The sequence below is a fragment of the Anticarsia gemmatalis genome, chromosome 25, assembly GCF_050436995.1.
Source record: "Anticarsia gemmatalis isolate Benzon Research Colony breed Stoneville strain chromosome 25, ilAntGemm2 primary, whole genome shotgun sequence".
Lineage (NCBI taxonomy): Eukaryota > Metazoa > Arthropoda > Insecta > Lepidoptera > Erebidae > Anticarsia > Anticarsia gemmatalis.
Genome location: NC_134769.1, coordinates 422544 through 566722, shown reverse-complemented (window position 1 = coordinate 566722; position 144179 = coordinate 422544). Strand labels below are relative to the sequence as shown.

Here is a 144179-nt window from a genome sequence, read left to right as displayed (position 1 = left end):
GTCGTAGACTCCACTTAGCTACGCTCCGTGCTACGGCGTAGTGACGTCTACGGCGCTTGCTACGAAGCTAAGTAACAACGTTATGTTGCTAGTACTACCACAGTGTAGGGAATTATGCAGTAAAACTATAAGAAAAATTATAATGGAAGATTGCGATACAGATGAATAGCAAAATTCGTACTGATTATTGTAAAATAGAAATTTATTATCATAATATTTTGTTGATCCATCCATGGTCATATATCAGGCCATTACTATGTAAAGGTCTCGGGCCTAAATTCCGGGTCTAGCTAAAAAAATATTTCGAAATTTTTTATAAAATAATCTTAGTTATATCTCGAAGTAAGGATATTGAGTTCTATACAATATTTAAAAAGACACTCTTGCGCAAAAGTCTAATTTCAATAAATTTAGCTACCGTGTCGGTTCATAGCTATGACTTTACCTACTGTTATACCTACTCTGTGTCACCACTAAGGTTACAGAGTAATTCAATGTGATTTAGTCTATCGTGTTTCATAACTATGACGTCACGCGGTAATTTCGTTAAATTGTGTATTTAGTCGTTAACTTATAGGTGAAGGTTGCTGTATTTTAAGGGTATTTAGCTAACAAACTATATATTAGGAACGTCTCGACAGTTTATTCTAAAGGTACATTAAATTTAAATATTAAACAAAATATTCAGTCACTGTTTTCAGTTAATTTATGTTACAGTCACAGATTTTTCTTCTATCTTTAGTAAGCTATACAAGTACTTTCGTTTAGTCAAATCCTCAATTAGAGAAATCGAACGAATCGTTTAAGAACAGAGGCAAAGAAAACATGATTGCATTATTTTTTGTATAAAATTATTATAGTCGTGCAACTAGGTAAAATTCATAAAAAATCAAACACTACACAAGTGAATTTTGTCATAAAAAGAAAGTATATTTATTAAAGATAGCTGACCCGCGCAACTTCGCTTGCGTCACATAAGAGAATCATAATTTTCCGCGTTTTTGTAACATTTTTTACTGGTACTCTGCTCCTATTGGTCGTAGCATGATGATATATAGCCTATAGCCTTCCTCGATAAATGAGCTATCTAACACTGAAATTTTTTTTTCAAATCGGACCAGTAGTTCCCGAGATTAGCGCGTTCAAACAAACAAACAAACAAACTCTTCAGCTTTACAATATTAGTATAGATTATAATATAAGTATAGATAGTTAAAAGATACAAAACTAAATTCCCACAGAACGGCGACTATATTTGAAGTGGGTTATATTAGTTCTGTTACATTGGAAAGTATATTAAAAATACAACATGTATGAACGGCAATATTTCATACACCGTCGCTGAAATATTTAACTCCGCATTTTATTTATAGCATACGATCATTTTGAAAAAATATTACTTATTTAAGCTCCCTAAAAGCTAAGTATTTAATGAAAAATAAAGGAATAAAACTAAGTCGTATGTGAATATCAAAACCATGTTATTTTGTGTTGTGTATTTTCCGGAACGACTGAACCAATGTCAGATATTATGTCGAACATTTCAAGACATAGTCCACAAACCACGGAAAAGTTATTCCCCATAGAGATTGTTACAAACATAAACTAATTAATAAAGAAATAAGATACAGTATGACAAAAGCAGAATAAAAATAACAGTATAAAATGTTGACCAATAATTGCATTACACTTTAGGTCCACGAATTGAAATCAGAACCTTATCTTATGACAAAAAAGGCTCTTTAAATGATACAAATTAACGTGTTCTACATAATATTTTTGGCTTTTTTTGACTGCAAGTATGAACGTTAAGAACGATTAAGAATTTTAAATATAAACTAAATCGTATCTTCTTCTTCATATCGTATGCTCTAAAAAACTTTCACAAAAGAAGTCGCCGTGTGCCGGAAGCGCGTATGTCTCGACGTCACATCCGGCGGATATTTATCATTCGTCTGCTACTCCGCGGAACTCCGCACAACTCCGCGCAACTCCGGCTAACTCCGCGCACCTCCGCGTTGATCCGCAACTCATAAATATGCAATACATTGCAATACGCCCGCTGTAAACGTTTGTTATGAGCCACGGTATTCGGTACTAATATGAGGTATTTTGAAACTACATATACATATTGTTTCCTTGTTTCTCATGTAGCGTTATTAGATAAAAAGTAGTTGGACTTTACCTTTAAAGAACAGGAATTCAAAGTTTTATAATTGAGCATAGTTTTATGATGAAGTTTTGAAAGTGCTAATAGAATAAAACATTTTAGGTAGGTCGGTCCGACAATAAACTTTGGATACGAGCATTGATGAAATTTACGGTGTTTAGTGCGATCCACAAATAATTGTTTCTGGTCTGGTTGTACTTTGTGTCCGTTGTTTGTATGTTTGTAAAAGTACCCGCGACACAAGAGCAATTCTTAGTGCAGGAGTTTTATTTTTTAAGAGTAAAAGAAAGAGAAGAAATCTCAAAAAAATATCAGGATTGGTGAGCGCACCGACTATACTCTCTCCATTCCTTGACTTATAAAGCCCATTGAATTATAACTGAAACGATCGACGGGAGCCTTCAAGACTATGTATAACAAAGTGTTGTAGCCTCGTCAATTGTGTACAAGATAAAGAAAAAATAAGCCGTTTCCTAGAACTTTATAATAAGTGTTCATAGTGCATAACATTGTGTCACAATTGCAAGGCATTTAACCGGGGAATTATGCTTCAGGTAGCAGACGACGTCTTGCAAGGAATTTCTGAGGAAATTTCATCATAAGGCTGCTTACTTATTGGTGTAAAGGTGACGCGATTTTTATTCACGTCGATGTTTTATTGTTTTATTTTTATTTTCATGGAACAAAGTAAATTATGGGCCGTTTACTTAGAACGTTAGGAGTATACTTTAGGAACTGCAAAAGTCTTAGATTCATAATCCCTGAGTGACTTTTTTTTTCTATTCTCATTTATTAGAATTAATGATTCCCATACTGACATAGTCTCATGCAAGGTTTCTGACATTGACACTACCGTTGGTTGACCGTCTGCAGTGTCAACGACTATACACGGATGATAAAATTATGAGTCACTGAAGGAAACTACTTGAAATATTGAAGATATTCTAATTCACCGAATGGAAATGCTTTTATTTTTGAAATTAAAAGTACCTGCGTACAAAGATTGTTGATAACGTTGCACACACAACAAAGAATTGAGCCCCCATGAATTGCAAAAAAATCTATTTTCACTATTTTATTTTACGCATTCAGCGTGACAATGCATCGACATCAACGCTATCAAAAAATAAGCTTTGGGGCTCTAAATTATCGAAATCGTATTGACCAGTATGATAGAGTCCTTACAGCAACGTTTAACGTAGGTTGATATCATTTATAACTTGGATGTTAGCACGTATGTTATAATGTAGTTTATTATCATCGTAGCATTTCTTAGAAAATGTACCGTGCTTTATTGTCAGTGCTATTTTTAGTTTGTGCTTACGAAACTGGATTTTTAAGTCGTATGTCGTTGAGTAATTGGTTATTTCAATACTAGCGCAATTCAAGGTATTGCGAATCGATTCCCAAGCAAAAATATTTTTGAGATTCGTAGGATATTATGTGCCGTAGAAATCGGTGATTTTATCGATATGTGTATGTATGTAGTATATACATCACACCTGTTTATACCTTCTCCAACATTTGACAAAGGTAGAAATACAATCACCTTTCGCCACTATCTTTTTTTTACTACTGCTATTAGTTTGGTTATACTTCGTAATCATCATCAATCTTATGACGTCATTAAAAAAAACTTTGGGCTTTTATACCAATTGCAATGTATACTAGAAGCGACTAATAGTTTTTGCCCGCCCGAGAATCAAACCTGAGATCTCATGAGCAGGCGAATAAACCATAGAGGCAGTTAAGAAATGAGAAATTAAAAAATATTTTAATAATAATATATTCATTTTATAGAGTAAACAAAGATGATAACCGAAGAATGTCAGTTTACATATTTTTTAAATATTGAAAGTGTCTAAAAGCACGCCTTCCAAAAGTCCGGGACTCTGTAGTTACGAGATACTCAAAATATGTACTAATCATGAAAATAATACAAAATTTGTAGGCCACAAAACTATTTCTATACACAATACCCGTACTCCCAAGAGTAACCACTAAAAACACCCAAAACTTATCACTTAAAGGCAAAAAAGCATTCTTCAAGAAACTTTCGAAAAAAATAAATGTTGGCGGACTTAAAAAACCAGTAGTTCATTGCCCGACACGGGAATCGAACACGAGACTTACACTACTCAACATCAGCAGTCGAATACATCACAGAGGCAGTAAAGATAATGATTTTGATGAATAAATATTATAAATTCATATACTTTTTCCATAGGAGTAGGTATAGACCAAAGAAAAAATAAACAAAATAATAATGAGTATAAATACGTGAGCTTTAAAACTACAACACACTTACTCCCATGAGTAACCACTAAAACACCCAAAACTTATCACTTAAAGGCAAAAAAAGCATCTTCAAGAAACTTTCCAACAAAATGAATGTTGCAGGAGTTAACGGTGTCTCATAGACTAGCATATCCCCCGGGCGCGTCTGAATAATTACCGAGTGAATTGTAAAACAGCCGGGGCGAGACTCGAACCCTGAGTTCTGACACTTAATTATTCAGTTACGTTCGCTGCACCTTTGGATTTCTGGATGTTATGTTTCGGAGTTGGTGTGGAGGCTTTCGGTAGTATGGGAAATGGATGTATTCGTTTATAGAAATTCTTATAAATTGAACATTTTGAACGTAAATAGCTTATGATTTCATTTTTATTTTTTTCTTACATGCGGTTTATCTTGAAAATGTTACTTGAATAATAATAAAAATTAGGTTTTTGTGGGATTCAAAACTCGAATCTATCCGTATTTTTTTCATGAAGCGGTAAAAATATAATCTTTTCTACATCTTGCTCCAATCAACTTACACATTGTCACACAACTAATAAATGAATGAAATAGTGACTTCACAATTTCGTATTTTTGTTGAAATCAAATGAATAATGATTTAGTTAGGAAATAAAATTTCATCATTAGGTACTTACGAAAACAAATACATAGACGTATGAACATTTTGGATGAATTGGTGTTCAATCGTTTTAAGTTAACCCGTACTACCGTATTCACCCCAAAACACACATACCCATAATATTACGTAAATGAAACGTCCCTGCAAAACAAAATAATATTCCATCCATAAATAACGATAATTCACTTGACATTTTAACTTTATTAAAATAAACAGCTGAAATGAAAGCATTTCATGAAAATTGCAATCTTTCCGTCTCGCGGCACTAGTGGAAATAAATTCATTTTGAAACCATTCATTCAATGTTATCAATAGACGGTTCAAACTGTTTCACTTCCTTTATGGTATATAATATACATCTTTGATATTAAATATCTTTGAAAGTCGTGAATGGAATCGTTATAATATCTGTAGACTAGAAATTTCTGTTTTTCTTAAGTATTTTAAATATCTTTATAGTAAAAAGAAGTATTTTATATACCTGTCAAGATTATAACTGCGTTTTGTTATCTGTTAAAATCTTTTTTTTAACTAATATGATTTATTTATTTTCTTTCACAAAGGATGTTACACTAAAAGCTATTATTTACGACTAAAATTAAAATACACCTTTGTGAGAGACTGGTATCTAAACTAGAAAAATCCCGTCAGACAGACTACCAGGCTCCCTGCACACATCGAGTCTCAAATAGTGAAAAGCATGTAAGCTATAAAATTATAGCAAGTAAAAATCATTAAATATAAAAATAAAAGAAAGTTTCTTAAACATAACAAAATATGAAAAGTCCGAAGGAAGAAAATCGTCATGAAATCTTGCGTGTCTAAAATTATTAACACATTTTTTTAAATACACAATACTCGGATAAATATACCAAAACTAGAATAATAATGCAAAAATCATAATAAAAATTACTCGAGCCATGCTCTACATAAACCAGTTTTCAGCTCTACTCTCGTCACACAACGTCAACTGCTTTGTTTTCAAAAAATGTAGAGCATTAAAACCAAAAACACAGGACACAGCTAGTCATAAATAAATACGATAACGTTTTGTTGAAATAGAGACGACTCTTTGTGACTCTACGTGATGTAGAGTTCTGAATAAATACTGTAGTTTGTGAATATGAGTTAAATGTTACTTTTGTATAGAAAATTAATTACGTTTGTAATTATTACTTGTTGGTGCAGTAGTTTTTGTATGTGGCTGTCGATTATTGGGACGTATTTGATTTCGGCTTGAAAAAGGCTTTATCAAATTTTGTGAATTTTTATCTCTGAAAGTCGAGAGATTTATTCACTTTTCACGTAAGTGTTCGAGGACTCAAACCCAAGTTAACTTATTGTATATATAGTTTTAATTTTAATAATTTCATGTAAATATTTAGTTATATAAGTTTTGTACTGTATAAAATGTAATAAAATTCTATTCTTATATAAATAAATTAAAATTATGAGATAAATTAAAAAAAAAAAAAAAAAAAAAAAAGTAAACTTATCAATTACATTTCAATGTTATGTGTACTAAATATATCTTTTGGCAAAACTAATTCGATATATTAGAAAATCCACCATCATTTATTATTATCTAATAATTTCTATATGATAAAACATTATATTACAAGAATTTAACAAGCTTCTCATGACTTCGTCGCGTGGAAAAATTTCCCAGATTATAAACTATCTTTAAAAAAAACACCAAATTATTACTACATATCTTTTTGTAAAATGTTATCAAGTACTTATCCATTGGTATTTGTGTGGAAGAGTATCAAACAGTATTTTCAGGTTCATAACAAGGTCTAACCACTCCCTCAATACGGTCGCATTACTTGCCCAGCAGTGGAACATTAATCGGTTAAATCTATTTACAACATTTGTAGTAATTTCACAATCCACATGAAAATCAAACCCAAACCCTCTACAAACAATGGCATAACGTCAACCCCACAAAATTATGATAGTCCATATAAGTATATTTTCAATAGAAACATCATGTCCATAGTCTTCCGTCACACAAACGACGCAGTAGAAAGTAACGAGCGAACTCTTAACATAAAGCAAGTGACGCCGGGAACTGTTCGCTAGTATTAGGGGGTGTGGTGAATAATTTTATGGGATTGTTAACTTTTCTGAGAGGTCTCGGTAGTGTTAGGTTTTGATTTCTGTTTCACATATATGTATACGAAGTAGACAGAGACTAAAACGCCACTTGCTATGATCTCTAAACCATTTTTCCGATTGCAATGATAATAAAAGAGTTTTGTTGATGTTTTTACAATTACCGCTAACGCAAGGATTGGAATGGGTGGTTTTATATTGTTAATAAAATGGAAACCTAAACGAAATTAGAAGTCTGTCTTTTCATAACAGTTATTTTTAAAAGTGAATGCTAGCTTATGCCTATAGTAAGCTCCATCTGCATTGACTTAGAATGCAATAGTTGCTATATTCAACTAAATCAGCTCAGTAGTTTTTATAACAATATATTTTTATAAAAATTATAAGAACTTTGACAATCCTTTTATAGATTGTATATAACAAAAAATAGGCATACAACATTTCTTAGTTCACTCAAGGACAATCCACATTCATGAATTGCACCACAAATAACAATAAACGAGCACATGTCCAAATCTGACCAATCACATCAGAGACAAACCAACAGGAAAAAACAGTATCAAAACGAAAAAAATAATTTACGAAATCCATTCCACTACGCCGCTATGAAAAGACTCATGTCTTCATGATACAGCCCCATGTCAGCTTCGAGATGAAATTAATATAATCCCTTTTCTTATAAAGGGAAATATACAAAGATAACACTTACACCTAAGCTATAGAAAACTAAACTTTATGACTTAGTAAATAAGGGTGTTGAACTCGGCAAGAAGTTGGCAAAATTCAGTATTGTAAGAACGAATAAATCTGAGTGTAATTTGAATAACAAAAGTATAAGAACCTCTTTTGATTTTCTCCCACTGATGTTTAACATTTCGCGCTATTGTTCGCTACGAAAGTTTTTTTTATGTAATAAAAAGTTTTGATTTGACGCCGTTTGCTTGAAGGCGGAGTTCGCGGAGTTACGGAGTTGAGGGTAGTTATTGAAAGTTTCAAGGTGATATTTCATAAGAGCTTTGTATTGTTTTGCTTCGGTTTGTGAATTAGTTATTATGTTATATCACTTAGCTTTGAAGGAACGTAGTGAGGGAACCTGTCGGTTCAAGCTTTTAGACAGTTTTTGCTTTTGATGCGATCTCATATGTTTGATGACTGAGCCTCAGTAATTAAAATGGTCATCACGTCACTATAACAATGTGTTGAGGTCGTAGATTTGTGTCCCATATGAAAAAATAAGCTTTTTTACATCTGTCTGGTTTAGTTGTAATTATTTTACGTGCTTACTCAAAAATACTTTTATTTTATAGGGTTATTTACTTATGTATAGCCACAAGACTCAGCTTCACTTCTTCTGGATAAGTATTAATTTGTAATATTAAGATAGCTCATCAGATGGAATTTTGGTAGCTCTTTGCTGTTACTATGTCTAGCCGGTAGGATTTCTGACAGCTATTTAGAGGCTGAGAAACTGGACCCAGCGAGACTTAATGAGAAAAGGGTCAGGCCTCGAAACCACTAGCCAAGTGTGGGTTGGAAACTTTGGATGCCCTCAAGAAATGTGTTAAATAATTTTTAGGCATGCAAGTTTTCATCACGATCCCTTACCGTTAGTAGGTAGGTACAAATGTTAATGATTAATTTGAAAAGTGTATTTTAGTCTAAAAATAGTACACAGATTATCTAGCCAAATCCAAAAATAGTTCTAAAATATTATTAAACATAGATCCAAAACATATAAACTAGGTATTCAACTAATTCGAAACCGCGAACTAAAAGTGGGTTCATGTTGACTGCCGACATTAATTGGTTAGGCAATTAAAATCTACACACGTCACGGAGTCCAAATAAACTCGACTTAGCTGGAATATAAAGGGGAAATTATTATATTTGTACAATCATTTTAAAACAATGGATGGATTGGAATTTTTGTTACTGTTTTAGATTTTTGTTGCTGTTGATTTTTCTTTGCTAATTGATAAGTTAAAAATAACTCTGCGTTGTGGATTATTCCAGATATAAATTTACGGACACAATATAGATTTCCATGACTTCATAATGTGTAATTATATGTTTTTTTTATTTGATATTGGATTTGTCTCACACTTCATCTGATGGTAAATGATGAAGACGAGGATGCTACATGCCTTTCTAAAAGATACTTATTTGCTCTGCTTTGGGTAACATAACTTAATAATAAACCCATGATATTGGGCACATCTGACACTTTAGATATTGTCGAAAATTGATTATTTCTTACAAAAATAAAAAAGGAACTTTCCAAATCAAGTCATCTTTTATTATTCGAAAAATTTTAAACTAACGGATTGAGAACTTCTTTTTATTAAAAGTCGGTTAAAACATTGAAAACCTACATCACGATTTTTAAAAAAGTCCCTGTCACAATCTAGAATTCAGGTCTTACTTTTTACCTAAAAAAAAGGGGCTATACCTCACAAAATAACCTCTTCTTCGTGACGTAGGCCTCCAATAACCTCACCACAGACAGAGGTCCAATAACCCACCGGTCACTGGAACCCTTGTCAGTGTGTTTACACCGAGTGTATTGACAAGTTGATTGTGAGTACGCCAAGGTATTGTTCTTTGGGTTATAAGATGAGAGTTTTAGGGTTACATTAGTTGGATGTTAGGTGTTTTATTTGATAGAGCTAGTTTGTGTGTGAAATTACTTATATGAATTATTTGGCCTCAATTTTACCAACGTTTATTTATTTTATTCTTGGTAAAATAGCATCCTCTGTCTAGCCCCTCGTCTTTCACTAACAACATACTATATTTTAGGAATATCAATAATACTAAATTAATAATTACATTTATTTTAACAAATTAGATTCAGTGGTTTGTTATTTATAAATTAGTTATTGTGTATGACCTTCGCCGTTAAAGCGTATTAAATAATCAAAGTTACTTGTATTCTTGTATTCATGTAAGTGCAATATAGCAGGATAGAATAAAAAATACATTTCTTCACCAGCTGAAACATAAGCATTTCTAGTTACTTTTATTATTTCATATAATAAGTCAAAATCTTCAACTAAATAACATTCCTTATCTTAATACTAACCCTAATCACCCCAGTTTCCACTCTATCATAAATACCCCATACACTATTATACGAGCTTCTATAAAGCAAACGAACATTTCCCTCAAACCGGAATCAAACTTGTCAATAAGCACATTAAGCTCAGTAGCGGGACGTTCCCCGATACTATCTGTTTCCGCTATCGTTGCTATATCGGAAACTATAGTTTTTCTTCTTTGGGAAATTGAGACATACATTTTAGTTTGTACCTTTTTGTGGGTAGATAATTTTGTAAATGATACGCCGATTTTCATGTTAGTTAGATTTAAGAATTCAGTGATATTTAATGCACTGGGTGGGCTGTTTGTCTTTTGATCCAATTATGCATAATTTAGCATGAAATATTTGAAAACCGGGAATGAAACTTTGACTACTTCTTTATATTTTTTTGGTTTTACTCAAATTACATCAGAACGGGGCCATTGAGCCTTGCTACTGGGGTTAAAGAGATTTTAGACTATAGATATATTACAAATTAAATGTACTTTTTACAATTGACACCATTTTTATTTACAGTTACATAAGCTGCCAGTGATCAAACGATTTAAGAAAACATCTGCCTTCATAATAAAACATTTGTGGACATATTTTTACAAAGACTATTTCTGCCATTTATAAACAAAATAAATCACCAACAAAGTAATTCATTGATATAACAGATATCACATCATAAATACAATAAATTACTTAAACCTAATACCCCGTATATCCCATAACAAAAGAGAACAACCCATAAAAAGAGTGTATTTACTTAATACTATTTACTTTGTGTTATTACTTGTAATAATTCTTAATATACACTGACATATCGGATTATATAGTGTATGATGTATTTGTGAGGGTTCGAAGATACGATGGAAAATTTTCGTAAGTTGAGGGTAGTGGTAGGAACTTTGTGTGTCTGAACGTAGCAACAAACGGCTGTGATGTAAGCGTGCAGAGTGCAGATGACGGTGACGTTACGATAAAGACATTCTTCGTACAGTTGCAGTCAGCGTAGTGGCTTGCAGCTTTATTCATGCCCATCATTTTAAATCTTTGACAGTTATACTTGGCCACCTTTTTTTCCACCCAAAATTAGTTTTCTGAGAATACGTGTATAGAAAAGTATCTAGTATGTTTTTAGGCAGAGTTACTTGTGTGTCTTTTGGTTGAGGTTCTAAAGAATTCCGCGATTATGTCAGCTAGTCTCTCCTCTAACTGTTATGTAACAAAAAATGTACCATACTTTTTATGGCTGCAAAGAATTTTTTTTATTAAAAATGACTTTAAGACTCTTTACTAGATAAATCCCGTATTATTAGAATACTAATGTTAGTCCACAAATCGAAGACTTTTAATACTTAATCCAAACTTCGGATTGACATCCTTGCATACCTTGAATTACTACTTTGGGCAATCGCTGCTCTGACATCCAAATCATAACAATCTATTTTTATTTGCAGGAAACATTCAAGCATAACTTATTTTGATCTAATAATTGCAAACGTAACTCGAATTCCCAAACAATCTAAATAACGTAAGTCACAGTACCAGTGTATAGAAAAACAGTCGATTTGTCGGTGAGGGGAACACAAAGAAATAGTTCCTACTTTCCGACCAATTTACGTAATGCTATATGGACAGGACTGGCTGAATTCGCATCACAATGCACAGATGACATAGAAGTTCCATGACATATGTATTTTGTTAGAGTAATTGTATATTTTATTTAAAAAATCAAATGTTTCGTGCTGCTGTATTCTGATTTAGGATAAACTTTTTTCTTAATTTAGCTTTTCTACAAAGACTGTATGTACAGCCTTTTGGACAAGCTCCATAGATGTAAAATGAATTATCGTTATCGTCATAAAGAATAACTTTTAGAAAATTAAACATTTTAAACTATTATGCAAAATGCAGTTAGCCGTTTATTTTTTAATCATCAAATACATATTGATCATCTTTCATAGTGTGAGTAATATGAGCAAAAACATACTACAGGCTAAACTTCTTAAGAACTAAATATTTCACCCCTATTTAACCTTCTATGCGTTCCCTATATTGTGGTTTAACCCCCTATTTTCCACCCCTCGCCATCCCCTAACAGTTATTACCATAAAGTCTGATAAATATCCACATACATTCCAAGATCTGTCGATATCCCATACACTTACACCATCCATTGACGCTTTGTAACGACATCATCACTCAACTTGTTTGTTCAGCAAGCAATGTATATCAAAAATTATTGTTAGGAGAACAACTCATTAATATAGTTGAATGTTTGTCTGTCCTAATGTTAATATTTTGGGTTGATGTGTTTCCAGAATGACTTGGCTAAGCTTTTTCCGGGAATCGGATTTATTTACACATGGGAATATTATATAGAATGGTGGTGTAACTGACACGGTTTTCGTTGAAACTGCACTATCTGGTTCAAGGATATTAAATGTTATTGCAATGGCTATTATTTTTACTTGAAGCTAACACATTTTGTGAGTGTTCGGTTATTATAATATATATAATAGTGTCTTTAGCTGTTCAATAAATATATTTGTGAAAGTATTGCCTACAATTCTGTTAGATTTATTTTTACATTATGAATTGATGGAGCCGCAAAGATGATATCAATCGATCTAGGGCTTTCTTGTCTGTATAGATATGTATTTCAAAGTATATAAGTATGTTTATTAGTTGTTTCGTTACTATATTATAAGCACTATTTAGTATAGAATCAAATTACCGTGTATGAGTAGTCCAACGAGGTTTATTTAATTAAAACTATTGTTGTGATTATAAAAAAAAAACAATTTCATTACAGCCATTTAATTTTCATCTTACCGCAAGTCTTTAACCACGAAACCGTACTTAAAAAAAGGAATAGTTTCAATTTGCATTCCTTACAAATAAGACCCGGGCTGAATAGGGTTTCTTTACGCAAATTACGTCACTCTTAATTCAAAAGCCTTCTTCATAATCTGACAGCATAAATAGGCCATTACTATTGCAATGAGATGCAATGAGGCGCTCATAGCTATTTGCACTAACCCGTCGGTAAATGATCTGTGGGTTAAGCAACGCTTGGCGCGCTCATTTTGTAGATGGGTGGTCGATTCGTGGTGTTTTAACTGAGGGTTTCTGTTACTTGCTTTGGGCAAGTAGAGAGTCGGTCCCGCTTGTTGTTAATAAAGAGAATAGTCGTTAAGCTACGTCAACGTTCTATAGGACAGCTTGTAAAACTGTGACATTAGGTTCACTATTTAATATGATAAAACAAAAATACAAAATAAATACATGCATCAAATCAAGCCTTCTACCCATAAGGGTGGGCAGACACCAGAAAACGCCACTTGGTACGATCCTTACAAACGTCCTTTGCTTCATTCACATCCATACATCTTGTCATAACAAGACCGCCGGTTACGAGTACTGTCCTTTTTGCAAGATATCACTGCAATAAATATAAGACATTTAAAGTTCTAACAGTAAAAATCAGTCGATTTTCCGTATGAGTTGACGTTGAAACTGCACTGAGTTCTAAAGTACTATTCAGTCTGCGATAAAACCAATAATACGACGGTTTTCTACGCTCAGTACTTGGCGTTTGAATGCATACTAATGCCCCTTTTAGTTGTTACGTCTCTTTGGATATTGTAGTGAAGTTTAGAGCATGTATTGTGAAATTAAGTAACCGGTTTTACCCCAGTTTTAGTTGATTTTGGGGTTGACATGGTTATATGTGAGTCGAATTTGGGGTATTTAAGTTGATTAGTTTATGTTGACTGTAAAAATAATTGGAATGATTGTGTTACGACGTTGATTTGTGAAAATAATGATAAAGTTTTTATTTTAGCCCTAGATTTTTATTAATTTTCAATACTGTTTACATTGTTACGCATTACTAAATACTCTTAATGTGTAAAATTTCTTATCCAAAAAAAATATAGCACAATCAGTTTTTTACTTAATGGTAGGTACTTTTTCAAAATATTTAAGCAAGTTGTCAAGTCAGGCGATGTTTCAAACACTCTCTAGCACTTCAAAAACGATATTTCTTTGGAGCACACTGACATTTTATGTCATAAAAGTTTTCCTCCCCTCCCTCAAACCAAACTTTTTACCACTACCCAAAAATCACTGTCAAAAAAAGCAAGAGAACCCCGGTGCAAAGCATATACACCATAAATAGTGGCACGTTATGAATTCGTATCGCCACAAACGCCCAGTTGTGACACATTTCATGGGTTTACGACGACATTGAATGTTGATGCCACGCTATCGCTTGTGGTACATCTTCATGGAATAAAACATTGCTGATGGGGTTCTGTTTTGATGTATGGGTGTAATGGATTGGATGAAATTGGGGTTTTTTGGGGTTGGTAAATGTTACTATAGTCCTATGGATGGAATAAGCTATCTAGGTTGAGTGAAGTACTTGTTCATTAAAAAATAATAAGAGGTATTTTTAAAGGTTTCTTATTGTTAATCATTGCTTCAGACTGATTGATGAACGGTGAACTGTAAGGATTCTATGTTTGTGTGCTATTCAACAAGTATGTTAAAATTCAGACTGCAATTGTAGATATATGCTGTCTGAATTAAATGATCAATGACTCAATTTCTGTAAAAAATACGACATATTAAGCATGGAAGTGAATGAAGCAAAGGAAGTTTTTAGCGTAGCAAGTTGCGTTATTTAGTCTTTTCCTACTCAACCCAGAAATGCGTTTTTTTTATTATGTATGTTATACAAAAGTAAAAGATTCTCTAGTCCACTTCATACAGAATTAAAAGACAGTCCAGCAATGAACAAAAGACGCCAGCATCCCCATTTCAGTGCATCACACGTTACAACCCCCGTATTTGTACTTGCAGTTTTCTAGAAATGTGTCGCTTGGGTCTAGAAGCTATTTGCTAGCGCCCCCTCCCCCACCGCCCCCCGCTGCCCCTCTAGAGGCGCTTCACCCCCTCGCACGCCTGTTCTGTTAGTGGCACGACGACGCTTGAATCAGAATTCCTTTTTCCTGGTATTGAGTTTGTTTCCGTTGGACGGTTTAGAAAATATTTTTCGATATGGTTTTTCAATTGGGTTTTTGTAAGGTGTTTTGTTGTAAAAATAGCCAATGCCTTTGTAACGGATTTGATTCAATGTCTAGGAAGAGGTTGGACTTTGATAAGGTGCCCGACTTTACTATGGCGAAATATTTTTATTTGTTATCAATCTTTTAAAGATTAGGTTTTTAACATCACCAATTTCATTTATTAAAGTAAGTCAGTAGGAAGCGTTTTTAATTTAGCTCACAATAATTGCCCCAAAATAGATTAATAACCACTGCATTTACAGATTTATTTAAACCTTTTATGTAGTTACATAAAAGGTTTAAATAAATCTAAACTATGCAATTATTTAATGTATTTAACTTAGTTAATATTTAAACAAATTTGCACTAGTTGTTACCTCAAATTGATACACAGGCACCCAATATCGTATGTCTTGGAATATTTTTTCATTTTCCGTTAAAACAAAAATATCGGACGTGCCCATCTAATGGACACATGCATAAAAATAAAATCCCCACTGATCTGCAACACTGTATTTGATCTGTTTTCACTCAATACTCATAAAAACATTACCGCCATTGAAAAACTTTATACCTCTCATTTTATCTCAGTCATTTGGCCGAAAGAAAAATATTATATTCTGTTTCCTACGTGACGTGAATAAAATGGCTTGTTTGAAAGTTGTCGCTTATTTTATTGGTGAAAAGGAATGTTTTTTTAAGAATGGTGTTCTGGTTATGTGTGCTGTTTGTAGTGAAGCTCCAGGTTCGATTTCTGCGTTAGGTAGAATTTTTGAATGTATCTAACAATATGTTAGAGATGCGGCAGTGTACGATACGATAAATGACATGGGAGAGGTTGTGTAACCAAAAATAAAATATACATAATTCTATAGTATGTATATGTTACTGTAAAAGCCCGAACTGTGGTAAAACCTAAGATTTTCCGGTAAAACCTAAGATTTACCAACTCTCAATGGTAAAAGTCCGAACAATTCTTTTATTTTGAGCTTTTACCACTATTCACTTGATGATGTCGAGATGTCGCCGGAGCCCCGCTTCGCGGGGCTCCTCGTACTGGGTGGTTTAAAAGAAAAAATACTACGAAGGGTAAGGTGGGAGCTTCACTTCGCTCGCTCCCACCTCAGCCTTCTAACCTAATCTACTCATGTCGCTTTGCCCAAAACTCCTTCTTTATAACTATGTTACGGTATAATTATATACCGTAACATAGTTATGAAGAAGGAGTTTTTTATATATCATAACATAGTTAACGTTACCGTTACATAAACTCCGGCTTGTTCGGACTTTTACCATTGAGAGTTGGTAAATCTTAGGTTTTACCGGAAAATCTTAGGATTTACCACAGTTCGGGCTTTTACAGTAACATATACACAATAATAACATAAACTTGAAACAAAACATATGCATTAAATTTAGCATTATATTATGCCTAATAACAAAATTGTAATAAAAGTGATAATGAAGAGAGCTTTTAATTTAATGACGTCATGTGGGTGCAGCTAATAGGATTGTTAATGTGTTTTATTATCATGTTATTATTATTATTTTGTTACATAACAACACCCTGTACATAGAGTGCAGATACATAAAATATGTTTTGTGACTTCGCCTGCATTACTTCTACTTATTAAATAAGAAGCGAGTCGCAAGCTTATGAAAACCCTAGTTTACCCCAATCGAAAATCGAACTCAACACACAGTTAATGCAGCACCTTAATACACAACCAATCAGACTTCAGATACAACTCTTAATTAATTTCATTCTAATTTTATAAATATAAATCTCTGTCTGTTAATCAGTTTAGTTTACACGGGTTAACTGGCGATTTAATTCTGATAAAATTTTGTATGAAGATATTTCGAAGACCTGACACAGGTAAAAATCAACCCTTTAAATCCTGTTATAATGGATTGAACTATGAACGCGTACGTAATATAAATAAAAATATTCCAAAGACACGGTTTAACTACCTCACAACAGGAATATTATGTAAATATTATGCATTAAAGTGTTGGAACATATCTCCACTCATTAACGAGCGCATACAGCTGAAACTTTCAGCGCTCACAACTAATAATTATTTCAAGCTTATTCTCATGTCACTTATGCAAGTTAAGAAGAGTTAGGAGGACATAATAAGAAAGTTATTTTGCAATTTTCTTTCATGTTTAGTTAAAAGATGAATATTAAATGAAGCGTGGGTTTAGACTAATATATACGTAGGTAGAAGTGGGCATCTTTGTACTGAATATATGCTAATAAACTCTACTAATATCGTTTACGTTTCTATCAGGATCACTTAATCTCCAAGCCATTATTTCAGTGCTATTAAGTGGCTAGAAAGCTTCAAACACAGCCACACATAGGTCACTAAATTCTCCTTATTATTAATATTCCTTTATTCTTCATCACTCCTGATCTGATTAGGCCCTGCTTATAGAGTTTAAAATGCAAGGCCAATTATTATTTTTCTTTGGATGAACAAAGCGTTTTACAAATTATCCCTGATCGTTGTTATAATCAAAACCAATTGAAAAACTTTCGTATTCCTGACAATATTCGTATTTTACACAAATGTTCTTTACAGTATAATTCACAGAAAAACACATTTAAATGTATAACAAAACAAACTTAACAATACAAAACAACAAGTAATATCGACGTGTCGATGTATACACTACGACACAGTTTACAATGCAAGGAGCTGAGACTTGCGAGTTTGTTCGAACACACTGCTAATTGTGACAGACGCGACGCGACACAAACACGAGAGAAGCAGTAGGTCAACTTATATTAAAATTCTGGTATTTCTTTTATTTAATATGATTGTTAATGTATTTAAAAGATAAAAAACTAGGTTTATTTTCATGAAACGTCAATAAAATATGTAAAAAGCAAGATGAAATAGTCATTAGTATATGTTACCCAATTTCAACCCCTAATACAAATAAGAAGTTGATATGATTTTTGATCAATTCAATTTAAATTCTTTAATAGTTTTTTTAACTCAATATAATTAAGGGTCGATTTTGCACATAAAGCATGTACAAGCCGACATGTGCAAACATGTCCACGGTCACATAACAGCAGCTGGCTTGACTGTTTAGATATTCATACATCACAACCGGTGTCGATAGTAAAAGCCTGATATATATAGAACTATGCTTACCCCTCAAATCTGGAGATTGCTATTACTGGCAACAAGTAAATATACTAATAACAAAAGCAAGATTTTAAAAATTTATGTTGTTAGTTTAAAATTGCGTTTTTTGATTTAAGTTTAAGTAATGCAGCTATAAATTGCACATTAGTAAGCGAACATGCATTTTTACTTTGGAACTCTGAACAATTCAACGCGTAAATTCGTAATATGCATATGAAGGCTTATGGCTATAGGTTGCTTCCAATGATAACCTTGCATAAAAAGGTACCAATTAGAGCTCCTAAAGGTTTAATCTTTCAAAAGACTATAGTTTTCCATTCTTCCATCGTAAAAGAAGACTTTTCTTTTGACTTATTGTCAGTAACAAAACCAAACCTAACATCAAAAAGAGGCATTGTTCTTAAACAAAAGTATAGATATCAAATAAAGTGAACCTACTGTATTCCCTACCCAGTATCATAACATAACAGCTTATTATAATACACAGGATGATGTCGCATAACGAAGCGAACTCACAACACAGACTTGCACTGCTGTCTTGCAAATTATCTACATTCACACACAATTATACGTTCATACTTGCAAAGTATTATTCTCTTTTAAACAGAGATTCTTGTAGCCGTTTGTTGGGAAAGTAGTTTGTAATATGTAAGTAAATAAATAAATGTAACCCATTACTGTCCCACTGCTGGGCTAGAGTCTCCTCCCGTAATGAGGGGAGGGGTTAGGCCTTACGTCCACCACGCTGGCCAAGTGCGGGTTGGGGACTTTGCATGCCCTCAATATTATGTAAGTAATGAACGCAATATTTAAAAGTCCTAGCGGTCGTTACTTCGTCTGTGGGCTGTATTTTTTTTCTTTTGTCAACCTTTTTTGTCAAGTCTTGTTAGCCATAGCGTGATGTTATGTAGCGTATAGCTTTCCTCAATAGATGGACTATTCAATACATTTTTTTTAGGTTCACATTATTGGTTCCTTTGATTTGAAAACCACACGCATTACGATGAACAGTTAAATACAGATGTTAAAAAAATAATAGGTTCCAACGGGAGCCAAGGCTAGGCTAATTATGCTTTTTTAAAAATTTCGGGCCTCATTATTTATGATCTGATTCTAATATAATGCGAAAATCAACGTAATCAAACTGGTGACACTAGTCCTAAATATGGCTTTTTAAAATGAAATATAGGACCCTAAAACCGAAGTTATTTGGCCTAAATCTCCCAAATTGAAACTGTTATTTCACATTTCACAATCACTGACATCTCGACCAGTTGAATGCATAAAATATATCGCAAGCCACGTGTATTTTTATTTGAAATCTGGGTTAGATGTGATATATTAATTGGTTGCTCTAAGGGTGGTGAGGGGTGAAATAGGCGTGGGTGGAATATGGACTGAAGTTTGGTCAGTTCCTATTTTTAGATTTGTGATAATTTAGTTTTAATATGTAGTGAATATTTGTCTTCATTAAGTATAGTGTAGTATTCTTTGCAAGTCTTTGAACGTTAAGAATTAATAACAAGACATGGTTTTTTGAGTTTATGTACTTGATAAGTTAGTTTAGAAATTCTTGGCTTCAATATTTTTTCAAAGTCAAAATTGATGACTCATCATTGAGCTCTACAGGCGTTCAAAAAAAGTCTGTTCAAGCTTAATTTTTAACCTAACAAAAGAATCTAAAACTACAATTCCACCACAAATCCTAACAAACACTTTTTCCACTCTTTCCAGTCTAAATTTAATTATAAGCAGTTATTCAACCTATCAGTTTCAAGAACAACGAATAAACCTTCTTCGGTCATTGTAAAAATGAACTTAGCAAGTGCTTAGATACGCCGATGTACACTAGGGGGCGCGTGTGTTGCAGTTTTAATGGCTTCGTTACTGTCTGTCGGGTAGACAGTGGTGAGCTGTACATTGTTTTGTTAAGGGAGTAATAGGGGTGATGAATTAGTTTAAACTGTTTATTAGATATATTTAACTCTAATATTATTAGTATAACATTTTTTTTTAATGTTTGAAAGTTAAAAATAAAAGAGATAAAAAGCCAGTTCAGTCTACTTTTTAAAGAAAAAATAACCATCACTAGTCAAAATATTTTTACGTGTACTTATTAACCTTACAGAAATTTTATACAGTAACCAAATGGATCATATTGTGGTTTAATAATAGTAAATACTGGCCTTTTCACGGACCTTCAAAATACCCTTCTTTTAGTCTTAGAAACAAGCTATTATGTTATATTTATATTTGAACCAAGTTAATAATTGCATTTACAGAACTAACAACTACTTAACCCGATATAGAATCTATTCTTACTCTTCGCTTAATTATAAAAAGATTAAAAGGTTTTACCCCACTTTAACCCATTAATTTTACTCTATACATACATTATCATGATCTAATCACCACCCTCAACATCCGGGGCTAGTACAGTAAGGCTTTATTCACACGAGTGAGAGGTGGGGATTACAACGGATACCAACTTGTGGCCATACACCTACAGTGTGTACACGCTCATGTTGCAGTTTAAATTCAATATTGGCTTTAGATTTCAGCGATATAAAATTATATCATGTACTACAATACGGTGTAAAGTAGGGGTCTATTGTAAAACCTTTAGAAGTCTACTAATGGATAAAGACAATAAAACGATGCAACTTTATTTCTCTGCAGGTAATTTCGTTGACAGTGAATTTTAAATGGCAAGTCTATAATACTAACAGAAAATCGCAGATAATATCTCATTAACTGGGACTCCATATTAAGACTTAGCTATTACAATCCATGTCAAGCTAGGACTTCACCAAATTTTAAGACGACAGTTAAACAACAATATTAATATATTGGTCTACTAATTAATGGATCTAGAAAGACCTCAAAAATCCCAAATTCACACTTGACCTGCGACATGTCTCGAACACATACAATATAGTGCGGCGGTTATTAGAAACTTAGTCGTTAAAGCGGACAATGTTCAAAGTTTCACTGCGACACACTTGTTCTGGGTTTTTATCCTCTATGCTTGGGAACAAATTGAAAAGTTTCTATCGTTCTTTACTTACTAAGTATTTAGAAAATCAATCTCTGGATTGAACAGTATGGAGGTTTGATAGTTTGTTAGCGGCGCCCATAGCCAGTTGCGCTCACCGGTCGTTAAACGATCTGTGGGTTAAGCAAATCTTGGCGCGGTTATTCCATAGATGGGTGACCGCATAGTGGTATTTGAACTGGGCGTCTCCGTGCTTTGGAAGGCACGTCGTTCCTGGTTGTTGTCAATTAATATAATAGTCGTTAAGCCACGTCAAAGGCCTTCGGGATGCTTAAACAACTTTGACACTAGGTTGACCACTGACTGACACACTGACACTACGATAAGAAGCAGAAAACAGATTTAAATACGATTGAAGCTCACGTTATATTCAATTCTTCCTTATTTCTGTATAATTGTCAAATAAACAAAAATCATCAATCGTCCGTCAGCAATCCGTAACAATAAATACTCTAGAACCATCACTTTAGATTGCGCATTTTACATTGCGCGTTATTTACGGCTATTGTCCGTGCGGCGCAGCTGCGACGGGCAATGGAATGGCAATTTTTCGTTTGTAACGACGTTTTAATATGTTGTAAGTGGTTTCAAACGATTTGTGGATCCAAATAGGAGTTTAATCTAATATTCTTTTAGATAATTGATATTTTTTAGTCCCTTTTAGTCCCTGTATTGACCTAAAGTCTTTGTTCGTTTCCTAGATGATGTAAAGTTGTAAAGGGTTAAAGTTAGAACTTTATTAAAAGGAAACAATGCTCTATCTGAAAGGAATTAAATCTATCCAGAAAATAATATAGAAAAAAATAGGCCCTTAGACTTCACAGTCTAAGGGCCTATTTTTTTCAATTTTTTACCGAAAGACTTCATATCTATTGTCGGCCCTTAGACTTCACAGTCTAAGGGCCTATTTTTTTCAATTTTTTACCGAAAGACTTCATATCTATTGTCGGCCCTTAGACTTCACAGTCTAAGGGCCTATTTTTTTCAATTTTTTACCGAAAGACTTCATATCTATTGTCGGCCCTTAGACTTCACAGTCTAAGGGCCTATTTTTTTCAATTTTTTACCGAAAGACTTCATATCTATTGTCGGCCCTTAGACTTCACAGTCTAAGGGCCTATTTTTTTCAATTTTTTACCGAAAGACTTCATATCTATTGTCGGCCCTTAGACTTCACAGTCTAAGGGCCTATTTTTTTCAATTTTTTACCGAAAGACTTCATATCTATTGTCGGCCCTTAGACTTCACAGTCTAAGGGCCTATTTTTTTCAATTTTTTACCGAAAGACTTCATATCTATTGTCGGCCCTTAGACTTCACAGTCTAAGGGCCAATTTTTTTCAATTTTTTACCGAAAGACTTCATATCTATTTCTAGCAACCCCAAAAATGGATGATTTCTTAGAGTATACTGAATATTGAAGTTCTTCATTTTCTATCTTAGTCTATCACTTTTAGCAATGCATATTCCTTAATCATTTCTTTTTTTCTTTTTGTAAAAGTCAACTCCCGCACTAAGAATTGCTCTTGTGTCGCGGGGACTTTTACAAACATACAAACAACGGACACAAAGCACTACCAGACCCGAAACCATTATTTGTGGATCGCACAAATAATTGTTCCGTGTGAGAATCGAACCCACGACCTCCAAACGCAATGGTAGCGGCGTGGTGACCTTAACCACTGCGCCACGAAGGCAGTAAAATTTAAAATATTATCATGGTAGAATGTACACAAAAATCCCTTTAAAACACATTTTTCCTGGCCAAAATGAAGGTAGAGCAAGAAAACATCCGACTCTACATTACCATTGAAAGTCTTCATACAAATACGTAAAAATCAAACATATCAAAAGCAGTACTGCTTGAATAGTGATCATTTCATGTAGAGCAATGTAGAGCCACTTTATGAATTAAAACACATCGGCGCTCTACCGACTCTGTCAAAAGGAACCTTGTTGAATAGATGTTTGGTTTGTGGTGTAAACTGCAAGAGGTAGAGACGACTGTACACTATTAATTTAATGAAAGTACGTAGCTATAATGGAAGAGTATATGTTTGTTAACGTTTTAGAATGATAAAGCATGTTTCAGAAAATGAGAGCTCTACTTTTACGAGTTAAAAGTTTCTTAGATTTAAGAAAAACTGATAGGATGGCTATTTTTTTTTTCATAACCTATTACTGTCCCACTGCAGGGCAAGGGTCTCCTCCCAAACGAGGGAGAGGGGTTAGGCCTTGAGTCCACCACGCTGGCCAAGTGCGGGTTGCGAACTTACTTTAAATAATGTAATTAAGTTATAAAAATAAAAGTCAAGCACTAGATTTTTTTTTGGATGTTACAGCTAAAAAGAAGAGCTGGTACTGAGCAGCTCTGGGTCACTATAGTTCTTTTTCCATTTTTTTATTACCAATAGTTGATGGTGTTAGGAGTTGCAACCATTTATTAAGGCAGCTGTTGTATTATCTCATTGCTGAGCAAAGGTCACCCATCTCTATTCTTAATAAATAGGATACGGAAATTAACGCGATGTATTCTATTATAGGTACATTAAACATGCAACGCCAGTTTAAAAGCTATGATTTTCCCACCTTACCAGGATTTTTGAATTTTATCATATCGCTATTTCCGACATTTTAAAATCTCTCTAGTCTCATATCGAGCACAAATTGGGCCGAGTACATTTGGACCAGGTGACCACTTGCTCAATGCACCACACGTCCCGCTCTACAAACTTACAATAAATTTTTATCAACTTTCAACGCAGATACTCTTCGGAATCCATTTCCCAGCGGTAGGTACAAAGCCTCCTGACTTACTCAGAATTATGTATACTAGAAAAGACTTAAAGATGTTAGTGAAGATGCGAGAACATGAAAAATATTCGGAATTTCTATATTGACTAATGTTAATAATTAAATTATTTTATTAAATATCAATATAGCAACGTGCGTTGCTAAAGTCTCGTTTAGAATTATTATCCGCCTTGAAAGCGTCTCATTGTTTTGAAATACAGAAATTGTCAAATGTTCAGTTTTAACAAAAAAATCAAAAAATTATAGTTTACCAAAAATAATATATATTTTTTTTGCATAACTTCAGATTCTCATAATGATATATACCATTGTAACATGAGAGATTCATGACATTTCATATTTTTCTATATATGAGCATAATGTTCCAAGTTTGTAAAAATTTTAACCCTGTTTCTTTATATTATGTTGTCGTATCTAGTAGAGCTAACGCTACGTGTGTCGATGTGCTCGAATACCGTATATTTAGCAGTACGATGCACATATGCTAATGTCGGCGGAGATACAAGAACGATACCGTTGTAGCACTACAACTTGTACAGAACTGACACACAATTTATATACTTAAATAATTATAATATGACTTACGTATTTACAGTTTACAGATTTTATGATTTTATGATTGATTTAAAGAATATTTAGTTAAACGGCCTAACCCCTCCATCATTTGGGAAGAGAGACCCTTGCACGGCAATGGCACAGTAATGGGTTTAATAAAGAGAAAAAGAAATAGTTAAAAGTTTTATTCGAAACTGACCTGGCTAGGATTCAATCTAATGTTCAATTGTGCAAGCCTGAACGCATCTCATGATCAGGAGTTGCATAAACATATCATAGTTTCCACAACAGTGGTAGTGTACTGTTATACTATCAATATTAATATTACGAATACGACAGCCTGCTTTCTCTTCTTTTTCTTCGCTACTCTTTCATAGCTTAACCTTGAAGCTGAAACTTAACCCTGAAAAAGATAGTTAAAGATCCATAGTCAAAAACAAGCAACCTATTTTGGAACCAAATAACGGTTACTTTTTCAAAATCACCATAATCTACCCCTAGTGGGTTGAAACTGGGGATGAAAGTTTAAAGCGGGCGGAGTCACGTGGGTCAGCTAGTTACAATATAATGTACGTCCAAACAAAATCAACGCAGCCCCAACGTCAAGTTATACCGTACATTGTAGAGGAGCAAGTTTGTTTGCTTGCGGCCAGCCTTATTACGTTACACACAACTTGATGGCTCGTGCTTCCTTTGTGCTGTTAGGTTGGTTATACACGGATATTTTATACGTTTTTTATTAAATGTTTACTAAACTTTTTGAACAAAGTTTTTTTAACTGAGATATTTCGTGTTTCGTCATTGTTTTTACGGCTAATAGTCGCATTATGCTTTTTTTACCGACTTCAAAAAGAGCTGCTTGGAAGCCGCTGGGCAAGGGTCTTCTCCGGGAATGACGGCTATATTAGACCTAGAGCACACTAGCCGAGCGCTGGTTTAATCGAACTTTGCATCATTTCAATAATTGTTTTAAGCATATAGTTCAGATTATTCAGTATTAAAAATGTGTTAATTGAAATATCTCATACCTAAACTGCATTAAATGGTTCTAATTTTATATTTTCTTGTAAAGTATCAATCTCAAGTTTACCAGTCTGTGGGTGGTCTTATTCCATTACACTTCGCTTTACTGCGATGATCAAGCGTTTTGTGTTCCACAGGATTTGTCCCAGTTTTTCAAGTGTGAACGAAAAATTTGCTCGTCATTGAATGTTGCGGTATTATTAGCAATTAAATGAGGTCACTTTTTCTGTGTTAATATTAGTTTATTACAAAACAAAAACCTCCAACGTTTTGCCTTTTACAACATTAGTTTCATGTAATAGGGAGCGAGCATATTGCTATTTACCGGGCACATTATCAAACTTCGCTACTATTGGCAAATATTCTAATATAAATTAGAAAACACCACTAGCACAAAGCATGACCTAGGAATCGAACCCGGGACATCATGATCAGCAGTAAAATACTCTACCCACTGCGCCACAGAGGCAACAAACTTGCAAAACTTAGTGCCAAAATAAAATTCGGTTCCTAAATACTTTTCTACGTCTATTCTACCACAGTCACACGTCTATGTACAATTTTTCCGCTTATGTAGTTCAGTGCATCGATCTGATATCGTTTAGTTAGACCAGCCACCGGCGGATCACTCATCTGTTTGTGGGTAAGCAGACGCGTTCAGCGTGTTTGCTTGCCGTCTACAGAATATTACACAGATAGTGCAAGGAGTTTTCTAAATAAATGTGTTTTTGCTTGTAGTAAATTTCTTTTTTACATTATATTTGCAAAAGCAAGAGAAGAATGGCTGTACTGTTAAAGGGCATTAAAAAGGTTGATTCTATTTCTTTGTATTTACACAAAAAAAATGTAAAAAGTTGGGTCTGGGTGTCAAAATCAATTATTGCCATTGTTATCATTCAAACACACCAAATTTTTTTAAATTAAATTGCTACATTTTGGCATTTTTTAGACCTGCCGTGTACGCTCATTATTTTTACTAAACACGCTAGCTTTTTCACACCTTTACAAGGAACGTAAAAAAAAAACAAGAACCAATTTTTCGTACTTGGATATCAAACTTAAGACCTCGGCGCGCAAATCCTTACTCTAGAGGCACAGCTACATTTACTAAACTGAAAAAAAACCTTATTCTTATTAACTACCCCATAGACCACCATAGCAGTTAATTTCCCATACAACATCTTACCCCACGTCCCCAAAATATAACTTTCTTTAATAAACTGTTGTACAAAATTCCTCAAATTTCAAGGCAACTAACAAAAGATCCTGTTCGTGAATGTCTCATCATCATAGTTATGCAAATAGGTGGTCGGCAGCGATGTATGTTAGGTATGACGGTCATATGATCTTTTATGGGAATACTCTTGTATATTGGACCTTTTGTGACTGATATTGTTGGTTCTGTGAAGGTTTTTTTGTGGTTAAAGACGGTATGTTAATTAAATTATGTTATAGTACTTACTTTAGAAATGATTAAGTATATAATAGGTAGAAAAGTGATCAAATACTCCTTAATTTGGAATTCAGAGAAGATTTTAAGTAACATTTAAAATATATTTTTTTTACATCGAAATCAATCAGATAACTTCTAAAGTCTTCAGACTATGACTGCTATCATTCAGTGGGCCACTGAAACTGATCCATACAAACAGAAAAAAATAACAGTTTCTAAGTAAGTAAGTTTTTATATTAAGGGTGATTCTTTAATGTACCTATTTACAATAAGCATAGTAACGGTACACCAGCTTTGCTTGCACTTCCGGGCGCAATAAGCAAAACGTTATAGAAATTAAAAATATATACCCAGCACAGTAGTCATACATAAGTAACCCACTAATTACCCCAGAAGCCTACTCAGAAAGCCTCCATACCTCTAAAAGAAAAGCGTCATACAAAAACAAAGATACAAATGACATAGGTGTTACAAAAAGTGGCACGTTCAGTTTAACGAATTAGCTGCGCTCCGTCGCTGTCACTTTTTGCACTCATTAGTACTTACAGCCGTGTTTCTTGTTTCGTAAAGGTATTTTTGTGGTCAGGTGTATTTTATTTTAGGGAAATTGTTGGTATATTTTGTGCTCTATTGAGTAATCAATAATTGGCGAATTACTTGAATAAATATAAATATCGAGGTTCCGTATTTCGTATATGATCGAATCTCAAACGGCAGTAAATCTTTTTTTTTTAATTTTAATAATTGACACGACTTTTATTTTATTTAAGACTCCTGCACTGATCTTTACTTGTAATAGATCTTTACAAATACAACGAGAAGAGACGCCTCATATAACAAACCGACTGAAATCCACAATGCGGGAATTTCAGGAATATTCAATGCACGTGGTATCGAAACCACGACCTTCACGCGTAATATGGGACCGGCTTGTGATAACCTTGACTACACCACGGACGCCATCACAAATCCAATCTTTTACTTGCGATTTTAACCACATGGTAATCTAGAAATACGATAATAATTGTGACCGCCAAGATTCTGTAGATTTCTAATAAGTTGCCTATTTAGCATAAACAAAGAATCTAAACAGTACGTATTCAATGTATTCATGCACGTAGCACACAACATGAGCGATATTTGATCGCATGGCGGCGTAATTTAAATGTCGTTCAATATTTTATGAGTGACGTATCAACTAGTTTACGAGTGATCCCTGTGTCGCCGCAAATCACTGCGCGCTGGTTATAACGTGGGTGACGTGGGGTGACAGATGCAGCGGGGAGGAGTCTGTATGAGGACTAGAGGAAATTGTTCTTTGCGATTAGAGAGAAAAGGATAAAAGTACTTATATTTGAATCATAACATGATTTAGAAATAAAAATTAAATATTGAGAGATGATTGCTTTATATAGGGAACCTTAAAGAATTAGGAAAGTCAAAATATGACAGTCCACATTTTCTATAAAAAAGGTAGTCTGTATTATTATTTTCAGTGCAAATTCAATAGTGTGTAATAAAAAAGCGAAGGATATAATGAGAAATACAAACTATATTTTTTTCGCAACCTAATTCGCTAATAGTTTTCGACATTTTATTCGCTAATAATGTTTTCTGGAATTGAAAGAGTTCAAAACCTAGGTTCTAACTACATTCATGTCAATAATCTTAAAACGTATAGTTAAGAAAATCTCATGCTTTACATTTACTATATTGATATTCATAAGCAGGAACTTCATACCTTCAACCAAGTACACAACTATATGAAAAAACTAGCTGACCCGCGCAACTTCGCTTGCGTCACATAAGAGAGAATGCGTCATAATTTTCCCCGTTTTTGTAACATTTCTCGTTGCTAATCCGCTACTATTAGTCGTAGCGTGATGATATATAGCCTATAGCCTTCCTCGATAAATAGGCTATCTATGAAATATTTTTTCAAATCGGACCAGTAGTTCCTGAGATTAGCGCGTTCAAACAAACAAACAAACAAACAAACTCTTCAGCTTTATAATATTAGTATAGATTAAATTCAAAAATATAGACAAATTGCCCGCCCACACTGAGACCTCACACCACCAACACAGCGGCTCGTTTCCGCTGTCATACCGTATTCATGGGATTTAGAAACGCTGCATTATTCCGCCACATGTACCATTGTGCTTATATTTTATATCGCTACAAAAAGCCGCGCACACTGTGGCAATGCCTTAGATTAGTTTGACGAGATTCTTTTTAACATGGCTTGAAAGACTTTAGGAATATGCTATGAGCTATTTTTGTAAGATTTTTTTGAATAGGTTTTGTCTAGCTGTTGGAATTTGAACACAATGTCTTCTTAAGCAATCTCTTTATCTGGTATCTGTTAATAATTATGATTAGTTTTGGTTTCCAACTTCGATGATATATTTTTTTAGCTCGGTTGCGCACACACAATATAAAACTAGAATCTAATCAAAAAGTGGCTTCTTAAAAAAAAAACCTTTTGACAAAATAATATTGCACATGCTTATACTGACTTTGAGGTAAATAAAGATTCAGAGACGAACAATTATTTAAATAAAAAATTGTTCCCAAATAACAAGTGAGCAAAGTTATATAGATCTGCTAGTACCCTTTGACATAATTAGAAGTAGCTCAACAATAGAACATTTACTCTATGAACCCAACTAATAAAGTATTCTTAAATAAAGCCCCAATCTTTTATCCAAGGCTTTCAAATCAACCAGATTACCACCTATTCACTTCCAAACCCTTGTCCTGGAATCACGGGCATTCAACATTAACGGGATCTCGGGATCCCGGGAAGCGGTCCCGGGACTGTAATAATTGATGCACAGCACTACAAAGAATATTGTATGAATTTTTGAAAATGTGGTTTGCCTTCCGATGGGGTTCTAATGCTAGGGTTGGGTTTAAGGGTTGAAAAGGTTATGGTGTCTTTATAGAAATGGGTTTTAAAAAGGTGGTATAAGGTTTAGAGTTTATTAAGGTAAAGAAAGGCTGTGTAATGAGGTGTTAGGATCCTGAATCCCAAATAGGATCCCTTACTTAAAGATTATGGGTTGGATTGAAAAGTAAATACGAATACAGTACAGTCACGGGCATGTAACTGTGTTACATTTTTGAGACACATTATATTGCAAGTGTAAAAATACTAACATTATTATGTACTATTGTGTGCAAATTAACTATGTTTGGGTTTAAATCAATAAATTGTTTGGATAAACACACTACTTTACTTTTCACCGCGTCAGTGGGCAATATAATTAGAAGAATAAAATAATTTGCTGAATACAATATAAACTAAAAGTACTACTACTACTTCTTACTACTGAAAAATACAAAGTAAAAATAAATGGGAATTGAACTCTGATCTCAAGAAACCAGCCTCTTAAACAATCTTCAAGAAAGCTTAGATCTAACATCACTAAAGTTTTCTTCTAATATCTGTAGCAAAGCCTCATACTTACAAACTTTAATATTCAACTCAAAAACCTCGCCAAAAAAGCTCCCCACCGGCGAGCTTTCACGCAGAAACCTTATAAAAGTCCAAACAACTCCCAAAGCTTACATGTGAGGTTAACAAAAAACATATTTCAATAACGTTATACCAAGGGGGAATTAACCATAGCAACTATAGGGGTTTCAACCCCCTAGAAGGGGTTGGGGTTGAAATTACGAAGCCTGCCGACCATATGGGTCTCGGACATTGCATATTATATGTAAACTAGCCCTCGACTCGCTGCTTTGTGCGTGCTCGATCGAATTTCCTTGAAATGGAATGATTTTGTAGTGATATATACTATTTTCAGGGTGTACTGCTACTGTAGTTTTTATTGTTTTGTTAAACTGTTATGTGCAAAATATAACTTATTATACAGATTTTTACAGAAGATGCTATCAGCTGGCTTATATTTAATTATGGTTTGAAAATAGTTTTCATTACTTATAATCTAATGTAGGCTTTAAAATATTCGATTAAAATCACTCGCTAAAAAACAATAAGTGACTGGTAGAAACAAATACACATGCAATTAGAATGTACAATATAAAACTATTGCATGATAATGAATATTCTAGAAGAAAAATAATGTTCTTGATTTGTATTCTTCTTTTCTATCTTACATCCTTACCTTCACCAAAATAGATTCAACAATTTAGGAGTACAAGTATAACAAACAGACAAAACAACTTTCTCTATGTATAAAGTTAGTATATAAGTATAGCTACATACATATTTGTGTGGAACCCGTGTCTGATATCGCGCTTTTGAAAAAGGGATACAGAATTAAAATGTGACGCAAGGTCTTTTTATATGGGTCACTTTATAATTCTAACCTCTAAGGGTTGCTGTCTAATTTGTGTTTAAAGGAGTGATAATATTATTTTGCGGTTAATTAAGCAACTTAGTGGTCCGAATGAATGTGTATGCTATGTCAAACGAGGTCTTGGGTTCGTTTCCCATATTGGGAAAAGTGTTTATTATTTTAGTGTCCGTCTAAATGTGTCCATAGATTGTAAATACATACTATTGAAAATATATTTTTTCATAAAACACAATTAGATTTTGAAGAGCAGTGATGACATAGAATGATCTTCACGGAGGAGTTTTAAGTTCGATTTCCATAAGAGACAAATACATACGTATGCGTTATCTCCCAGTAATAAATCGGAACTTTTTTTGGTTAATTACTTTTATTTTTGAAAAGACCTCTTAGCACTATCATTCCTCCTTTTAAACGGCTTACAGTTAAAATACCATAATGACGTAAGCGCCATATAAATGCATATACTAAACAGTCCTTTTGCATCTGAGGTTCCATCATGCACCATAATATTATAAATAGCTTTCGAGTGTGACCTGGTTTGCATCCCTTTCAAATAACGATTGGCATTTCAGATTTCAAGAGATGTAGAAATATGATGTTCCGTACACACTCCTATAACGTATTTCAGGAAATTGAATTTCAAAAAAATATTTTGTAGATACGATTACTTTTAAAAAACTTTTTGACAAAAGAATTGTGAACGCAAAGTGCGGTCAGATATATAAATAAGTACTTTTTTGGTAGACACACTAAAGAACTATAGATCCGATCATGTTTTACTTTGGTTTCTACTTTGTACTTACCTAGTGAGATCAAAAGAAAAGTAACGTTCGCGTTGGAAGATTTCTTAATCCTACTAATATTATAAATGCGAAAGTTTGTTAGTATGTATGGATGTTTGTTACCTACTCTTTCACGCAAATATTACTCAATCGCTTACGATGAAATTTGGTATATAGGTAGCTAACCCACAATAACACATAGGCTACTTTTTATCCCGGAGTTCCCGAGGAATCGGGATTTACACGCGGACGAAGTCGCGGGCGGCCTCTAGTAGATTTTAAGCGTGAATTACATATTTTTGCAGTAATATAAAATGAGAAACGCGAATTCAACATGTAACTGAAGAGCAAAGGTCTCTTGCAGAGCAAGACTGATCAAGAAAGGGATCGATTGGGGTCTATTTAAACCTACATTCACATAACTCATCTCGAATTAAACTATATTACTAAAAGTTACAGTCCATTGTAAATTCAAATGAAATCAATTCAATAACAAAATCAGTGAATACAGTGGAACTTGGCTTGCAGTAGTAGAGTTAAGCGATTGAGGCATTAAGTTGCGTGCTAGTGGGAGCTGAAGTCAAACAGTAAAAATGTACCGTCATGCATTATGCATTGACTGCGGTGTGTCGGCTAAACGCGGGGGACTCTCACACCGTACTGTAACTTTATGCTGATTACGCGTGAAACAATTTTCTCTTTGTAAAGTTCCTAAACGTGTAAAAGATACTAAACAATCTGAAATTCAAACTTATAATTTATGTTATTTATGTAACTGCACGAGACGTAAGGTCGTGGTAGACGGGCAAGATATACAATATGTCGATGAGTACATATACTTGGGCCAGTTAGTATCCTTCGAAAACAGGCAAGACAAGGAGATTGAACGTCGAGTCGACAACGCCTGGAAGAGCTACTGCTGGTCCATGAAGACGTTACTCAAGGGCGACCTTGCAATGGTACATAAACGTAGACTCATCGACATGTGTATCTTGCCTGTCCTAACTTACGGTGCTCAAACCTAGTCTCTGACCGAGACTCAGAAGTCTAAACTCAAGGTTTGCCAAAGAGCTATCGAGCGGAGCGTATTAGGCCTAAAACTCGCAGACCGCATACGTAACACCGTTATACGCTCCAAAACAGGAGTCGCGGATGTTGGCAAGAAAGCTGCCAAACTTAAGTGGGATTGGGCGGGTCATGTTGTTCGGATGCATCCAGACAGGTGGGCAAGTATCGTCACAAAATGGATGCCTGAAGGTCGTCGACGACGGCGAGGCAGGCCGAGGAAACGTTGGCGTGACGATTTGGACACCTATCTGGAAGGGACCGGTGGAGGAGTTTGGGGGAGACCTTTGCCCAACAATGGGACAGAAAAAAAAATGTAACTGCACGTTTAAGCGGCGGCGCAGTGGTTTAAGCGGTCACCTCGCCGCAAAAACCGTAGCGCCGCGTGTGGCGGGTTCGAATTCGACCCGGGACAAATCTTTGTGTGACGAGCACGAGTATTTGTTCTGAGCCTGGATGTTAATGTATCTATATAAGTATGTATTTAGAAGTATATAAGTATGTTTATCAGTTATTTGGTTACCATAGTACAAGCTCTGCTTAGTTTGGAATCAAATGACCGTGTGTGAGTTGTCCAACAATATTTAGGTATTTATTTATTTTATTTATGTGTATTTTGTGGGCTAAATTCATAATTTGTTGGGGTAATTGTTTGATTCTGAATTAGATACTACAAAACAAACAATAAAGATGTGATTTTTAATACATAACATTAGAAAGCAATAATCAAAACTTTTTAAGAATCTAATTTGTTGCTAGTAATTACAAAAAATATATATACAATAATATGCATACTACAAATACAATGATTTAATGATCTTTATACAACCATTTTATTGTGATACCAACGCAATTTTATTCATACATTTCATTTTGAGGCAAGATTTTTTTTAAATGTAACTTTCACCTTTTATATGTTCATTAATCCATATGAACATTCTTACATAAAATCACGCTTTGTTTCCTCGACGGCAGGCTAAGATCGAACAACACCACTTGCTACGATTCCTAAAATAATTTACCCAAAACGTTTACAGTCCGGTGTAAACGCAGCCGCCGTTGGTCTAATGAAATAGTCCATAAATCTCAAATATTGGACTGGCGACATGCCTAACTATGGTGTTTTCCCCCTCTTGTTACAGCGGACTCGAAAACGTTCCACTTTCTTAAGATATATGCTCAGATAATACATAAATGTTGTTTTCCCAAATCTTTTGCTGGTATAATATACGGATAGTTATTTGCATGTGTGTGTGAGTAGTAAAACTTACATGTGTGTTATAACTCAAGTAACTTATATATGTGTGCGTAAAATCGGGCGTAATATTTACGTATGTGTGTGTAAGGACTGGGGTTTTTTCTATGTGTGTGTGTGTTCGGTTTGTGTGTGTGTGTGTGTGTGTGTGTTTTTAGTTTTCGACGCATTTTCTTATGTAGAGTACGAGTGTTTTACGTTATTGGCCGTTACGTAAAACTGTTATGGGAAGTGTTTGTATGACAATGTGTGGTATTAATTAAATATTTTATTTTTGTTCTCCAAGTAGAATCTGAATATTAGAACTCGACTACTGATTCACGCTTCTAATTAATTAATAATGCTTGTAATTAAAGTTAAATAAAAATGTATTTAAGAAATGAGTTGTCTACTACAACTATTATCATGCGAATTTAAATACAAATCGGTTGTAGTTTAGCAGTCACACGAAACAGGCGGACGAGTAATTATTTGTGCGAAACGTAGGTATATTTTACGGTCGTAAAACAGCCATTTTTATAATGTACGTATTAATATAGCAAATTCAAAGGTTTGTTTTCCAGGATATTTGAAGACAAGAATAAACACTTTTTGACCCAAAAAACCTTATCACGCGAATTAATGCGGGACATCGCGGGCATATAATGCTTTTATAAAAATACTCGTATATTCAATTTCAGTCAAATAATAAGCAATATTTCTCCCCAAATTTCATAGATAATGTAATACCAATATAACACACGTTAGTCAAACAGTCTCGTCTTACGTAGCACTAAGGCTTTGCCCGCAGGTCAGTAATACCTAAGTATAACAACTGCCACGTGGGCAGTTCACACGAGAGAGTGCTAGCAGGTTAACTACTCGTTTCAGTAAGATAATATACCTGAAGTATGTTTGGTATATGTTTTATGAAAATATATGTTACTAATTTATGTGAAAAAGTCTGTCGGTCTGTTAGGATTTCAGGATTAACTGCTGAAACAATTTTCATGACAATTCTGATCTGATTTAGTCCAAAATCATACAATATTCTAGATGAAAATCCGGCTTCGCTCGGTGAATTTGGCTAGATTAATCGCGGCAAATACCATAAAACAACATTTTCGCCAAACTTCAACGACTGAAGAACTCAAGAATTTAACGAAATTCTCCATAATCTGAATTTTGCGAATATATGTTGTCGACTCGGAACCAATATTTTGTTATTCATATAAGGTTTCTATCGAGTCTACCTCTGTCCCCATTGACGAAATTATTCATGTAGATGAGCTTGTAGTTTAGAGATAATCATCCCTATAGTGAGAGTGAAACGCAAACGGAAAATGCGCGTGACGGCTAGTTCTTCATAATTACTGTTAAATATAAATCACTCGCTAATAGTTAACTGAAGGTGTAGGCATTTGGAGTTCTCTTGTCAATTGAAAAGACAGTTCTTGCATTAAGAAAAATCTATATTGTATCGCAAGACTTTAACATTTGAGTACTACTTTATTCGGTTTGGGAACCAAACTTAAGAATTTCGTCTTCATTATGATCGGTGACGAATAACCATAGTACGAGTTCGAAAGCCTGAAAGTCTAGCTTATCTTGTAAAAAGAACATCCAAAACAGCTTTCAAGAAAATCTTATTTATTATCGCTAATAGCTTTTAAGGCTGCATTGCCAAATGTCTGGATGGTGCAGTGAGGGGCAGCAAAGCATGTCGGAGCAGTCGCGTCCAATCATAGGAACCAATGAACCGGTGGTGAGCGTCGTCGTTGCTTCATATGGAACACGTGACGTAGTGTTGTGTGAGCGAGAGGAATGAAGGGAAGGATGTGGCGTACGGCTTATATAAAAAAAATGTTGCTTGTAGAGTACTTGGTTGAGATGGGAAGTGAGTGTTTGCTCATATAAACTGGAGAAATAAATGACTTTTTTGTGATTTTGTGACTTGAGAAATGGGATGGATGATGGTGATGAGATTGAGGATGGTAATGATTTTAAGGTTTCAACTATCGACATTTTTATTTTATTGATTTGCATTCATTATCATAATAAGGATAATCCTGTTCTAATCAATATATGCCCCCATGAACAAAGACTTTTTATACATTCCCCTAAACATTTCTCTGGACTAATGATAAACTTTAAAAAATTACAACTAAATAATTTATAATTTCGCTAGAAAGTACAGCAAAGATACTAATAAAACAATATACTATATCCTCAAAAAATTTATAGAAACACTCAAAATATTGCACTTTACAACCGTGTGTAAAATAAATGCATTTTTAAAACCACCTCCATTTATTCTCGCATGCAGCTCCACTCGTCCTGCTTGCAGCTGTCAATGTGTCCCCCCTCGCCCCCCCTGTCCCAAGCCATCCCCCCCTCGTTACTGTCGCCGCGGACTTAAATACAAGCTTACAACGCCAGCACTGAAATATCTATTTTGAGGTGCCTTTTAGTTGTGCTTAGGTCTTTAAGAAGATTGTGAAATGGTGTTTTCTTTTGTCTCTGCTCTTTGAGTGAAGGCTTCGGTTTGATACTTTACGGTATAGTTGCGAGCAAAATATATATAGAGTATCAGATTTTCATTTGTGATTTTTTGTATGAAAATAGTTATGTAATAGCTGCTTTAAAGTTACAAACGTAATACAACTGATACAAAGTACAACCAGACCCGAAACAACTTGTAACAACAACTTCAGATACTCGTATAACGTACTCCACTGAGCATTAGAAATAAAAACTATTACTCATATCACATATTTAAAGTGAGCACTCAATCTTGAAACAAATCTATGTGAATCACCCAAAATCACAACTTTGTACCGCTTGGATGTCGAACTCATAGTCTTTACGTATTTAAAATAGCAAATCGACCACCTTAACACGTGCGTAAACGATTGCGGTTACTGGAAATCTATAAAATGTTCATCAGTTTTCTTCAGTATAAATAACCAAGAGTTTTTTCCAAAGTAACAACAATATGCCTAAACATACCCCTAATTTATTCATCAACAAAATCTTTTCCTAAACTTTTAATAATGTAAAACAATTTGTAGCGTAACCTTTATCTAAGAAAAAAGTTTCCAACCTTTTTTCTAGTTTCAATACCGCCGAAACTAAGATATCGAGTGGAGAGTAGCCAATCAAGAGCCTTATGAATTATGTACAAACTACCCTCCGAAACAACCCCATCCCCCCTTGTCCCCCCGGGCCGATCCTATGAGGAAATACGCTCACTTTGTTTTCTGTATACACTAAAAAATATTTTTATAAGGGTGAAATAATTTGGGGGTTTGTAAAGTATATTGTTTTATGAGGGGTTGTTTTGTTTTTTTACTTGTATGACATGTTTTTGGATACACGCTGTTTCAGTGTTTTTATTCTGAATTGCGCAAGTATTTTTATTCGTTTGGCAGTGTACTTTTAACGAAGGTTTTAGAAGGATGGCGTGTCTGTGATAACACGGAGTTCGTGTATTAAAGCATACAGCGATCATTGAAAGAGATTTTAGATTGAAAATTTGGAAGTCTTTTTCTTGTCGTGTTAGTGGTCAACCTAGTGTCAAAGTTGTTCAAGCCACCCGAAGGCCTTTGACATGGCTTAACGACTGTTACCGTAGTAGATAGCAACCGGGACCGACTTTTAACGTGCCCTCCGAAGCACGGAGTCGCCCAGTTGAAATACCACTATGCGGTCACCCATCTATGGAGTGACCGCGCCAAGGGTTACTTAACCCACATATCGTTTACCGACCGGTGAGCCTAAACAAAGCTCACAGGTAAGCAACACATAATTTCCACCCTAAAAATACCATCAAAAATATGTCACAAACATCACAATGAAAACAGATTTGATACAAGATTAAGCACACTATTTCAAGTAGCTCATATACTCGTAAAAACAAAGGTGTCGCTTAAACAGACAAAACAAAATCGTAAACCATGTGTTTAAAACAACAAAAACATGGTTGTAAAGAACGCAATATGTTTTGTTATTTTACAAGCAAATCTATGTGTGATGAGCACAAGTATTTGTTCTGAGCCTGGATGTTAATGTATCTATATAAGTATGTATTTAGAAGTATATAAGTATGTTTATCAGTTATTTGGTTACATAGTACAAGCTCTGCTTAGTTTGGAATCAGATGACGGTGTGTGAGTTGTCCAATGATATTTATTTATTTATTTAAGCTGACGTCGTTCTGCTTATGTTCAACTTTTCATTATTTCAGCCCTTCTAGGGGCGGTTTGAAAAAAAATAAAGCCTTAATTCGTTTTCGTATCTTTAACTTGGTGTTTTTCCGTCGATTTACATCAAAATTGATTCAGTAGTTTAGCTGTCAAAGCGTAACTGTTAGACAGATTTTTGCAAGTATTATATTAAAATATATATTTTTATGTTTTTTTTTGTTTAATTGGTAATTACCATGATTTCTATCATGTAAAATAGTAGGTATTGTTTAATTTGAAATAACATATTATTAAATTTTTATTATATTTATATTTTATATATTTTGTACATTTAAATATATTCTTATTATTATAGATTAAAACACGTAACTAAGCACTAATTTAAAAAAAAACGCAACTATGACGTCACTATGTTGTATTTGAATATTAAAATGTGTTTTTGACTTTCAATATTTGTTTAGAAGTCAACTACCGTTAGAAAACACCTTCGCATAAAGCAGGCGTGACGTGATAAAATATATTATTATGATTATAGTATAGCACTATCAATTTTATCTTCGCTATAAAGGTGCTGTATTTATAGCAAAAACAACGCTGTAAAAACTCAATTTCATATTAAACACATGTCATGTTAATAAAATTTGCCGGACGTGAAAATTTTTACCTGCCACTGTAGCATGGTGGGTAGTGTATTCGACTAATGAATTCAAGTCCCAGGTTACAATTAAACCATTTAAAATATTTATTAGCTCAAAATATCAATCGGTTCTTGGCTCTGGCAAAGTGCTAGTTTATTTTTTCTAATTTGTATTAGAATGTTTCTCAATAGTAGCCCGAAGTTTCGCTAGCGTGCCCGGTGGATTGGCTTGCCCCCTATTACATAGGACCAACATTGTTGATTGCAAAACGTGGGTACTTTTCACTATAAAACGTATGTATATGGTATTGCATGGTTATTATCTGTTTCATGTATGAGTGAGTTAAGTTGCGCCCTACACTTTCGTGTATAACAGTCGTGATATCATGTATGTATGTATGTACATGAAGATTTTTCGTATAGTAGTAAATATTCGTATGACCGCGACGTGGGATTAGACAAATAGTCGTCCCCCTTCACCCGCTGCATCATCTGATATCAAATCTTACCACTACTAAGAGTGCAGTGAAGAAATGAGCGAGAAACGAGTGAGAAATTTTCCATTTCGGTTTCGAGTTACTAATAAATAACAAAAAGATTGGCCATCAGAAAATGCAAGCCTGTATTCTTCAAACGATGCGTTGGTGTCATTATAAAAGCACTAGTTATTGACATACGTACTCGTCATTAGATTTAAGTAATTGGCTTTTTTGGCTCCCCTCAATTTGATTCTTTCTTGGTCACCATGTTTTCATTTTGGTGCGGGAGTTAGTAGAGAGTTAGAGTAGTTAGTAGAGAGTTAATTAAGTGCCAAAATATTAATCTATAGTAAGGATTCATACTGCAGTATTAAAAAATACACTAATCTACTACACACTTAATCAAAACATAAGTTTATCACCTCACTGAACATTTATCGATGAATGCAACTGCTAGCGACTTTCTCAACGCACTCACTCAACTCTCATCTCGAACTCACTTGGTGTTTTTAGTACCTTAGTAGGGGTTCCCATCCCCCCTCAGGGGTGGTCTTCGAACTGGCAATGTCCCAATATCTTCACACCGGATTGGAGTGGCGAGATGAAACGTCTACCAAGATGCCCGAAATTAAGATATTCTGTACATGTGACTTGCACTGAGTTTGCTTGCAACTGTTCCTATTGAAATATTTGGCACGTTTGTGAATTTTAAAATTGTTCAATAATAAAATGGTAGGAAATATTGGTTTTTGGGCTGCGATGTGGTTGCTGAGGTGATTGGATCACTGCTGTTAATGCGATAATGTGGCTAATTCGGTCACAGGTGAAATTTTTTATTTTCACTCTTTTTTTTCAGATATAAATGCATTGCCTGTTATGTTTGTTGAGTTAATAGAAGTTTCATTAAACTAAATTATTTATAATAAAAATATTTCTACCAAGAGAATAATTTTTGGTCTTATTTATTTCCTAAAATTAAATGAAATAAAACAATATACGAAAAGAGGCATTCCTTTTCAATGCCGTATAATCTGATATTTTCAGCAAAAAAGGGCGTAATTTATGAACTCTACCGACCCTCACAATTGGCGTGAAGCCAGACAGAGTCGCGTGATAAATATGTATGCAGTTGGATACTTATACTACTGTATTATATTACTTTATGTGTTATTGTATTAAGTAATTACTTGCGACTGCTGGTCTTGAACAGAGATTTTAAATTCTATTCAGTTTTATGGTTTCTCAGTCTTGTAGATAATGGAATATAATAATATTAGCTTCAGCCAGCGATTTTGTCCTTGTGAAAAGATTTCCCGAGATAAAAAGTCCTGTGTTAGTCTAGGTTATACACTATATGTCAACCAAATATCGTGAAAATCCGATAAGTAGTTTTTGCTTGAAAGAATAACAAACGTACATATGTATGTACATCAATTCTTACAAAGTTTCCCGTTTATAATATTAGTAGGAATAGATGACCCGCGGATCCATACGCGTTGTCGTTTCATCGCATGGAAAATATTATCTCCGACTCCGTGCCTTCAGCTGTCTTTTTGCTTAATCACATTGAAAACTATTCAGTAGTTTTTCGTGAAACATAAACAAACATACATTGGATAAAACTTTTGCATTTATAACATTGGTAGCATTACAATGCCTATCGGTCACCTTTCCATTTTATAATTTCCCAAACACAATTTAGTATCCAGGAATGCAATTTGATTTTACTTAAAGAACTCTCAATATATATTCGGTAGCTGGCTTGATAGAAGAAGAAAATTGTATAACATCTTCCTATATCTTTCAGGAAAGGAGTGTGCAATGTTCCTACATAATATTATGATGTAAAGACGATTGGTTGCAGCTGGGCACCGGGGTATTGAGATGTATGTGACGGGAATGACCACGAGAGGGAAAGAGATGGGGTATGTTTTGAAGGGGTCCAGTGATGGAAAATATTCGTGGGATAAGAATGTTTCACTGGTCTTTGTGAGGACAATGACCTCGTGTGTTACAAACATCATTATTATTTGGTTGATATGAAAAACTAGGTATAGAAACTTAATTGACAATCAAATGATTTTATTGATTAATCTAGGCAAGTACAAACTCTTGTGATGGTCAAATACTGTAGGTGAATTTATCGCTAGTTCGGCGGGCCAGTGAGAAGAACTGGCAAGAAACTTCTGTCCACTCTCACCCATTTGAAAAACAAGATCGGTTGCAGCGTTGTCAACTGTTAATAGACCTTACTTTAAAATTGTGGTTTGTATGTAGATAACCACGCCGGGCAAATTTAAATGCCAATTATGAACCCTTTCAAAACCTGATATCCATCCAAGAAGAAAATTTGTAATTCATATGTAAAGCAATATTAACAACCTTTATCGTATATAAACAATGCTTAAGAAGATAATACATTAAACCTTCAAACATTATTCCCTTTAACACACACTTTTTCACCCAAAAGAGGCACTTATGCAAAAACACGCGCTCACACGTACACCCCATCAATCAAAATACGACCGTAACCTTGCAATATTAAAACACTTATACAAAATTTGTGAGACAAAGTTGAACACTTAACAAGTTGCGAAACTCTCTGATTGCAGTATTTATCACAATTTATCAGAAACCTCATATATCAAAGGAAACTCGTTACGAGTCCGCTCAACATATTTTCGCGAAAGCAATTTGTTTATAGCATCCGTCAGTTAAACGAGCTTACTTTTAAAATTTCGATGACGATCTATCAAGGAGATTTTGTTATTGGTAACTTTTTAGTGAAACTAATCATGAGGTCTTACGGTCTGAAAGTTGTTTAGAAAATGAAGAATGTTAATTATTATTGTATTTTCTATTATTGTAGTTTACTGATATATGTATGTACAGATAAAACGGAAAAATCCAATGGGACTAGTGGGATAGATCCTAAATTCATAACTATAGCTATAATCCAAGGTCATTCCAAGAGAGAGCCATATTTCACAAAAATTACAAAATTAACCAATTTATTTTCCCTTTTTAGTGAACAATATAAATAAAAAACAATTTCAAAACTGAATAATCAAATAAAAACTTTACAACCACTAACCTAACATTTTAAATCATATAATTTATCCATATTTAAGCTAACTACAAAATAATTATACAGCAAAAAAAATAATCTCCCAAAATACATTCTCAGACCAAATTTTCATACAACCAAAAATTAAACCCCGCTCTAATAATTTTATTTAAAACTACCCCACCAATAAATCACACAGAACCATTGAAAGTGGCTCTACCCGCAAGTGGAGTAACTTGCCACTCGACGCTATAGAGACGGGGCTTTTACCGGGTGCATTCAATACGAAGCCTGAATACGTACTCAACAGATTACGAGGATGATTATTATCTCATATTTTCATGCTGCAAGTGTAATGGAGAATATTATTTGAAACTTTTGTTTAAATATATTGTTTAATAAAGTTTTTTTGTGCTAAACTGAATACAAAAGGTGCTTTTAGGGTCCTGTATCGTATTGTACTTACCCGTTGTAACGATTTTTAGTATGAAGAAACAAGGCAAAAATGGTATCAAACATAGGTAGCTTTTTAGGAAATCAACCCCCAAGTGGGTGAAATTGGGGATGCATCAGCTAGTTAGTTAGTACTTGTAGTTCAAATTTTTAGGAACCAAATCTCCAGTCTACAAAAGAGTAAACTGAGTTACTCGTATCCGTTAGGTTATTTCTTTGGGTATGGCATGTCACTTAGCCTGAACTCGACATCTCCGTTGTGTCAATGATATTGACAATGAATTGTTCAATTGAAGTTATAGCTTGATATCAAGTTGATCATTTACTACGCAAAGGACATCCTTTAAAAGTTCATATTAATTACAAAACAAAAATAATGGGACCATCCATCATTTTCCAAACCTAGCAAAAGTTGCTTCACCTCACATTCACCGGCAATTCACCCGCTTTTAAATGATATTCAATAGAATTATCTTTCACACAACACGTTAATGAATTCTGAACTCATCAATTCTGCAAATTTCCAATTTGAAAGCGGTGTTGATTGAAACCCCCCTATTCCTTAGGGGGTGTTCTAATTAATTCACTGGAAACTGTCTTGGAACCTAGTCTTTTTGCGGGAGCAATTAGACATTGTAAGGGGTGGCAGGTGGTTAGTCTTCACTAGGTATTCACGTACTGAACTAGGACAATTTAAAAAATAAACTTTTGATCGGCCTTTTCGAAGAAAGAGCAATTACTTAAGTAAGTGACAGATAGGTAAACAAATAATAAAATATTTATCTTTGAACTTTCTATACATACTAGTTTCAAACCGTAATATTAATTGTGTCGCAGAGCACCTGAAAATATACAAATAACGATCACAAAAATACAATCTGCAATAAACAAAAAAATCAAACTCCAGACATAAAAAAAAAGACGAAGACATAGAAAGCAAAAGCTGTATTGCAACCCTCTTATAACTATTTCACTGTTAAAATGTCACAAAAATTGACAATGTAAGTCAACAAATTTCTCTACTGACCACGAGAAACATAAGTACTGTAAGACAACGCTGACAACCCTAATCGTGAATGTCTAACGGTCGTCGTGTTCGAATTTAGAACGACTTTGTAATGGCGGATGTGATTTGGCCGTTGGCGTTTTGTTACGCAAATTCAAATTTGGAACGTGAAATGTCATATTCAGTTGAATGTAAATATTAGGGTATGTTAATGGTCTCTTGTCGGGGAATCCCCTTAATTGTTTGAATGTATTACAGATGTTATTTTACTGCCAGTTCTTATTGTAGTCTATTTTATTTTAATAGTCGTAATCTTTAGTCGAGTGGGATAAATTGGCACCTTTTGATTAACGATTGGAACCCATCAAAAATATTACGTCTTCTGATATTTTAAAGGGAGTACATGTTATGAAGATCTATTTTACCAATTAATGGATCCCAACATTTTATTATTTGCACTTGTATTCTCATCGAAAAAACAACTGCACTTTAGAATTTATTGAAGTTTACCGTCCGAAAAAAAATTGCATGCAAAATAAGTACAGCCAATAGATTTTGAATGTATCGCAAACAGCCAAACGCGGCGAGAGGGACTAGGTTTTATAATGACAATATTTACTGTTTTCAACCACATACATCAGCATTAACTCTTAAAATTTACTTCGAAAATATTTTTTCAGTAAACATCTCATACGCTTAAACAAATATTAATAAACCCAACCACTTAAGCATGCAAAAGATAATAACAAAGTACACAAAGAAATTAGTTTTTAATCCACCGAGCGAGTTGCAGACTGCGCAAATTTGCTGAAGACATCGTGAGTTTTATCGGACTGGGGTTTAATACTAGTCGCTTGGGGTTGAAAGTGGGGGAAACCTTGTTTGTGGTTGATTTATACAGTTTTTTTGTTAGTTTGTTGGAATAATTACTTAGTGTTTCTTTGTTTAGTTAAGTGATTGGCAATAAGATATTAATGATAAGTGATATGTTTCTTATGATATTAAGATGTCGCCAGGTCAAACAATATGTTTATGATGTCACGGATATGAACCCATTCTCAAACTTGTAGGGTGATGACTTTGTAGATGAGATTTTTAGAATTGTGCAGCCGAAAATGTACAACTGAATTTGTAAATGAAATGGTTATTTAGTATATGTTTTTGATCACATATTTTTCAGAGAGGGAATAATAATTAAAAAAGAGAATACTTTATTTATTTTATTTAAGTTTTCACGGGGTGAGAAAACATGTATAACTATTGAGGGAAACTACTACATGGTATTAGTACTTGAGTGTATTAGAAATTTAGTAATATCCCACCAAACATTTTTGTCATAAAAATATGATTTTCAAGCTTTTCTTTTTGAAAAACTTAATCAAATCAAAACAAAGACCATTGTAAAGGGTCGAGGGTGTGAATGATGGCAACAGTCACCTGCCGCCGACTGTACCGACAGCGGACAGTGTGCGTTCAAAAAATAATCACTCACTACGATTAATAACTTTATATGTGTAGCCATGAAACTGTGGCTAAGTTATAAGCGGTAGCGGATATGATGAAAATGGTAAAGTACTAAAGTGAAATTTTGAACGGATCTTTTAGACCGTCACAATTTCAATTACATAAGTGCAAAACATTACGTGGTTTGGAGTCGCCATTTAAACAAAGGGATTGCAGGGAAAATAAATTAAGTTTTTAGTGATAAGCCTTTCATAACCGTCACTTGCATGTTCCATAAACCACAAAAATTTAACCAGTACTTACCCAAGATCTATACAAAATAGGTACTTTCTTTAAATATCAGACCCAAAGAAGTTTCAAAGTCTTAACAAATTAAGGAAAATTATAGTTTTAAGACAGACAAATCTAGTTTAAATTACTACTTTAGAGTTCCTTCCCAACTATATCTACTTATCAGCATTACCCGGAGGCTGAAATCCTTGCTTACTCAGAAATCGAAATCTTTCATTGGAATTGCACACTACTATTAACAATCATACCTCCGATTACTTCCCAATATCAAATAGCACGAATCAACTTCATCCGCGTTGATTGGTTTAATTAATTAAGCCTTGCTGAGCGTTAATTGGACGGCAATCAAGCGTTTGTAGCGAATTCGTTTGATTATAACATAACGTGGTGAGCGATGTGATTTTGTGTAATTGCTTGTCTTCTGTCTGTTTAAGGTACACATGATATGCTTATACAGCAATAATTAATATGTATGGTTTAACAAGTCAGGTCTGCAAGTCATTCTAATTCATTATCTTTTAAATGATTTCATAATGCTAATTTTTTATATTTTTTTTGTGTTTTAAATGGAATTATCTCGCCAAATGTGAATATAAGGAAATTGCAATGGAATTGTAATGTTATTTATGTATTAAGAAAGTATTTGAGTAAATCGTAAATGTAATTTGGTTAGACTTACAAAAGAAGATACGTAAATATACTACAAATGTTGACCAAGAGGTCTCTGACTTCATAACTTGCCTGTTACTACTTTAGTTCAAAAACTATAGATCCTTCTAATATTATAAATGCGAAAGTTTGTGAGAATGTATGTATGTTTGTATGTATGTATGTGTATGGATATTTGTTACTCTTTTACGCAAATACTACTGAACCAATTCGGTGCGTAGATAGCTGAAGACTCAGAATTACACATAGGCTACTTTTTGTCCCGGGGCTCCTAAGGGATCGGGTTTTACATGGAAATGATTTCCACGCGCAAGTCGCGGGCGGCTTCTAGTACAAATTAATTCTAAGAGCGTATTTCTTGATTCCCGCTAGTTTCGTGGCCCGCGAGTCCCGTCACACAGTCCATTAGTCGCTGGGGATGCGTGCGGCGCGTGTCGGTGACGTCACGACACGTCACAACTCATCACACGTCACTATTGTTCATCACAAGCTGATACAGTGTGTGAGGACCTTTGTTTTGTATGTGTACTTTAAATTTATCGTAGGTTTAAGACAATAGGATAATTATATAAAAATCGGTACAAAAAATTAAACAAATAGGTATTTTTATATGGACCAAAACTACCTACAACATTTTTACATTTGAGAAATACAATATATCATTAGAATTACATATTGTGTAATCGAAAGCAAAGAAGATATGACATGTTCTGAAAGTCAGCCAGAAAATGACAGATAAATATTCTCTCAATTACAACTTTAATATAAGTAATGTAAAAAATTGATTGTAATACAGTTTACAAACTTCAATAAAAAATATTGTCAACTACGTTTCCAAATTACAGGATACTCGCAAAAACTGTATTTTAAAACTTTTAGCCACAAAAGCTTCTTCTTATGTTCATAACCAATGTAACATTTTAAATAATAAACTGTACCATGATTCGGTTGGTACTTTAGGCAAGAGAACATTTTACTTACAAAATTATTTAAAGTTCGTCCACTATTATATCCAAATATGGGTAAAAATTTAACAAAAATTGTGACTGTATTGTACAACACACTTCTGCCCGTACTTTCGAGTATTAAACGCGCGATGTTAAAAATAATAAAAACAGAAAATCCTTAAAAACCCCATATTACCCTCATATCTGTAAAATCACGGATTTTCGAAAGCAATAAAAAGATCTTAATGAAAAAGAACAGCGGTAAGGTGGCCATTATTATCGAAGTTTTTAATTCAAAGACTCTCTGTTCTCTAGGGAAATACGTAACGGTATTGGTTTTAATGTCCGCGGCTTTCGAATGCTGAGGTTTTTTACTTGCAGTTGCTTTTTTTCTGTTTGTGGACATTTTTTATCATAAATGATGGTGGTATTTGAAGTTTTTATAGTTATTATATAGTATCATGAGATATAAAAAAATATTTTTCATTGTTTATTTGAATTGTATCTTTGCAAAGTATTTAACGAGTACAACACTTTTCTTAATCATATTTTTATAAAGTTGAAAAAAATTAAGCCGATTATTATACTTATTAACATGTATCGGACAACTGAAAGTGAAAATGAACAGCTTCAGTATAATATTTCATGGAAAAAGCATTTGCTTTAAAACTAAAAATGCTTATTTTATTTTAGTTATTCTATTAAGTGGCGTCTCTGCCTACCCTACTAGGCATAAGACATAGGACTATGTACGTTTGTGTGAATTTGAATCTTCAATACAAGGTCAGTGTTGAGCCGAATAAAAATGGCCCTGAATTACGCAACCCAAAACTGACTGAAAATTCTGCAATTACGTGAGGGTAAATATTGTTTTAGTTATGTACCTTACTTACTTAACCAATAAAACCACATTACCCCAAAAAAACTCAACAAAAATCCAAATCTAAAACCGATACCTGAAATCGCTAAACAAAAACACGTCCCCATATATCAGGGTTGTCAAATCAGAACGTACGACTCACATAAATAAGAGAAAGAAGACGTCACGTGTACAGGCCCTGTGTAAATAAATCATGGTCGCATCCGTGAGGAGTACGCGCGAAAACGGTTGGAAAACACTCGCGAGCACGCCGACTGAATGCAGATAGGAATGGGGGAATACGGGGGATGAATTGGGAAGGACACGCTGAGTTACAGCGGTTTAATGGTGTCTAGTTCTAAGTATATCAAAAAGGCACTCATAGCCAGTTGTGCCCACCGGTTAGTAAACGATCTGTGGGTTAAGCAACCGTTGGCGCGGTTGTTCTATACATGGATGACCGCATAGTGCTATTTTAATTGAGCGTCTTTGCTTCGGAAGGCTCGTAAAAAGACGGTCCCGGTTGTTGTCAATTAAGATAACAGTAGTAAAGCCACGTCAAAGGCCTTCAAAAAAGTGTAAAAAATGCAAGTAAATAATCTCTACAAAATTCCTAAAGATTAGATGTTGTGCAATGAACAGCTTTTAGTCCTGTAATGAATTAAAATGGACTAATAAGTAGTTTGTAAGGTTTTTCAAGGTTGCATAGTTATTTAATGTAGTTGTTTAAACTCAAATATTCCTTTTATTTCATAATTCTATTTAATAACTTTCAAAAAGCACTCTTTAGTCTTTCGTGTTATTTGTAAATTGGCAAACTTTGGCAATTGATTTTTGCATTTGTTACCTTTGCCCACAAGTAGGACTTATTTTAATAAAATGGGCATAAAATTGCACTTTACAAACAAAATATTTTATTAAATTACATAACAATCCAGCGTTTGTACACACAATAACCTCCCCCATATTCACCCCCTAAAACTATTCTCGGAGCGAACGGACGCGAATGCTGACTGCTGAATATGTGAATGTGTGATGTAATGCGAAAAATCAACCCATGATCGTTGTTTGCCGCTGAGGGAGCCACACAATTGACTTTGCTTTAACCAACTGTTTGGTAAACGTTTTCATATTTTAATGCTGTTATTGAATTTGTTGTGACTAACTGGGGAGGTGAATTTGGGGTTGAATTTTTACTTTTTCAAAGGCTAATCTTTTGAGATTTTTTTAAATAATGTAATAGTTTTTAAAATGTTGTTTTCTAATACTAAGATATAATAGAATACGAACGCGGGCACAGCCACGGAAGTAATCTATGTCAGCTGTTTTAAAATTAATCACAATTCCCACAATCCGTTCAGTGGTTTAGCTGCGACATAACACAGACAGACAATCCTTCGCATTTTTAATAAAATTAAAACTTACTTTATAGGTAGCGTTGAAAAAGCGCTTTACATAGTAGCAGGACAGTCAGAATAAACAAAAGTCTTTTAAAAAAAACGCTGACAGAATACAGTTTAAAACATTCCTACTCTATTTACATTTATCTGCAAATGCGTTCAACAATCCAACAGATACCATTCCGTACAGTTAACTCATGTGACTTCTACAAGATTGATGACGGAACTGCGTGCTTTTTCACTCATCCATACATCTATCCCCCCCACCTTACACCCCTCCCTCAATGTCATGGAGACGTTCCACATCAATCTGATGGGAAAAAACTCGACACGCAAACAAAAATAGATGAATGGTGTATTTACGATCTAAGAGCGGGAGAGGGGTGGAAGGGGGTGGTTTTTAGTGGAAATATTAGAAAAAATGGGTGAACGTTTATTTGGCTATTTTTTAGATGATGCTGTGACAGCAATGGTGTAACGTTTGTTATATATGCATTCAAATTACATTATTTATTGCCGAGTGTATGTTAGGAAGTTTTTGAACGGGCTTTAAAACTTAAAGCCAAGGGCTTTTAAAATGGCTCTAAATAATGTTGAAGAAAAAATATATGAGGATTATGATTGTCAAAATTTGTCTTCAAAGTCTTCCTCCGAAATTTCTCAATTTTCCTTTCTTTCTCATTCCTTGATTTGTATGTACCTTCAAAATAGGCTTGATTTTTTTAGTTTTTTCTATTAATCCATATTTATAGTAAAAGACAACGGGGTAAGCTGTGTTCTTGTCTGTCCCAATATGAAAGGCATCATTTAATGATTTTTCATTAACTTCAGTATGAAACAAAATAATAAAAACCCCCAAGAAATCTTAAAACATTACTTTATTCAATAACAATAACTCAAAGAGGTAGCCCAGTGACGGCTCGGATCCACCCCCTGACTAAGGGTATATTGCTGTACACCCCTGGCTGGTCCTTCATCGCACAGCCCACTCCAAACGACACCAGACCCACGAGCTTGCCGTTGGCTATCGCTGGCCCTCCTGAGTCACCCTGGAAAGATTTTATGACTAACTGATGAAAAAGTAGACTTGTCTTTACTAGGCATAATTTATCACTCGGCCGAATTTGTATCCAAATCGGTACAACCGTTTTTATATAAAAAAATAACAAAAATACACTTTTCGATTTAGATTCTACTACGGATTTCTTGCCATCTCGTTATGTATATTTTGTGAAAACATTTTATTGATTAGATTTTTTAACTACTATTGCACAGCCAACATATCTAGATTTGACGCATGCGCCATCATGGCAGAGTCTTGGTCAATTTTGGTTATTTAAAAAGTTTTTGTGATTAATACCAGTATTTATCCCGCAATCCCCATACCAATAATTATTAAAATAGGAAACCAGTAAAGCTGTGATGGGGCTTAACAGAACAACCCACATTTTGGATCTACACTATCATCTTAAAAGTTCTTAAATTATATATACTTAAGATTATGAACATGTGGTGTGCCGTGATCAGTGGTTCAATGTTCTAAAGTTTAATCGAAGAAATAAGCACTTACTTGACAAGAATCCTTGGTCCCATTCATGAACCCAGCGCAGAACATTCTTGGAGTAACTGTGTGGTAGTTCTCAAGAGGCAGCGCCTTGCACACGTCCAGAGACATGACGGGGACCCGGACGCGACGGACCACATCTTGCATAGCTCTTTGCTGAAACAATTAAATTAAACACACTTTACTTCATTTTATATGAATTCGTGATTAGTGACTTTAAGTAAACTATTGCCATTAAAAATTCGTAATAGATGTCATTCCGATTTGGAGTTTATCCTAAAGCAAATAAAACGCTTGTAAACATGTAGGCGTATTCATTAGGGTCATCGATTAGCTAACTATTAGACAGTGACAACAACAGATATTGCAAATATACTTAATTTGGGCTTCAAATGTGATCTTGTGGATAAAAATACTTATTACTTTTAAGTCCAACCGACACATAGGTTACATAGTTATAGGCATACTATATAGTTGAAAAAGCGAACCGTAAAAGCTTGTTCTAGCGGTGTTCATTGAATTTAAAATAAATGAGAGTTTAGAATTATTTCAGCAAATTACAAATGCATATACTGCGGAACTTTGTTTTATTGCTTAAATCTAATGATTTAGCAATAGTAGCTCTTCATTAAACGACCTGAAAGACATAATAATATTCTTGAAATAGAACTTACCTTATACTTAGTATGTCCCCACCCGCTAACAGCGACCATAACCCCTTCCCTTATATCCTGGGTCACTCCAATCGCAATCGGCCTGGAGTTAGGAGTCACAGGAACAGGCTTCTCCAGGAGTACGAGCTGGTAATCATAGTCGTGGCTGTGCAGCTTCGTGGTGTTCCACATGGGGTGAATGAAGTGGGCGCAGATGGGGTACTTGGTGGTTTGGCTTCTTTGAGTAGAGCCTGCTAGGATGAAGGTTTCTCTGTCTCTGTAATGGAAAGAATTTTGATAGATAGATTTAGACGATAGAGTTATTAACAGAAGAAAAGGTGCGGAAGGTTTGTTTAAATTATATGGTTTTAGGCCACAGATTAAATATTTTCTTTGAAATTGTACTGTGACAACTTAAAAAAAAACAAATTATTTATTCATATGGGTCAAATGCTGACACTTATGATAGTCAATGGTACAGTGAGTGAATTTACCGCCAGTTCGGAAGGTAGGGCCATATTTATATATGTGTATCTTTTACCCCAAATTATGCACATTTCGCATACGGATGATTGTAAACAGGGCATGGTCATTGTTCATACACGGCAAATACAGTAGCTTGATTTTCTATCACTATCGACTATCGTTAGCCGGTTAGGTATCAAGAAAATCTGATCAGCGCCTCTAGCGGAACCTAGGAACTATTTTTGCAAGATATTTGAAATGTCAAACTCTCAAAAGTACCGATTGTAGATAATCGCTTTTCAGAAACTTATTTAACGAAAAAATTAAGGCCATCGACAGTCGTACTTAGTAACAATTTTGTCAGAAAATGTATAATTATTAACTGAGAGTAAAAAACCATTGTTATTTATTGCTTCAGAGCGTTTCAAATAAGCCATGTTTTTCTCAGTGCAGTCTTTTAATTTCCTTGAATGCAATACTTTTTGTCCTTGTATCAACTTGTCATATTTTCCAGTGAAATTTCTTTGAAAGAAAACTTAATTTATTTTATCTTTTGTTGAGACTTCGGACGACGTTTTCCAAAGGGTTGTTTTTCCAACTTTCTTGCAGAACCAGTTGTAGAATTATTATTTTAATTTGTTGTTTATGTTAACTGACGGTGTTCGAGACGAATGGACGGGATTATACAATCACGGTATTTGAAAACACACAAGTAATATATATTATGTTATTTATGTACAGAATTCAGCCCATTAATATTCCACTGCTGGGAAAGGGTCTCCTCCCGAAATGACGGACGGGTTTATACAGGTATACTTATTAATTTCTACCTGAAAATTCATGTTATAACTGATGTGATTTGATTAGTTGTAATTATTTATTTGGGAAACAAGTAAATTATTTTCTGTACCTTCAATCATTTCAAGCCCGCGAGAAATCTTGGGCCAGATTTTTTAGCTAAACAACTAAATACTAAAACTCAAGCTAGAGCTTTGTTTCTTGTTTCATACTTTAATTTTAGTTGCTTGTACCCATGAATTAATACTCAAAAGTATTAATCTAAACTTTTTAACAAACGTGGGACTTACAGTATTTCATTATCATTGGTTTTATATTTATTTTATTGAAATTTTGACTTACTTGCAATGTGCAGCAGTCATGACCCACTCCGGTGCTATGAGAGTACCGCCGCAGTACAATCCATACAACACTTGATAAGGCACCTCCTGGATCGACACCTGAGACCCTCCTACTATCCTGAAACGAACCTGAAAGACAACTTCATATTAATCAATTTGTACGTGAATTATATTGTTGCGGAAACTCCAAGTATAATCCTATGTATTTATGGAACTGGCTATCTCGGAATGAATTCCTGGGTTTCTAAAAGTATTGTTGATTGCTGATAAGCAAGTAAAGAACTGTAAAACTGAAACTGAGGTTCTCAATGTGCGAACCATTATTAAACACGAAAAATAAAGTCGTCGTTATAGTAAAAAGTAAAATTTATAATAATTTTTCTGGAGAAGTTCAATAGCATACCAAGAGTTAATGGCTTAAAACTAAAATCGGTGTTAAGCAAATTTAAGGGTAGTGCATCATGGGCAACTTAATAATATTTGAACTGATCTTTTTCTTGCCTTAAAGGGTATAATAGTAGTCGTTTTTATCAAAGATCTTCAGACTACGTTGATAGTTCCGTGAATAAATAAAAACTTACATCAACCGGGTCACTGTCCTTGCCATCACCGAGCAGCTGGTCCGGCGCCTGCGTCTCGTGGAAGTAGTGGTACGTGCGAGGAGGCACCCTCCTGGACACGAAGATCCGGTGATAGTGGAGCACGCACTCTGCAGTTAATAGACCGGTGTACGTTCCTGGGGTTATAGCAAACAGTTTATTTCGGGTCTCCATTTTAAGCTGGTGTTAAAGTTTTTAAAATTGGGGCTGTATCTTATTAAAACCTAGGTACTGTCCGAGGGTCACAGGGTCAGATAGAAGGTGGACAAGGGTCTTCTCTCAAAGAGGCTTGGCCGTAACTCCCCATGCAAGTCAAATGCTTATTTTATATAGAGCGAAATGAGACCGTGACTCTACCAAGTATTCATCATACTGCACTGGCAGGCGCGAGATGGGGACTTTCATCTCGCGCTTTCATCTCATATTTTTAGGATCTGTTTAAGCAACTTCAAGGCTAGCAATTTTCTGTCACGATGATTTCTACCAATTTAAGAATAACTGATAATTATTTCTAACACACACAAAACTTCAGAAAGTCATTGAAGTATCGCCTATGTTTTAAACACTAATATAAGTATAAGCATGGTAGACGAATATTTATACCACTTGGCTATCATTGCTGGGCAAGGGTCTCCTCCTGTAATAAGGCTTTGAGTCCACCACGTTGGCCAAGTGCGGGTTGGGAACTTTGTATGCCCTCAATTAAAGTATTAAATAAATGTCAGGCATGCAAGGTATCCTCACAGATTACAAAAAATATCATTAAGAATACACAATACGGTATACTTTTTCTTTTAATAGTTAATATTAATCGTTAACTTGAGCACCAAACAGTTTTGGTAATAAAGTTAGCAGAAGCTCGCGACGAAGCGACCGGCTAAATGCTCTCTTTGCTACTTAAATAATTAAGTTAGTCGGGTCCCACCGGTTTCTATGGGCAATCTGTTAAACCGTTTCAAGGAAATATTACAAGTTTTTAAGTTATATTCATACAATTTCGGATATTTTCGACAAAATGTATAAATGTAAAAAATGCTTTATGTATTTATTAATTATACAAAAATTGTATGTAAAGCCATACTTAATACCAAAGGCATTATACTAGGCTTAATTCTAGGCTCTACCTAGTTATTATAATATTGGGATTATTTCCTAAACTCTAATGAAACTAAGCTGTAGCTAATAGACCCGGCTCCGCTTGCGTCGAATGTTTTATACCATATTTTAGTCACTAAGAGGTAGAATTTTGATTTAACAAGTACACTATGACTGAATTAAGGTCTTCAGCTATCTATAAGTAAAATTTCTACAAAATTATTTCAGCGAATAGTACATGAAAACATACAAGTTACACACAGACAGATTGAAAGACGCATTTATTATAATAATAATATTAAGTGTAGATACTACTACAGCCATATTTATTTTGTAAATGTATTTCTGTATGACCTATTATAATATATCCTGCAATTATAACAATAATTATTATAATTATAACCTACCAAAAGTTTAATTATATTCTAAATAATATTCCTCTCTTCATAATAAAACACGTACAATATAAATTAATGTGTATTTTGCACAATGCAAACATTTTGAAAATACACCAGAATGTTGAATAATGAGCACTGAAACGACTCTTTGTTTAGACTTACTTATTAATTTCATATTTTAATTAAGCTTTAGGCTTTGTTTTTACAGTCTAGAATAAAAGTAAAAATAGTCTAAATTACAACCTTGCTTATTAGGTCACTGATCTTTTTTAATTGAAACATAAAATTACCTGTATAAGGAATATTTCAAAGCTATAATTAAAGTATCTATCAATACACGTGTAAATTTTTCTAAAGTTAGTTTGAATAAATTCAATTCAAATTCAAAATATCCTTTATTTCGTAAACTTCGTACAAAGTATTTGAAATAGTCATATATTGTATTTCTTTTGTCCGTTCGGGAAAAGCTGGTTGCTCGTGAGAAGAAACGGCAAAGAAAAGCAATTTGTCATATACATATAGTACATAATAAAATCATGCCTTCACATCGCATCGTTCATCGAAAATAAAAAGTAATAAGTGTCATAAATTAATTTATCCGTTTTTAAATTTCATCGAAAACTAGATAAACGATGTAGTAGAGATGTACCTAGTACCAGATTACAGAGTATATGGCAATAATATTAGTTTTGTAATCATTGTACTGTTATTGAATAATATAAATAACTATTATTATTCTATACTGTTATTGTTGTTTTACAAAACATTTCATTGTAGTAGTGTTTTATAATAAAGTTAGTTTTGTGAAGTAATTATAATGGATAGTCTAGTATACCTATTCCCAGTTGTCTCCTCTACGCTGCTACCCCGGGGTGACAACTGGGAATTTTCTTCCTATATTTATTCTCTTATTTGTCACTTTTTACGTTTCGATGTATCTCAATCTCTGAAACTATTGTCACTTTGTCCGACTTAGGAATCGAACTTGAGACCCAGTAGTCAGTAGTCGGATACATAAACGATCGCGCCAAGAGTCAAAAAGTCCCAAAGTCTCTTAAAATACTCCTTTAATAACATAAAAGTTCTTAAAGTTCCGAGTATTCGTAGAACAAACCAAATAATTTTCTCTCTTATTCATTTTATTCAAAGCTTAGTAATAGAAAGATTGCACAGAGCGCCCGAGGCTTCACCGGATTGAGCTCTTTGACTAACACAATAGGCAAAAAACTACAAAGAAAGAACTCAGATATAAATAATACTTTATTTAGAATACTAGCCCAGTTTCACGGCTAAAAATAAGACAGATACGGTATTTTTCATTTAACCCCTTGCTGTCCCACTGTAGAGCAAAGGTTTTCCCCCAAACAAGAGAAGGGCTAGGTCTTGACTCCACACACTGACCAAGTGCAGGTTGGCGACTTTGCATGTCCTCAATAAATGTATTAACCAATTTTTAGGCAAGCAAGGTTTTCTTCACCGTTAGAGCAAGTAATAATTATTTCTAATACACATATACCTTCGAAAAGTCATTGTTATGTTGACTCGGGTGTGAACCTGCGACCATTTGCGTAGGAGGTGTCAAATTATAACACTCGGCTATCACGGCTCACACGTGACATGATAAGTATTAAAAAGTTATCCTACATTAGCTGACCCGCGCAACTTCGCTTGCGTCACATAATAGAGAATGGGTCAAAATTTTCCCCGTTTTTGTAACATTTTTTATTACTACTCCGCTCCTATTGGCCGTAGTGTGATGATATATAGCCTATAGCCTTCCTTGATAAATGGGCTATCTTACACTGAAATAATTTTTCAAATCGAACCAGTAGTTGTTGAGATTAGCGTGTTCAAACAAACAAACAAACTCTTCAGCTTTATAATATTAGTATAGAAGTATAGATTTGGTCCCTATCATCAACTATGTCTTCACGCTACATCGAATTTAGTTCAACATCCATAACTCGTAACTCAATTTAGCTTGTCTGAATACCTACTAACTGTTTATTGGCTGAAAAACTATAAAAGAAATACAGAACTAAATTGACTAGTAAACTGACGTAAACATCGTCACTTTATATGTTAAATTGATTCTTATGTAACGCTATTATAATAATATTAATATACGGTAAAGTAATAAAACATTGCGTCTAAGAGTTCTTTAAAGCAGTTTTTGAAGTTACGTAAGTTTCAATTTTTTAAAGACAACTCCCACACAAAGCTAGTGTCGCGGGGACGTTTACAAACATACAAACAACGGACACAAAGTACAACCAGACCCGAAACAATGAATCGTGGATCGCACAAATAATTGTCCCGTGTGGGAATCCAACCCACGAGCTCCTGACGCAATGGTAGCGGCGTGGTGACCTAAACCACTGCGCCACGGAGGCAGCGTTTTCAACAGTTTGGTGATACTGAACCCCTCTCTCTACACATCATGTCATCTGACAGTATTAGGTTTTGTTGATTTTCTTTAATTATATCAACTGAAATATAGTATGTATAATTAAATTTGCCTTTACTTTTTGAATTTTTACAATGCAAAAATACAATTTTTTTAAGGTTATTGTATTAAAATTCAATGATTATGTTAAAATAAAGTCCAAAAATATATTTTATACCCACCATTATTATCACAATTAGCAACACTGAACACCAAAAGACCACAGACAACACTAAAAACACGGCAAAGACCACACATTTTACAGCCAGCAAAAAAATAAATTGTTTATTTTTTAATAATACATGTTTTGTAGGCAAAGGCAAGGATTTGACTGAACTAATGATGTCGCACTAGTTCTGTGACCGATTGTATCTTCATGCTATTTATGAAACGTAGATTGAATAGAAATGTGATAAATCTTTGCTTACTTGTGACGTCATGTATGTTATTTATGTACTTTTGTACAGACAACTTTTGCAATTAATCTTGCAATTAAACTCTTGAATAGAATTATGACACAGAATGGCTTCATTTCTAACTTAATTTAATGTTCCATTTAAAAACATAAAACCGTTTGCAATGCCATTGCTGGGCACCGGGTAAGAAGGCCTGCTCCCGAGTCAACTATGCTGATTAAGTTAGCGACTGCAATATTTGGGATACTGTTTACAGAATTTTCAGGTATGTAAGAATTCCTATGGAAGCAGTGATAGCCGAGGTGCTAAAATTAGTTTAATACATTTATTTATGCAAAGTCCCCAACCCGCACTTGGCCAGCGTGGTGGACTCAAGGCCAAACCCCTCCCTCGTTTGGGAGGACACTTGCTCTGCAGTGGGACAGTAATGGATTTAAAAAAGTGTTCTCACGACAGCTGCCTTCGCTGTCAACCACGTGCTTCTTATATGTATATCAAAAAAATTATCAAATATTCGCTTATTATTGAAAAAGAATACACAACAATAATAATGTCATAGGAACCTATAGAACCCAGGCAAGAATCGACCATAACCTCAATTTGATTCCCGGTCCAGACAAAAATTTGTATAATTGTTTAAACTACATGTCTTTAACTTATCGCTACGTTTGCAGCAGTTTTAATGAAACTGCGTAAGAGTCATTAATTAGCTAATTAGTTACGTTCATATACTACAAGTACAGAGAGTACTCTTGTAATCTATCACATAGCTGACCCGCGCAACTTCGCTTGCGTCACATAAGAGAATCATAATTTTCCCCGTTTTTGTAACATTTTTCACTGGTACTCTGCTCCTATTGGTCGTAGCGTGATGATATATAGCCTATAACCTTCCTCGATAAATGAGCTATCTAACACTGAAAGAATTTTTCAAATCGATCCAGTAGTTCCCGAGATTAGCGCGTTCAAACAAACAAACTCTTCAGTTTTATAATATTAGTATAGATAAGAATTAACGGAACGATTTCTAAGGTCAATCTTACTACAGCGTATACTAATTTCAGCCTGCATATAAAAAGTCATCAATGTGAAATTGTAAGAAATATATTGGGGATTAAAAAAAGGTAAGCCGTGATTTTAAGGAACTAAAACAGAAAAAAAAATTTTAGAAAAATACTTTGTGTGTTTATGAAAATATATTTTGAAGCTGAAATGCAAGACATCCATGTATAGTGGGAGCGACATTTTATGTTGTATTTAACCACTGAGTCAGACCCGACATATCGTTTATGTAAAGTGTTTCAGTGTTTTGGGAAATTCTCAATAACAAACCCCGTTACAAAGTAATAGATTTTGAAACAAAAACAATATTTATCTGAAACTTCAAAACTTCACGGTTGATTTAAAAGACAACAGAGCAGTTCTAATTGAAATTAAACCTAATGACATTGTACGAAACCTTGCATAATCCATTTATTTTAATAAAAGTAAAATATATAAGCATAACTATCATTACAAATATGACGTTTACTATTTTAATCATAATAACATATAAATAACCGTGACATTTATACGCACGTGTGTGTTTAAAATGTTTAATGAAATACATAAAACTTTCTCGCTAAGCTCGCGGCTAAGTAGCAATAGCCGCGCAGGTTAAGCTGCGCTGGTCGAGGTCAGTCTTTGGATGGGTGACCATATTATACATATTGAGTTCCTCCATGTTTCGGAAGGTACGTTAAATTGTGTCTAGGCTGTTATTTTCAACGATCTTGGCAGTCGTTACTAGTAGTCTTACCGAGTAGTATCGTGTTATAATTCTGGTAACTGGGTTGTGGAGGACTGATATGCAGTCACTCCATAAAAAAACACTGGTATTTAGCTACATTCGACCTAATGTCAAAGTTGTTCAAGCCGCCCGAAAAGCGTTTGACATGGCTTAACAACTGTTATCTTAATTGACAACAATCGGGACGAAATATTTACGTGCCTTCCAAAGCAAGGAGATGCTCAGTTCAAATACCACTATGCTGTCACCCATCTATAGAATAACAGCACCAACTTTACGTTGCTTAACCCACTGATCGTTTACCGACTGTATTTAAAGAAAATATTGTATTTAAAGGAAAGATCAAATATTATCTAGATGTCTAGGCAAGTACTCTGTAGTAAGCTTGCTCCTTACTGTCGCTACATCTATATCTATACTTATATTATAGAGCTGAAGAGTTTGTTTGTTTGTTTGTTTGTTTGAACGCGCTAATCTCAAGAACTACTGGTCCGATTTAAAAAATTATTTCAGTGTTAGATAACCCATTTATCGAGGAAGGTTATAGGCTATATATCATCACGCTACGACCAATAGGAGCAGAGAACCAGTGAAAAATGATACAAAAACGGGGAAAAATTTTATGTGACGCAAGCGAAGTTGCGCGGGTCAGCTAGTTATTGATACAGCCTTAATGCGATTTGCGTATTGCATTTGATCTATACACAGGAAATATCGCTTGATGCTTGCTAGTACATTCAAACTTATACCTAGATACTATAATATAAAGCTGAACAATTTGTTTAAAACTGTTTATTTCAGGAACTACTGGTTCGAACTGAAAATATATTGATGTGTTTAATAGCCTATTTGTTGAAGAAGGCTGTAGGTTATTACATAATGCTATGGCTAACAGGAGTGGAAAACTAAAAAAAATGTGTTTAATGTTTTATTTACTGAGGACCACTATAGGTTACATAACATCACGCTATCTATACTAATATTATAAAGCTGAAGAGTTTGTTTGTTTGCTTGTTTGTTTGAACGCGCTAATCTCAGGAACTACTGGCCCGATTTGAAAAATTCTTTCAGTGTTAGATAGCCTATTTATCGAGGAAGGCTATAGGCTATATATCATCACGCTACGACTAATAGGAGCGGAGTAGCAACGAGAAATGCTACAAAAACGGGGAAAATTATGACGCATTCTCTCTTATGTGACGCAAGCGAAGTTGCGCGGGTCAGCTAGTAATTAATAAGAGTGGAGCTTGTTTGATTGTCGTATGGTTAGTTGTCATCCTAGTGTCAAAGTTGATCAAGCCGCCCGAGAGGCCTTTGACTTGGCTTAACGACTGTTATCTTAGTAGGCAACAGCTGGGACCGACTTTTTACGTACCCTCCGAAGCACGAAAACGCCCAGCTCAAATACCACTATGCGGTCGCCCATCTATAGAATGACCGCGCCAAGAATTGCTTAACCCACAGATCGTTTACCGACCGGTGAGCGCAACTGGCTATGGGCTAGTGTATGGAGTGGAGCTACAAACTAAAGACGACTAGAAAGATTTTGCATTCACTAGTCTAATATACAAGCTATCATTCTGTCTGTTGAGCTTTCACAGTTAAACTCCTGTACAGATTTACGATGAATTTCTATAAGTAACTGCCTGTGATTGAAAGCATTTGATTGCTTATCGGACAGTTCGATTATCTTGTCCAAAGATAGGCCCTATTCCTATATATCCCTAGATTAAAGTTGCAGATGTTTCCTAGAAACCAAATAACGGCCTTCGGACATAAGTATGTATGTATGTGTATGTGTACAAGTTGCAAGAGTTTAAAACCATTAAGTAGGTATCTATTAAAATCCGCAAATGTCCGCTTAAATGATATATTAGTTTCGCTATATTTACCGCGTTTAAACAAATTGATTGCTACCTAAAGAGCAATTGGCATGAACTATAAATAATAATATGTCAATTACAAAACAATATTTATTTTGTAGTTTATTATTATTTGGTCGCGGTAAAAACGCATTTGTTTTGCTTTTGATAAACGGTATGTTTTACATTGTTTTAAACATAGAAACAAAATTTTTAAAAGATATATTCTCGTACTATTTCGGTTCTAAAATATTAGGTCGGGGAAAAGTCTTTTCGCATTATAGTATGTATGAACTTGTAATAAAATATTTTCTCTACACAAAAAAGCTCGATATTTGGGTACCTCACGAGCTCACTGAAAGAAACCTAATGATCCGTGTACTCATTTATAATTCTTGAAGCCAAAGAGATTTTATTACAAGTTCATACGTACTATAATGCGAAAAGACTTTTCCCCGACCTAATATGTTATTTTTCATAACTGCAATAGAGTGTTCTAAACTTGCACCTTCCACACAAGTGGTCGATGGTACAAACGAAGACTTCTAAGTTATGTGTGTATTAGAAATAATTATCACTTGTTCAATGGTGAAGAAAAACATCGTGACGAAATCTTTCATGAAAAAGCAGTTATTAACAAGTTTCTCAAAAAAATCTTACGAAAAAAACCGACTTCAATGCAAAATAATCTTTAATAAAAATTGAAACTTTAATGTTTTTTTATTACTGAATTCTGTAACTAGTTTCTGTATTGATCAAAGTCTCCCAGCAGTTTGTTAACTTACTAGCACCATGAAACGAACATAATTATATCATATATATATCATCAATGTAGACAAAACTACATATTTTAAGTATACTCCAATAAGTACCTACACTCCAAAAAATGCTCCTCAAACATATCTTTTACGCCAATAAATTTTTCAAAAGTTACGAAATTGATGTAAAAAAAAGCACGTATCATTAAACACCACAACATCCCCTAAACTAAGAAAAAACAATGACAATTCCAAAAAGTAACAAAATTTCTGAAATCCCCCGGTTATATACTGTAAGAGGGCATACAGTTCGTCAACCCTGTAAGGTCAAACAAGTCATCTAGAACATCCCTCAACCCCCAAAAACAAAAATAATTCCATAGTTCACACAAAAATGATAGGAATCCTTCAAATAAGTCAAGAATCAATTTCCTTTAGTATGAAGTGCTAGTAAATCGCGCCCCGCATAAAATGGGGGGTTGGAGGTCAGAAGGGGGTGATAGGGGGCGATAGGGGGTAGGGGTGCTATCTTGTTACGTTCAGATAACAGTCGTTTGTTCGACACGGAGTAGTAAACGCGAATCGTAGGGGAGGAACGGACCGTCTAAAAACTATGATATGTTAATTTTTGTTAGTTTCCATTGTGTGGGACGGGACGATTTTTCTTTTTTTGTTCTGAAAATTTCCGATTTTGTGGCTAATATAAATACAAAAAAAGTCTTTTTTAATTAGCGTCACGCCTGTTACCCCCGAAAGCGTGGATAGAGGTGTAGAAAATACAGGAATATATCATGAAATTTCGAAAATGTCTATGGTCATAATATTGGATAGGTCACGATATCAATCTTCAAACTAAATGGGAATATGGTAATAGAAATTGGAAATCCTTTATCGGACGACCCGGGAATCGAATCTGACACTGACGACAGTAGCGCAATTTTCTACTGTCGCAAATATACGACGAGTTAACCATTACGAGGTTTTGACATTTAATTTGTTATTAAATAGTTCTTATAACTCCTGGTAGAGGCGCTAATCAGATTATTATACATTTTTTTAAAATAGCTAGCCGGTTGTCGACGACAATGGCAGAGAATCGCGCCATAGTCGTGGTCAGCAATCGCATACACTTTCGCTCAGACCACAAACGAAATCAAAGCATCTGAAAAATCACGTTAAATCATATAATACAGTCAAAATCCTAGTCCAAAGCTATTTTCGAACAATGGACACGTTCGCAACAGTCACCGATAGTACAAGTTTAATAATTGCACGAAGTTGCGCTGATATCAACAGAATTATATCTCACGTTTTATTTCTCTGTGTTTTGTTCAGCTTTTAAATGTATATTATATATAGACGTACATATGTATAGTGTAGGGGTTTGAATCTGTAGTTTTAGGGATGATTCCTTTTTTGATGGGTATGGTAGTGATAAACTAACTTAGGTACGGATATAAAATACTTCGTATTATTCAATTTTGTCCCCATATCCTCAAAATCTGCAAGAAAGTAAATATGATTAGATTTAATCGTTTTTAATTGCCATTTATTTTATTTATCGTGTTAGTACTGACTTTTCAAAGAAGTTAGTTTATGTATTTACCGAAAACAAATTATTTGCAAAACTCACAAAAGTTTTTTTTACCAAAAAAAATCTGGATAAATTGTGTTTTCTCTCACTCAGTTTTTGTCACGCAAAATCTATACTAATACTAATATTATAAAGCTGAAGAGTTTGTTTGTTTGTTTGGGCCCATTTGAAAATTTATTTCAGTGTTAGATAGTCCATTTATCGAGGAAGGCTATATACCATTACGCTAAGACCGATAGGAGCAGAGTACCAGTAAAAAATGTTACAAAAACGGTGAAAATAATGACCCATTCTCTCTTATGTGACGCAAGCGAAGTTCCGCGGGTCAGCTAGTATGATCATATAATTACTTATCATAGACAAACTCATGAAGGAAAACTAGTCTTAGTTAACAAAAAAACAACCTACCTCAGTAATTTTTCTTCCATTTTCTTACTATATATAAAGCTACATAACAGGAACCAATAAAACAAAATGAAGTCCATAAACAGAGAGGTGTTGTATAACGAGCGGCTAATCGCTTTGATGTTCCGCACGCGTGTGATTGGCTGTCGGCAGTCAGCTTCGGCTAATGTCGGCTGACGTCGGCGATGCACGAGATGCACCTGTCGATTAGGGGAGACATACGGAGTGGTAAAATAGTGGACTTGTTGGAGAAATAGATAATAAAAACAACTATAATAATAAAAATAACAAAAAACACTAATATTACTAAATTTTTGCATTTTTTACTTAAAACATACAATACAGAATAGAATAGAAATATTTTGTTACAGAAGACGAGGTTTTCGTTGCAATTAAAACGATGTGTACTAGTGTAAATTCGAAGATAAGTAAAAAAGAAAGCTCTGAAAAAGAATTATAGGTATAGATTATTAGGCTCTAAATTATGAAACTAATTGACAAAATTGAAAAAAGAACTGTTTTTGAATGCATTTGGATAAAATGTTGAAAAACCTAATTCATTACATTTCTAAACTGCGCGGCTCCGATTACATACAATGTGATTAGGCAATAGTAAGTATTTTGGGAGCAAACTAAAAAAAAGTTACTCATGTTGATTTATCACATGGGTCCTCAACTAACTTTACATTATATTTTACCACAATTAAGTTAGCAATTTAGCCGTGAAGGCATTTCAGACGGACAGAGTCTTCGAGTCATAATATTAGCCGGGAATTTAGGCACAGTACACTTATCACCGAAACTAATTGGCTATTCTTCCTAACAGTGTGTTCCTTACCTCCATGGTTCGTCTTAATCTACCGGTGACCGGCCAGCGTCTGGCTATTAATTGACTTATCTCCGTGACCGGTCATGTCCGTATCATGGTACTGCTCACCTATTGTCTGACAGTCACTCACCTCTCTCTTACTGAGTATAATAATTGTTATCATAATATAGTAGTGTAGTTTTGAGGGTATATAAAACCAATCCACAGTGTACCAGTGAGATGATTTTAAGGCTTAACCATCCTTCGTTTCGGGAGAGACCGGGAGAGAGTTACGGGTAAAAATAATCTCTACGAATCATTCAAGTATGTTTAACTTAATATTATTATTTCTACAGACGCTCCCCTCTTACAAAGGTTCTTTTTTTCTCTGCTTCTTTCTTCATAAAAATGTGGCTGGCATTTTGTTTATCTTAGTGAAGGACATAATAATATAACTATGCATGCAGATATAGTAGAGAAACTATGAATTACACCTTGCTGACAGTATTGATCATCTAAAGGTACAGTTTTTTATTGAATATTTTAGGAAAACGTGACGCACTGTTATTAAAACTCCTAGACCATGCATACTTGGAGTTTTTTATAACCACCACCTCCATCCCAACAAAAGAAGATAATCATTTAAAATAATAAAAAGCACATTAAAAACAAAATATACATTTAATTCGACAAAACATCCAGACACTTTCAAATAACAAGAAACACGAAAAAATCTCGTAACGCCATTACATTTTACTTAAAACATTATTATGTCCCATAAAAATTTACAATACGCTCACTAGGACACCTTAATTATATTCGGGACGATCCTACCTTTTTCAATTTTCTTACAAATCCGCCGGCAAGGAAGATATTTTGGTTTTACGTCACCAGGGAGGACATTGCTTCGGTTTTTATGACAGGGGACAAATTAGGACGACGCTGGACAATTTTGTTATGGAAAATAGAATAATAATATGTTTGTTTTATCTCTCGTTTATTTTTAACAATGCTATGAATGGACTTTGTTATGTAGAGCTTGGAATAAATAGATATATTATGTATGTAAGTCTACTACTTACTAGTTTTCGACACGAACAACTAACGACCGAAACATTTACTTATATCTGAAATTCGAATCTAAAATTTCATCTAAAATTAAAGTATACCTAAAATACTCGTTGAATCATTTCAGGTATCGCCATTGGTACCAAAAATGTTACTTACGTGCCGTAAAAAAATATGTGTACAAAGTAAATATACACTGCTGCTTTCGAGATAATTTGTGCGTTAGATATATAAATAATGAACTTTTTCTTAAAGGAAATATCGTGATAAAGCCTATCTTGAAGGTATAAAAAGTCTAACCGCACTTGGCTAATATGATGGACTCAAGGCATTGCCACCTTCCTCATTTGAGTGCACCCTTTGCCAGCGGTGTTATTTACAGTAGTAGGTAAATTTATTTATTAGTGTACCAAAATACACTAAAATTTATCAATTTTTGCTACACAAATAACCTACTTCCGGATAGGTATAATAACATACACACATATTGTACAAATATTGACACAGCACACTATCGCTACGGTTAATTGATCAAACGTTGTAATTGTGCCTCTCGTGTTTGTTTCACTGACTCAATTAGCGACGGTAATTAACTGTCTTATACTTATGAACTGTTGCATTCACACAGGTACATGTATAGACAGATATTATTGTGCCTGATGCTAGATAGTTATGGTCCATCGCTTCGGGGTTGCACACAATTATATATAACTAGCTTCCGCCCGCCACTTCGTCCGCGTGAAAAGCTTTCGCTTGTAGAAAGTATCTCTGTGTGAAACTAGGTTAATTTCGGTTCAATCAGTCGAAAATTTAAGAAAATTTATACAAACTTTCACCCCCTATTATATCCCTTTAGGGGAAGAATTTATCAAATTCATTTCTTAGTGGATGCTTACGTCATAACATTTACCTGCATGGCAAATTTCAGCCTGATCCGTCCAGTGGTTTGGGCTGTGCGTTGATAGATCACTATGTCAGTCAGTCAACCCTTAAATTTTATATATTGGAGTAAGTATAGATGTACTCTGAGGGTCATTTAAATCTTGACATTTTTGTCTCGACTTTATTAGCCGACTTAAACAAATGAGAAATTATTATTTTTATGAGAATATTCCCGAAGTACCGTACACACAGTGCTATAAAGTAACTTTCATATCTAGCCTTATAAACACATTATTTGCATTGCGCAGTCGTGTAAAATATAATATAAACGTTTTTCTGTATTCTTTAAAAGGTTATTATGTAGTGGAAACTTTATTTTCATTTCTACGATGAGTTTCTAGGAAGTCTTGCAAAAGAACTATCGATCAATAAGCGGTTTGCCGAAGAAAAACATGTATTATTAGGTTCTATGAAATAACAAGAAGTTTCGCGAAGTAACCGACTTAGTGACACGTAGTATTCTGTCTAGGAAGTTTGATGAACTCGTACTAGGTATGAACTGTTTTGCAGTGTCCTAATATTCATGTGATTTCTATAAAATAATGCTCTAGGTTCAAATATTATGTACGATGTTTATCTTTATAGGGTATCTTTAATTTCCTACTTTAGTTTATCAAGCGGATTCTTTAAACTGCGCTTCTAAGTTGATATTTGCTCAAAAAGCATGATAATTCACCTTTAATATAATATTTTTGTGTGTGATGGATTTTGCCTTTGAAATAATTTTATAATGTACAACTATTTTATCTCCTTAAATTAATATTTTATCTTAAAAACTAAAATGTCTCTCTCACGCGACCGTAATCGGACATAATCTCAGAGAGTATCTATTAGGTCGGTGAAAAAGTCTTTTCGCATTATAGTATGTATGAACTGGCAATAAAATCTTTTCTCTACACAAAAAAGCTCGATATTTGGGTACCTCACGAGCTTACTGAAAGAAATCTAATAAACCGTGTACTCATTTGTGATTCTTGAAGCCAAAGAGATTTTATTATAAGTTCATACAAACTATAATGCGAAAAGATTTTTTCCCCAACCTAATATTTGTTAACAAATCTACCTAAACATTAAATTCCAATATAAGACTGTAACAAAGGAAACCTAATGAACGAGTACTCATTTGTGATTCTTGAAGCCAAAGAGATTTTGTTACAAGTTCATACATACTATAATGCGAAAAGATTTTCTCCCCGACCTAATATTTGTTAACAAATCTACCTAAACACTAAAGTCCAATATAAGACTGTAACAAAAGAGTACTCAGCTTAGCTCAACTCATCTCTGTTCAGCTCCGCTCAGCTCCACTCCGGGTCCTCAACACACCGTTTCTAAACGAAAAGGAGGATACTTGAGAGTATTTGCACAAAAATAGCGCTGAAAATAATTTCACTTATTGTTCTACCGTTCTTTTGGGACAAAGAGGAGAGAAAAGTATAAGAATGGATAATTTTTGAGTAGTTTTGTGCCTATTTGTGTACTTATGTCATAGCTGTAAGTGATAGTAATCCATGCTTCTGCTGGAAAGATTAGCAGGGGTAAAGAGCTTACTATGAGTTAAACAAAAGTTAAGTTATAAACTATACATATGCCTAATTTCTTTTAAACATATTCAATAGTTTTTGCTTGAAATAGTAACAAACAACCATTCAAAAATTTACTCTAGTTACATTTACTTTAGTCACTCATGTCCTACTGGTAGAATAATATATTTTTTTAAGAATTAAAACTGGTTTCGAATTCAGAAAGATGATTATTATTGAAAATTGTACCCAATATAGCATTTCCGGTAGTAAAATCTTTAAAGAATGATTAAAAGTTAAAAGGTTTTTCAGCATTAAGTCCTAATTAAGTTGAACACTTAATTATTGTCATCAATACTAATGCACGAATAACTCCTAAAACGTATGGTATGTCGAATGTGTGCCTTACCTTTTTTATTTTAATTAAAATGTAGTATTTATATTAGATTATTGGATTAAATATTAAATCGATTTTTATGCTTTCGTTGATTAAAATATAGAATTGATTAACTCAGTGATGCTGTATTAAGATGAGATTTGAATCGAAAAATGGTAATTATAATATTCAATTTACTATAAAACAAACAAAAATTTAATTAGCATTTTTAGACGAAATTACGGAAATTCATATTTTTCACTTACCTTAAATATAAAAGACGCAATTTTTAATGCTATTTATTGATAAAATAATAAATATATATTTTATAGTCGTTATATTTTCTATAATCGTCACTTTTGGTTACATTCGAAATGACTTGAAAAACAAAAAAGTTTTTGCAGAATACACTAAGGGCGCTGATTTATTTATTTATTTTGTTTATTTATTTTTTGGCACACCAACAGCTTTTAGGCTAAACATACAATTAACATATTATTATAAAATGGGCATAATCTGGCCTACGAGCTAATGACAATACTGATCATCTGTTTATTCCATATTTCTTGATACCTGAGTAGTTATTACGATCATAGTCTGTATTTCGTATGACTATCACTATTATAACATAGCAGATTCAATAGTGGTAGAAAACCGTTCCTCTAGCCGTAGGTACAAAACTTTCCGAAACTTAAAGATCAATATCGCGTCTCTAGTACATATTGAAATATTCTTTGGCCCTAAGGTCCTAACGAGGGGTCGGTGGCAAGGGTTATTTATACAAGATTTGCTTGATTTTCGCCAAGAACACTGTTTCTTGTTTACTTTTAGACTTTCATCCCCTTTTTATAAGGGTATGTGTTTATAGGAACTGGAATTTGATGATATTGAGTGCAAAGTTTTTGGCGTTTCACTTGTTTGTTAGTCTTTTGCTTCAGACTAAACGTGAAGTCTATATGTTCGATTTTTCACGGGTTATTTGAGGTATAACGGTGCTATGATCAGGATATACAGACAAATATTTTTTTTTTACTTGGCTTATTTAAGTGACTCACTTCTGCTAAAAGTATTCAGCTTCAGCTCGGTATACCTATATCGGTATCCTTTTAAGACCTCACGATCGCTCGCTGTCTTTGACTACTTTTGTTTTATTATACTTTGATTCTGCTACCTTTGTTGCCCTCGTCTATGCCGAACACCTTCAGGCCTTTTCTGTCTTCACTGAACATCTTGGGACACCCATTTTGACATGACTATAGCAATACTACGTCAGTCTGAAAATACTTTAATAAGATTTTCTACTACTTACTAAACTCCACCAAAAAATAATATTCAAGTCAAAAAACCTTTCAAACATCGTCCCTATAATAATAACGAATATATTAACATACAAACATACATAGACCATAATTACGGTGACACAGGCTTGTCATTCATAATTATACCGGGCGGAGTCGGGTGTAATTACTATGCTAATCGAATTAAGTCTAAATGAAGCGGCTACGGGTAACACTTAATTATGGGTACTAGGTACGTTTTTTGGGTAGATAAGGGTAATTTTTTAAAAGGTATTTTTGTTTTGAGGCCGTGACTATAGTATAAATTCATGGTCATCGAGAATTTACGATATGATTTTTAATAATGTATATTTCTTCGTAATATAATAATGTATTCATATATATCTTCTTAATATATATTTCTTTGCCGCTAATAACAAAAAATACTAAACACATATTTAAATAAATATTAAAGTGGGGTTCCTATGCAACAAATGTCATATTTTTGCTGTTTTATGTATATAGTAGTACGGAAATCTTCGTGTGAGTCCGACTCGCACTTGGCCAGTTTTTTTAACAGAAGTCACGATCCATATACCAAAGTTTCAAGTGAAAAAAAAAACAAACAATACTCGAGCATCAAACCTGAGACTTACCATATTACACATATTCAACGACCTAGTTTTCACTTCCCCCAAATATTCTAAAATAACATCTGACATTTAATAAAGGCGTATACACATTGTCCCTGCTGAATGGTCTCATGTTACACTTCCGTGGGACGAGTTGCGACAAGGGACAAAAGGCCCGTGGCCCTGAAACGTCAGGTTTTTGTTCCAAAGGTCCCCAATGGGCCCCCGGGGTCATCGAAGACACAAACATGTTAATTTTAAACTGTTTTCTCTGAATTTTTGGTAAAGGTGTGGTAGTGTTGAAAGCGGATATAAATGTAAAGTAGTTTTGTATATTATTATTGTGTAACTATGTCAAAATTAAGTTGTTTAAAAAATGTGAAATTCTCCGGATTTCTATTATTTACTAGCGGACTGGTCCGGCTTTGGCCGGGTATATTTCGTCCGTCCGGGTAATTTTATACAATTGATTCCATTCCCGTAGGAATTTTTAGGTAAGTATTTATAATTAGAGTGTCCAATTCAGATGTTTTGAATTTATTCTTACAATGTTAAGCTCGGTTTAACAACGTAAATAGAAAAATACGATGACCTATTGATTACGACTTGTCGACATTTAAACTTATTTTGTTAACCGTTACCGTTTTTTTGTTAAAAGATTAGCTTCTTTTGTTCATTTAATACCAAGTAATTAACTGATTTATTGGTATTATATAAAAATAAATTAAATTTATTGTATTATTAAATTTCACGTAGGTGTTTCAGCAATAAAAAAATCCGACCACCTATTTCGCCAAATTCTAACTTACCTTTTCCCGCCCTCACCAAGACCCAACCCAAAAGGGTTAATATTAACATAATAATCATTTAGGAGTGAATAGTGTCGGGTATCAGCTAACGAGCCACTAATTATTACAATTTACATCTCAACGACGACGGAGGCTGCGAATGTTCTGACAATTTGTAAACGAATGGTTATGATACGGTCTGGTTGATATTAAGCTTTATTTTTCTTTGTACTTTTTTCTACGAAGAGTAGGTAGTGTTTTAAATATTGCGGGTAGGTTCAGTTTTTAACTTAAGTAGGTTAATAGCAAGTGAGTGCGTAGTTATTATTCGAGAACATAAATACCAGAAGCTACGAGTATCTACTTATAAAACTAGAGAAATTATTTTATTAAATATTATTTAAATATTTATAAATTTTCATTCCATAAATCGTAATCGGTTCAGTGGTTTTGATATGAAGGCGTAACAGGCGTACAGATATCGCTTTTTCTCCGTGAACAGTAATCATTTGCTGAAACTGAACGAAATTCGAGGCAAAAGATCAAATTTTATACCTTTTTAAGTTAATGAAAATTTTGGTAAAGGATGGGAAGGAAGGTATTAGAAAAAAAACTTCAGTTTTATAAAAAGCGTAATAGTATATTTTCAGTGTACAATAACGTTAAAAATAATCGAACATAACAGTTGTAGTAATACTATACAAACATGTAATTAGACCACACATAGACTAATATAACCGACTAGTCGTTTAACTGACACTAGACGTATCAAAAATTTCTAAACACAGTTGCTCATGGGATAATTATTTATTAGTAGAAAAGCATACAAAACGCACTTATAAAGGCATTATTTATAGATTACACAATGATTTACCCCCGGTTTCAGAGGTACCTACATTTAGCGGTAGTTTATCTATTCAATAGCGTTTAAGCTCATATAAACATGACAGTATGAATAGATAAACTACCGCTAAATGTGCCTCAGAAACCGGGCATTAGACATTTTTGAATGAACGGTCATATTCTCAATTCACTACACATATTTAAATATTAGTCGTATAACCGACTAGTCGGTTACATTAGGCTATAAGTGGGTTTTTTTCTAAAACTGTCATAATAAAATGTCTTTCAAAAATGACAGTTTAGAAAATTAATAATTTGCTTTTTATTATGATTAGTTTTGATTACCGCTACGTGGGTATAAAGGTTTTAAGTGCTATCTTGTATATGTACGTATTGTTATGTGTATATAGTTTAAATCGGACGTTTTTTTAAATACAAATGTTATATGTACATATTTATTTACATTATGTTTACAGTGTTTCTTTATTTATGAGTTTTGTTATTCTGTGAGTACTAGTTTCGTAGCGGCGTATTATGAAGTACATCGTACTTTAGAATTTGAATGATTTAAGCTCAGTATTTATAAAGCTTTAAGATAGTTCACAGAAAACGTATTATAGATTTACTTTTTATACAGATTATAGACTAATTTTCCAGTGACTTGATCTTTGAAGTAATTTCATCATTTTTCTTAAAATAAAGTTCTTATAATGAAAAAAGCTCAGTCCGAGCCAAATTATTGTAAATTTGTAAGTTGCTCAACAGATAGGTTTAAATGTACTTTTCAAAGCATTTATTTGATCAGAAATGATACAATTTGTAACCATATAGTACTAACGGCATTTTCTGATAGGAATAAATCCATTTAAATAAAATCAAATGTTGCCTTGTAATCAATTTGTCTTGCAGATTATTATGCAAATACGGTATCAGAATAGTGTTGCCTAATAAAAATGCTGTTAATTGTTCACTATGGCAACCTCTGTAAATTGAAAAAAAATAAGTTTGTAACAAAATTCTGTCCTTATCATAAACCACGTGGACACAGTCGCGGGAAGGAGCTAGTTTAAAATAAAAAGAACAATTTTCGTGAATGGTAGATAACCTAATAGGTAGATAGAATATTGCAACGGGCCATTTATTATCGAATACGAAGCTAAGCTTAAACCATATACATATAATACTAAAAAAATAATTTCAATAGTTTATTACAAATATTTCGTATCGAATTTGATTCAATAATTTAACAAATATAAACCGATAAATTTGCTCACTATTACATTTTGTAGATCACAGACAAATATAGGCCTTAACACTAACACTTAAAGATCATTATTAGTTTTTTGTCTTAGTGACAGTTTTATTCTTACGTACAAATATTAAGGAATAGTCACTCATTTTAAATGTTTTACTTTCCAATTTCTTCTAGCAGTCAAGTGAGTGGTTTTGATGGTGTTTTCGGGAATCCCAACTCTTTTGAAAGTCAAAGTCCGTTAAAAAAGGTCAAGCTGTTTCGGAGAAAAGCCGAAACAAATGGACTCATAATTTTATGATAAAGAAGAATAAACGGACACGAAAATAATTTCAATTGATATGTTTTCTAGTAAGTATCAATTATTTTATATTTTGCTACTGCTGGGAAAAAGAATCCTTTAGGGGTTTTTAGTAAAATAGTTAAAATAAGTGACTAAATCCTTGACACTGCATTAATATTATAATTGTCATTGAAAATATTTTATGTCAAGAAAAATTCAGCACTTTAGAAAAGCAGTTTCTATCAAAAGACTTTTATACACAACGTAGAAGGCACAATTAATTGAAATGCATGAATATAATTTTGTTAAACTGGAAATAAAAAAAACAGTGGAAATTGCGAAAATAAAACTGCGTAACATACTTTTTAATTTTGTGACATAGCAATTCTTTTTAATTTTTATAAGAAAAAATACTGCTCAATAAATTATTTTCAATGACAATTATGATTTAATAATAATAACTTAATAATTCATTCTTACAAGCATTTTATAACAAATATAATAAAAACTACACTTAGTGATAGATGTACAAAATCACTTATTACCACACACGGGAATCAAATTCACTTCAGTCTTACTTAACACATACGCCACAATAATCTTACAGTTACGGAATTGAACATAGAACCCGTGCTACCTGCATTGCTTTTATTGATGTTTACGACTGAAATTAATAAAATATAAAAAGTCATACAATTTTTGGCCATAAAATTTTATATAAAAACATTTTTATATATAATAGGTTGTTTATACTTTTTATCCTATTTATTATTAAATTTACATTATTGCGAAATTAGTGAGATAGAACGTATTTGTGCCACTTTAAAACGCATAAACTACTGAACAATTTTTAATGAAATTTAGCATTTCGCATTTATAACAGTTGTTATGTATAGATAGTGTTCAAAGTACGTATTAATTTCAGTCGTAAAGGTAATAACTTTTATATGTTCGTAAATTGAAATATCGTAACAAAAATGTGTTCTTAAGCTCTTTCAGCTAACATTTCTCTCTTTAAAAATGATTTATTTTTTTGCATATTTTTTGGTAAAACTTAACCAATGTTATTCGATATTTATATTCGTAGGTATAAAAATGTGTTTCTTACATTATTGTGATTATAAAAAATGTAGATAACCTTGCCAGTAGCAGTCCTATCTCTTACTAAAGATAGGTTTATTGAAAACGGCCGTTACTCGCACTTCTACCGCTTTAGTTTACATATTATTATTAACTTGATGGTCTATCTGGTAAAATATTATGTTTTAGCATATTGTTGTATTGTATTTTTGGATAACGTATTCGTACGTGTACGCAAAGATCGTACGTACTGACTTTTATATTTTTTAATTAGCAGAACGTCTTCAATATGGTAGTTTTTTGGGTTTTAGAAGTGATTTTGACTTGGTACAAAAATATGGATATATTTTACATTTTCCACTTATCAAAATAAATATATCTTATACATGTATTGTAAGTCACCAACCCGCACTTTGCCAGCGTAATAAACTCAATGCCTCCCCGTTTGGGAAGAGACCCTTGCACAGCATTGGGACAGTAACGGGATAAAATGTATATTTTTATAACAATTTTCTGAATAACTTCATGTCATATAACTATTCGGCATTTACAAACGTTTCTGCATATTTTAACGAACGTTTAAAACGTGACAAAACATGTTTTACGAACAAAACTACGACACAAGTCAAAATCACTCAAACCAAATAACCTTCATAAAACACAGTTCACAAACACATCACAATCAAGGCCGAACTCTGCCTAACTTTCACAGTTCATCATTATACAAAACTTTATCAACCGAGCCCTTTCATACCATACCGTGTCGATCAATACCAGTCATGTCCAGACTGTCATCAGTCTCATACGCAGCCGTCTCCGCATACTCCTGAGGGGGAGGAACGTCGGTGGACGCTACCTCCATGATCCTCTCTAGTTTAGCCTGAATGTCGCCGAGGAGGGCTCGCTGGGAGGGCTCCGACGCCCAACAGGATTCCATGATTTCCCAACACTCGTCTGAGAATTGGGGAAGGCGTTCTGGCCGAAGACCTATGGAAGAAAAAGCAGATTTTAGCAGTTTTGTTTTAACGACCCAAAATTAATCTTTAATGCTTTTTTTAATGTATAAATAAAAAACGGAAAATTTTAGACCCAAATAGAATTGTTGTTTCTGCAGTTGGTTAAAAAAATAGCTGCACTTCGCATAAGAAATTTCAAGCAGTTTCTTACATATTCTATGGGTTTTCATTTTATTCATTGTCAATGTAATAATAATTGAAGATATAAATTATTTACCTCTTTTAACTTTACTCCACAGCTGTTCTTTGTTCTGGAAGGTTTCGAATGCGGACGGTAGTTTTATATTCCCGGCACACACATACCTATAAAAATATTAGTTCATGTTATTAAATTGCAACTTACAATAATAAGCAATTTGCCATTTATTCTTGCTGGAATTCGTTTTTTTTTCTCGGAAGAACTAATAACCTCTTGGTTTTCTATTTCCTCAGTGGGAAAGATACTAATTTAAGTATTATATGATAACGTAAAATTATGAATTAAACGGAATTAACACACCCACCCGCTGACCCACCGGTGCGAGTGGTCGACTTTTTTGTCGGTGGACCGACATAGAGCCGATGGCTCATTACAGTAGAAGTATATCTTACCAGAACAGTATCCCGAAGGCATAGACGTCGACGCTGGCGTCGTACTCGCCGGCCAGCAGCTCGGGCGCCATGTGCACGGGCGTGCCCACCACGGAGCCCGAGATCAGCGCCTCGGCGGCGCAGAAGCCCAGGTCCGACAGCGCCGCGCGGTCCGCACTGTCTAGGAGCACGTTCTTCATCTTGATGTCGCGGTGCACCAGCCCCAGCGAGTGCAGGTAGCGGATACCTGCCGAACGATACAAAATTAATAAATAAATTATAAATTTAACCCATTAATGTCCCACTGCTGGGCAAGGGTCTCCTCCCGTAATGAGGGAGGGGTTAGGCCTTGAGTCCACCACGCTGGCCAAGTGCCGGTTGGGGACTTTGCATGCCCTCAATAAATGTATTAACCCCTAAAATGCGGGAGCACTGATCAGTGCCATCCCTCTTATTTGCGTAAGCACTGATCAGTGCTCTGGAAAACTGTTGAAAATTTTTGAAAATTTTATTTTAAGAATATTCGAAAATAAAGGTTAAATTGTGTTTTTATTTAACTTCGATAAATGAACTAACAATATAAAGTAATATCGTTAGAATGAACATTGAAAAACTGTTAGAAATACCACTTTGAATTTAGCCGTTAAAATGGGCGCGTCGCAAAAACCTTTTTTTTTTGTGTATTTTGTGTGTTTTCTGGAGTAATTCCTGGTTAAGGAGAGTAATTATAATATTAAGGTTATAGTTTACTAACCTAGGAACTGTAAATAATAGGATTCAAAGCATAAATTATGAATTATTTTCAGAAATGTTGCCACGCGTATGGTAAGTTTGATCGTAAATTCATTATCACCGCGATACAAAATTATAAATATTATAGTTAGTAGTTAAAAAGTTAATTATAAATTATCTATCTTAATGATAGTACTTTCAAATGATCGCGATGCTGTAGTGCCGAGACACAAGAAACACGAACAAAATAAGTATTCCTAGTTTCTTAGTCCATAAGCTTCTGATCCCTATTTTATAGCCCGAGTAGTTTTTTCCCTTTAGTTTTTCATAGTCCCACACAGTCCGGTGACTGTCTTTGGGTGCATTCTCATAGTGTACACAAGGATAGTCACCGGATTATGTCACATTATATCTTTTTTATATTAAAACTGTCTAAAAGGGGCCTCTACGTATTGGCTTCGGCCCCATGCACGCCTTCAAAAGTGCAGGACTCTCAGGTAGAAAAGACAATAACAATCATGAAAGTAAAAGTTATTTTTTGAAAAGTGTTAAAAGATTGATAATGTCGGTTTGGCTAAAATATGGCCCTAAGTAAAAAGTCATATTCTTTCATTTCAGATCAATTTATATCGTACCTTCAACAATATCGGCAGCTATCCTCATCCGGGAACTGAAGCTCAGCCCCGCACGTACGGCCGCGTGCAGATCTCTCACTTTACGCTCAGACACTAGCAGCACACACGGTCCCGCGCCGCACCCGCTGCCGGACCTTTGTACTACTGAGCCGTGGAGACGTACTATACGAGGATGAGCCGGTATACTCCTGAAATGTGATAAAAATTTGTGATGATAAGAAATAGTATCACTGAACTTTAAGTGTACATTAGTAATTTAGAAAAAAGTCACAACTTTTAAACTCTCGCGTTGCATGTTTAATGAATAATAGAATACGGGTATTAACGCGAACACGCATGTTAAGGTACAATGCGTGTTTGCGTTAGTTCCCGTATTCTATTAATTATTAGGAAAAAATGTTCAAAAAATGTAAACAACTGTAAACAGGAGAGCAGATAAAAAAAATATTCTATTAAAAATGGGATTTACTAAAAATACTTAAAAGTCAGTTTAATAGTCTTAAAAAACCTTTTCACTTAAACACATAAATGCGACTCGTAATTTTGTCATAATACGGTAAGTTAAGTATACAAAGTCAGCAACAATTTACTTGCGTGACGTCGTTAAGACGAAGCCAAATTTTCTCTATTGTATGCATCAGTAAATAAGCTCCTATCGTGTAAATCTTGCTTAAGAATAAGATATCATGAATTTCCAAATACAAAGTTGTAAAAATAAATTTAACCCATTAATGTCCCACTGCTGAGCGAGGGTCTTATAAAGTGTTTTGTTTCTTTCATTCCTTTGCGAAATGAAAAAGAGAAAACATATTATAGTAGCTTTATAACTAAAATAGGTTATAGTGTGTTTATGAATAAGAGGGTTAATAGTAAATACCTAGTATAAAAGAACTCCATAGCCAGTTCCCTGTAGTGCCTCTCATCAGCGGGCAGCACGGACTTGACGGCCACGGGGCTGCGGCCGCCCCACGAGCCCCGCACGCTGTACACCACGCCGTACTGACCACGACCTGCAAACATACATACATACATATTAGGTCGGGGAAAGTCTTCGCATTATAGTATGTATGAACTTCATTTTCATCTCATTCACTTCATTCATTCATTTTATTTACTTCATTCATTCATTTCATTTTATTTCATTTCATTCAATCATTCATTCATTCATTCATTTCATTTCATTCACTTCATTCATTAATTCCATTTTATTCACTTCATTCATTCACTTCATGTCATTCACTTCATTCATTCACTTCATGTCATTCACTTCATGTCATTCACTTCATTCATTCACTTCATTCATTCACTTCATGTCATTCACTTCATGTCATTCGCTTCGTTCATTCACTTCATTCATTCCATTTTATTCACTTCATGTCATTCACTTCATTCATTCACTTCATGTCATTCACTTCATGTCATTCACTTCATTCATTCACTTCATGTCATTCACTTCATGTCATTCGCTTCGTTCATTCACTTCATTCATTCCATTTTATTCACTTCATGTCATTCACTTCATTCATTCACTTCATGTCATTCACTTCATGTCATTCGCTTCATTCATTCACTTCATGTCATTCACTTCATGTCATTCGCTTCATTCATTCACTTCATGTCATTCACTTCATTCATTTACTTCATTCATTCATTTCATTCACCTCATTTCATTCACTTCATGTCATTCACTTCATGTCATTCGCTTCGTTCATTCACTTCATTCATTCCATTTTATTCACTTCATGTCATTCACTTCATTCATTCACTTCATGTCATTCACTTCATGTCATTCACTTCATTCATTCACTTCATGTCATTCACTTCATGTCATTCACTTCATTCATTCACTTCATGTCATTCACTTCATGTCATTCGCTTCATTCATTCACTTCATGTCATTCACTTCATTCATTCACTTCATGTCATTCACTTCATGTCATTCGCTTCATTCATTCACTTCATGTCATTCACTTCATTCATTCACTTCATGTCATTCACTTCATTCATTCACTTCATGTCATTCACTTCATGTCATTCACTTCATTCATTCACTTCATGTCATTCACTTCATGTCATTCGCTTCATTCATTCACTTCATGTCATTCGCTTCATTCATTCACTTCATGTCATTCACTTCATGTCATTCGCTTCATTCATTCACTTCATGTCATTCACTTCATTCATTTACTTCATTCATTCATTTCATTCACCTCATTTCATTCACTTCATGTCATTCACTTCATTCACTCACTTCATTCATTTACTTCATTCATTCATTTACTTCATTCATTCATTTCATTCACCTCATTTCATTCACTTCATTCCATACACTTCATTCAATTTATTCACTCTATTTCATCCATTTCATTCGTTTCATTCATTTCATTCATAATGAAATAATAGAGGATTTCAAGTGATGAGTATTTCTAGCACACTCCTCTAGCTATTCAGACTTGGACTTTAATAAAATATAGCTCTTTACCTATTTCTCGCCCCAGTTCTGGAGTGCCATACATAAGTAAATCACACATTGAAGTACTCTCCAAACATAACCGAGCGAACGTTGGTGCGTATCTGTAATGAGATAGAAATAATTATATTATTACAAGTAGACTGACTCGACTTTGCCCATCTATAGTACAATTTAGTACCGTTGATTCCATTCCCGCTTGGCTTTTAATCTTGTTTAAGCTATAGGATAATTGTGCCCTGAGAAATCATTTCACGCGTACGAAGTCGCGGGCAGAAATAAATAGGGCAGCTAGTAGTAAGTAAATACGTAGTAAATAATATCCTTGCATGCCTAAAAGTCGTTAAATACATTTCGGCATGCAAAGTCCCCAACCCGCACTTGGCCAGCGTGGTGGCCTCGAGCCTAACCTCTCCCTCATTACGGGAGGAGAGCCTTGCCCAGCAGTGGGACATTAATGGGTTAAATTTATTTATTTTGTAGTAAACTAGCTTTTATCCGCGACTTCGTCCGCCACCTTAATTTTCCCATTATGGGTCATTTTCCCGGGATAAAAAGAAGCCTATGTTCTTTTTCGGGTATCAAAATATCTCCATACCAAATTTCATGCAATTTGGTTCAGTAGTTTACGCGTGATTGACAGACAGACAGACAGACTAACTTTTGCATTTACAATATTAGTATGGATAAGAAAGTACTTACTTTTTCCTAATAGCTAGTTTAATATCCTCGGTATGGTGCAACCTGCCGGCCAGCGCACTCTCCAGTGACGTCAGCGCTGACTGGTAGCGCTCGTGAGCCATGCTTAGTCTTTCTAATATCTGAGGACAAGGAATGTAGGTTATTAGGAAAATATGTTATTGGTTTCATAGCTATTATTACGTGTTGAAAAATGAAATAACATATTAATGGATGGGTAACATAGGAGGGTTTTCTTTAGTGCTAATAGTTTTGTGCATGACATAAACAAACTTTTTCAAACGTCGTGGTAGTCTGTTCGTGCTTCACTGTCTTGTCGATGATATATAGAACGAGTATATTCATAGTTCTGTAAAAATAGACAGAAGAGATAGGCTACATTTAATATTAGAAAAATTCAGATACATGCGCGAAAGTTGAAAAAATATTTATAAATTACAGAGTTTATAGCCACCTTAAACGTGAGTGCACCTGCGGGGCCCAACTGCTGTTATTTAATTTGTTATACTGTATACCTGTGCAGAGATGAGCCGGGCCAGGCGGTGCGGCGACAGCTGCTGCAGCGCGGTGGCGGCCACGCGGCGCCGCCACAGCGGGGACAGCACGCAGCATGCCTCCTCCGCCTCGCCACCCACTAGACGAAGTCTAAGAAAAGGAAAACTTTATATTAGCATATTTTTTCTAATCATAGCTTCTATGGACTATTTAGAGTCATAACGATTCATGCAAACAATATGTTCGACTATAGTAATACGATCGTCTAATTTAGACTTTGTAAAGACTACTTCGCCAGGAAAATGTAGTCAATAATATGTCAATAGAACACAGCCTGGTTTACTATGATTTTTCCCACCACCAACTTTCTCATCATACTTAAGCCATTTGAAACCCCGTCCGAGTAAATTTGCAGACATTCGGTTAATCTCCCCACTTTCACCCCCTACAACTTTTAAACGGCTCAACCGATTTCCATCAAACATGTTTATAAACACCCGCACATAAGTTACCTTAAATACAATAATAACTAAATTGAAATCACTGCATCCGTTCGGGAGTTATGATGCCACAGACAGACACGGCAAACTTATAACACCCCTCTTTTTGCGTCGGGTGTTAAAAATGGACTATCTCAAGTAAGTAAGTTAAGTTTTTTCTAAAATCTTACTTATACAATATCCTCCTGAGTGACTCCAGCAAGCTCCTCAGGATGGGGAAGGTGGCGCACGGCGACAGGTCCACCTGCCGCGCCACGGACAACAGCTGCCTCATGGCTTCGCTCGCCGGCCGCCCGCCCAGCTCCTGTCTGCATGACGACTCTAGGGACTCTAGACATCTGGGAACATACAAATATTAAAAAATCTAAAGTTTGACCGTTTGTTCCGTTTTAACGGCTAAATAAATATATCTATACTAATATTATAAAGCTGAAAAGTTTGTTTGTTTGTTTGTTTGAACGCTCTAATCTCAGGAACTACTGGTCCGATTTTAGTATAATTCTTTCAGTGTTAGATAGTCCATTTACCGAGGAAGGTTATAGGCTACTAATCATTACGCTACGACTAATAGGAGCAGAGTAGCAATAAAAAATGTTACGAAAACGGGGAAAATTATAACCCATTCTCTCTTATGTGACGCAACCGACGTTGCGCGGGTCAGCTAGTCTGTTATAAAGGTTAACCAAGTAGAGCTAAACAAAGGTAGATGAAAATCTAGCAAGAAAACAAATACCTACTATTTTATTCTTACGAAAATATTTAATTAACTAAAAAGGACTCTTATTTTAGGATATGTTACAAATTGTAATTAAAACTGTAGCGCACAATACAAAAACCAATGTAGTGTGCAAAACAAAACCGAGCTTTGCTAAATAACCGTATTCATATGAATATATGTATAAACTAACTTACCTCTGTAAAGTTCCGAAATATGTGACCTTCAGGCAGTCCACGAATTTGACTAGCTTCAAACTTATTTTCTGACTTAGTTTCGATAGAACTGGAAATAAGAAATAATACATTGCCTCATATTGTTAAATAATGGTAACATGTGGTTGGCAACACAAGTCAGAAAGACAAATTTATTAACACGGCAACATTTTACTAGATGCGTAAGTGGTAACCCTTAAATGAAATGTGCATGTTCGTTTAATCAAGCCTTTATTATTTCTTAATAACTAAGTAACATTCATTAATTAATTTATCTATGAGATATACTTAAGAGAAAATCTCAGAAAATACTTTTTGGCCTGACACAGGATTCGAACCCCAGACCACTTGCGTACGCATCCACCGCGGTACAGAGGCAAATTCTGTATTATGAAACAAAGAAATTAAATTTTGTAGTGTTTACGTTTTTGAAGCCTGTCCTACCTGTCTGCTGTACATCGAGCGAGGCCTGCTTGACGGAGATGTTCCTGGTGCTGGTGCAGGTGCCGCTCCAGCCGCCGCTTGATAACGAGTACATCTCCGACTCGTTCTCCACCCGGATGTTGTATGGAGACTCTTGCGACTCTTGTGACTGTGGAAACAAAATTTGTGACTGCTTAATCTGTATAGTTATTCAAATAATACCATATGATGCGAAAATATTGAAAATATGCTATCGGAGCAGAGTATTTTTAGAAGCTAAAAATTTAGTTTTTGCGCTACTTAGGGCAGAGTATGTGAATCACGGTTGAAAAGAATTTATATAAAAATAATGTGGCATTAGTTGTAATAATTAAAATATGAATTATTTAGACGTAGAAATGTTTATCAATATTTTAGTTTAACCAGCTAGTAAGGAAGCTAAGTGTGTTTATAATTGTATATTGCATAGTTTTAAGAAGATAACTGTAACTGTGTAGATTTTTATTTGTTTTTTTTTTGTGATGGGGCTGCCTTAAGCTCGTAAAGTTTGGAGCCCTTAATAAATAAAGATTAAAAAAAAAATAATGTGGCTTTCACTGTACACCTTCATGGTCATACAAGTTTAAGCAGATTAATTTGAATGTAGTATAACGTTATCTATTTAATCTAATTAATAGAAATTAATTTGCTCCAAATCGGTTGACAAAATCATAAAAATGGGTCATTACTTATCACGCGGCAATCCATTTCGATCTGGTATTTGCGGATGAATAACTCAAAAACTATTAGTTCGATTTTGATGAAACGTAGACAGGAAAAAAGCTTATTTAATATCCTACAAACCGCTATATATTTTATCAAAATCCTATAAATAAAACTTAAAATACAGCCATTTTCATACATACCTTACCCTGTCCATAGGAATCATCATTGATATCTTGTGCAATGATATCATAGTCATCAAAATTGTACGTGTCGAGGGAGAGTGCCTCCTCGCTGTCTGAGGGGAGGTCGGGGGGCAAGTCGGGGGGAGGGGGGCGGAGGGAGACGAACGAGGGGGAGCTCCGGGAGGAGGAATAGAAGATAGAGTTGGAGACTTGGAAGCTGGTGTCGCGGTGCCATGGGAGATCTGGAAAAGAAAATATCGTTTGTTAGCCGTAAAAATCATAAAATTGTGCGTTATTTACAAAACTTTAAAGTACACTTCTATTTTTTATTTGTGATCTTACACCCATAATATTCAAAGGTGTAGGCATAGGTGCATGTAATACTTTTACAACAGCCTCTGTGGCACGGTCGGTAGTGTATGCGACTGCCGCGCAAGAGGTCTTAGGTTCTAATCCTGGGTCGGACGAAAAAAACTTTGAGATTTTCTGTTTAAAAATTTAATCCTAGCTGCATTATGCCCGACCCGGAAATTGAACCCGAGAACCCATCTGATCTGCAGTCGTATGAACTACCACTCAGACCATAGTGATACTTCTTGTTTATAACACTCACCATCAACACTCCAGTCCATGTTATTAACCTCAGATCGCATCTCTTGTAACACTTCCTGCATTATTTGTAACAATTCTTGCTTCTTGTCACCCTCGGAGAACTTTTCGTTTATCGTCTGAAAAATACCAAAAAAGAACCACCTAAGTCTTCTTCTTATAATATCTCTATCTCATTACCATTGAAAAAGTATATATTGAAAGCATTCACTGTAACATAATTTCTGTATCTAAAAAATAGATAATAATATGAAATTTTTCCATTATCTCTGAATGTAAGATAAGATATTATGGTCGAAAGATTACCCTCAATTTGAGATGACACTCAAATTGAGCTTACTCTTAGTTCAAATCTAATCAAAGCCAACCAAAAATATAATCAAACTCTAGCCATTTTAACAACATTATTTATCTTTACAAGATCATGTTCATAAAATGTACCAAATAAATGATTATAAACTAATATTTTAATACAATTATGAGTACTTACTTCATACAACTGTTGTTCTTGTTTGGCGACGTACTGTATCTTCTTAGGCACCACTTGCAGTTCACGAGCCATGTCGAACGACGCCAGAATGAACTGCTGAAGAAGTTTCACGTGCACCTGAAAAAAAACAGTGAGATTTTGATAAGAATTGTTTCAATATAGTAGCAGTGTAAGTAACGGAAATCTAGATTTTACTGTTTTAAGTATCAAAATAACTGTTTAGCTGTTACGGCCAAACAAACACACATTAGAATAAATTATATTACTACTAGCTGACCCGCGCAACTTCGCTTGCGTCACATAAAAGAGAATATGTCAATCAATCAAATCGGACCAGTAGTTCCTGAGATTAGCGCGTTCAAACAAACTCTTCAGCTTTATAATATTAGTATAGATTTCATCCTAATTTGTTGAGTAGTATATGCGTCAAAGAGTAACAAACATCCATACATACATACTCACAAACTTTCACATTTATAATATTAGTAGGATCTGTCTACCAAATTTTATCAAAGTTTTTCAATAGTTCTTGCGTGAAGGTAGTTTTTAAGAAACAATCATGAGGAAAGACATGTCTGACAGTTGTTAACACAGCTTTTAATAGAATGTTGCATTTAGGTTAATAAAAACTTTGTATGATACGTTTGTGGGGTTTTCTCTAAAACTACTAAATTATTTCTCGATTTTTTTTTACTAATACAAAGCTTAATTATTCCTTAACAACGAAATATGCTTTTTTTTCACCAAAAATATTCTCAACATTATTTATATCTCTGAATACAACGAAGTCGCGCTAAGGCATATCCGCCATTAAAACAGTTGCCATGACAACGGAATATTGTTAATTCAATTGTCATTATAATATTGATTATTCGGGACTTCGTTTGTCACCTGAATTTTCCCGGGAAATGCGTCATTTTTCCGAAGTAAAAAGTAGCCTATGTCTTTTCTCGGGTATCAAAATATATCCATACCAAATTTCATCCAAATTGGTCCAGTAGTTTAGGCGTGATTGAGTAGCAGACAGACAGACAGACAGACAGAGTTACTTTCGCATTTATATTATTAGTATGGATAGTATGGATAACAAAATATAACGGGTCCCGTTTCGTGTATTTTTAGGCTTCTCTAGACTAGCACTAGATGAATACTTCTGTGATACCATGTAACTTATAATCACTATAAAATAAAGTGTGAGTAAAGTATTTTCATATATTTCATATTTACCTACTATCTTTCGTGTTATTAGAACCAATCATACCATTTTAAAGCTTGTCAAATGTCAAAGTAGTTTTATATTTTTGGCCATAATAACCCTCAAAATAATCGTACTCTTGCACAAATGAAATGCAAATTATAAGTGAAATAATGTGAAACACAAATAACAAGAATTTTAAATGACTAACCTCACTCAACTTTGTACAAAACTCCAGTAAGTAACTCTGCAAACAATCTGTAGCAAACTTCACAATAGTGCTCAGTAGTCCAGTACGAGTTTTGACAGTCTTCTCTTCTTTACCGTTCATCGTGTCGGAGTTCGGTGCCGTGTACGGGCTTGTCTTGTGCTCTGTTGAACGTAGGTCTGAATCGTTCAGGATTACGTATTGCGTTTTAACGTAGTGCTTTTGTGGTGGACTTGCTGTAAAAAGAAAATTGGTTTAGAATTTAGTTGGTTGGAGGTTGCAACTATTTTTACTATATTTTTGAAAAATACCGAATTATTAATAATAATCTGCATTAAACGTGCATGCAATGTCTTCTACTAGCTGTCGGATTGTAGTAACAGAACGAATCAAAATCAAATCATTTATTCATTTAGGTCAAATATTGACACTTATCTGTCCTATGGTTAGTGGTCAACCTAGTGCCAAAGTTGTTCAAGCCGCCCGAAAGGCCTTTGACATGGCTTAACTACTGTTATCTAAGTAGACAACAACCGGGACCGACTTTTTACATACCCTCCGAAGCAGGACACGCCCAATTCAAATACCATTAAGTGGTCACCCATCTATGGAATGTCCGCGCCAAAGGTTGCTTAACCCACACTTGGTTTACCGACCGGTGAGTGCAAGGCTAGATAGTATAACAGATAAAGAAGGAGAAAAACTTACTCATAAGCTCCCACTGGTCCATCAGCTCGTTCATGAACTTGGTTTGTTCCTGATGCAGTCGCTTGTCGTCTTCTGGACTCTTCTGATGTGATGACTCCTGGTTATGTCTGCAATACACATTCCTTATTTTAATATGGCATTTTGTAAGAAAACATCTTAACATTTTAACTTCATCATGGAATAATCAGATTGAGCTTTTAAATACATTTTATATAGAAAAAATCACGCCTTTTTCCATAATAGTAGGCAGAGACCAAAGCTTTTATTTTTGGATAATAAGGTATGAAGAAAATAAAATGTTTAATGATTTTAAACGCAGAGCGATCTTTTATTTAAAAATATCTCAACTGAAGTTATAGTCTTAATTTCTTATTATTCTCAAAAACAACACGACATAAACACGAGTCAGCCCGCGACCACGATAGGTGTGACTCGATCGAATCGGCGGGCAGCAAATAAGGTATTGTACCTAAAAATTCTCATCACGTTTAAGACCCATTTAGCAATTTAGTATAAAAACCCCTATAGTTTAGAAATGTAACATGACTTAACTCTCAATCGAAAACCAAAAGTAAAATTACTACAATAGTATCATATCGCCCGCGATCAAACAAAAATATGAAAAAGAACACTATTCTAAAGTAATCTCACACAGAGAGACATCTCAAAATGAGAAGAAGATATTGCCACGCATTCACTGATTTTGTCACTCCACTACATCACTTCTCATCTTACTACCTTCTTACCTAAATATCCACTTAAGCGCATCAATATTGATCCTCCTTTCTTTCTTGTCTGCTTCAGCACGAGGTTCTTCAGGTTTGCTCATGTCCTCGCTGTCAGAGAACAGCATGAACAGGATCTGAGCGTTCGGGTTGATCTCCTTGATTTGATGCAGGTCGAGACAGTTCTGGAAATAAAATTGATTATCAGTCTTAATACTGAATGAAGAAAATAACAAAGGCGTTAAATATCTCCTATGTTTTGAGACTGCATTACTATTTCTGATTTAAATGCTGTCTACTTCTGAGAGTGTATTTTTGCAGCTCCGGGAATCAAATATATAATAGTCTAGTGTCAGTTGCTAGATGTATAGCTCTGACATTAGCTCCAAAGCGCAGAGACGCTCAACTAACACATTACTATGCGGTCAACCATCTATGAAACCCCCGTGTCTAAGCTTGCTTAACTCAGTAACTGCTTACCGAATAGTGAGCACCTGCACTAGCTATAAGCTCAGTACACGAAAACTAGCCAGGCTTAAATATTTTTTTAAAATAAACTCAAAAAACTTACCTCCCCAGAAAACACAGCAGGTTCACTACTCTCCCCGCTCCATTTCCTCTTCACCTCTCTCTTATCATCCCCACTCCCCGTACTCTCTCCATCACCCCCCTCCTTCCCCACCCTCGCCATGGAGTACAAATTAAACGTATTCCAAAAATCCTCCTCGCTTCTAGAAGTTTCTATACTTTCTGAAATATTATCTGAAAATACGTTTTTTCCTATTCTATCTACGCCATAAAGGTATACTGGATTGAAGTTCTTCAGAATGCTGTCTCTCTTTGTATAGAGGTCTGAGTGCAGTTTCTTGAGGGTCAGGTGGCTGGAGATCCCAGGGTCTACGTCCAGGTCTGGTGGAAGAATGATCCGAAGACCATCTTTGAGGAACTGGTTGCTGATTTCCACTTCCAAAATTGTTGTTAAGTCAGTCTTATCGCGTCTGATCAGATCCTGAAACGAATGATTGGACATTTGGACTTGGTTTTTTATTTTTATTCGATGATTCGAAAGCAGTACATCGCATCATAAAAATATAATTACAAAGTCTTCGGCCGTATCTCCGTGCAGTTTTCAAAGACACAGTGATTTATGATTTCCGAAGATGTCACAAAAATAATCTAACAATTCGGTCTTAATTACTTTTTAGATGGATTTTCAAATATTTTCTGTAATTTTATATTTTCTTATTTCTAGTGAGTCAGAAAGGCGCAATTTTGAATCATACAGAGATTATTATACTTTAAAAAGCATATATATAGAAGGAAAACGGTTTATCCTTAAATTTTATTAATAGTTCATTTAACTGTCTCAAAATGGGCTCCCGTTGTAAAATGAATATTTTCCTAAAAAACAATAATTCTATAACTAAACAATGGGTCCTTTGTAGCTATAGGCAAATGTATGCTTAAGACATATTTTTGCACCAAATAAATATTATATTTTTAGTCATATCTTATAGTTTGTCAGCCACGTTATCAATTTTCAAACTGATACTGTCATTATTCGAACCCAGATCGAATTTGGCTCTTCAATTTATTGATAGCCGAGTGGTATAAGTTGACATCTCCCACGCAGGTGGTCGCAGGTTCGAATCCGAGGCAACACACCAATGACTTTTCGAAGTTATGTGTGTATTAGAAATAATTATCACATGCTCCAACGATGAAGGAAAACATCGTGAGGAAACCTTGCATGCCTAAAAATTTGTTTAAAACATTTATTGAGGGCAAGAAAAGTCCCCAACCCGCACTTGGCCAGCGTGGTGGACTCAAGGCCTAACCCCTCCCTCATTACGGGAGGAGACCCTTGCCCAGCAGTGGGACATTAATGGGTCAAATTTATAAATTTTAATTGACCAATAGATATCAGAATATCAGATAAAATCCGGCCGTTCAAAAATGTTAATAATATTTTGTTATTAAGACTTGTGAATAATAAAATAAAGTAATTAGAGGTTATGTAGTGTACCTCAACAGGCAGGACGTCCCAGGGTCTCTTGTTGCACTCCAACTCCTCGACCAGCTCGAACTCCGAGTTGCCGAGAGTCAGGTGCACCTGCGTGCTGCTGCCGTACTGGATACGAACCTGGAACATACAAAAACCAAGGCAATCTATATTGCGATATTTAGCAAAAATTCTCAATCGCTCAGTAGTATACACCAAAGTCTAGTCAGAGGCTTTAAAGTCGGCTGTCGACAACTTTGTTCCTACATCAGCGTCGGCATTTAAAAAAACTACCACTATCATGTCGTCATCTTGTGCAAGCAAGTCAGTTTTTTGGTGTATTATGAGGTCCATTAAACTTTGCAAGAAATCAGTTACCTGAAGAAAAAAAGCAATTTAGGAGAATAGGTTCTGATAATCTCGCATTTTTTATTATCGCTACAGTTCTGGTAGCTCTTGCAAAAAACATAAAATTACATGAGATTAACAAAGTAATTCTATGTGTCCTCCAAAAAGTATTTATTTCTGGACGTTCCACTTACCCATCGGCACCCTCGAGGAGGTGGATCAGGCAGCAGCTGTCTCCCCAGTAGACAGTGCAACAGTCGAGCTCGTACTACCGGAGAAGTGCCCAAGATCACTAGCGCGGTAGACCGGGACGCCTGGTTGCCAATTTCTTGGACTGTCACTGGGATATCTGGATCTAGGAACAACGGGACATAATATAGATTTAAGTCTGATCTACGAAAAATACAATATTTAATTTGACAAGTGTACCTTCCAGTGGAAGCATCCAGGTTGAATTCGAATTCGATTGAATCAGATTCGAGCTAATGTCAAATCGAACTCCCAAATACCAAACTAGCGCACGATTGAACCCTTGTTTTAAATGAACCTAAATGGATAGTTCGACTTAGATTATTTTCATTTAAACAACTGTTTAACACGAGCTAGTTTGTAATTTAAAAGTACCACTTGAACAGACTTGACTACAGCCTACAAGTCTTTAGTCATCAAGATTTCATAATCTAGTTTTAACATTTTTGAGATTCAAGTTTTGGTGCCTCCCGTTTGGGCATAATATTTCCATGCATTTCATGAATTCGATTCAGCTGCTTAGTCGTTAAAGCGTGAAAAACAGACTTTCACATTTATAATATTAGTAAGGAAAGTCTGACGCACGGCACTGTGGTTTCATGGTCTTATTTTCCCCCTGTCTTTATTAGTACTTATCGCAACTTGTGAAAGAGTCTATTCTAATCGCAATTTATTATACAATGTCATTTATTATTAAATTTCCTTATTAAGCGGTATAGGGTATAACAATAGAATATAATAAAAGGCCATTGGGTTATATTGGGTTTGGTTATATAAATAATTTATTATCGTGTACAAAAGGCATAAGCCGAATAAATAAGCTTTGCCGTTCTTCCAATTATGTTGGATTAGGCTTCTCACTGGATGCAGCTGAATACCAATATTTTACACGAAGCGACTGCCTATCGGCCCTCCACAACCTAGGTTATAACATGATGCTCCTCCGTAAGAATGGTTGTCAGACTTTCAAGCTTCTGGTTACTGGTAACGACTGTCAAAAGTCTTTGAAAACGGTTGCAAGTTACCAAAATAAAATCATATCATTATTCATTTAGGTCAAATATCGACACTTATGATAGTCGTTACCATTACTATATCTGCCACTAGCTCGGAAAGGGGGTAGAGCCTTAGAGGTAGTCTATCTAGAGCACTCGTTCGAATAGCACCTAGACGAAAAGCACCTAGCCTAGTTCATGAAGGGCACCCATCAGTATTTGTATTTGGCAGGTGCGAATTCGTACGAGTGCTGTAGATAGACTACCGCGAGCCTTATGAGAAGAGCTAGTAAGAAAGTCAATCTTTTCAATCGCGAAAAGATTTACAATATGGTTGATACAGTACCAAAATGCAATATATCAGCGACATCGTCGAGTGCACGCTGCGTATCACGTACGAGCGAGCGCAGCGTGCGTGTTCGTGCCGCCACGCGCCGCGACCAGCCGCACCCGCCCGCCATCACCGCGCCGCCCGACCCCGCCCGCCCTCGTGAACAGCGGATTGTACTGCATACGGTGGGGACTGGAAAGTCAAAAACAAGTGTATTAAAATTACGATATTATAGAGTAGTGTATCAAATACAGGTTGTCGAAAGTTAAAGGCTAATATTTTTGTCAGGAGTAGATCACTGGACAAGGAATTAAAGTACATCAAGCTCATCAAATGCTGGTCAGCATTTTTTCGAGAACCTTCTAAAGAACTCTCTAATTTACCTAAAATCGCACACGACATACATAATTAGGTACCTACCTATTTATCTACACATGCATACAAAAAATCAAGCCTTTTTCCCGTAGGCAGGCAGATAAGCAGAGACCAGAGAAAGCCATATGGCTGAGACTAGAACCTATGTATCTAGAAAAAAAATATTAATGCCTTAGGTTTTCGCCTTTGCGAACGTTTATAGAATGAGAATGTTTATATAACAAATATTTTTGTTCTTTACACTCCTATATTATTCAGTTTGATGGTCATATTGAATGCTGTTTGTTTACGTGCAATTAATTTAAAGGTGCTCCGCGGGAAATGGCCCGCAGTCCCCAACTACCTGCGCGGGAGTTGATTAAAGTGGGTAATTATTGAGTGGTACACACACTATTACGTCGCCTTGGGACAGTAGACTGATACGATTGGAACAAGGTGAGTATAATGCCACGTGGTGTCAAGCATGATGGTCTATAGCCTCAAAAAAAACATCGCAATGGACAATTACAAAATTGTTGACAATCTAGGCACGGACGACGAAATTTTAAATTACCTAATTTAAGTAAAATAATATAATGCACAAGTTTTTATTTTAAAATCAATACAGTCACGATATATTTTTATTACCTAACGTTTCTTCACCATTAGATTGACTAAGTAAATCAATGTGCCACAGTCATAAAAATGGTATGTCATATTATAATATCTATAGCGACGTAGTGGCTTACGTCATCTAACTATCAAACGTGCAGCGTACCTCGATACTGAGCGTATATCCATAAAAATATATGAAGTTATGAAAGGCTTATAAAGTGTTTTGTTTCTTTCCCTCCTTGGCGAAATGAAAAAGAGAAAACATATTATAATAGCATTTTAACTAAACTAGGTTTATAGTGTGATTATGAATAAAAGGGTGAGTGTATATTCTTTACTAACTGACCTACGTGGCTTCACTCGTGAGCAAACAAATTAAACTCATTACTGTGCCACGGGTGGGCAAGTGGGTTTGACTGCTTTTATGAATAAAGGAAATTTCATCACGATGTTTTCCTTCACCGTTAGAAGGACGGAGTAGTTTGGACCATTTCGTTTCCATATCAAACAACACAATTGGTTTAAACGCGTGTGAAAAACAAAAAAAAACATACCTTACTGACATTTCGTGATTTAATATATGTAGTTTTATACGTATGTTTGAATTAAATAATTCTACGTTCTGCTTAAGTGCTTACCTGACTTACCACACGATAGGGACAAACGAAGATGGCTACAAGGTCATACTGAGGAAAATGAACCACAAAATATACGATTACCTGAATTTTAGTCAAGTAAATTGTTTTCAATTAGACTTATTTTCTAATATACTTATTCATATTATTCTAACTTATTCTATAATAGTCCGTACTTCGATAATATGCTTGGTATATGGCAATAGGATAATTTGGGTATATTTCATACAAAACTGCATTCACCTTTTGGCCTAATAATCGTGACATAATTTATGATTAGAGTATGTATGTATCAAACTATTAATATTAGTAAACGACAGACAAAGTGCAAAAAAGTGCCATCTCGCTACTAATATCCACATAGCTAACCATGTAAGTAACCTATTTCCTTTTACACTCGAAGGACGCAAAGTTGTATGAAACACCTCTACTAGCACCTTACAAGTACAACAAGCGTGATATTATGTATGTATGTATGTATGACATGTATGTGTCTACCTTCGTCAAAACAGATAAAGTTTCAAACACATTACTCCCGTCTATTGCTCTGCTATCACTACGACAAAGGTTAACATTACTTACTAAGATAACTGCACTTACTAATTATCTATTAAATACTGTCACGTGGGAAAAGAAAGTGTATAAATTGTTTGCATTTTGTAATAATGATATTTTATCCTGATGCCTGCAAAGTTCCCAACCCACACTTGGTCAGCGTGGTGGACTCAATTCTCCTCCTAAACAAGGACTACTCCCTTGTTTAGGAGGAGAATCCTGCCCAGCAGTAGGACAGTAAGGGCTAAAAATTAAAAACATTAAAAAATGGGTGAAAGGTATAGTTTTCTTAGGAAATTATATTCCTCCCATCAGCTGTAATTTCAAGAGTTTGGATAAAGATTGCCTTTAGATGTATTCGTTTGAAGGGTTTGCAAAGTACACGACAACCACAAAAGATTAGAATAAGGGTAATAACCAAGGTTTAACCCTTCTGTATGCCAGAGGATCATTGTCCAGCAATGGTACAGCAATGATTTTTTTGGGCTTCCATATAAGCTAAGTATTGTGTCAAAGTTATATCGGATATTTTTTCTGAATCTCCTAATTCTCAATTCGGATCCATTAATGACCCCAATCCAGAAGAATCCAAGTTGCTTTCACTGAAAATGAAGCTGATAAGTGTAAAATGGGAATCAAAACAACGACTCAACGCCCACCTGTAAAGTTTAACCACTGCGCCACGGACATTGTCAATTAAAGTCATCGATTTTTCTACTAATTTCGTGCATTTGTAGTCAAATGGAAATTCAGTCAGTAACCACATAAACTTGTTCCCAACGGACACTGAACCTAGTCCCTCAGTACAGGCGCACCGGTCCGTCTAGGTCGATTTATGACGTGAGACCCTGGAAGGTCAGGCCCATTACCGATAACCCACAGGACAACTACCTTGGAGCGAGACAAACAACGCTGACGGCTTGTAAACAAATCACTGTAACCTTATTACAATGACTTTTATTGATTTTTGCATTTATTTATAAAATTATCTATGCTTGTTGTATCTGAAGGTGCGGACTGAGGTGTATGAAATACCATTATGTATGGCAATTTACAAAGAAAATCTTATTTTTTTTAAAGACAACTAAGCATTACTAAGCTAACTAAGCATGCTCATTGTGTTGCGGGGACTCTTACAAACATACAAAAAACGGACACAAAGTACAACCAAACCCGAAACAATGATTAGTGGATCGCACAAATAATTGCCCCGTGTGGAAATCGAGCCCACTACCTCCCGACGAATTGGGAGCGGCGTGGTGACCTAAACGACTGCTCCAATCTCAAATCAAATCTCATCTCTAGCAATAGTATGTTGTGCTCAATGCCGCCGCTTTGGTCTAAGGCCCAACCCGAACCTAAGGAAGTGCATGTCACAGTCACATGTGCTGCCTTGATCTAATCCACATGTCCTAGGAGTTGAGGTTTATTTCAAATAGATTGGCACGTAAAAAGTCGGTCCCTATTGTCATCTAGTTACTAGAATAACAGTCTTTAAAGATCTCCGGGCGGTTAAAACATCTTTGACACTAGGTTGAAAAATAAAGATAGAATAGATTTATTTCTCAGAATCTTTGCCGCGTCTCCACTAGTTTGCGTTAAGCCTAAAGCAACCTTTTTCTGAAAGAAACAACCTGAATTTTGGTTCAGGAGTCATATTTGGTGAAGAGTCGAAATAAGAAATGGTTGAAGCTTGCTGGTGGAGTGATGGTTTATATATTTTATATAGACTACTGGAAGAGCTTCTGGTCCATGAAGCATCTAATGAAGGGCAACCTTCCAATCACCTTAAAGCGGAAACTCGTCGACATGTGTATACTGCCCATCCTAACCTACAGTGCCCAAACATGGTCCCTGACTGAGATTCAGAAGTCCAAATTGAAGGTTTGCCAGAGAGCTATGGAGCGTAGCATTCTTGGAGTAAAAAGGACGGATCGCGTCCGAAACTCTTCTCTACGCTCCAAAACGCGTATTACCGATGTGGGCAAACAAACCGCCAGGCTAAAGTGGAATTGGGCCGGACATGTTCACCGGATGCACCCTGAGAGATGGGCTATTATAGCCACGAAGTGGGTGCCACAAGATGGTCGGCGGCAACGGGGAAGGCCCAAACGGAGATGGCGGGACGACATAGACGCGTTCCTGGAAGATTGGCCGGAAGCAGCAAGCGACCGAGGGGTCTGGAAGTCTAGGGGAGAGGCCTTTGCTCAGCAGTGGGACACAGAAACAGGCTAGATAATAATAATAATAATAAGCCCGCAGGGCACCTTGAGGCGAGGTGACGGGGAGTTGCGACCCCGCGGTACCTGAGTGCTCCAGGGGGAAGTCACCCTTCCTCATCTCCGGCTTGCCTTAGTTGGCTGGTCGGAGTGAAAACTGACGAGGAAGCGGTCCCCCGCCTCTGGCTTGCCTTCATTGGCCGTCCAGAGTGGAGTCGCGAGAGCAGAGCTCCCACTCTGTTCGGAGGACGGATGCTGAGCGTAAGTGGCTAGTGGGCCAGTGATGCCGGACCCTCAGGGAGCAAATGATCAGAGTTTAACGTCCAGCGACTAGTTTAGGGGGCCCAGTTTGTGAGTTGGCGAGTCTCCGTCTGCCACTTTTACATGTTTTTAACATAGTTATCGGCAGGCGCCATAGTTCCCGTAATTTCCTAGTTTCCCGGTCCATAAGCACCTCATCCAATAGCCCAAGTAGTTTTTCCCTTTAGTTTTGCCATAGTCCCACACAGTCCGGTGACTGTCCTTGGATGCACTTTATAGTGTAGACAGGGATAGTCACCGGATTGTGACACCTTACATACTTTTTGAATATTAAAGCTGTCTAAATGGGCCTCTACTTGTTGGCTTCGGCCCCACGCACGCTTTCTAAAAGTCCGGGACTCTATAGTCCCGAGATAATGAACAGACATACATAATAATAATAATAGACTACTGAATGCCGTGCTAGTCCTAATCCTAACTAAGGTTTATTCCCGAGTTACTTGTCAGAGAATCCTCATAAGCGATCCCCCTTACTTCTTAACTAATTAAATAAGTGGCTATAAGCAGAGTATTTCATTATTTGCAAACGTATTGTAACACAACACCTGCGGTTGTGAAACTGCAGGTTTATTCAAACCCTTCAAGTGTCAAGTAACACTTCAAGTCAAATACTATCAAGTAGACAGTTCATTATAAGTATTAAAATCTATACTAATATTATAAAGCTGAAGAGTTTGTTTGTTTGAACGCGCTAATCTCAGAAACTACTGATGCGAATTGAAAAAATCTTTACTGTTGGATAGCTTATTTATTGAGGCAGGCTATAGGCTATATATCATCACGCTACGACCAATAGGAGCAGAGTATCAGTAAAAAAATGTTACAAAAACGGGGAAAATTATTCTTTCTTATGTGACGCAAGCGAAGTTGCGCATGCCAGCTAGTAAGTTGATAAAAGAACTCTCTTTATAATTACCGTCTGAATTACTTCCGGTAGATAATGTACTGTTTTATTATATTAGGTCGGGGAAAAAGTCTTTTCGCATTATAGTATGTATGAACTTGTAATAAAATCTCTTTGGCTTCAAGAATCACAAATGAGTACACGGTTCATTAGGTTTCTTTCAGTGAGCTCGTGAGGTACCCAAATATCGAGCTTTTTTGTGTAGAGAAAAGATTTTAATACAAGTTCATACATACTATAATGATGAAAATACTATTTCTCCGACCTAATATATGAGCGATGGACACGATGGACGCAATGGACGCAACGGACACGACGGACACGACGGATGAAAGACGAGACGCAACGTGATCATGCCACTGCAGCGGTCGATAGCGTATCCGGCTTTTAATCAGGTGTCGGATTCGATTTCCCGATCGGAAAAAGTGTTACACGTCTTTTCTAATTTATATCAGAAAATTTCTATCATGGGGCTAACATTGTTATTGGAAAAAAAATTGTGTATTTCATACGCCTTTGCCTGCACCTTTGGGTATAAAATATGCGATATTATGTATTATGCATCATATTTAAATCGGCTATCTATTTGTTAACCACCAAATCATAATACAAGATTATGATAATTGGGTAGACTGGGTTAACGAAAAAAAATAATATTAGACTTGTACTCATTCTATCCAAAAAGCTCGCACTAACCAATTTTTTTGGTAAATAATGTTGAAATTGTAATTATTGCAGAACGAAACATTTGATACCAACGAAATTAAGACACCGTGACGTCACTATGTAATATTTCTATACTAAAATGTGTTTTTGACTTTTCCTAAAGAGTAGGTAATTAGACTGATAGTCAATGTATGTAGAGGACACAATACTCTGCTACTGCTTAGCTCAATTTAACAGTTTTATTTAATAGTTCCCGGGACATTTTTATTTCCTACGCCACATAATCCCCATTATCAAAAATGTATTCTACTTCCTTAAATTACTACGAGCTGATTACGACTGTATAATGACTTATAACGGTACAGGAAAACCCCGGCTTAATTGTATTGTTCACTAGCTGACCCGCGCAACGTCGCTTGCGTCACATAATTTTCCCCGTTTTTGTAACATTTTTCATTGCTACTCCGCTCCTAATGGCCGTAGCGTGATGTTATATAGCCTATAACCTTCCTCGATAAATGACCTATCTAACACTGAAAGAATTTTTCAAATCGGACCAGTAGATCCTAAGATTAGCGCGTTCAAACAAACAAACAAACAAACAAACAAACTCTTCATCTTTATAATATTATTATATATTAGTATTAGTATAGTATTAGTATTAGTACTAGTATATTAGTATAGATTTTTCATTGCTACTCCGCTCCTAATGGCCGTAGCGTGATGTTATATAGCCTATAACCTTCCTCGATAAATGACCTATCTAACACTGAAAGAATTTTTCAAATCGGACCAGTAGATCCTAAGATTAGCGCGTTCAAACAAACAAACAAACTCTTCATCTTTATAATATTAGTATAGATTGCGTAATGGTCAATGACTCATAGACTCAAATGTAATGGCAATGGTATTGAAATAGACGGCCTCTGTGACGCGGTAGTGGATGCGAGACTGCCGTACAAGCAGTCTTTGGTTCGATTCCCGATTCGCGTAAAATGATATTGGGTTTTTTAATTTAGGTATATCAGAAATATTGCTCAATAGTAGCCTGGAGTATTTAGATATATAGATGTGAATAACGCAAGGGAAGTTTGTAAGGATCAGTCCAAATGGTGTTCTTTAGTCTCTGCCTTTCCCTATGGGGAAAAAGGCGTAATATGATATGTATCATAATGATTGTCATTTTTTCCAATATGATGACACACAAATTGTTATCTATAATTATAATTAATTATTTAAATCAGTTCCCTGACTCACAGAATGATACATAATGCATAAACTAACCATTAAATATTAACATATACAAATTGAGAGTTAACATTTCTAACATACATACATAGGTATGTGGCTACTATAACTTATTCTATGAGTCAAATAAAAGGCAATGATTGCCTATAATTTATTGAACCCATGACTGTCCCATTGCTGAGCAAGAGTCTCCTGAATTAAGGAGGAGTTAGACCTTGAGACCACCATGATCACCAATCTCTTCATAAAAAATAGAAGAGATAAGTACCTAGGCATTGAAATAATAGTAATATCTTTTAGGAGCTAGCATTATATCATTGGAAATACACTAAAACGAAAACAATGCAAGTGTAACCTTGTAATCTACCTGTAACTCAATGGCATCGGTCCTATGATGAAAAAGTTATGAATCCACCACTGCACTTCCAAATCAGGCTCATTTTTATAACAAACATCAACTGTAACACACAGATCTTTTGAATTAAACAAATATATACCAAGGTATTTGTTCACTGTTGCAGTGAACGGACGATATTTGGCTATATAAAGTTGTCATGACAGAACTAAGTTTTTCAGTGAGAAGAGGTCATTGATGGACTTAATATCTGATCAATGATAAATAAGTATAATACCTACAAACAAATAAAAAGTACACATAAAATGGATATTTTACTTGTATTCATTATATTTACAGAGAAAAGAATAACAAACAATGAATGAAAATAACCTTGAATATTTCAACCAAGGTAACTACTTAGGTAGGTATTAGTGTATTTGGTACGTAACACTCGGTCAAGTACTAAAATTGCTCTATTATAGTATATTTATATTAATGTAGTGTTACAGTAGTAGCACTATAATAAATATTGTGCTTGTAGACATGTCTCGCAAATGATAATAGGCTTGCCTCATAATACATGGGACTAACATTGTTTATGGTGAAATGTGAGTGTATTTCGTACGCCTCTGCTTATACCTTCGGGTACAACATGAGTGATATTATGTTTGTATGCAGTGTTACTACTCTTTATAGAGAACATCCAGTAATTTGCAATGATTTGCGCTAGTTATATTTAGTGTCTTTAGTACTTTTATATACTTTTGGGCATTAGTCTCGATCATTGCACTACTTAATACATTCTGCTGGGGCATAAACAGCTAAATTTAATCATACCAAAGGAAAAATTGGTTAATAAAAGTAAAATCTACTTTAACATTTTGTTAATATTAAAATCTTAAAGATGTTTGTTAACTGCTGTATCGCACGAAAACAACCAAATGGATTTTCATGAATAGTCCATATGGCCTGAATTAATATATAGTAATCTACCCCTATGGGAACTAGACTTGATTTTATGTATGTTTGTTTGTTACAAAAAAGTTTGTAAAAGGAATGGTGTGGTATGATTGTATATAAACATTATTTAATTGACAATAAGCAGAGAGCCTACCTCAACAAGCAACTAATCTAATTAAATTATTTACAAAGCAAAACAAAGTGTCACAACAATAGCCATATGTTTTTATTTATAATTTGTTCCTACTCTCACTTCAAACAACAATATCGAACTCAAATTGCCACCGCATTTTGAGTCTTATGTTAGTTTAAATAAGAACTCAGTTCAAATGTTTACTATAACTTTTAAGTCAAACTCTCTACCCCACAACCGGTTTTGCCGCTATATTTATACAGAACACGGTTATAAACACTAACATTCTTAAATAAAACCGGCTTATTACGCGCATCGCACTATTTTTATAAAAAAATTGAAGGTAAAATGAAAACATTTTAGTACAAGCGCGATGCTCCAAATAACACCGTTTTTCTGCATTTAAAACGCCACGGCTTATTATTTCTATCGTAAATTTAATTGAGGATGTTACAATACACTATTACAACATGAACACTTACCTTTTTAAAGAATCACTGAACGAAAGTTGATAATCCAATTAATCGGAATTAACTGCACATAACTTGATTTCAACCAGTTGACACGCCACCAAACAATAACTTATATCACTCTCGTCATACGTTTCATCACAATGTGACCGTTTACGCACTCATTATATGTTTATTTGGGAAATTAGTTCATGAAAAATTGCAAAAGAAATCTAAACAACAAAAAAAACTGCAAGTACTTGCACTAAATGAAATGACATAAGGATAGCGGTGTTGCCATGATTGTAAATATTAGACACCTGTTGCAGATTTGAATTATGAAAAATGGTTAACACTTTAAAATAGTCTAAACATATCAATTCAGATATTTAGTAATTTTGTCAGTCTTTTAATCATATTTATACAAATTTAGCTTCACTTTGTTTCCAATGTAACAACAAAATCGTGCTGATCTATGTCATAGCTGTTTTTGCTTAACATCATTTGAGAAATTAAAAATCCATAGCCATCATCAACTATATTAAATTACACCTTTTAATTTTGTGTTATAAATCAAAATCTCTAGTAACTAATATTTACCTTTTTTAAAGGAAATTTTAAAAAGTTGCAACATTTACCAATGTCAAAAACGTTTTGTTATTGCTTTAGAGATTAACACTTTGTATTTTATTAGCAAACAAAAATAGCTTGCTTCATTAGATAATAAATAAATTACGCGTAATGCTGTCAAATTAGACAAAATTATTTTGAAACAGTTAAACTAAAATTATTGGTATCTATTATTTCAGAGTGATAACAAGTCGAAAACGTTAACAATAATTAATTTCTCTCACTAAATGCACGAGACTGAGATAAATGCCATCGCTGCATCACCAGGTTATTATCGATAACGATCACGCCACCTATACTTAACGCAGCTAAACTAAACTTAACTTAGATAAGAACCATTAAGAATATTCATCCGCTAGGTGTCAACCGCTGACCTACTTCCCTCGCCTAGTAAAAATAGCGGTCGACAATAGCTCAAACTCTATTTATAGTGCGTATCTAAAAAATCTTCAAATCACACACTGTTATCTTGCTTGTTTTTTTTAAACATCGCTCGAATAACGTCCGTGTGTCTGTCAGATCTCGGCTCTCAACGCGCAACTCACAAAATCTACCTATACAACATAAGTGCCACCGTAATCGATAAAACCTCGCGTTACAGACAATCAGTTGTTTTTTCGTGTGAACTACCAGTGCCCTTTTAGTTGCCGCTAGTGATTTTAGTTAAGTAAACAAGGGAACATGTTATATTAGTGTTAAAAACAGTGCAAGGAAAAATGGAGAGTGGAGTTAAGAGGTACATACGTAGCGAGTCCGCGAGTTGCGCTCATATGGTGGAAGAAAGCACAGCCAACAACAGGAAGACGGCAGATCCTCATGAGAAGCTGAAGGCTTTGTTGAACTCTCCCGAGGATGACACGGACGACACCCTCCCGCCCTCGGACGCTCCCAAATTCGGGACTGTTATACACAATAGGATCTTCGTGGGTGGGTTTTCTTTGACGACCACGGATGAAGACCTCTGGAAGTTCTTCTCCGGGTTCGCCACGGTGACGGCGGCCAGGGTCATCTACGACAGAGCTGGTGTCTCCAAGTGCTACGGCTTCGTCACCTTCGCGAGTCCCAGGGTCGCGAGGCTGATCGTCAAACAGGTAATGTCCTTTATTAAAATACTTTTCGTGAACAATTTTCGTTGTATGCAAACGTTTAATTAAAATGGTGGATGTTTTAATTCATTGGTTCGAAGCAATTTTTATTTAGGGTGGAATTTTCTTTGATCAAACGTGAGCGAACAATGGAATTCGGGAATGTGTAGACACGGCTCGATAATTATTTTATTCAAGTATCAAGTGGACTGGCTGCTCTTATTTTAAGACTCCGACAATCGTTAATTCAGGCCCTTTAAATATTTGAAACGGAAAAGTTTATTTTAGGCTGTGCAACCTTCTTTGTTTTGTCTACATTTTTCGTACCGATTCTCACTTATTCTCATGGAATAAAAATACAAAATACTTATCAAATACTCATTTTAGAATTATTAACGTACTTATTATTTATTTAACGTATTTTTTACAGTTTTTTTTTATTTCGCGACAAAAAAAAAGAAATGTGCGTTTCGTTATTCACACCTTTCTGTGAGTTTGTTCTGCGTGTTTTAAGATGAAAAATCAAATTTTATGCCATTGAACTTGCAAGATTTTAACATGTATTGATAAAGCGTTATCAGTTGGTAGTTTTACTGATAACGTGGGGTGATGTATAAGACAGATTACATGTACAACATGATGGGTATTGGGCCCAAGGCCGCGCAAATGCTCTGATAATGAACGACGAAATTACAAGTGCAATATTTAGATAAAAACTAATTTCAGTGCTGATGTACTTAACAAATAGGTATAATTAAAATGTGGGTGTGTACTTCTGACACCTACTGAAATTATTACACGTGGTTTCGTTCTTGCTAAAGGCTTGTTTTACATCGTAGGAGTAAAAATAGTAACCCGATATGGTTAAAAGGCTACTGGATTTTACAAAGAGACACGAGAAAAACTAACCAATTGAGTGAGAGGATGATAAATGTCGAACGGAATAAGATGAACTGACGTCAGTGGAAGGTTGTAGGTTCGATTTCCACGCGGTACACTTTATCTTGTGTATTTTACAAACAGTTATGACGGGCGTGGTTGTACTTTATGTTCATTGTTTGCAAAGTTCCTGCGACATGACTTCGGTCTGGAAATATTTCAAAACCTTTAAATTAAGATAAAATTATTTAACCTTTACGTACATGGCTAGGTACTTGTTAATAAAGAAATATTAACCATACAATACCTTTGTACGGTTAATATTTTTTTGCTCTTTGTCAACAGATAGTGTCTTCGTAAAAATGAAACTGGTTTAATAATTTTAAAAGCTGTAATTTTAAGCACTTATTATATTATGCATTATTTAAAATATAACTACCTATATTAAAGTATTTCCTTCATTATCATCATGTAAATACTAACTCAAATGTTTTGAAAACCTATCGCAAGTTATTTAAATAAATTTTAATACGCATTTAAAAACTAGAAACATTGCTTGAATATAGTTTTATAAAACACCGTGAAGATAACAGTACGTTGTTTTTGGTTCTAATTATCTCTATTTTTCGTCAATGCAGTGGGAAGAGAATAAATGTCTTATCTATGTGGCGCCTGAATTTTTGTACATACATACATACAATGACATACGTACGTAAAATCACGCCTTTTTCTAATAAAGAAGAAAAAGAAGAAGGCCACTTGGTACGATCTTAACAAACTTCCCTTGCTTCATTCACATCCATACATCTTGTCATACAGAACCACCGATTAGAAGTACAACGCATCTGACTTTTTTGCAAGACATAACCGATAGATTTATATAAAATTCCGTTTGACTAACTGTCATTTTTTAACAAAACAAGATTGTCTAAGCTCCCAGCTGCAATAGACGCTTGCTTTTTCCTAAAAAAAATCTCATAATCCTTTTCCCAAATCCAAAAAAAACCATTCCTAACATTCCCAATCAAAAGTCAAACCCCTTAGACCAATAGAACTAGCCGTTTTAACAAAAAATACAAATTTAAAATGTCCTTTATTTCGTTAACTTTGTTCAAAGAGTCGTATTTAAAATAATCACTTTTCTGTCGGCTTCTGGAAAAGAAAAATGTAGTAGCATAAAATAAAATCACAAATCACGATAAATTTAACCCATTAATGTCCCACTGCTGGGCAAGGGTTTCCTCCCGTAATGTGGGAGGGGTTAGGCCTTGAGTCCACCACGCTGGCCAAGTGCGGGTTGGGGACTTACAAATCACGATACCTAATCAAAAAATCAACATAAATAATGATCCTCATGTATTCATTAATGCTGAACACGTAATACATGGCTCTTAAGGAAACAAGGTGTAGGCAGTAATCTAAGTAACATTATACATCTCACGTTTGAAACACATTTACATAATTACTTACTTACATACGGAATTTATGTGTTAATGTAAGGTATTACGTTACATAGGTGTAAAGTATTTTATTTTAAATATACTAATGTGTACTTAAGTGTCCAACCTGCACTTGGAGTGCCTAGCTTTTCAATAATTTGAAGAGGAGACATGTGTCTCGAAGTCAGCAGTCGATGGTTAAATGTATTTCATTCAACTTACTTCTGAACACGATTTCTTAAATAAAAAGTAATCGTAAAAAGATTTCCTGAATAAAAAAGTAGGTACGATGTTAAGCCAGGTTTCAAACAGTAAAGTAGTAGAGTATATGAGTACATAAGCAACTCATTTCATCACAGCTGAAGCAATTTGGATAAAATTTGGCCGGAAGACAGATAACAACCCGTTAGAAAAAGTAAGTAAAAAATCATCCCCTTGGCTGCTGAAATAGGAAACGAAACAATCTACGCGAGCGAAGCCACGTGGGTCAGCTAGTAATAAATACACATGTACATTTCGTTGTTCATCCTTTTTGAACCTAAAAACGACTAAACTGTTTTCCATAAATTTTTGACACGGTCGTTAATTAAATCGTCAAAATGACGACATAGGCTGGTAATTTCAATAATAAAAAGTATATAAAGTACATGAGCTTTAAGCTACTTTTAAAATACATTATTCAGCTTCAAAATATTTTCTAAAGTATCAAAAATAATGAGTGCAAGTATGAAGTAGGGTGTGACAATACCAAGGGGTGGGGATGGTGGGATCGATAACATTTCACACCTTAATCAAAATGGTAAACGTTTGGGGGTCGGTAAAATGGGTCAAACCCTGCAATGTTTGGGGGTTGGCACTGGTTTCTGTTATAATTTGCTGGTTAAATACCTTATTATGGGGTGTGTGGAGGGTTCATTTTGGGACTAAATATCTTATATTAAATTTTACTATGATTTTTTGCATAATTAAATTTATGCAAGGTTGCTTTAATAACATGCAAGAACTAAAACTTAGATCTACCTACTTGAAATTTAAGACGCGTAAAATAATTTTATTATTATGTAGGTATTTATCGTTTTTTTTAGGTTAAAAAAACCTTCAGTACCTTTTTAACAGAAATAATTTACTCGTATAAGTAGGTAATAGAGAAAAAATATGCCCATGCACGACATTTTCTAATCGTGAGACTTGCGAGAGTACAAATCCTCAAAGCATGGATTACCTCAAAAATACTTGCAGCTTTAGAATATTACACATAATATACTGCTGATTAGACACTCTTGGCCTTTTTGAATACATAAGTTACCTTTCTTTTTTAACAAACTACCTAGAAAATCTACATAGAAATTTGTAGGTATATCTAAAACTCTTCCGTTACCTAGTGACTCTCTGACTGACTGACAAATAACGCACAGCCGAAACTACTGTACGCAAGAACCCGAAAATTAGCATGTCTACCTTGGAGAGTGCAAAAGAACACTAAGAAAAGATTTTTTTAAATACCAGTCCGCAGGGACTGAAATTACACGTGGGCAAAGCTGCAACTGGAAACCTAGTATAGAAATATGAAACCTATCTCGAACATTCTACCTAAATACAGTCATAAATCCACGTTTCTAGTCATCAGGGAAATACAGTAGGCGTTACAAAAACCTTCAATATCGAGTGAAAAACAAAAGCTCTGTGAAATAAAGCCTTATTCAGTGTATTCAAGGACTTGAGATAGCAATGTCTTCCTCTCACTTCCGTCGCGCTCGGAAAATGTACATTTTATACACAGTTTATGTTGCTTTTTGATAGAATTCTGTAAGATTGTTATGTTTCTGTTTAGGATATTAAATACCTAGTACATACATAATTTATACCTTTTGAGGCACCCATAGCCAGTTGCGCTCACCGGTCGGTAAATGACCTGTGGGTTAAGCAACCTTTGGCGCGGTCATTCCATAGATGGGTGACCGTATAGTGGTATTTAAACTGGGTGTCTCCGTGCTTCGGAGGGCACTGGTCCCGGTTGTTGTCAATCAAGATAACAGTCGTGACCACTAACCATACGATAAGAAGAAGAATAACACTTTTTTCCTATAAGGGTAGGTAGAGATCAAAGAACGCAACTTGGTACGATCCTTACACAATTCTTTTGTTTTATTCACATCCATACATCTTTTCATACAGGACCGAATAATAATTATAGAAATCGGACGACAGGTGAAAATACTTACTGCTTACATTTTCTCCTTATAAGTAGTTGTATATAAAGTAAAAATATAGGAAGAAAGCTTTAAAGAGTTCAACTGGGACTCTTTTCTTATTTTTTAATTATTACTGCTTTTTCATTTCTTTGTTACGAATAACTTAATTTTTAAACCTATCAAGGATTCAAAATTCGTTTTGAGATATTAAAATTATGAAAAAGTGGACCTTTATCTAGATATCGTGAGAAAAATACTCTCTTCCTATGGTTTATAGCTTCAACCTCTGAGCCTTAATTAATTTAATAATAATACTAGCTGTCCGCCCGCAGCTTTGGGGTGAAATTAGCGTTTTTTTATATGAGTTTCGGCGCTATTGAATAGATAAACTACCGCTAAATGTACCTCAGAAACCGGGGGTTAGTGCTTCTTTACACTTCCTAATGAATCTTCATACCAAATTTCTATTTTCTACGCAGAGTAGTCAGTCAGTCACTAACGAAGGAGTTTTAAATATAATTGATTAAAAATAGTAGTTTTAAATACACTAAAATTATTCTATTATACATATAGGTACATTGTTGTTAAGTACATAATCACTGTGGCATAACACCCAACTATTTTCATCACAATCGAGCAAGCATTCTCAATAGTCATTAGTTAATTGGGTTAGACAGTAATAGGTCTATATGTTGCGTGCCAAATTTAGCTAAATAGTCAATGATTCAATCACTAGTGGATTACTTTGTATGTGTGCTATGTACTAACAACATAGTAGTTCGGGGAAAAAGTCTTTTCGTATTATAGTATGTATGAACTTGTAATAAAATCTTTTGTCTACACAAAAAAGCTCGATATTTGGGTTCCTCACGAGTTCACTGAAAGAAACCTAATGAACCGTGTACTCATTTGTGATTCTTGAAGCCAAAGTAAGAGATTTTATTACAAGTTCATACATACTATAATGCGAAAAGACTTTTTCACCGATGTAATATTTTTAGAATTTAATAAAGTTTCGAAGTGCATCGAAATGAAATAGTATTTTTGATCTTGGCTTAAGACTCTAAAAAACTGTCGCCATTTTTTGTATTTACGTATATGTGTTTTTGGTTTCTATGTACGGTGCACTTCTAATCTATTCAAGTTTCGCCACACGACTTTTAAGTCATCAAAGAAAAAACTGATATAGTCGGCGATACTGTAATTAAATATGATTTACTCATATTTAAGTAGCATAAAAAATGGTTTAACCATAGAAAACAGTTTTATATAAGACTAACACTGAAAACGGTGAAACGCGGACGTATTTCAGACACCTCTGCCCACACCTTTTAGCGTATCATGCGTGATATTATGTGTTTGCACGCACTCTTATACATAAAAATCTATATACATAGCAAGCTATAACAATCAAAATAAAAAACAACTTAAGAACTTAGTTTAAACACTACTAAGAATTTTTTTAAAGTCAACTTCAAAAAATATCCCCTTCCTACAACCCGGGTTTATTCCATTACCTTGTATTACGTTTCCATTTAAACCTGTACAGAAACAGTAAAAAACCTTCCAGGCAAAAATAGCCAGTATTAAATGTATATTCTTATAGAGGCGAGGTCAGTCCAGACAGGTAACAAGGTACCCACGTCACTGTCACTCCCTATCACGTTACGGGGATGAAGGTACCGCTTTTTACTGTCAATTCGGAATATTTCGTAATTGTGCCTTTGATTTTTATGGCTAGAAGAATAGAAGCTTTGGTTTATTAAAAACTAAAGTTATATTGAATAAGTGAAAATCACTGTCTTTGTAGTGTAAACGTCATCGATATATAAAAATACCCCTAAACCGGGTTCGAGTTTGACATATTTTTTTCAACATGTCACTGTATCTGTCAAATATCAGTTATGTTATCAAAGACAAAGACAAAGACTTATTTGTAAGTCACAAAACTGGATCTTAAGATTCTGAAACACTATCTTTCTTTTTCAAGTTTGTAACCACAGGTCAGAGATATTAACAAAAAAATAATTTGACGGAAATCAACCTCCAAAACAAGCTAAAAAACCAAATACTTACTTAACAACTTGTTTTTAAAGAGCACTATAAAAACTTCAGCAGTGAGTGCCACAAACAATTTAAGTAGTTACCCAATAATTCAGCACTCAAACTCAAGTCACCCCAGCGCAAACCTGCTACACTAATATTGACTCAGTTTCACAAACAGATTGAGAATGGTGAAGCGTTTACTATTATTAGATAGTACATTTAACCATAAAGGGTTAAATAAAACCCTACCCATAATTAAGTATATCTTATACTAGATTTTTCTTATGACATCGTCACTGTGAAAAGATTCTACTAGGTAAAAAATATCCTATGTATTAAAATCCAGGTTATAATCTATTCCTGCAGCTAATTTTATTAAAATCCGTTCAGTATTTTTTGTGTGATTGAGTAACAACCATACAGACATACATTTTTTTTAAACTTTTGCATTTTTAATATTAGTAACGTATAGTAAGATTAGTGTTTCGGAAGGCACATTAAAATGTTGTAAAGTGTTGTAGCCCAGCTAACTGGGATGTGAAGGTCCGATAAGTCACCGTGTCGCTCTATGCAAAATATCAGCTGCACCTGGTGAAAATGGAAGCCATCTCCAACACAGTTGGAAGAAGTTAGGAAGGCTGGGCTAGAATAAGCTAAAATTTACAGGTTGGTTTTATTAGTAAGTAAGTGCCACAAACAATTTAAGTAGTTACTCAATAATTTACCACTCAAACTCAAGTCACCCCAGCGCCAACCTGCTCGGCTAATATTGACTCAGTTTAACAAACAGATCGCGAGTGTTCCAGTGTTTAGTACATTAACCGTATAGGGTTAAATAAAACCCTACCCAAAATTAAGTATATTTTATACTAGATTTTACTCGCGGTATCGTCAGCGTGAAATAATTTTCCGGGATAAAAAATATCATATGTGTTATTCCAGGTTATAATCTATCCCTGCACCTAATTTTATTAAAATCCTTTTAGTCCTTTTTGTGTGATCATGTAACAAACATACAGACAGACTTATTTTTGTTTAACTTTCGCATTTTTTATATTAGTAGCGTATAGTGAGATTTATAGGTTGGTTTTATTAGTAAGTAAGTGCCACAAACAATTAAAGTAGTTACTCAATAATTTACCACTCAAACTCAAGTCACCCCAGCGCCAACCTGCTCGGCTAATATTGACTTAGTTTAACAAACAGATCGCGAATGGTCTAGTGTTTACGATTGTTAGTTAATGTTATATCATACTAAATTGTGTGGCTAATGTATTTATATGCGTGTAAATGGTTGCTGTTATATAGTGTTATTTATAAAAATATTCATTTATTTATATAGGTTGCTCACAACACATACATATTTGATGCAATTAGATGAAGGTCGAAACATGAAAGGAATATGATATTTTTTGAGAAATTGTGATTAACTGTAAAAAAAAATAGGTCAGTAGTTATAGGACAGCTGTGATTAAAGTAACTAAAAGAGGTATTTATTTAGACGAAAAGGCAAAGTTCTCTTTAATTAGACACTTATCTTGTTTATTGTAAGGTTTCTACAAATAATTTCACTTTAAGATGGCACACTATTGTTAAGTTTGTATTACTACTACAGTTACTAGCTATTTTGTAATTTCAGTAAAAAGTTTACAGGGGTTGATTAAAAAAGGGGACTACATTGGAACCTAAATCTTCAACTATCTACACACTGATTTATAATATAATTTTATCATAATAGCTTTTGCGGTTTAGCCGTAAAAGCCTTACATACAGACTAACATAGCAACAGTTCGACAATCTTTTCACACAATTTAATTTAAACCAAAACATTAATCAAATGATTTAGAACTATCGCGATTTGTCCATAATTCTACTGGAAACGAGTCTTATAAGCGATTGATATTTAAAACCTATTTACGATATTAAATTAAACGTTTCTCTTACTCAACATCAAAAAGCAGAAATCAAACAACACCCAACATATCTATCAAAATAAAACTCCCACTTTATGTTGAAAGGCTGTTGAAAAATCCATAAAATTTCATCTCCATTGTATCGTTGTGGAGTGCTGTAGACTTTCCACTCGAGGGTCTGAAGGAGGAGGTGCTTTGAGGGCCCTTCAGCGAGCCTTTGACTATGCGCGCTTGTGATCGTCCGGCCGAGCCGTGGCCGAATTTGTTGGTACTTACTTGTTTTGAGGGTAATGAAATAATTTGTGATTTCAGCTTTATAGGAATAGAGTTTCTAAGTGTAATTTCCGGCATAAAAATAGTATGCATATTAGTTATTGTGATAAGTATTGATTGTAGGCGTGTTTGGTAGATTATGATTATGTTTTTGTGACACAAATGATACATTATCATATAGGTGGCTAAATAGCAGATGCAGTCTTTACCCTGTTAATTGTTTGGTTTTATATATACGTGTATTGTAGTGTTTTGACCAAATAAGATATTAAATAAATATATTTAGCCCACAAGTCAGCCACGGGAATGTTGTGTCATCATTTGCTTTAAGCAAGCGTTTAATAATGCCCTAAATAACTAAAATACGCTGCAATTGAGCTTAAATATAATCCGGTAGTTCATCAAAATATCAAATTAAAAGCCAAAATAACGAATTACAATAATATAGTAAGACTAAGTCCGAAATAATTTGTTTGTGACGGAACACTTTCAGAGATTCGTATCCAAATATCGGAGAGAATGGCGGCCATTTGTAACCGCTCGCGTGCGCCGGGTAAATAATATCGGTAGTTAAGGGCGCGGTTGCAGAGATAGCGGGGATAATAGCGATCGTGACAGCGATTTATTGAGCAAGAATGGCTGGAAGTGAGAAGATTTCTAAATGCAATGTTTTAAGATCTCATACTTTGCAATTGTGGAGTTGCTGTTACTGGCATATTATACTGTATGACTTGCAAAAGTCTTTCTTATAGTATTCTTCTTTAGTCGGCCTCGCTGAAGTATTGAAAACATCGCCACAGCTATAATTGTACCTGTTAAATATGAGTAGAGAAAAATAATTAAAGCAAATGTAGTTTTTGACCGCTTGTGATTCGACTAACGGTATATTCTAGTATAACATTTTTTAAGAGAACTTAGAATTAGAACGGTATTTGCATAGCCAGGATATCAAACCCAAATCTCATGATCGGGACTCTACTATTTGCTACCAGTGGCAGTCGCAACTTAGGTGACTTTGAAATGCCTTATAAGGAGAGTTTACAAACACTGGCTAAAGTCCAAGAACTACAATTTTTAAAACCACGTTTCAATGCCAATTTCAAAAGCCTTGACATTTTGTATCAAAGTTCTTACTACACAAACACTAGATACCGCATATTCTAAATCTCTATTTGTTCCTTTTAATATTATAAATGTGATTGTTGGTTTTATTGCCATACTTTTTTGCGTAAATAACTGAAAACGCCTGAACCGAAATCACGACTTCTTATGAAAAATTGGCATGGTAACCGCTTAAACCGACGATAGTTACGGAAATAAACAAATTTACAGCCTATACAATTTAATAATTATGAAATTTCATCCTAGGAAATAATAGTCAGGAGCTATGTAAATAAGTACACACGTAGTTCCCCGCTGGCACTCAAACCCACGGCCCACTCCTTCGTCCCAGATAGAAAGGTCGGTAAACCAGCTTAGTTAAATGAAATCTCAGATTTGTTTTATTGCCATTGTAAAAAATATCCCTAAGCAGGTACCCATAGCTAATGATTAATTCTCTTCGAACCAATAAAAATAATTTATTAGAGTTCTGCTATTACTTAGAAACGAGAAAATAAGTCTTCAAGCCGCTCTTACCCCCGGTTTCTGAGCTACATTTAGCGGTAGTTTATCTATTCAATGGCGTTTTTTCATATGAGTTTAGACGCTATTGAATAGATAAACTACAGTTAAACGTACCTCAGTTACTGGGGGTTAATCAGCTGTGGGCACCTTGTAATTTAAAACCTTCTATTTCTTTATTTCGTCCTATATTTTAAGCAATTCAGATTAGTCATGAAACCCTTCAGTAATATAAGTCGCTTTAAAACTCTCGTTTACATGTATAATACACTAATTTTAAAAACGTGAAAGTGAGTTCCTTCAGCCTTATTGCAAGTGAAATCGGCTGAACCGATTTTGATAAATTTTGGCAGTGTAAAAGATTATATTCCGAAAAACTAATTAACATTGATCACTGCCCACCGCAATAGGAAAAAGACGTGATATTATGTATTCCTATTTATTATATGTATGTAACAAACTAACACAGGCTTGTCCCGTTTAAAGCTTCAAACATAACCTACTTAAACAAACGAAACTTTAAAGTTAAACGTGACAGGTTTATTTCCTGCTTCGCCTCCGCTCCGCCTCCGCCACGCCTCCGCGTGACCTTTGTATCATCAAGCGGAAAGGTCATTTGATCAATACTCGGCAAGGATGTGGCCAGTCACGGTATCGGAAAAATAATTAGGCGGACACAAAGCGTGGGGCACAATGTACCCGTCAATGCCAGTGCGAGGGAAGGGATGAATTATGATTCTATATGCAATGTGCTTTTATTTTCTGTATGGTATTTCTGGGTTGGGTACTTGTGGTTGATTTTCGGTTTTCTGTGTGGATCGATGATAGAATTATCTGAATTTTTGTACTCTGTTATTCTGTAAGACGGCTGAATCCATTTTTTTGTACAATAATCAAGCAGATCATTAAAAGTGGCATCTAATTTAGGCTTCCCGTAGCGTATTACTATTTGTCAAAGGCAACACGCATAGCTTACTGCAGCGTGATTCTTTACAGCTATCGAGAAATTTCGTATGGAATTCAGCGCCTCTAGTGAGAGCAACAGGAACTATTTTTGCAGTACATTTTGAAATGTCAAACTCTACCTTATATTCTAGACTGCATAATCGTAGATTAATCGTGCTAATGTAAACGCTACTACACAAGTATCATTGATGGCTTATTATTCTATGAAAATCTTATAATTTTACATCTAAGCTAAGTTGTAGCTTGAACCTCTTTGTCAAGTATTATATCAAATTTAATTTAATGATCATTGACCACTAACCAAAAAAACAACAATACATTAAATTATAATTTTAGTAATTTAACGATTGATTCAGACACTAACTCAGTCTAGTCTAGGCATGTCCTTGAGCCTGCATAGTTGAACGAACCTATTTGTTACTACCGAACTGGGAACAAGCGAGCAATATAAGAATTATTTATTTCTTTCCTTCATTTTGACGAACAACTCATAAATTATACCAAGTTTTGTTTGGCTTGAACAATTTCCAAAAAATACTGGAAACATGTCGGCTGCCTAGAAGGCACGTATCTGTTTTCGTCCTGATCATGAGTTCTTGGGTTCGATTACCGTGTCGGGTAAAGCCGGTTTTTCTAATTCATATTTGACTCCTTTTGACGACGTTTTAAAGGTGTAGACAGGTGTGAGAGGTGTATGAAATACACGCACGTTTCGCCATTTATAATGTTAGTCCCATCTAATGTCTGTTTGCCGGGCACGTTACCAAACTCCTGGCTACTATTGAGAAACATTAAAATATAAATAAGAAAATACCATACACTACTTTAACCGACCCGGGGACCGAACTCAAGACCATAATGATTATCAGTTGGGCGAAATACGAATCGCGCATCGCCTATAGATACATATTTAGTATAATGTACCTTTCAAACACATTTTCAAACACGTTCAGTGGTTTTCTACACAAAAACTTAAAAATGCTCTCTATATAACAATATTATTGATACCATTTCCGTAATCTCCCGTATACTTGTAAATATTTATATATAAACTGTTATCATTACCAGTGGTGATAAGATATATATATTTTGTAACAACAGATAACACGGACGGAGATGAATGATTACATTTCACTCGCATCACCTGCGTGGCTTACTGTGATTAATTGAAGGTCTCACGTGTACTGTCTTATATCTTATTATTTCGGGATGTAATTGTATATTTTGTGCATTGATTTAGGATATAACATCACGACTGTAATACCCGGAAATGTAAGTAGAGAAGTAAAGGGAATTCAATCACTATTCTCCTTAAAAAAAACATGTAATAGAGTATGCGCCCGTTGCCATAAATTGGGCTATGTTACAAAACTCCGACCGAATGAGAATATTTTTACAGAGATTAAAAAAAATCTAGCAGTTCAACCGACCTTGGAATCATATGTGTGACATGTCATAGCAAAAGACTTAGGTAAGTAACGGAATTTATATAGACAACAGTTGGCTGGCTGTTTTCTTCAATGACTGATGGGTCTATCACTCCAGGTTGGAAACTCAGCGAGATTCTATAAACGTAGTTTTAAGCTTTCAGCCTTACCCCTGACTCAAACCTGAGACTTTTGTCACTAATCAGCGTTAAAATACCATGGATGTACAACAATAAAAACACAGTAATAAGTATCAGATAATAATTAAATTTATTCCATGAATGTTTCACTGAAGGATCTCTTCCCGAATTGGCTAGAGTCCACTACGCTGGCCAAGTACTTAAGTATCAGATACTAAAACTAAACGTCCAACGACAGTCAGTTTCCTAAAATCTTAAAGTCCAGATGTTCAGCATAACCCTAAACTGCAGGTTAAACGACATCATTAACCCTCAGTATAAAAATAAGGCTTTCACCTCTAACCTTTCACCCTTCACATTCACAGAGGTGAGATCAAATATCATCGTACAAATAATACATAGTACTTTCAACGATTACTTTTTCAAGTAAATGGTCGGAAATGGGAGATTTTTATCTCAGTACCTATATACATATTATGTTTTTGTGTGACTGTTTGTCTGTCTGTCTGATGACTTTTTTATTTTGTGTGTAAGGTTAAAGTGGTAAAGATTTTAACCTGCTCGAAATTAAATGATTTGTTTTCTTTTCTTCAAAATTATTTGGTTAAAGTTAAATTAACTTATTCGTTGACTCCGGGATTAAAATATTTTATTTACAAATTTATGTTTAACTTTAATAACTATTTACGTTAATGAGAATACGTAGACAGAAAGTACAGACTTGGAACAGGCTCCCATATGGTTAAGTAAGCAGTTCAAGATGAATGCCTTAGATGCTTTGCCAGGTATTTTTGTAATAACTTGTTGACATCATTGTCATCTTCGTAATTTAAACAAAAAAGTAGCAGAAACAGTCTTAAAAAGCAGGTATACTTTAAAATAGACTCAAATTGGACATAGACATCGACACCCGAGCTTGCCGCAGACTTTAAAATACTCTTTTGTCTGTCGTAGGCGTTCAAATCTGATGTGTATTCCGCCCACACATGAAGTAGGCAGTACTCCGACAAATTGAAAACCTGACGAGTTTCAGATATACACGTGGGCGTACATCTCTTTGAGGATGCCTTGTTTTTATTTGAAAGTGTAGCTTTTAACAAGAACCTAAAGCCTTAATGGATTTGCAGTTTTAGCTCAAAAATATTTATTATCTTTGTGAAATTGCGATCCACAAATAATTGTTTCGGGTCTGGTTGTGCTTTGTGTCCGTTGTTTGTGTGTTTGTTAAAGTCCCCGCGACACAAGAGCAATTCTTAGTGCGGGAGTTGCCTTTTTAAATAAAAACAAAAAAAAACAATGTACAACATAGTGACTTTCAAATACTTGTCAACTGAGATATGTACGTTTTATGTGAATAGTTGCTTCAATGGTCCCGGCGGCAGTGTATACAACTACTGACTACGTGGGCCCTGGTTCAGTTTTCAGGCTATGCTAAATGCTATCGAGATTTTTTAGAATTTATCTTGAAATGTTTTCAGTAACAGCCCGGGCTACTACCCACTTCAGAAATTACAGTCATATAAATATTTGGACAAATTGAAAACCTGACGAGTTTCAGATATACACGTGGGCGTACATCTCTTTGAGGATGCGTTGTTTTTATTTTAAAGTGTAGCTTTTAACTAGAACCTAAAGCCTTAATGGATTTGCAATTTTTGCACAGAAAAATATACATACGTGCTAGAAAAAAATATAAAATACGAGTACAGTTTTGCACCCAGTTTTTGCAAATTAGAATTGGTGTTTCAAAACTTGATATATTATTATTTATATCTATATGTATTTATATGTCAGAATGATAAAGACAGCATGCTATTTATGCGTGACAAAAATTGAATGTTTCGCAAAAATATGGCCCGTTTATAATATAGCACATAGGAGTAGGCAGAGACGTGATAACGCCACAGGGTACGATCCTTACAAACTTCCCTTGCTTTATTCACACCCAAACATCTTGCACATATTTTCAACATCTCTTACTACAAAAAGTGATACAACGTATTAAGGACAGTAATAGTTTTAGGAAAATAACCTTAAAAGAATCAACCCTTTTCACAAATCTTTAAAACACACGAAACCCTTTCATATCCAATATCTTCCCAAAAATTCAAATCTATGTGTTTAGGCTCACCCTTCGGAAAGTAATCAAAAAGTTGAAGTAATAGCATGAGCCCTTTATCAGTAGGGCGCAATATATCCCGGACCCTTTGTCTTGGGCCGCAGTTTGGGACCTTAGAGGGACTAATGGGACCTTTCAGTTGCGTCAGCGAAGCTTAATGGTAGGTACGTTTTGAAAAATTGGTTGCAGATCTCGCTATTTGTATTCTAGGGAGTATTGTAAATCTTTAGGATGTATCTTTGGGATAAAAGAATTGGTTTTTGTAATATATTTTGGTAATATTATTTTACCACTAAGTTTGTGACTTCTGTTCCGCCCGCGTGGTTCTTTGTATTGGAAGTAGAGACCTATTTTCGGTCCTATGATTTTAACTATCTTTATATAACCTATAGTTTAATTGTAATACAGACAGGCGGACTGGCATTCAATAAAAGGTTGCCCAGGATTTTATAAGTTTAGAAATTATACAGAACATTTACATTTAAATTCTTTTTAGCATTGAAATTATTCGACCCTATGGGAAAAAGACGTGATTTTATGTATGTAAGAATTAATACATAACATTAACTACTGTATGATTCTTTAACCATATTAATGATTGTCAAGTACGTTATATCCATCTCCGGTTTTGCGCCGACGTGCTATAATCTATCTTCACTAATAGATACCCTACTATAGGTCGATTTAAAGAGGAACTGTAGTTTAAATTAACATAAATAACTACTAAAACCTTCTTACTCAAAACAAAACACGCGCGTGGTAACAACTTACAAATACATTTAACGTGCCCTTCGCAACTGAGAGACGCCAATCTCAAATTACTAAGTAGCTACTCCATGAAGTATCTTTACTATAGGTTGCTCACTCAGGTCGTTAACCGAATAATCTTATAGCTGAACCTAAAGAATCGCGTGACTAATTATTTCATTCTATAGATAAATAAATACAGCACTTGAGGATAATGCAGCTTCCTATTATAATGTCCGTAGTGCAATGATTAAAGCGGTCTTTTACAGGATCATATGCTTAGTTTTTTTACATAGCAAATATTTGTGAAATCCACAAACTAAACCTACTTGTGGTCTAATCTGAAAACGGCGTTTTTATGTTCGTTAAAATGTTCTAGATAGGTAATTAGTATATCTTTTAGTATACTTAGTAATTAGTATACTTTTACAGATGATATGTTTTTCAAAACGACCATAACAATTCTGAAGTACGGAAGTAGTCTTTGTGGAGTACTTGCTTAAAATATTTTTCAAACAGGATAGACATAATTTTCTCATTTATACCTAGCAATGATTCTTAAAATCCAATATCTTCAGTAATTTTTTACTAGATATTTGAAAACTAAATAAACAGAAACAACAAAAAGGCCGTATTTTTAAATACTTTTCAAAACGTAAAAGTACATACTTCCTGACACGTTCTAAACAACAACTATTACTCCAGTTTTTCCAATAAATATTGAAATTGAAACTGAAAACCAAATACAACATCACAATCCGAGTGTTGCCAGTAATATAGTCGACAAAAAGCGTGGACATTTCCCGGCAGTGTGTTGTAACACTAGAAGAACAATCAGACTCGGCGGGAACAAGACTAGCGGCCATTTAACGCGCCGCAAAAGCTTTCTGGAACAAAGCAAATACTTGCTGCTAGGGTTGACAATACAATCATATAACCAACATACAATTTTGCTCAACATTCTTTTGGTCACAAATTCTGCTTCTTATCGTATGGTTAGTGGTCAACCTAGTGTCAAAGTTGTTCGAGCCCGAAAGGTCTTTGACGTGGTTTAACGACTGTTATAGTTAAGGGTACAAATAAATATTATAATTCATTGCCTATGTGATAGGTTTTGATGAAAAAATCTATGTGTCATAATATGCAACAAAAAGAGATATGCTTAGGATCCGGGAATGCATATAATAAGCAGCAAAAACAGACACACTGGCAACGATAGGGTCCCAATTGTTATGTTTCAAACTTAGGAGAGCAACCATGTCAAATAATAAAAACAAAACTATCCAACTCGCATAATTAACATTTAATAAAATCCCTACCTTATACTCCCTTACTGTCACCAGCTGCACCGGCTACCCATCCATAAAACCTACTAACACTTGACTCTACTTCCCATCTCACGTTGTCCAAAGTTATTTGTTTATCCAGACACATAATCTGGTTATTTACAAGTAATTCCGTATATATTCGTGATATATCAAAACTTGGGAAATCTAGGCTCTTCTTAATAGTGTAACGGGAAAACTTTGCGCTCTATTATTTATAGGGAAACTGGCCTGAATCTGTGGGAGATGTTTTTACTTTTGGGTCAGTAAGTATGTAAGTATTGTAGCATTGCTAGAGGAAAGTACTTGACGGGTTAAAGTACTAGGGAACAAACAAACAAACTGCAAAAACGTAGGTCGAAAATCCTGAAAAAGTTATATTTAATCGTGCTTAAAATTTATTAAATCTATGTTGTGTCTATGGCGTAGCCATAAGTCTACAGCCTGGCCTTTCTTCCAACTATGTTGGAGTCGACTTCCAGTCTCACCGGATGCACCTGATTACCAGTGATTTACATGGAGCGACTGTCTATCTGAGCTCCACGGCCCAGTTACCTGGGTTATAATACGAAACCCCTCAGTAAGTCTGGATGTCAGAAATTCAAGCTTCTGACTACTGGTAACACGGGTACTTTGATACGTATATCAAATTGTTCTTTAGACTAGTGAAATAGTCTTCTACGTGTATAATACATTATAATAACAATATCAATAACTTAAATGATTAAGTTCATAATACAAGAAATACATTTTTAAAAGCTGGATTTTACTAAATTAGTTTCATTAAAAAGTCACCCTGTTCTGCTTAAAGACAGAAATAGAACAGTCATATTCGTGACAACCCTACGGGTAACAGAGATTTCGCATTAAAAAATAAAAATGGCAGCTTTTTACTTTCATTTAGATATTACCTTGGCATGTTTTATACTTTTTTATAAAACGTACCATCAATTGAAATGTATATTTTTTTATTTTCATATGAAATGGGAATTCGAAATGCAATGTTTTCGTTTTTGAAATGTTATGGCGTTATTTTGACTCCAATATCTAGGTCATCACTTATGACTGCACTGGGTTCAATTCCTGTTAGATACACATAATACATAACAATCATTTCGGATTTGTTAAAACTTCGAAAAATCCTTACATTTATTGATTTGAGTCAAATAATGACATTTAGGCTCGGTTGTACCTGTCTATGGAATTTAGAGATTTGCTTTCACACAATTTGCTTTTGATTAGGCAAGTAGATTGAAAACAATAATTATTTTAAAAGTTACTGATACTGAAATTACCACCAGCTCTCTTTTCAATGAAATTGTATTTGTAGCTATAGTAAATGCCTGTCTATGGAGTGCAGCAGAGTTATTAATTGTTTCGAAGTAATCAAATATAATACCTACAATTTTACTTAAAAAATAATTTCAAACTTACCAAACTTAAACCCTTTCAAAATTATAATTTCATCTCCTTCTTTCACTACCCTTCAAAGGTGCTTAAAGTATTAAAATGTTCCTATTAAACTGAGTTTCTGTTCAAATTTGAATGTCGTCACAATCTCAGTGGCGAAGTATCGAAATCCTTCCGGAAAAATGTTAAGAAATATTCTAAAGAGATTTTTTCTCAAATATCCGTATTACAATAAAAGAGATGGCCTTTTGAATACCGGCGAGTTTTAGGGTCCCGTATACTTATAATGAGGGAGAAATATTTTCGTATCCGTGTATTTCGAGAAAATGTAATGAATAAAAGGAACTTTAGAAAATTGTATAAGACTTTGTATATATTTTGCTGTTCTAGCACAATATTATTAAGTACCTCCTACACATGTGATCGCGGGTTTGAACCCGAGGCAACACACAAATGACTTTTCGAAGCTATACGTGTGTATAAAATCATCACTTGCTCTCACGGTGAAGGAAAACATCGTGAGGAAACCTTGCATGTCTAAAATTTGTTTAATAAATTTATTCAGGGCATACAAAGTCCCCAACCCGCACTTGGCCAGCGTGGCGAACTCAAGGCCCTTCCTCGTTTGGAAGGAGACTCCTTGCCCAGCAGTGGGACAGCAGTGGGCTAAAATAAAAGACAATATACCCACTGAGTCCACACGCTTTCAATATTAGGTATATCCGGCATCACCTATCAACCCTTAAGGAGCTAAACCATGAGGTATTACAGGGTTGATTACTAAAAAAGCAACCCGACATTTGAACCCGGTTCCTCTTCATACAGCATATTTTTCCAATCATAATTTAAATTACCATAAATTATCGAAACTCCAATTTCCAACTCAATCGAGACGAGATCTAAATGAATAATAAACAGATTTATCATTAATCAATTTGTTCATAATTCATAAACGTGTCTGCTTCCATTAATCATTACTTTGAGATACCCAATTATTACGCAAGGTAAATTATCTATACTTTTCCTGTATTGACTGGGCAACGGCCTCCTTAGGGAATAAGAGGATCAAGCTTTGAACCTACCACCCTGTCTCACACTGATGAAGATCAGAAACTCTTTGGTATTTTTCTAAAAACTTTAGCATGCAAGGTTTACTCACAAAGTTTTCACTGTTAGAGCAATAGGTTATACACATATTATTATATGGGTACTTTAAAATATATTAGTAACTAATTCTGTAACTAAAGTCACAATAACTGTATAAACGACTGATTAGGACGTCTCGGGTTCAAATCCCGGGACGGGAAAGTATATTTGGTATTTTTTTATTTTTATTAGAATATATCTGATCACTAGTTTGGAGTTTGGTAACGTGTACGGTAAATTATTACATGGGACTAACATTGTTAATGGCGAAACACACATACACTCAGTATTTCACACACTTCTGCCTGCATCTTCGAGTATAACAGGAGTGATATTATTTAAAACATAAATCGTGTTTAAATCACAAGATCCTATAATTACCACTACTTGAGCCCCAGTGTTAATTGAAAGTAATTGATAAATTACATAAACAACAAGATTGATGATACTGAACGTATAATATTGGTCAATCACTGTCAATAATTCATCAATCTCTATAACTCGGACCATCAATCATCAATAATTATATTGACAATAATGATCTTGTAATTGATATCAATCTAATGGTTTTATTATGGTTTATTTTCGCCTTATTTGCTGTAAGCAGAACATTATTTAAACTACTCTCGAAAAAGTTGTGATACAAATTTTGCTACGAACCGGAATGTCAATTTTGAAGCGATACGTTATAATACAATATTGTATATTTTTTTGTACCCAATGGGGATTGAAATTTCAATAACAAGGACTACTGTGCCTACTTTTTTGACAGAAACAAACAAATAATAACATCAATAGTATGAAAAATAACAGGTTTTATTTATTTCTGATCTTTTGGCTTAGTTACAGTGGCATCGCAATTGTTGAAAAACGTATGTACCTATTTGTAAATAAGCCAACATAGATTTAAATCTTCATAAGTCTTTAGTATGTGATAAAATATTATTCTAACTTTTCAATACTATCTAAGCTTTACAATCTTTTATTCAACAAAGTATTGTCCGGTCCGTCAGCATTTTATACGGAACCATTTGGAGGTGAAGTCGTCTGGAGGTTTTAATAACGTATTCAATGATTCAGCGTCGAACTCCGGAAATATCGCACAGATATTGTTCTTCAAGTTATTTGTGAACTTTCATGTTATATTACGTGCTAGATGCAGGGCTGGCAGCTTGGGATGATTCTTTTATAGAAAGGTAAGAACAGATAAAACTGCTTTAGTAAAATAAATGAATAATTTTGTTTTTGCATGTTATTTGAAAGCCATTTGCGTTAGATTTTAAGGAAATTAGAATTCTATGTAATGCAAACTTTATGTTACAAATCTATTTACGACGACAATTTCTAAGAAAGTTCTTTAAAATATTAAGGAAAATGGCAATAAAGGTGTGCCAAATTCCGTAACCAGCAACTTATGAAAACATAAGTTTAAAAAACTATTATGCATTACATGAGGCTTCATTCTGCTGAGGATAAGAAGGTGCTAAAGAACAAAGCTTACTACTATCGCCATATACTTAAAAGAAAAATACATACATACATGATATCACGCCTGTTATACCCGAATGTGTAGGCAGAGGTCTATAAAATGGACCCACGTTTGACCATTAACAACGTTACTCGCATGTTACAGGGTGCAAGCCTTTTGTCATATACCAGGCACGTTATCAAACTCCGAATAAAAGTTAATTAAAATTACCTTTTTGAGAAAAATTATTTGCCAGCCCTATGATGATACATGTTCAAGTGAATTTTAAGGAGTGATCACACTTGATACGGAACTCAACTTATGAATACGAGTCCAAGTTTTTAAGGCTTGATGAAGAATACTTCAGATTTGTTGTTAACTCGTAACCTTCTAAGAAAATGTTCGCAAATAAACATCCTTTGTGAAGAGTTTCTTTTTGACTATTGTATATTATTAAAAAACGTATATTTTTATGATTTGATGTTATATTTGTGTCTGCAGAGACGGTATTATTGATAGTGGTTTTAGATTTAGTTTATTTGTTTGAAAGCTAGATAGTCTAAATGAATAAAAAACAAGAGCACATTGCATTGCTTCATGTAATACCAAAAAAAGACTCGAAAAATTCAGAGATTTAGAGAAAATATCACGCAGAGAGAAAAAATATAGTAAAAACCAAAACTAATATTCATGGGAGCAGAGTGTTCACTTATGTTTTAACATTATTTTACGTGATCTTTAAATAGTTGCTTAGGCAGTGTGCTTTACTCCAGACTGTAGGATTGTTTAATCCATTTAATACCTAAACAAACTCATTAACTTGATACAAACAGGGCTTATGTTTTCTTCATAAACAATGAACAAAAACATTAACGTAGGAGACGCTACACGTGTACAATATTCGAAATTACAAAGAACTTTCACTTCTTAGAAATTTGGTACACAACTAGTTTATAACCTGGATTGATATAAAGGATCCTCTAAACTTACAAGCCTTCATATAGCATGTATACCTAATTAATAATTTACGAAAACCAACCTGAATATGCATTGGACTTGCCATTTCGGCACAGATAATACTATCAGTAGTTAGTTTTTTAGTCCAAACTGTCCCACTGCTGGGCAAGGGTGTCCCCTCGCAATGAGAATGGCACGTGGTAGTCACTTAATTCCCCTAAAAAATGAATTATTTAAGATATTTCTTACTCTTAGAAACCTTTTCACGCAAACAAAGTCACAAGCAGAAGCTAGTTAAACGATGCGGAAGTTAAAATATACTCCAATAAACATCAACAGGTTAAAATAAAACAATATTACTGAAATTTCAATGAACATTATGAACTTGTAGCGTCGATATCTGTTTGTTGAAACGAAACAAAATGTAAAGGAATGGGGTCAAAAGTATCTTGATGTGAATCGATATTGTTTTCACTCATTTTACTTTGCGTTCTTTGGTGTTGAAGATTTGTGGAAAAGACATTAGGTCGGGGAAAAGTCACATTATAGTATGTATGAACTTGTAATAACATCTCTTTGGCTTCAATAATCACAAATGAGTGCACGGTTCATTAGGTTTCTTTCAGTGAGTACCACCAGGTACCCAAATATCGAGTTTTTTGTGTAGAGAAACTATTTTATTACAAGTTCATACATTTTAAAATGCGAAAAGACCTTTTCCCCGACCTAATAAATCTAGACCTAAAGACCTAAAATATCTTAGGATAATATTTTGAAGATGTTTTTGGTTTTATAAATTCTTTAGAATTGCTGTGACTTACTCATGAACATGAACTCACACTCTTGATTGTTCGATATCGAATTTGATTCGATCGATATATGATTTTTGGATTAAAGAAGTCGCTTAAATATGTAATCTACACTTCTAACTTACGAGAAAAGGACACGGATAAGATTTGTGGGTTAGGCTATCATCCGTATGAAGTTCTCGGTATTTTAATGGAGTTTGCTATGAATTCAGTAAGAAGCTAGTTGTCTATTTCACAGGATAAGAAACACAGCATTCCAAATGTGTGAAAACACATAAGTACTAATATAAAACCAAAGTCAGCGAAATAATGAGGACCCTCAACTCAATATCATAATAGAACAAATGGTACTCTACGAAAATAAATAGAAAAAACAACAACCTAATAATGATAAACTATCAACAAAAAACCTATTTTCAACCCCTAAAACACATAAAACACCCCTACAGTCTCTCGTAAACCTTGAGAACGACAATAGCTCAAAAGCCTTCAGCCATTTGCCATTTACTTTGAATAGCGTTGACCGGAAGTGTTTCAATAGTATTGGCTTGTACACGGCCATTTGGGGTTGATATTGAGGGTGAACACTATAAAGGTTGGGCTGGAGGATTTTTTTATTACGTCACGATTTAGTTGGTATTTTTATGAAATTTCTGAATGTTTCAGTATTTTTAACAGCGCGTGTCGAGTTCCTTCAATTGATAATAATATAATCCATTTTGTTCTAGGTTTTTTTTTTCAATTGGAAGTTTCGAATATAACTACCTTTCATTGAAAGCATGCAAAGGTCTTCTACAAACATACCGAATGTCAAAGCTTTTTATAATAAAAAACAGTAGCAAAATATTTTGTTAGGAAATTTAATAATTATTATCACATAATCGGAAAATACATAGGAATGGGATAGAAAGCCGAAAAAACAACAGCCAGCCTCGTGATCACGTTCTTGTCTACTTCCCGAATTTCATTGTAATTAAATTCTTAACATTTTCGATATTCCACTAATTTATACGGCATTAATTACATCCAACATCTCTCATTAAAAAACAGTCACTTCCAATAAAATCATGAAAATTGTTACCCCAAAATTACAATAATCCCCGCCTTCCCCCCGGATTCAACCCCATTACCGTTCTAACAATAACTTTGTTCTTACAGAGCGGAGGTGTCATGTTCTCTCCGCTGGGACGGCTGCGCGTCGCACAAGCTGTCAGGAAACAGGTGAATATTTAGTGGCTCTACTTAAAGGTGTTTTTGTTTGTAATGTTGTGTAAAGGGTGAAATTGTAGAAGGGTTGGGTACAGAGATAATAGTGGCTAAATTGGGTTAGATGTAGTTGCGTAGATACTACGTGAAAGATAAGTTGGAGTTTAAGTATAGCTAAAGCAAAATGGTCGATCGTCACCGCTTTCATAATGACTTATAATGAAAGTATTTTTTTTACTACTAATGTAAGTAGTTAGTATACAAATACGTATACATATAATGAATTGATAATGATGTCTAAGAAAACCTTGACTGAAAATGTTTAGAACCTTAGACTATCTACTAATAAAAAATAAATACAAAAATAACCCAAAATTCAAAGAATCAGGCGAAAACCAACCAGTCAAAAAGAAGACAGGGAACTGATACCAGAGACTGATAACATAAACAGACCGAATTATATAAATAGTTTTTTTCAATTTTCCAGATGAGTCAGCTGCCAGTCCTGGGCACAGAGGCAGCTCCCCTGCAGGCTCCCCTGTGCTACCAGCTGCTGTGCGCCCCTCCCCTGGCCCCCCTGCCAACATGCGCACCCTGTGAGCTGCCTCCACCACCCTATGCTGTCTATCCACTGCCGTTCGATAGTAAGTATTGTAAGTATTATGATTTAAATCATTATAAATGTAAGAAACTAACATAAATATTATTTGAAGTGAAGGTTATAGATAGTATTTGTATGGAGCGATAAAAAGTGTTCAACTCTCTTAAAATAAATTAATATCCCAGTTTAAAGCTTGTAGCTATGTAAGTGAGTGTTTATAGTTGAAACAAAACGAGAATATATAAGAAAAATTGGTTAGAGGGTCTGCTCAAAATAACTTTTTTTAGATTAACTTAAATGTCAAACATTAGACACGAACGCAACACAATATCAAGTTCGTGACTATAAGTCTGGACATTTAATTCAGTACAAGATTAATAGTCACGCCACATTCAAATTAAACCTAAACATTGCTCTGTAAAGAACATATCAATAAATAAATATATTTAACCTTACTGTCCCACTGCTGGGCAAGGGTCTCCTCTCGTAATGAGGGAGGGGTTAGGCCTTGAGTCCACCACGCTGGCCAAGTGTGGGTTGGGTAAAGAACATGCTTAGTATAATAAACTTTCTTCGTTGCAGCCACCCCAGCGATCTACGGGCCTCCGACCCAGTACGCCCTGGTCCCGGCTCCGTACACCACGCCGTGTTGCGAACCCTCGTGTTGTGCACCCCTGGACAAGCAGCCCCGAGTGCCGCCCCCTCCCCTCCACCCCGCCTTCATCTACTAACTCTCGCGAACAAATATATTGAAGTCATTGAACCTCACTGTCATATCATTGCTGAAGGACCCCATTTAAAAGACGGTATTGTCATCAGCACTGACTAAAGAATTGATAGTATAGAACATTAGCTAGTGTCAGTTTAGTCAGGGATTGTATGAACAAGCATTTGTGAAAATTGATATGGCGACTGATTTCAGGGAAGATGGCGAAGATATGTAAAAGAAAAGATAAAAAAAAATGTCTCGAATGAATCATATTGTGAAAAATGGTCCTGCTGCAATTTTTTTGTCTTAACACATGTATTTTTTGTTCAAAATTTAGCTTCAATGCCTTTAATATATTCCAAAACATCAATCACGAAGAAGATTCCTTTCTTCATATTCAGCTTCTTCGTATGTTCCATCTTGATTGCTCAAGTCTTCCAATCCAGTTCATGCTCACCTGTCTTCAATACATTACTCTTTTCTAATAAAACAATTTGAGATAAAGTAACTGTGACTACTCGATGGATGTTAAACAGAGAGATGGTGTCGTGTGTTCAAGTTAGCTCGGTGAGTTAGGTTTCTCTGGATGTCTGCAGTCGCTTTTATTTCTAGATTATGACTTAAGATTAGCTTCGAACAGGTATATTTAAGTAACCGTGGATTCACGTGCTATCATTAATATTGTACTGTTAATTATTATTATTGGTGTATCAAATTGATGTTTCTTATAGTCTAATTGTTTGTAAGAAGAAGGTTATAGGTCAATTTGTTAATTTGTTGTATCGATTTATAGACAATATAACTTTGCACAAAGAAGTGAGAAACAAAATAGTTATCCATTATTACATCATCTAAATAAACAAATACCATAATGTGTTACAGAATCATATTATTGTTAAATATAAAGGAATATATGTATTTAATATATGTTTTTGATTGTTACAATGAGATTTTTATGTTAAACATACTAGTTGGAATGCAAATGGCTCTGAATCGTTAATATACACGTATATTGTTATTTGATGATAAGTGTTGATGACGTCGATTTGATACATCCATAGCTAATTATTGTTAGTGTAGAAACACTAAGAGGAAAGGGTGCGGGTAGGAATTCATTTAAAATTTATTTACAATTTAATCAATAAAATAATCATAATAAGATCAGTCTTGCATATTGAATGAAACTATCTGATTTCCAAAGTCTTTTTGTCGATTTCCATAATCTACGACGTGTTACGTTGCAATGTCGCTCTTATTGATATAGTTGTTTGTTACTCATTGCTATACCATCGTTAAATTCTTACCCGCACCCATACAATGTGTCTCACAGTTCTAAATAATGTGAATGTGCATTAAAAGCACAACGAATTAAGCACAAAATTGATTAGTTGCTAGTTTTAGGTGACGTTACCTCTTATAAAAAGACAGATTTGTTATTGCTTGTTATCCTTTTAAAGGACTTTTGTTTATCCTTAGTATAAGTATGTTTTTGAAATCCCAATGTTGGTGTGTGAACGACTTGAAATTGCAATTAATTTTGATGAAGAATAATTTAGAATAAGATATCAAATGACAATCATTTGCCGTAGCTACGTATTCGTTTAGTATTTATATGCGATTGGCATAATTATGAGGTGTTAAAGTTGTATCGACGCGTTGTCGTATTTGCTAATTTAATAAGGGACCTGGTATGATAATAATAGTACTTTAGAACCAGATCTTAGTGCAATTTCATGGCGTTCACATTTTCAAAATGTAGAACAGAGATGAGAGAAATATTTTTTAATATTATTCAGTTTTTACATGTTGCTGTTGAAATAAAACTGGGGTCCAATATGTGATAGAGGAATGTGAATTTCAAAGTTGTATGAAGAATTTTGAAATTTACATATCTAAACCCGTTATTGTTATGTTGGGGATATAAGGAATAAACTCAGTTTTTATGCATACACCAAAAAATCTAACACATGTTCAGGCTGGAATAGGAAATAATAAAAATAATGTTGTTATATGAACGAAAAGAGAAAAATATTGTTGACAATCTGTTATGAACCTAGAGTAATATCACGTGTTTAAAATTGCAATTCAAATAGTCGTAAAACAGATACAGAAAACTTCCCTGAACATGTTTAGAAACCAAATAACACCAAATTGTTTTTTGAATATTTACATAATATTGAACAGCTTGTAACTCTGTTCCGCAGTGATTAACAATAGACTTAACCTTTAGAGAGAAGCAATGAAATCGTCAAGTATGTGATATGGGATAATTTCATTAATGATAGCAATAGTTTATTTTAGTATCATTAGATGTAGATTCTTTTCAACCTTGTCGTGTTTGTGACCCGTTGCATCAATATTGTCGAAGAATTTAAGTACTTTTAGCATAAGGTCTGTTGCACATGTGATAATATTCCAAAACTCGCGACTTGTAGTCCTATCGCGTTAGAATTCGATGTGTGTAGTTCAAATTAGGCCAGATTTCTGATGCAACCGGGCTCCCAATTAGTACCAGATTTTTAATAGGACCAATAATTCCCTGGATTCAAGAGAAATGTGCAATAATCGCGTCTGTATAGTTTAGTATATCACAACTCTATACGTAAATTGTTGTAATAATATTAATCATTTTGATATTGTATTCTATCACTCTATGGCTGCTAGTTGTGTGATGCTGGGGTGAATGAACTTGCTCCTTTGTTTAGCAGCTTACATTATACATGGCTTATGAAATATCTTAGAAATTGCAGTACCAGTAAAAAATAAAAGCGATATGAATCATAACTACATCGTTATTTTGTGTCTACATAATGTTTAATAGCTTGCTATCAAATAATCAACATTTGTTACAGGTACTAAGTTGCAATATTACTCTTTTTTTTTCAATCTCTTTTTGATTTTTCCATTGCCCTCCTCTCTTATTGCAGATCTTTAAGCAATTTCATTCACCGAAGCACTTTCGATGTGGTCTTCTGCCTTTAGCTATAAGGCTTTCGTCTCAATTACTATTGTACATCATAATATACGATTAGTGTTACTGGAAATGCTGTCAATTTATCGTCTTGGATTTTTACAATATATGTATTTATCTCTAGTTGTTAAGTATAGTACTTAATGCGATGCTTCGCTCAACTATCATTTGTATCTTCGTGTGAGCTTGTAACTTTAGTTCCTTGTATTTCCGTTACCTCAAAAACTATATCTATGTAACTTGTAATATCATAAATCATTGCTATTCGGTTATCATGGTAAGTAAGTTATGGTATCATCTAGGTCTTCGATTCACGTAAAACTGCAGTTGCTCTTTACTATTACTAACCGATTTCAATAACCTATCTTCAGGTACTACGGTTTAGTTGTCTAGTTATTCTTCCTTCACGTTGTTATCTAGTAACTAATCTATGATACCACTATCCTTTACTGGAGATTATGTTATTGGAAACGGTTATTGTCGATTAAGTTAATTACAGCAGTCAGTTTTTTAACTTTCGATCCTTTGCAACTTTTGATGACTGACTATGCAGTAGACATAGACCACTCTGAGGAGTGGAAGGTGTTGCTTTATAATTGGTATCAATATTATTCACGTCGTTGCACTATCGATGTTTTAAGTACAAGGAATCTTATTCAAGCTAAATTAGGGTCTATCTTTATCAATTGTTTATCACTGCTTGTATGGTTTTTAGTATAAATATGGATTGAAATATTTTGGTCTCCGTCTACCCTTATAGGAAAATAGATTATATGTATTTGTTAAACATTTTGGACTGTTGTGTAATATAGCTCTGACAATGATGTGATGACCTGAAAATTTGCCGACTATTTCTGTCTATGTTATATTGTTTAATTTCGGATATGAAGAACTTTCACGTCTGAAATATTTTACAAATATTACAAATTACCTCAAATTTCACAGTCTTATTAAAATAAATAGGTTTAATATTTTACTGTCACATTACTGGGCAAGGGTCTCCTCTCAAATTGAGGACGGGGAACACCTGATTATTTTATTTCATATTTATTCTAAAAACCATCTCCAATATTACGTGGCCTAGTGATATACTGCCTAACATATCGGATAACGAATCACTACGCTAAAATCTAGTTATTTATTTTGTAACCTGTATATAACCTCTCGCTAGAGTGTCGTTGTTGTGGATGAATGTTATTAGACAATATTAATATTATTCTAGGTTAGGTAAATGTATTTATTGATCGTCACTTGTGTTAGGGGAGGCTTAGTATCGTGATTTTGTTTAGCGGAGCTGACTTTGGTGTTTTAGAAATTGGAAGTACTGAGGAAGTAGGTTCATAAAACGTGAAAAAAACTTTTTGATGAAAGTTCGTCATTGGTTTGCGTTCATTTGTAGATGGTAATTCCGATGGCGAAAGGTAAAGGAAAATAGGTGTTTAAACATCCTAGTTTGTGGCTAACGAACTTTAGTGTATGTGTGAAATTAGAGAAAAGTAAAAGAATATCTCGTCACAATTTTCGAAGTGCTACAATGCTGAGAAATGTTTAATTTAAAATCGTTTGAAACATGGCTACCTTTAACCAGGTTTACATCTAGTTCTCATTGAAGTAAGGTTTGCCAGTAAGATCGGGCAAACCGATAATAATTTATTATCGCAGCATAAATTGTTATTAAGATATTCCAAATATACAAAACGCTTTGATTTTACGAAGGAAAATTAAGAAAGTAATTAGAAAAGTGGCAAAATACATTGCAAGAAGCTATGATTCCAGGATGAACTGTGTCATTCAAAAACTGTTGTATAATCTGGTTGTAGTTTGTATTTTTGATTATTATATTTACCAAGTCTTCCTTTGACACAGTAATAACGCTTGTTATGAGAGATTTTCCTTGAAAAGTATGACTTATTTGTTTCAAATTGAAGGTCTTTCAGAATAACCAAAGTCAGTTTTGCATTAAACGTCTATCTGTCGCCATTTTGTGAACCGTAGTCTTAATTAAATTTAGTGGGAATGCTATCAATAGCGGTAGGAATACTCACTTTATCACTGTCGATATCATCATCTCAATCAGCCGGTTCAATCGAAACATTATCGAAAATGCTTTCATTAATTATTTTGACGACATTGTCAGAATTCTGTTGACCTATATTTTATGTTAAAATATCAAAAAACACAATTCCGCTTCTCTAATATTTTACCTGTCCAAGAATTTTCGATAACTCTATAGCTATATCAATTTATTTTCAAGCATACCTGTCCCGAATTTTCCGGTATTTTTTTGGCGAAGCGAAAGAAAATGTAACCTTCGAAATTCTTGGGAAATTCTTACTGTCAGAATTTTGTTTTAAAGATGTTTTGGCGAAATTTTCCGGTATTTTTTTGTTGGTATTTCATGTCGTTGCCGTTTTTTCGCACTCGTGTCCAGGTCATTGAATCATTACATACAGGGACGAAGACAATACAATTGTTTTGGTTGTAGCTATTCGGTAGTAGAATGTCCACCGTGGGATCGTTGCGTCCACTTATCATTTGCTTTAGCGGGGTAGATACAAATAGAATTATGCTATAATAAGAACACTCTGTTGGGCAGAATTTAGAACTTACAATATCACTATATTTTTATCAGCAACGAAATAATGTATTTTACCATTGATTTGCCATGTAAATTTCGTACTCGATGATTTACTTTCACAGGAATTTTAACAGTATTATCACGTGTTGTATGGAAAATCTATTCTATGTATTTATAGTCATCTGAAACCTGCACAACAGAGTTCTAATCTACTTCTATAGAAAGCTCTCGGTGTTAACAAAAATGTGAAACTTGAAAAAAAAAATGAAAATAAAAAATCTTAAATATTCTCTCAAAATCCAGTGTCCGCGATATTAATGCTTAATATTAAATAAGTGATTACCTCTAGTACTTGTAAGGTAAGTCCAGAACAAGTAATCTATGTACATTTTGTTGATTTTGTCCAATTTTCGAATTGTATATGATGTTTGTTTGACACAGTGACTTGTTGATGAGGATATATTTTTGAAAGAGAATATAAATGAACAAAATTCTACTGAATTTAATAATATTATTACTTACATTTTCATTGACAGGTATGAATGGGTAGGTAAAGATAGGGAAACCGTAAATATCACGCTTGAACGGACATTACTTAGTAGATTAGTGGATCTCGGTAACGATTTACGATACGTGGAAAATACGAATGTAAATTGTAAAAGTTCTATCAAGAAAAGACTGAAAGTTTAAGTCGAAATTACTTCTCAATAATAACTAGATCGATTGTGTTATTATAATAATACGGAATCATTTTATAAAATAACGTGTTGGGATACAAAAACGGCTTGTGAGAATGACACAATTACTTTGATTGAAAGTTATAATGCGACATTACGAAAATATTGTAATAATATAATTGATCTAGTGAAAATGTTAGAGATTATTTATTTAAATAATATCAAATGTAAAGACGAAAAAGAAATTGAGACTTAATGATTCCAAAGAGTTAAAAAAGACAATTTTCTAAAATATTACTTGTTAAATAAATGAAATGAATTAGGGACTGAATACCAAAATCAACAACGTCACTGGTTTGACTAACACATTTTTGATAAAACCTTTACAAATTTGTAGTCCAACTTTTTTGTTACGATAGTTTTACCCTTTTTAGAAATACGTATAACGCGAAATATAAATGAATATTATTTGTTGAATATAGAAAATATTTCATAGCGATATTTTAATTGTTAACTACTTATAAGGTACCCTCTTAAAAGCTATGCATTATAGAAAAACGGCTTTTTATATATCGACCAGTGTTTAGTATGTATGGCACATAATAATTATTATTAATAATAGTATTATTAAAGTCACGTATCAAGCTGTCTTTATACTGTACGTAGCAGAAATAAACTATTATATCTATCCTACTCTATACTATACGTGTTAGAATGTGACTCTGTATATTTCCTATAATTATTAAGCGTGGACAAATTTTAATGTCGTTAATAATTTCTATGTTTAATTAATAATAATAGAAGTATCTTCAATAATTATTAAATAATAAGTGCGCGCGCTATCGTGATCATTATTCAATCATTACGCACATAAGTAAAAGTAATAATATACGAATTAATTGTAAGTAATAATAATAATTACACCATTGTATCATCGAATGTAATTGTTGATTGTTATATTATAATTATTATTACAATTATTGTCTAGTTATTATGTATGTGATATTGTTATTGGAATAATAGATATTTTAAATGCTAATAAAAGTAATTAATTCTATTATCCTTCTTGTTGACTTCTGTGTGTAATAGTATTTTTAAAAATAAGACATTAGTGTGTAAGTGATGAATTTTAATGGTAATTTTCGAAAACTGGTAAACTATTCGTCGTAATATCAACCATGTAAACTGCTTGATGTGTTCTTAATAGAGATAAAATACACATTTTTGGACATACAGCCTTTTGTCATGAATATTCATATTGTTATCTATTTTGAAAATTGGTGTTTTAAATAATAAATAGAAAGAGAATAAGAACTTTCTTCTCATAGATATAAAGTTTCATCAAATGTATTTAGGCACGTGTTCATTGACACATGTTTTACTTAAAATATCTAATTACATTATTTTGGAACACCAGTGTTCAACCACATAAAAATCCCATTAGAGAAATCTCTGTTATAGTAATAATAATATAATATTTATCATTAATAATAGTATTTATTGTCGTCAGAATTAACTCAAAATATTTATTATATTATATTCACGTTAAAGTTACAGAAATCAGAATCGCTTAATGTTGTATGATCTCAAACGAAAAATATACTTATATCTATATAAAAGACGGTCTATTTTACCATAATGAATTTTCTGAAAATTAAATGTACCTATTAGAATTTGTTTTTCTTTTATAAAGTAATATAGAAGCTCTCATATCACTTGAAACTGCGAATCACTGTGAGGGGGGAGCATGAACCACATTTATAACCTGTATTTTATTAACTTTCTGGCTTATGCCTATTCAATAAATAGTGCTAATAGGCAATAATATTGATGTTTGCACACCAAGCTTTATTTTTTTAATTAAAAAATACTTATTACGTATCTATAAAATTGTTGTTTTTCACATTGCTTTTTTTATAAAAAAGATCTTCCAATTATTATTATTAATTACAAATACAATTATTATTTTAAATTAATTTTATTATTTAAATATTATAAATTACTACTACTACTATTTAACAGACACTCTTATTCTTTTAAAGTAATTTTGATAATTGTTATTATTCGCAATTACAATTATTTCCGTAAATATATATTAAAAGTGTGATTGATGCGCCCCCCTAATAGAGCTAAGTACAATAATTAAATATAATAATGAAGCAATAACGAATAAATTTAATTGTTAAGTCACGTATAATAAATCTAATTAATGTACACTCTGAGTGTTTTATTTCATTATTATTAATAAGGGAGGGTGAGTGAGAGGGGTGGGTGTTAAATATGGATGGAGGGTAATTAGGTCAAGTATTTTGAGGTTACCTGGGTCAATGTTGATCTTATGAAAAGATTTAGATTAATATATTTAGTAAAATTTTCCGAATTGCGTACATTGGGTTCGATTCCTAGTTGGTGCAAGTTGCTTTCTTTATATTTGCAATTATACAAACTAAAGTACATACATATTATCACGTCTTTATTCCCAAGGCAGTAGACACAAAGGCCTCAACATTATGTCTTTAAATATGTTAGTCCCATACAATAGAGGCAGCCTATTGGCACATATCGGGCTCGTTTTCAAACTCCGGTCTTGTATTGAGAAATATTGTAAGATAATGCAGAAAACAACAATAGTACTTTGTCCGACCCGAAAATCGAACCCGAGACCTCACGATCAGCAGTCGTATACACTACCACCTAGACCACAGAGATAGTTACAGTTAATAAAGTAACAGAACAAAAAAAAAACGATTTTTAGATGTTTTCAAAACTATGTAGGGGGATCATTTATATAATTATTCAAGGCTACGTGGGTCAAGTCACGTAGCCCCTCTCCCCCTATCTGTGAAGCATATTGTCCATGTCATTGTGCATGGGAAACCTCTGTATTTTTGTATGGTTAGTTTTGTAGGGATTATGCAACATGTTTTTATATCACGTTAGCTTTGTTATCACTAGTTAAGCAATGAGGGCGGGTTAAGCAATCTTTTTCGTGGACATTTTGGAGATGGGTTGCTATGTACTTTTTTATCCGAGTACGGTAACCGAAATGTATTAACTAGAATTCTAGGCCTTCAGATAGTTTCTACACAATTTAGGAATCAAATCCATAGCTTCATAATTTACAGTCATCTAATGTTGAGCCAGTCAAGAAAATAATTACGTAAAATATTTTTTTTTTCTTACACCATTTCTTTATAATCTACTGTTTCTAATATTTTTTTACAGTAATATAGACGTAAAAACGCGATAAATATTTTCAAAAACTTATTTTCATACATAAAATAAATTACCCCACAAACAAACTAATCATACTCCCAAAACCACTTATAACCACAACTTTATAAAAACTATAATATATTTCCTATTACCAGACAAGAGTATCTTTATACTAAAAAAACTCATGAAATCTGTATGAACGATCAACAAAAATGTCGGTTACCCCGTCTAGGGCGTCTAGGTCATCTAATAAAGCCTAGGTCTAACTAGATCTCATTAATTATTCTAGGTCACAATGTCTGGTACTACTTCGCGCGTTATCTGGCAGGTGTTATCGGAGAGGGTTGATTTCAAGGGTGGATAGAGCTTTATTTTGTTGTGTGATTTTGTGAATAAATATTGCTATGAGTATTTTTTGGTATAAATAATATGTATGTACTTACATACGTATATTATACCTTTTTATATGACCAACTTTTCAAGGGATGGTGGCGTCAAATTTTAGGTTTCCAAAAATGTACACGATTGGAGTAGATATTTTTAATAATGAGACTGATAAAGAGAATGGCACAAAAAGTCTTTCCAATACCAATTTATTTTAAATGATGTATGTTTAAGTTAGTCTCTCACGCAAGAACACCGCAAAAAATGTTAACGGAATATAATTAAAATATCGTTTTTAACTTGCATTAACACACCTAGAATTATTCCGGGTAATGTTTCCAGGCGACAAATTAGAATAAAGTTATAGGAAATGTAACGATTGCTTTCAATAAAAAAACAGTACCTAATGTCCTAAATAGTCGTTTAGACCTAATTATTAGTTTTCCGCTAACTTGACAACGATGATCATCAATGTATGGCAATCATGGCCGGTATATCTTGCGTTCAGATGCCAGACATTAATTACCATATACTATTAAACAACAAATTATTACGTATCCCTAAACTTGTCTATAAAACATCTCTTAAGACGATAATCTATCATAAACCACCATTTAAAGACACAATATTAGGTCAAAGGCTTATTAAAGTCTTGTTCACCAGACGGGAACAGAGTTGCCTAGTAACACAGTGGTACGCGTGTCTGGGTTCATTGACCTCGTAACAGACTAGGACTAATCCAATGATTAGCATTCATTCCGTCTATGTGCGCTAGGATCTTATGTTAGGTGGCTTTTACATGAGATGGAGGGAGTTCTGATTTGTTGGGACGATTTGTAGGGAGGTCGAAGCAATTTTCATGGTACAAATTTAGATGTTGAAAAAGCTTTACGAACGCAGAAATAATGGATTGGATCACAATTAAAAACTGCAATTAAAAACGTATATAAAAAAAGGCTCAGTAAATGCATTTACTACCTAAATACATACTTTAGTCGGTCTACTAATACGGTAACTTGAAATTTATTATACATAACCGTGAAAGACTTTGATCAAAATATGCTGTGTTCTTAAATTATAAATTTCACTGAGATTTTACCTACATATGTAAGTACTTTTCTTTTTTATGTAATTTTATTGTAATTACTCGAGCCGAGCTTTATGAAGTTTGTAGCATGCTCTTGATGAAGTTTTTACAGTGTTATTGCAGCCTAGAAGCAGTTTAGACTTATCAGGAACAATTTCATGTCATGTAAAGGGTCCTGTACAGTTCAGATTCTGTAGAGCAGTCTATGTTACCGAATTACCAACACGCTACACCCATTTTGACTATTCATTGGCCGCAATCCAGTTGTGGACGATCTATGAAAATGTGGATGCGGTTATCATATTTAAAAGCAAATCGTGAGCAGAGCTTATTAAAGAAAAAGAAGGGCAGACATTATGTCTTGAAAGTTTCAAGTGTAATTCTTAACTTTGTAGGCTTGAAAGTTGAAAAATGTCGCTTTATAAAAAACGGCACCAAAAGAGGCCATCGATGTAATATCTCTCTAATGGACATTTCTGTATTTGACATGTAATTACAGCAATAAAAAACAATTATAGTAGTGATTATTATTTAACACTTACTAAATAATTTCTACAACTGCCTTAGTTATCAATGTAGAAATCTTTTCATAACTATTTGGTCCGTTTAGCTCCGATCATGCTATAAGTTTTATTCCGTATTTCATCCAGCAAAGGTAGATTTTTGAAATTTTTTTTTTTATATTTGATTCGAGTATTCCACTATATCCTTACAAAATTTCACTATACAAGGTTTAGAGGTTTAGCCGTAAAATGGTAGACAGACATAAGTAAGAAGAAAATTAGGATGTAAAATGATTTGTTCGAATAAATGGCAGAATTCCAATATAAAAAGCCTTGTCCAAACCCACAAGGCTCTATGTGTACGGCCTTTCGGCTACAACAGTGCTAGTATGTAAATTATCAAAGAAATAATTTAAATTTATGATGGTCAACACGAATGAGTACAAGCTTTTATTACACTCCGTGGTTTATGATGCAGGGACGTTGTATGCAGTTACAACCCTTTATAATGTCCTGTGAGAGAGCTTTATTTCTTTGCGAGTTATTTAATAGGCGTTGCATGATTCTTATCTCATTTATTCTTATACTAGCGGCTCGACTTCGTCCGGGTATAGTTATAGTACGTTAATTCCATTTACGTGGTAGTTTAGATCCCGTTGATCCCGTACAAACGTTGTCCGGACTATTATGAACACATTTACAAGAAAACACAACTTTAGAACACACCCAACATATAACTTTAGAACAACTTTGTGCCGTTGTTATGAAGTTATGTTCGTAGATAAATTTTGTATAATTTATTTTTAATTATGTAGATTTTGTAAGTATAGTGGTTAATCTGGTGTCAAAGTTGTTTAAAGCAGTTGAAAGCTTTGGTTTCGACTAAGAGACAGCTTTCCAAATAATGGCTAGACTAATGAGTGCTATGATTGCCTCATCATTGTTTTATATAATATGCAGGATTTACAATATAAACAAAAAAAACGCCTTTTTCTTTTAGGGGAAGGCAGAGAGCAACTCTTGGTACGATCCTTACAAACTCCCCTTGCTTTATACATACATCTTGTCAAACATAATATGATATTAATTGTTCTGTTTGTTTATAACCACAATTTGAACGCAACAAGCTCGAACTATGGTACGTTAAAAATATAAGTTTTGCTTCCGATAATGCATCTCCAATCAGTGTGAAAATAAAATTGAGTAATATAATTATACGAAACTGTTGTAAAGAATAACTATTTCCTTCTATGTTTCGGAAAACTTAGCTTTTCTAGTTACCTCAAACTTGAGACTTTTGCGTGGTAGTCACACACTACCACCATACAGGCTACTACACCATAAAGGCTGTTAACTCAAGTCAAGCAGCATTACATCAATAAGTGTTTGAAAGCATAGGGTTATTGTACTTAGGGCGCAGCAGAGAGAGCCGTTGGTCTGGCATTGTGTCACCATAAACCGCGGTGCCAACTTTCTGCTAAGAAATTTATGACAAATCCGCATCCAAGTAGTGCGTGCATTACATCCATCGAATAACGAAGAAAAGAGATCCTTGGTGCATCTTATGAGCAGTGATACTAGCTTCAAACGGATCGAAAATTCTAGTACACCTTCCAAAGATTACACCCCTTTCGTTTAATAACTTTTTTTGTAACCTAGCGCCGAATTTAAATGGATTTTTTTAAGGCCGATACCTTTATCGGCCTTAAAAAAATTTCTAAATCGTTTAATCAAGTCTTTTTACACTGTTTTTTGCCTAAATAGACAGTTTTGGACTTTAAATAACTCCTAACTCTGCTGAAATTGGTGTACCCCACGTTTGATCAGCGGGGTAGAGTCACTTAGTCCTTGCTTAAACTGCTATCCTGCTTGTGGTACATTAAACTATCCACTATAAATAACATTGAATATGAGCATGGAAGTTTTTGAGAATCTTATATCCAACAGAAGGACGATGGTGTAGGCCAAGTAAAAAAAATAAAAAAAGCATTTGTAAATGTATCTTTCACGTAATTATTAAAAAGTATATAAGTATATTTATTGATAGACTGCCTACGTGGCGCAGTGGTTTAGGTCGCTGCCATTGCATAGGTCGTGGGTTCGAATCCACGAATTATTGTTTAGGATCTGGTTGTACTTCGTGTCCGTTGTTTTTAGTTTATATAAATCCACGAGACACAAGAGCATATATTAGTGCGATAGTAGTGTTTAAAAAAATTATCACCATGCTCTTATAATTTTGGAAATCAAACTCCCACACGTGACTTAAAACTAATAAAAAGAACTAAATACAGGGGGTCAAGAATCAGTTCAATATCGTTCATTCATTAATGTAAGAATTCATTCAATTTACGATTTCTCTCTGAACTTTTACATAATCCAATGGCAAACTTTAAATATAAACTCGATGGTTTTATTTTGCACTACATTCTATTACTCGATGTTATTTTTCTTTTTTAATACAGCGTCGTAGTTTTGTGTGAAAGATTAACAAACATACGGACATCCGACCATACGAATTTTCGTATTTATAATATTAGTAGACATAACCACTTGCTTAATAACACGCTTATTATAACCGAAGGTGTAGGCAGAGGCATGTGAAATTCACTATTATTTCCCTAACTCTGGGCTACTAATATTCTAAAATAAATGAGA

The 144179-nt window shown here is 34.4% G+C and overlaps 3 protein-coding genes across 4 annotated transcripts; 1 reads left to right on the top strand and 2 right to left on the bottom strand.

Annotated features, from left to right (window-relative positions):
* Positions 1 to 51187: 51187 nt before the first annotated feature.
* On the bottom strand, positions 51188 to 59043 carry LOC142983898 (trypsin 3A1-like). Its single transcript, XM_076131080.1, has 6 exons — positions 58869 to 59043; positions 54730 to 54884; positions 54150 to 54277; positions 52566 to 52821; positions 51898 to 52047; positions 51188 to 51376 (listed from the first exon to the last, which is right to left on the bottom strand). Exons 1-6 carry the CDS (start codon positions 58942 to 58944, stop codon positions 51224 to 51226), a joined length of 918 nt encoding a protein of 305 aa, XP_075987195.1. The 5' UTR covers positions 58945 to 59043; the 3' UTR covers positions 51188 to 51223.
* A 14506-nt stretch (positions 59044 to 73549) lies between these two features.
* LOC142983884 (dual serine/threonine and tyrosine protein kinase-like) lies at positions 73550 to 103273 on the bottom strand. The gene is made up of 22 exons (XM_076131061.1): positions 103029 to 103273; positions 93615 to 93791; positions 92219 to 92379; positions 91701 to 91817; positions 90246 to 90683; positions 89696 to 89859; positions 88950 to 89056; positions 88245 to 88477; positions 86839 to 86955; positions 86353 to 86467; positions 85758 to 85981; positions 84874 to 85021; positions 84412 to 84499; positions 83670 to 83837; positions 83020 to 83149; positions 82508 to 82626; positions 81818 to 81909; positions 80213 to 80345; positions 79336 to 79523; positions 77990 to 78215; positions 77616 to 77701; positions 73550 to 77369 (listed from the first exon to the last, which is right to left on the bottom strand). Exons 2-22 carry the CDS (start codon positions 93727 to 93729, stop codon positions 77131 to 77133), a joined length of 3408 nt encoding a protein of 1135 aa, XP_075987176.1. The 5' UTR covers positions 93730 to 93791; positions 103029 to 103273; the 3' UTR covers positions 73550 to 77130.
* A 717-nt stretch (positions 103274 to 103990) lies between these two features.
* On the top strand, positions 103991 to 138536 carry LOC142983903 (uncharacterized). 2 transcript variants are annotated; one of them, XM_076131090.1, is made up of 4 exons: positions 103991 to 104716; positions 128748 to 128810; positions 129283 to 129439; positions 129979 to 138536. In XM_076131090.1, the coding sequence occupies exons 1-4, from the start codon at positions 104342 to 104344 to the stop codon at positions 130125 to 130127; spliced, it is 744 nt and encodes a 247-aa protein (XP_075987205.1). In that variant the 5' UTR covers positions 103991 to 104341; the 3' UTR covers positions 130128 to 138536. The 2 variants fall into 2 exon arrangements, with proteins under 2 accessions (XP_075987205.1, XP_075987204.1); XM_076131089.1 differs by having other exon boundaries at positions 129283 to 129448.
* Positions 138537 to 144179: the final 5643 nt, after the last annotated feature.

Excerpts from the sequence above, each read along its gene's own strand:
- LOC142983903 (XM_076131089.1), top strand. The coding sequence starts at position 104,342 with ATGGAGAGTGGAGTTAAGAGGTACATACGTAGCGAGTCCGCGAGTTGC. Across the intron at positions 104,717-128,747 it reads CGAGGCTGATCGTCAAACAG|AGCGGAGGTGTCATGTTCTC; the intron begins GTAATGTCCTTT and ends TTGTTCTTACAG. Across the intron at positions 129,449-129,978 it reads GCCGTTCGATAGTAAGTATT|CCACCCCAGCGATCTACGGG; the intron begins GTAAGTATTATG and ends TCTTCGTTGCAG.
- LOC142983884 (XM_076131061.1), bottom strand. The coding sequence starts at position 93,729 with ATGGCGGGCGGGTGCGGCTGGTCGCGGCGCGTGGCGGCACGAACACGC. Across the intron at positions 92,380-93,614 it reads CGCTGATATATTGCATTTTG|ATCCAGATATCCCAGTGACA; the intron begins GTACTGTATCAA and ends CGTTGTTCCTAG. Across the intron at positions 79,524-80,212 it reads ATGGAGTTCTTTTATACTAG|GAGTATACCGGCTCATCCTC; the intron begins GTATTTACTATT and ends ATCACATTTCAG.
- LOC142983898 (XM_076131080.1), bottom strand. The coding sequence starts at position 58,944 with ATGTGTGGTCTTTGCCGTGTTTTTAGTGTTGTCTGTGGTCTTTTGGTG. Across the intron at positions 52,048-52,565 it reads GGGGACATACTAAGTATAAG|CAAAGAGCTATGCAAGATGT; the intron begins GTAAGTTCTATT and ends TAATTGTTTCAG. Across the intron at positions 51,377-51,897 it reads GGACCAAGGATTCTTGTCAA|GGTGACTCAGGAGGGCCAGC; the intron begins GTAAGTGCTTAT and ends AAATCTTTCCAG.